At 47.7% G+C, this 144179-nt stretch overlaps 1 protein-coding gene across 1 annotated transcript; it reads left to right on the plus strand.

The window, feature by feature from the left end:
• Positions 1–22365: 22365 nt before the first annotated feature.
• SLC6A2 (solute carrier family 6 member 2) lies at positions 22366–119486 on the plus strand. Its single transcript, XM_060253850.1, is given in 17 exon segments — positions 22366–22696; positions 54118–54249; positions 58258–58498; positions 68346–68484; positions 71647–71781; positions 75872–75902; positions 75905–75974; positions 79163–79287; positions 80447–80559; positions 89838–89910; positions 89913–89965; positions 92444–92543; positions 106713–106783; positions 106785–106814; positions 110462–110629; positions 116112–116183; positions 119217–119486. Coding segments are annotated over 17 exon segments (1908 nt in total). The 3' UTR covers positions 119241–119486.
• The last annotated feature ends 24693 nt before the right edge of the window (positions 119487–144179 follow it).

Genomic DNA, 144179 nt, shown 5'->3' on the forward strand with positions numbered 1-144179 from the left:
GATGCAGCCCAAAATTGCATTTGCCTTTTTAGCCACCGCATCACACTGTTGACTCATGTTCAGCGTATGATCCACTAAGACCCCTAGATCCTTTTCGCACATACTACTGCTAAGACAAGTCTCCCCCATCCTATAACCATGCATGGGATTTTTCCTACCTAAATGCAGGACTTTACATTTATCCCCGTTAAAATTCATTTTATTGATTTTAGCCCAGTTTTCCAGCCTGTCAGGGTCATCCTGTATCCTGTTTCTGTCTTCTTTTGTGTTTGCAACCCCTCCCAATTTAGTATCATCTGCAAATTTAATAAGCGTTCCCTCTTATTCATTCATTCATGCATGCATTGCACTTGTATCCCGCCCTCCCCAAATGGGCTCTGGGCGGCTAACGATGGCCACAATTCAATGACAGATTCACATTATAACAATACAACATTATTCAAACATTAAAATATTAAAACAGTTGAGATACAGTTCAGATGGCGTTCTGTTTGTTTTGAATCAATTTGCGATGATATTGTGGGGTAGATAGTACACCCCCTCATAGATGTTAAAAGTAGGGTTGCCAAGTCCAATTTAAGAAATATCTGTGGACTTTGGGGGTGGAGCCAGGAGACATTAGGGGTGGAGCCAAGATCAAGGCTGTGACAAGCATAATTGAACTCCAAAGGGAGTCCTGGCCATCACATTTAAAGGGACTGAACACCTTTTAAATGCCTTCCTTCCATAGGAATAATGAAGGATAGGGGCCCCTTCTTTTGGGGCTCATAGAATTGGACCCCCTGGTCCAATCGTTTTGAAACTTGGGGGATATTTTGGGGAGAGGCACTAGATGCTGTACTGAAAATTTGGTGCCTCTACCCCCAAAAACAGCCCCCTTCCCAGAGCCCCAGATACCCATGGATCAATTCTCCATGATTTTCTATGGGAATAAATCTCCATAGGGAATAACAGAGTTCCCAGCAGACATTTCCCTCCCCTCCCCCCGCTTTCTGACGACCCTGAACTGGGGGGAGGGCCTCCAAACCGGGGGATCCCCTGCCCCCACCTGGGGATTGGCAACCCTAGTTAAAAGTACCTCCATTGAGTTATGAAAAGCCTGCCTGAACAGATATGTCTTACAGGCCCTGCGGAATTGTGACAAATCCCGCAGGGCCCTAGTCTCCTCCAGGGGGGCATTCCAGAGGGCAAGCACAGCCAAAGAAAAGGCTCTTGCCCTCGTAGTGGTCAAACGGGCCTCTTTTAGCCCGGGGATCTCCAATAGATTTAACAAGCTTGATCGTAGTGCTCTCTTGGGCTCGTGCGGGGAAAGGCGGTCCCGGAGGTAGACAGCTCCCAAGCCATATTGGGCTTTAAAGGTCACAACCAGAACCAGTGTCTCAGAGCGGCTTACAATCGCCTTTATCTCCTTCCCCCACCTGTGAGGTGGGTGGGGCTGAGAGAGCTCTTACAGCAGCTGCCCTTTCAAGGACAACTCCTACGAGAGCTATGGCTAAACCAAGGCCATTTCAGCAGGTGCAAGTGGAGGAGTAGGGAATCAAACCCGGACCCGGTTCTCCCAGATAAGAGACCCACTACACCAAACTGGCTCTTACAGGGCCTACTGTAAGCTCTTGGAGGATTGGCTACATCAGGGGTGTGTGGCCTATTATGCAAAGGAGTTCCTGCTACAAAAAAGCCCTGCATTATCAGGTGGGGGGCGCCAGAGTTTAGCATGGCCTAGGGTGCCAGATAGTCTAGGGCTGGCCTTAGCTGACTAGCTATTTACTACCTAGAAAATGGCATTATAAAATTAATACTCGGCTCTGACATGTAGTCTGGGGGGAGGAATCCTCTCCCCTCACCATCTGGAAGCTTTCATCACATCCAGGGGTGGAATTCTCGTAGGATCTCCTTTGCATTTTAGGTTACACCCCCTGATGTAGCCAATCCTCCAAGAGCTTACACGACTCTTTTTTGTAAGCTCTTGGAGGATTGGCTACATCATGGGGGTGTGTGTGGCCTAATAGGCAAAGGAGCTCCAGCTAGAATTCCACCCCTGATCACATCTCCCCTCTAAACCTGCAGTATTTTGTCTCCCCCCCCCCAAAATATATTTGGAAAGCTGAAGTCATTAGCAGTGACAGGATGGATCAGTTTAGTGTAGTGGTTAAGTGCACGGACACTTATCTGAATACGAAAAAAGCAGGTTTGATTCCCCACTCCTCCACTTGCAGCTTTGGGTCAGCCATAGCTCTCACAGAGCTGTCCTTAAAAGGGTAGCTTCTGGAAGAGCCCTCTCAGCCTCAGCCACCTCAGAGGGTGTCAGTTGTGGGGGAAGAAGATAAAGGAGATTGTGAGCTGCTCTGGGACTCTGATTCAGAGAGAAGGCTGGGGTATAAATCTACGGCGGTCTTCTTCATCATCATCAAAGGCCAAATTCTTACCTTCCCTTTACTCATGGAGTGATTATAACATGGGCTTTGGTGGCAGATGGCTGTGGGCATAGATGGTGGCTAGCCATGGTGACTAAAGGAAACCTCCATGATCATAAGCAGTAGAACTCTGCACACAAGAGCTCAGGGCTGACCCTGCTACTAGGCAAACTAGGTGATTGCCTAGGGCGCTGGCCTTTTGGCGCGCCACACTGGGTGCTCCTCATGTGACTCAGTGATGTTATCAGTGCAAGGGTGGGGGTGCCTGAAATTAGCCAGACACTATAGGAGTGCTAGGAAGCAACATGGGGAAAGTCTTGGCTTCTGGGCTCAGTTATTGGACCTCCAGAAATGCTGGACTAAAGGGTTGATTGGTCCAATCCAGCAAGTATCTTCCTTCATTTTAGGGGAAATACTTAAGAAACAGTGGTCTGCCTTTCATGTTATTGCCATAAGGTGGCACCATCCTCTATAGCTAACTTTCTCAAACAGCAAACTGATTGGACTCCCAGAAAAAGCATGCCACTAAGAAAGAAGCCAGAGATCTCTCTCTACCTGCTTAGAAGAATCCCAACATATAGTATATCAGCAGAGATCAACAGCAGCTGGTAGCAAGCAACTCTTTCTTCCTTTTCTTGTTCCAACATGAACATTGTTGTTCACTCCCAGGGGTGGAATTCTTGCTGGAGCTCCTTTGCATATTAGGCCACACTCCCCTAATGTAGCCAATCCTCCGTGAGTTTACAAAAGAGAGCCTTGTTAGCTCTTGGAGGATCGGCTACATCAGGAATGTGTGGCCTAATATGCAAAGGAGCTCCTGCTAGAATTCTATCCCTGTTCACTCCGAAGAGTTATTAACTGAAGACTCTACCAAGGCTTAAACTGAACGTGGAAACTGGACTGAACCTCAGTATTTTTGTTGTTGTTCAGTTGCACAGTCGAGTCTGACTCTTTGCAACCCCATGGACAAAGTCATGCCAGGCCCTCCTGTCTTCCACCATCCTCCAAAGTCTGCTCAATGGCCTTGGGTTAGCCATAGCTCTGGCAGAGGCTGTCCTTGAAAGGGCAGCTGCTGTGAGAGCCCTCTCAGCCCCACCCACCTCACAGGGTGTCTGTTATGGGGGGAGAAGATATTGGAGATTGTGAGCCGCTCTGAGTCTCTGATTCAGAGAGAAGGGTGGGGTATAAATCTACAATTCTTCTTCTTCTTCAAATTCATGTTAGTCATATCAGTAACGCTGTCCAGCCATCTCATCTTTTGCCGTCCCCTTCTTCTTTTGCTTTCTGTCTTTCCCAGCATCAGGATCGTCTCCAGGGAGTGCTCCCTTCTCATTTGCTGGCCAAAGCATTTGAGCTGCAGCTTCAGCATCTGACCTTCCAGGGAACAGTGAGGGTTGCTTTCCCTTAAAACTGACTGATTTGATCTTCTTGCAGTCCAAGGGACTCGCAAGATTCTTCTCCAGCACCACATCTCAAAAGCATCTATCCTTCTGCGCTCGGTCTTCCTTATGGTCCAGCTCTCACAGCCATACATTACTACTGGGAATACCATCGTTTTGACAATACAGACTTCGATGGTCCCACGTTTTTATGGGTCCAACCTTATCCTGCCACTCCCCCTCATCATAGATATCATTCTCTTCTAATTGTGGCTATGTTCTATTTCATCCACACATACAGACTCTCAGAGTTTTTCCCAGGGCTTCTTTTTTGTAGCAGGAACTCCTTTGCCCATTAGGCCACACAGCCCTGATATAGCCAATCCTCTAAGAGCTTACAAGGCTCTTCTTACAGGGCCTACTGCAAGCTCCAGGAGGATTGGCTACATCAGGGGTGTGTGGCCAAATAGGCAAAGGAGTTCCTGCTACAAAAAAAAAAAGAGCCCTGGTTTTTCACATGAGTTATTTCATTGGTTGTGTACCTGTACTGCATTCTTTTTCTTTCTTTTTCACACTTGCCTTGCTCCTTCTAGGGAACTTTGTAGATGTTTCTGTGTGTGTGTGTGTTTTTAGCAGGGGATTAACGAGCACTTTAAAAGTGCTCGTAAAAAAGAGAAACTGCTGTGAAAGATCGAAGTAGCCGGGCTACCTTGGTCTCATCAGATCTCGGAAGTTAAGTGGGATTGTCCCAGGTTAGTATTGAGATGGGAGCAGGGGTCATTTCATAGAAAAAGAGATGCTGGAGCTCGTTAGCACAACTCATTTGTATAACTCATTTGCATAGGCCACACGCCCCTGACATCGCCGGAAGACGTACTCACTTGTATCAGCTCAGTAGCTACCTTCAAATGCTTCTTGGATTATAATTGCCCTAATAAAACCTTACTCCCATCCAGTGTTCCCTCTAAGCTGAGTTAGCGTGAGCTAGCTCACAGATTTTTAGCTTCCAGCTCACACATTTTTGTCTTAACTCAGGAAGGATGACCCCAGAGCAGAACAATTTGCGCAGTTTCTCACCACTTTAATGCAAGCAGCTCACAACTTTAATATCGGTAGCTCGCAAGGTAGAATTTTTGCTCACAAGACTCTGCAGCTTAGAGGGAACATGGCTCCCATCGTAATTTTTAAATTACTTTCTCCCGTGTGGCCACAGTGGTATGGTAGATATTTTCCATCTGTCCGCTTTATATGTTTTGGTTATTTTCCATTTTTTTTGTGTGTGGGAAAGTATTAGAAAGTTTGTCAAATCTTAGTTCTGCAAAATTCTCACATTGGGGTTTGAAGAATGGAGCCCAGAAAAAAAAAATTGGGGGGGGGCAAGAAAGAAAGAGCACAGTGAAATTTAGAGGTTCCAGAGCTCTGCTCCTTTGAGCTCCTGCCCCAAATGAGGCCTGGATGGGAGACCACAAAAGAACACCAGGGTTGCTACGGGGTAGGAAACAACAGACCACCTCCAAACATCTTTTGCCTTGAAAACCCCATGAGAGGGGTCATCAGGCCTCAGATTCTGCAGGAGCTCACAAGAGTGCAACTCCTGAACCTTTCTGAGGGCTCCCACTCTTCCTCCCCACCTACCTTGTCCATTGAATAGGAGGCGCAGCTGCATAACAATCCCTGGATTAGGAGAGCGGGAAGCCAGCCAACCCTCAGGGGCTTTGCTACACCCCCAGCAGCCCTCATTAACTCCCGGAGAAGCTCGTGTCACCCTTTCTCCACTTCTTATGTGATTTTGGGTGATGAGTGACTTGCTGGCCCTTTGACTGAGGGCCTAGGGGAGCCCTAGGAGAGCGAGGCCTGCTCAAGCTGGATGGATCTCTAGCCAGCCCAAGCAGGCCTCACTCACCTGGGGTCTCCTTTCTTGCATTGGGTCACTTTTGGATGGAGTGGTGGTGGCATATGCCAATAAGTTATGCTAATGAGCTCCACCACCTATTTTTCTACAAAACGACCCCCAGGGGTTGCCAATAGTCAGCTGCAACTAAGTCTGCCAAGCCCCCAGCCGGGTGGGGGTTCTCCCTCCCGGGAAGTTCCCAACCTTCTGGCCCACATTGGGCCAGTGGGGGGAACCTCCCCTGACATCACCGGCATGATGATGTCACTCGTGAGTGACGTCATCGCACTGACGACATTGCGCACCAGCCACTCTAGGCATTTCCGGGGAGCCAAATTCAGTTGTCATGACAGACATTTTAATGACCCTCTCTGCCCCTTTTTAATTTCAGCCCATGTAAACATCAAAAAATGAAGCGTGTTCAGTTGAGTGGTGCGCAAAAGAGAAAACGTACAAAAGAGAATGAGCAAAAGAATCTGTCTGTTGCAGCCAAGACAGGAAAGCTGACAGATTTCTTCTTACAAACTGCAGAGAAAGACGATCCGGATCAAACCCAGTGTCAGTCTTCAGAGACAGGAAGTGAATCAACTCTATCTCCTTCATCAGAAACAGGCAGTGTTGGTGCAAGGCCGGATTTTCATGATGACATTGCACACGATGAAGTGCCACAACCTGGACCTACTTCCACGACAAGATGTGTAAATGCTTTTTGAAACTGTCCAAGGAGTTTAGAGAACTGACCAAGGATGAAATGAACAAAGCTAAGGACCCAGGGTTGTGGGATGAATTTTATGGTGATGATGTGACTTATTGGGTTTCTTGTGGACCCAGTGAATGTCAGCACCACAATGGGCCATTTGACAAATCGTGTTCCAATTTCATTAGTGGGAAGCCAAAGAGATACTGTTCACAGAAGATATTTTTTTGGAATAAAAGTCAATGGTGAACACTACAAGAGAGAATGGCTGTTGTACTCTCCTTCAAAAGGATCAGTTTACTGTTTTGTTTGTAAACTATTTGCGCCCAAAGGGTCAACACATTTTGCTAGAAATGAGAGATTCAGTGACTGGTGAAACACTGCTGTAATTGACAACCATGGAAAAAGTAAACTCACCGAGATGCCATGTTGACATATTTAACTTGGAAACAAGGCTTAGGTTTGACACAGCCACTGGAAAAAAAAATTGAAGAGGAGTACAATTACTGGGAGAATGTGTTGTAGCAGTCATTTTCACACTGGCTGAATGAGGATTGGCATTCCGAGGAAAACTGGAAAAATTTGACTCTCAATAATGGGAATTATTTGGGGCTACTCAAATTGATGTTGGTTTGACCCATTCTTGGCTGTTCACATATCATGGTATGGCAATACTGGAAAAGGCATCCCTTCATACCTGTCCAGAACGATATGTGAGGAACTTATTGAGTTAATCGCAAAGAAAGTGCACTCTGTCATCATTGACGAAATTAATGTTTCTGGGTACTTCAGTCTGTCTGTGGACTCAACGCCTGATCTTTCACATGTTGACCAACTGAGCATTGTGCTCAAATACTTGCAAGATGGACAGCGAGTTGAACGATTTATCACATTTTTGGAATTACAAAACCACACTGGTGAAGCTATGGCACAGCAGGTGTTGAAGTAAATTGGATTTTGCTAAATGCAGAGGGCAGTCATACGACAATGCTGCCAACATGCCTGGACGTTACAATGGCATGCAGCAAAAACTTCTGGATGCAAATCAGCTTGCCATTTATGTACCTTTTGCAGCTCATTCACTAAATTTAGTTGGACGAAGTGCTGTGGATTGCTGACAAGTTGCAGTAGATTTCTTTTCCACTGTACAACTGCTCTACACATTCTTTACAGCCTCAACTGCTCGGTGGAGAATTCTCAAAGATTGCATGGGAAATGAAAAAGTGTTGAAATCATTTTCAGACACCAGATGGGAAGCACATGCTGTGGCAACTGCAGCAACTATCAACTCTTTCTTCAAGATTCTGGAAGCTTTGGAAGATTTATCAGATGACCAGTTGCAAAAAGGTGACACTAGAAGGGAGGCAACGAATATTGCAAACAAGATGCAAGAACTGCAATTTGTGTTCATGCTGAATTTTTGGAATGAAAGTTTAGAAAAGTTTTAGAAAAGTTTCATAGAACGTCAGCTTCTTCAAAGTGAAAATGTGATCTTGCAAACATGTGCAGATTTGTATTCATCATTGGTATTCATCATTGTATTCATCATTGGCATTGAGTTTTAGAGATCTGAATCACTTGCAAAGGACATGCTCCCTGATGTAGAATACAAAGCAACTCAAACATGTAAGTGCATAAGAAAGATAATGCCCAATGATGGAAATGCACCAGAGGTCATTCTCAGTGCCAGAGACAAATTCCGTATCTCCACTTTTTACGTAATTATTGAAAAGTTAGAAACAGAAATGAGGAGGAGACGAAAGGTGTACACTGAAATAGCAGACAGATTCTCTTGTCTGACAGATGCTCCTAATGCCACCCAACAAGGTGCTAATTCCCAATTATCAGAAAGTGAAAGGTATTCAAAGACTTGTCAGACACTCATTGATGCTTATCCAGATGACATGAACACTTTGTCTACAGAGCTTCAGCAGTTCCATTCATATGTTCTTCATAAGTTTAAAACAACCAAGAAAACATATTTCATTCACATGGAACTTTACAACATAATTACAGAAGACAAACTAGAGAGTGCCTTTCCAAAGGGCGAAATTGCCTTAAGAATATTTTTAACCTTAATGGTCACCAACTGCATAACAGAGAGGTCTTTCTCACAACTGAAACGTGTAAAAAACCGAAATAGATCAGTTATGCTTCAAGAAAGACTCAACTCACTGTGTATATTAACAATTGAAACAGACATTCTGAAGGGTCGCCTCGCCGACGCAGGGATTCAGGGGTTGGCCCTACAGTGGCTTTCCTCTTTCCTGGAAGGTCGGGGACAAAGGGTCGCAGTTGGGGGGGAGCTGTCCCGGAGGTGCACACTTGACTGTGGTGTACCACAAGGGGCGGTTCTCTCCCCGATGTTATTTAACATCTATATGCGGCCTCTTGCCCAGATTGCCCGAAGGCACGGGCTAGGGTGTCACCAGTACGCTGATGACACCCAGCTCTATCTACTGATGGACGGCCAGCTGACCTGCGCCCCGGAAAATCTAGATCGGGCATTACATGCCGTGGCTGAGTGGCTCAGACTGAGCGGGCTGAAGCTTAATCCTGCGAAGACAGAGGTCCTTTGCTTGGGTTGCCGCGACCTGGGAGGGGGAATCCCCCTGCCAGCCTTTGACGGTGCGCCGCTGATAGCGGCGGACAGGGTCAGGAGCTTGGGGGTGCTGTTGGAGCCTTCCTTAAAGATGGAGGCTCAGATAGCAGCCGCTGCCAAGTCCGCGTTTTTTCATCTTAGGCGGGCAAGGCAGTTGGCCCCCTTCCTGGAGCGCGACGACCTAGCAACAGTGATCCATGCTACGGTCACCTCGAGGTTAGACTACTGCAATGCCCTCTACATGGGTCTGCCCCTGTCCCGAACTCAGAAATTGCAGCTGGTGCAGAACGCCGTGGCCCGGCTGTTATTGGGTCTCCCAAAGTGGGGACACATTCAGCCGGGTCTTCGGACCCTGCACTGGCTTCCAGTGATATACCGAGTCCGGTACAAGGTGCTGGTTATCACCTTTAAAGCCCTATATGGCTTGGGACCTGTCTACCTGAAGGACCGTCTTTCCCCGCATGTTCCCCAGAGAGTACTGAGGTCGGGAACACAAAATCTCCTTACTGTCCCTGGGCCGAAAGAAGCCCGCTTGAAATCCACCAGAGAAAGGGCTTTCTCTGTTATGGCCCCTACATGGTGGAATCAGCTGCCGGAGGAGGTGAGGGCCCTGCGGGACCTTGTTCAGTTCCGCAGGGCCTGTAAGACGACCCTCTTCTGGCTAGCCCATACCTAGCTTGAGAACCTGCAACTTGCCAAATTTCCTTTATATATAATTGAATATTTATTAATTTTTAGAGTTTTATCTGTTTTAATTGTCTATTTCCTCACATGTTTAAATATTTATTGTTATGTGGGATCTATTGTTGGAAGCCGCCCTGAGCCATTCGTGGGAAGGGCGGGATATAAATTCTAAATAAATAAATAAAATAAATAAAAGTATTAATGAGGATGTTAGTGATTTTGCGAAAATGAAATGTAGAAAAATGCCTTTCAGGTCACGGATATTGGAACTTTGATACATTTAACTTGTGAAATATTAAAATAGATGTTGTATTGCATTTTTGTAGAATTTTATGTAGCCCAAGCTTGGCTTAGTTTGTGCAGTATATTGTGTTATCATATGAATAAATTTTTGTATTGCTGCAACCTGCATTGTATATCTAGTCAGACAGGTCAACAACTAAAATGGACTGGGTCAGTGCGGAAAGGAGGGGAGCACCAAGAATGGTCAGTGCTTAGGGCACCAGTGAGCCTTAATCTACCCCTGCCGCCATTCGAAACCTCCACGGGTTGACCTGCCCAGAAAGCAGATTCGACACAAATGTTGCTTCTCCTCCTTTCACTCGCCCGTACGCTGCTGTCAGACCCCATTAAGGGGAACGTGGTCCAGACTGATTCAAGATTAAGCCTTTTTGTGTGTGAAATCCAATTGAGGACTTTTCTTACCTTGAGGGGGCAACTGATATTACATTAGCCGGACGGGCAAATGCTTTCCCAATCGGCAGCTCAGCCGCTACGGAAAGAGAGAAGCACTGGTCCGGTTCTCATGGGGACGAAAGTGGGAAGAGATGAAGAAGGAAGAGGGGTGTTCCTAGATTCCCCTCGAGCCCTCTTATCCCCTCCCCTTCCCAAATCCTCATGGGCTCAAGGGGAGGATTAGGAAAAAGGTTCTCTACCCCGTTGCTGTAGGCTACACTGAGTTTCTCCAGAAGAGAAGTGAGCCGAATGCTTCAGGGCACAACATCTGTGAGGTTTGATTAATACAGTAATTCAATCAACGTGGGGGGAAAAGAGAGACAGGTTTAAAACAGCTCTGCGGTCCTTCGCCTGCAGCTTTTCTTCTTGTCCCTAAGGAGAGAAGACCTAAGTGAGAAAGCAGAGAGACAGAGAGGCTCTGGGGTGGGGTGGGGGGGCTTCTGCATTTGCCCCACCCACGAACGTCTGAGTGATGGGACATCTATCTTCTTTCGGAGACATCTTCTGCTGAAAGGGCTTTACCTGTCTGCTGGTGAGTTTTCTTTAGGCCTCTACAAATGGACCATTATGTGTGGGATGGAGAGCCAGTTTGGTGCAGTAGTTAAGTGCGCAGACTCTTATCTGGGAAAACCGGGTTTGATTCCCCACTCCTCCATTTGCAGCTGCTGCAATGGCCTTGGGTCAGTCGTAGCTCTTGCAGAATTGTCCTTGAAAGGGCAGCTTCTGGGAGAGCTCTTTCAGCCCCACCCACCTCAGAGGGTGTCTGTTGTGGGGGAAGAAGGTAAAGGAGATTGTAAGCCGCTCTGGGACTCTGATTCAGAGAGAAGGCCGGGGTATAAATCTGCAATTCTTCAATTCTTCTTCTTCATCTTACAGTTGCTGGACCCGGCTATGCTGGGTCGGGGGGAGGGGAGATCTGTGTGTGTGTGTGCAGATGTGCATCTTGAACATCTGCACAGTGGGTATAAGGATGCACGGCAGCCTGTCACTGCATGCAAGACATGGCACGTGTGTATGTGAGTGTGATACGGGGAACTAATTGAAGTGCTAACAGTGAATTTGGTGAGATTTATATTGAGTGGACTTTGTGGAATGGAACTATATAATGCAGTGCAGAGTTGCTGGTGGCTGTGGCTCACTCTTGAACATCTTGAGCCAGTTTGGTGTAGTGGTTAAGTCCAAGGACTCTTATCTGGGAGAACCCGGTTTGATTCCCTACTCCTCCACTTGCAGCTGCTGAATGGCTTTGGGTCAGCCATAGCTCTCGCAAAGCTGTCCTTGAAAGCGCAGCTTCTAGGAAAGCTCTCTCAGCCCCACCCACCTCATAGGGTGTCTGTTGTGGGGGGAGAAAATATAGGAGATTGTAAGTCACTCTGAGTCTCTGATTCAGAGAGAAGGGCAGGGTATAAATTTGCAATCTTCTTCTTCTTTGCCTGTTCAAGCTGAAATAAACTGGAGTCTTGGGGCACTAAAGAGTAATCCATTTTCTATCCCAGCATAATGATTCGTGGCATTCAGCCACTTTGTCAAATCCAGGTGCTGGATCCTCACCAGGCAGACATTTATATAAAATATTATGCAGCCAAGAAAAGGTCAGAGGGCCATGAAATACAGGAAGCAGAAAGGGAGACATCATTGCGGACTTAGAATGTCATCTTTTCTTTTCTACACAGCCTCTCTCTGTCTCTCCGTCTTTCATACATGGATGCTTATGTGGCTGCTTAGTTAGATGTGTATGTGCTGTCAAATTGCACTATCTTATGGTGACCCCAACAAGGGGCTTTCGAGGCAAGTGAGAAACAGAGGTGGTTGGACGACTTCTTCTGCAGAGTCTTCCTTGGTGGTCTCCCGTCCAAGTACCGACCCCAGCAAGGCAAGTGAGAGACAGAGGTGGCTGGAAGACTTCTTCTGCAGAGTCTTTTTTGGTGGTCTCTCATCCAAGAACTGACTCCAGCAAGGGTTTCAAGGCAAGAGAGAAACAGTGGTGGCCTGATATTGCCCTCCTCTGCAGAGTCTTCCTGGGTGGTCTCCCATCCAAGAACTGACTCCAGTGACAGGCTTTCAAGGCAAGTGAGAAGCAGAGGTGGTTTGCCACGGCCTTCCTCTGCAGAGTCTTCCTTGGTGGTCTCCCATTCAAGAACTGACCCCAGCAAGGGGCTTTCAAGGCAAGTGAGAAGCAGAGGTGGTTGGCCATTGCCTTCCTCTGCAGAGCCTTCCTTGGTGGTCTCCCATTCAAGAACTGACCCCAGCAAGGGGCTTTCAAGGCAAGTGAGAAGCAGAGGTGGTTGGCCATTGCCTTCCTCTGCAGAGCCTTCCTTGGTGGTCTCCCAAGAACTGACCCCAGCAAGGGGCTTTCAAGGCAAGGGAGAAGCAGAGGGGGTCGGCCATTGCCTTCCTCTGCAGAGCCTTCCTTGGTGGTCTCTCATCCAAGAACTGACCCCAGCAAGGGGCTTTCAAGGCAAGGGAGAAGCAGAGGTGGTTGGCCATTGCCTTCCTCTGCAGAGCCTTCCTTGGTGGTCTCTCATCCAAGAACTGACCCCAGCAAGGGGCTTTCAAGGCAAGGGAGAAGCAGAGGGGGTTGGCCATTGCCTTCCTCTGCAAAGCCTTCCTTGGTGGTCTCCCTTTCAATTGCTGACCCTGCTCAGTGTCCAAGATCTGATGCTGCCTTCCTTTCTGTCTGCTCCGTCAGGATCCACCGTCTGCATCCAACACAGCTAGCTTTAGGCCACAGTAGCTCACTGTTGAATAATAATTTGTTTGTATTTATGAATCCTTGAGACTCCATATTTATCTTTTCTTTATTTATTTAATTTATATCCTGCCCTCCCTGCCGAAGGCAGGCTCAGGGCAGCTCACAGATTAAGGGTCACGCAATCAGATTTGCGTGACCAAACAAGCTAAAGCAGCAGTAACAGCATAAAAAACATAAGAGCAGTTCTTAAAACATCCACAGGTGCTAGTGCAATACAGTCAGTTTTTTGCTGCAACAGATTAAGCTACTTTTCTGGAACTGTGCATGCTGAGAAGCTTGAATCTTAACATACGGTAACTTTGTGGGAGTAAGCTACAGAAGAAGAAGAAGATGAAGAAGAAGATATTGGATTTATATCCCACCCTCCACTCCAAAGAGTCTCAGAGCGGCTCACAATCTCCTTTCCCTTCCTCCCCCACAACAGACACCCTGTGAGGTAGATGAAGATATTGGATTTATATCCCGCCCTCCACTCCGAAGAGTCTCAGAGCGGCTCACAATCTCCTGTCCCTTCCTCCCCCACAACAGACACCCTGTGAGGTAAATGAAGATATTGGATTTATATCCCGCCCTCCACTCCGAAGAGTCTCAGAGCGGCTCACAATCTCCTGTCCCTTCCTCCCCCACAACAGACACCCTGTGAGGTAGATGAAGATATTGGATTTATATCCCGCCCTCCACTCTGAAGAGTCTCAGAGCGGCTCACAATCTCCTTTACCTTCCTCCCCCACAACAGACACCCTGTGAGGTAGATGAAGATATTGGATTTATATCCCGCCCTCCACTCCGAAGAGTCTCAGAGCGGCTCACCATCTCCTTTACCTTCCTCCCCCACAACAGACACCCTGTGAGGTGAATGAAGATATTGGATTTATATCCCACCCTCCACTCCAAAGAGTCTCAGAGCGGCTCACAATCTCCTTTCCCTTCCTCCCCCACAACAGACCCCCTGTGAGGTGGGTGGGGCTGGAGAGGGCTCTCACAGCAGCTGCCCTTTCAAGGACAACCTCTGCCAGGGCTATGGCTGACCCAAGGCCATGCCAGCAGGTGCAAGTGGAGGAGTGGGGAATCAAACCCGGTTCTCCCAGATAAGAGTCCGCACACTTCACCACTACACCAAACTGGCTCCCAGGAGACAGACACCCTGTGAGGTGGGTGGGGCTGAGAGGGCTCTCACAGCAGCTGCCTTTTCAAGGACAGTCTCTGCCAGAGCTATGGCTGACCCAAGGCCATTCCAGCAGCTGCAAGTGGAGGAGTGGGGAATCAAACCCGGTTCTCCAGATAAGAGTCCACGCACGTAACCACTACACCAAACTGGCTCTCATACATGGGGCAGGGGGCTGGTTTTAAACAGAGCCCTGATCTTCGGCTGACGGGTCCACGAAGGTATCCAAGGTATCTCTTACCAGCCAGAACGGCAGCTATTTCCTCGGAGACAAAAAGACAGGATGGTGGTCACATTGTGAAATCTGAAAAGAGAACTTGTTTCGAGATTTTCACACTGTCTCAGAAAAGAGTTTGCAAAACCCGTTGGACTAGAAGTGGTACAAAAGAAAAGAAGAAAAAAGGAACTTCCTTTGCACCGTGTCCCACTTTTCTTAAAGGCCACTGTCTTTCTCCCACTACAGAAAGATAGGAAAGGAAAGGTCCCCTGTGCAAGCACCAGTCATTTCCGACTCTGGGGTGACGTTGCTTTCACAACGTTTTCACGGCAGACTTTTTTACGGGGTGGTTTGCCATTGCCTTCCCCAGTCTTTTACACTTTCCCCCCCCCCCCCAGCAAGCTGGGGACTCATTTTACTGACCTTGGAAGGATGGAAGGCTGAGTCAACCTTGGGCCGGCTACCTGAATCCCGAAAAGAGTTTGCAAAACCCGTTGGACTAGAAGTGGGATAAAAGAAAAGAAGGAAAAAGGAACTTCCTTTGCACCGCGTCCCACTTTTCTTAAAGACCACTGTCTTCCTCCCACTACAGAGAGATAGGAAAGGAAAGGTCCCCTGTGCAAGCACCAGTCGTTTCCGACTCTGGGGTGACATTGCTTTCACAACGTTTTCACAGCAGACTTTTTTACAGGGTGGTTTGCCATTGCCTTCCCCAGTCTTTTACACTCCCCACCCCCCAGCAAGCTGGGGACTCATTTTACCAACCTCGGAAGGATGGAAGGCTGAGTCAACTTTGGCCAGCTACCTGAATCCAGCTTCCGCTGGAATCGAACTCAGGTCATGAGCAGAGAGTTCAGACCACAGTACTGCAGTATGGCTGCTTTACCACTGAGGAAAGGAGAAGGAGGGAGAGGGAAAAGAAGATCGATTTTTAATTAAAAAAAAGATTTTAAACAATTTGGGATGAAAGGCAGATCTAGGATTTGGAAACCATGGCTGCAAGTTTTGAATATACTCCCTTCCCCCTCCCTTTTTTATGAGCAAGAAAAATGCACAAACAAACACTTCCTGAATGGGCTTAGCCTTGGTTAGATTTTGTCTTTGCCTTGGTGTGATTTGAAGAGCACAGTGACTCGTGTTCCCTCTAAGCTGAGTTAGTGTGGGCTAGCTCACAGTTCGTTAGCCTCTGACTCACATATTTTTGACTCAGCCCAGGGAAAATGGCCCTGGAGCAAGCTAATTTATGCAGTAGCTCACAGTATTAATGCCAGCAGCTCACAAAGTAGAATTTTTGCTCACAAAACTCCACAACTTAGAGACTTCCCACTCACTTTACATCATTCTCAAGCTCCTCTTCTCAGCAGGGCTTCCTTCCTTGGAAGGATGGAAGGCTGAGTCAACCTCGAGCCGGCTAACTGAACCAGCTTCCATGGGGATCGAACTCAGGCTGTGAGCAGAGCTTAGGACTGGAGTACTGCAGCTTTAACACTCTGTGCCACGGGGCAACAATCTTTACCTTGCAGGTCCCCAAATGAGGACTTTGCAGTGCTCAGTCTGTAGAGAAAGTCAAACGAAAACGAACAGTGGTGCCTAATGGACTTCATGAATGTGGGATCTGTCACCCTCAATACTGTGACCGATTTCCCACTCGCCTTACGCCGCTTTCATGCTCCTCTTCTCAGTGGGGCTTCTGTCTGATTTCACACTATCTGCTCTGGGGCTGCAAGTAGCTTCGGCTTTTTTGACGGGCAAACACAAGCCTCTAAAAACCAGTTTCTGTTTGCAACATGAAAAAGCTGAAACTGGTTGCAGCCCTGGGCTGGATAGTGTGAAATCGGACGGAAGCCCCGCTGAGAAGAGGAGCGTGAAAGCGGCATAAGGCGAGTGGGAAATGGGTCACCGTGTTGATGGTGACAGATCCCATATTCATAAAGTCCATTAGGCACCACTGTTCGTTTTCGTTTGACTTTCTCTACAGACTGAGCACTGCAAAGTCCTCATTTGGGAACCCGCAAGGTAAAGATTGTTGCCCCGTGGTACAGAGTGTTAAAGCTGCAGTACTCCAGTTCTAAGCTCTGCTCACGACCTGAGTTCAATCTCCGCGGAAGCTGGTTCAGTTAGCCGGCTCCAGGTTGATTCAGCCTTCCATCCTTCCAAGGTCGGTCAAATGAGTACACAGCTTGCTGGGGGGAAAGCGTAGATGATTGGGGAAGGCAATGGCAAACCACCCCGTAAAAAGTCTGCTGTGAAAACGTTGTGAAAGCAAGGTCACCCCAGAGTCAGAAATGACTGGTGCTTGCACAGGGAACTACCTTTTTTTTAAGGTAAAGACAGTTGTTGGTTTTTTTAAAAAAAAAATCAACAACAACTGTCTTTACCTTAAAAAAACCTGGGCAATCCTGCATAGTTTGGAAAGCCATCAAGGGATGGTCAGAGCGGAGCATTCTTTTCCCAAGCCATTTTGTCGTCTCTGAATCAGAAGGCACCAACTATGGCCAGGAAAAAGAACTGGACGAAACTGACGTTTGGCACTTTTATATCCCTTTGGCAGAAGGGAACTTAAATCTCAAAGGATTTTTTTTAAAAAAATAAACACTTAATTTTGGTGAGACATGCCTAGTCACAGGGCGTAATGTCTTTGTGGATTTGGCTTCGCCTTGTAAAACTTTCACCCTTCCCGTTCCTTTGATGGCATACAGATCAAAGAACCAATGTTTCTATTTTTTTTTAAGTGCCACTTTGACATCATACGGTTTTGTCTGCCCAGAATTCACAGCTGGGTTTGCCTTATTTTTTGGCCGTTCGCCTAGGCTCTTTCCCCCTTCCCTGAAAAGATGGTCAAAAGTGTCACTGACACTTTTGTATCCCCGGTTTCAACTCTTGTTCCATTCGCTGGCTAAACTCTGGTCTTCTAGCTGGGTGCTTGCTCGTCAGGGCCGGATTAACAATTAGGCCAAGTAGACGCTGGCCTATGGGCCTCCACATGTTTAGGGTCCCTGGGCTGGCTTTCCCCTCCAGGTTCTCCCCTGCTTGCAGCCCTCAGACCTTGCACAGGCAGCCAGCAACTGAGCGGCTCTTTGCCCAAATTGCCTGGTGAGGCTGCTGCTAGCGACGTCGCCAAGTTTGCCTCTCTCTGCCTCCCCCCCCGCAGCTTTGACAAAGGGGCTTTTGAGAAGGTGCCTGCAGGCTGCAACAGGGGCTGTGGGCAGTGCGGTGGACACTCTGAGATAATTTGCAAGCCCCCCCCCCCAAGATTTTGACTGCCTAGGTGCCCCCACAGGGTTTAATCCGGCTCTGGTGCTTGTGTGAACCATGACAGAGAGTGGAGAAAGGCAGGGTTGGACGAGGCTATTGGAAACTGGGGAGCGAAGAGACGCTGGCGTCAGCATGGAATAACTATTCCACAATGAAATCGATCTGGAATGAAAGAGTGTGGTTTTTATTAAAAAAAAACCCACTCCGTTGCATTGCAGGGGTTTAAACTGCAACTGTGGGAAAAGGAAAGGCTGATCCAAGCTTGAAGTGACCATTCTGAATTAGTTTCCGGAGGGTAGCCCTATAATAATAATACTTTTTTTATTTATATCCCGCCCTCCCCGCCGAAGCAGGCTCAGGGCGGCTCACAAGACATGGTACATACCATGATTGCAATAAAATACAGTTAAAATGCAATTAAATTACAAATTCATAAATTAAGTTAAGTAAATAAATTAAAACCAGTACGAATTGAAGGTGCTACAGTTCAATACATACACATATATCAAGACGGCTAGATGCCATTACCAAGATTCCACCTTAAAAGGCAAGTTGGAAGAGGACGGTTTTACAAGCCCTGCGGAACTGATTGAGGTCCCGCAGGGCTCGCACCTCCCCTGGCAGCTGATCCCACCATTGGGGAGCCACCATGGGGAAGCCCGCCTGAAAGCCACCAGGGAAAGGGCTTTCTCCGTCATGGCCCCCATATGGTGGAATCAGCTGCCGGAAGAGGTGAGGGCCCTGCGGGACTTAGCGCAGTTCCGCAGGGCCTGTAAGACGACCCTCTTCCGGCTAGCCTATACCTAGCCTACATTTAGCTAGGATAACAACCTGAGGAAACTGGCCAGCCATCTGTTCACAGGAAACTGAATTACTCTGTTTTAATGTTTTAACTGCTTAAATTATTTAATTGTTTTACATTTGAAATTGTTTACTTTTAAGTTTGATTAATTGTTGGAAGCTGCCCTGAGCCATTCGTGGGAAGGGCGGGATATAAATCCCAAATAAATAAATAAATAAATAAATTATCGAGAAGGTCTGCTCCCTTGTTGTTTTGAGCTTGGCCTCCCTTGGTCCAGGGATTTTCAGAAGATTTTGAGAACTAGATCTCAGTGCTCTCCGGGGAACATATGGAGAGAGGCGGTCCCTAAGGTAGGCAGGTCCTCGGCCATATAGGGCTTTAAAGGTAATGACCAGCACCTTGTAACGAACTCGGTACACAATTGGCAGCCAGTGCAGTTCCCGCAGCCTAGGCTGTACGTGCTCCACTGAGGTTTGCAGTAAGATTCCCAGGTGCAAGCTTTCCAGGACACAGGGCTGGCCCTGCCGCTAGGTAAACTAGGTGATTGCCTAGGGTGCTGGCCTTCTGGGGTGACAGAATTGAGCACCCCTTGTGTGACTCGGTGATGCTATCACTGCAGGGGGCCAGAAGTTAGCCTTGCCTGGGGTGCCAGACAGCCTAGGGCTGGCCCTGCCGGGACATAGGGGAAGGTATTCGTTTAACACACACTAGCAGGGGTGGAATTCTAGCAGGAGCTTCTTTGCATATTAGGCCACACGCCCCTGTTGTAGCCAATCTACCAACAGCTTACAGGGCTCTTAGTTCAGTGCCTACTGTAAGCTCCAGGAGGATCGGCTACATCAGGCGTGTTTGGCCCAGGGGTGGAATTCTAGCAGGAGCTCCTTTGCATTTTAGGCCACCCCCCCCCCCCGATGTAGCGAATCCACCAACAGCTTACAGGGCTCTTAGTTCAGCACCTACTGTAAGCTCCAGGAGGATTGGCTACATCAGGCGTGTTTGGCCCAGGGGTGGAATTCTAGCTGGAGCTCCTTTGCATTTTAGGCCACACACCCCCTGATGTAGCCAATCCTCCAAGAGCTTACAAGGCTCTTTTTTTGTAAGCTCTTGGAGGATTGGCTACATCAGGGGTGCGTGGCCTAATATGCAGAGGAGCTCCTGCTAGAATTCCACATCTGCACGCAAGGTTCCCAGAAGAACCAGTAGCACCTTTGTCCACTAACAAAGAGTCCAGTAACAAAATTTGTGGCAGAGTAGGAACTTTCATGAGTCACCTCTCACTTCTTCAGATCCCAAGGTAGATTCAAGTGGGTCGGCGTGTTGGTCTAGCAGCAGAACAAAGTGTCAGTCCAGTAGCGCCTTTAAGACCAACCAAGTTGGATGCTGGGTATAAGCTTTTGTGTGCATGGGCACTTCTTCAGAAACATTGAAATGGACTTTGCCAACCATTACATATAGATGTGTGTGGAGGAGGGGGCAGGGGTCTAGTTGCCAGGAAGGGATAATTGGAGTCAAGATACATAAGTAACTGAGCAATAAGTATAGCTAAGATTGGATTGAAGCAATTGGTAAAACCTGTAAATAACAGCAAATTAGTATACATATAATAAAAGAGTTAACAAACAGATACAAGAACGGAGTGATTTTGCATATGTAGTGATATAACCCAATATCTCTGTTAAGCCCCGGGTGTTCCATTGCCCTGAGTGTTGTAATAACTTGTAATTCAGCAATCTTTGTTCTAGTTTGTTTAGGAAATCCCATTGCAAACAAATAATGGGGGGAGCTTTGACTTTTGAGAGCTTATACCCCAGAAATCTTGCTGGTCTACAAGTCTCTGCTGGACTCAGATCTTTTGATTCTGAACGAGTCAACTCAGAATCCAAGAGTGATTCAAACCCAAGATCAGGCAATAATGAAGTAACCTCTTCCGATGCTCCGAGTTGTTGATGGTCAGGGTGGGAAGGAAGAGTTGTTATATTTTTAAAGATGCTGTGAGCCACCCCAAGCCCCGTTCAGCCTGGGAGGGGTGGGATATAAATCTCAAAAGCGGGCCTTGAATTCAGCAGGATCTCACAGGATCGCAGATCCTCAAGCTTTCTGAGGGTTCCCCCTCCTCCTCCTCCCCACCTACCTTGTCCATTGAATAGTAGGTGCTGCTGCAAAACAATCCCTGGATTAGGTGAGCGGGCAGCCAGCCAGCCACCAGGGGCTTTGCCACACCCCCAGCAGCCCTCATAAACCCCTGGAGAAGACCATGTCACCCTTTCTCCACTTCTTATGTAGGGCCAGATCTAGGGGTGGGCAGAGGGGGTGGTTGCCCTGGGCGCTGACGCAGAGGGGGGAGGTGCCAAATTGGGTATAGAGTCCATTGTATTCTATAGGCCCATAAAACAGAATGGTCCCATAAGGGGACATCATTTTTTTTTTAATTTTGCCCCCCCCCCTCAAAAAAGATCCGGTCCTGTTCTTATGTGATTTTGGGTGGCTTACTAGCCTTTTGACCTGCGGGAGAGGGAGGCCCAGGAGAGCCCCAAGTGAGCGTGGCCTGCTTGGGCTGGCTGGAGCTCTAGCCAGCCCAAGCAGGCCTTGCTCGCCTGGGGCTCTCCTTTCTTGCTTTTGGCTGGGAGGCGGTGGCATAAGTTAATGAGTTATGCCAATGAGCTCCACCACCTGTTCTTCTCCAAACGACCCCTGCTCAAAAGTAATGAAATTAGAAATTAATAAAATAAAATGCCAGGAGTGCTCAGGTCACGGAGAGAGCCAGATTCCTTGTCCCAGGATGGTTTGGTCCGGTGGGGATGGTGTCAGGAAGGGCTCCTAAAGGGAATCTTACCTGGAGAAGAGATGACTAAGCTGTCAGTGGGCAGCAGGTGACTTTCCCGCCTGCTGAACAATGCACTCTCAATCCATTTCCAATTCACTTTCAATCCATTTCCAATGCACTTTCAATCCATTTCCAATGCACTTTGCAACAGGGTTTTCTTGCGTGAGAGGGCAAAATCCAATTGCAAACGATGGCTGAAGTGCCTGGAACTTGGACTGAAAGTGCCTTATTAGGCAGAAAGCAGCCCAGAGAGTCAGTCCGAATTAGCCAGTCCTTATAGTACCCAGCGGTAGTTAGTTAAACTGCCCCTGTACCCTCTCTTTGGGGGAAAACTTCCTCTAGGGGCGCGCATGAGGTGAAGGGGTTCTGAAGGTCCCCGGGCAGCGACAGGCTGGCCAGGTCGGACTACTTACTCCGAATCCAGAAGCCGGAGCGCGTATCCAAAGTAAACTGGTTGCTGGCGCGTCGGCCGCCTGCCCATTTATCTGCGCGCGCGAGGACTGCTTCCGAATAGAGTCGCGGTGGGGAGTCTGCGAGCGCGCACCGGAGGGCTGAGGGCGGGCGGCGAGCTGCTGTGTTTTGGGAAAGGTGGCCGGCGAGGCGCTCGAAGTCAAGAGCCGGCCCCAGACAGCCCTCTCTCCCGGGGCTCCGTTGGCTCGCCGCTCTCCTCGGCGGTGCGTCTTTGCGCTGCGCTCTTGGGCACCCTCTCCAAAGGGCGCCGGCGGTCGGCGCGGCTTTCCAGCGCTTCGCGCGCTCCCGGGCAGCCGAAGGGGGGCGCTGCGGTTTGCTCCACTCCCCCCCCTCCTCCCGGCCTCGCCAGCCTCGCCTCCCACTCGCGCGTCGCCCTCTCGGGCTCTCCCACGCCCGAGCCGCTGCTGGCTTCCCTTCGCCTCCTCGTTCTTTTTCTTCCCCCCCTTCCCCTTTCCTCCCCCGCGCTCCAGGTGAAAGATGAACAAGCCCCAGAACCCGCCCGAGCGGAGGCGCTCCTCGACCGGGGGCCAGCCGTCCCGGGACGGCTCCGACGCCCGGCAGCCACCCAAGAAAGACGTGGAGCTCCACCTGGTGAAGGAGCAGAACGGCGTCCAGTACACCAGCACCAACCTCCTGGAGCCCGGCGGCGGCGGCGGCATCGGCAGCCCGCGCTACAGCCCCAGCGCCGCCGACTCCCAGCGGGAGACTTGGGGCAAGAAGATCGACTTCCTCCTCTCCGTCATCGGCTTCTCCGTCGACCTCGCCAACGTCTGGAGGTTCCCTTACCTCTGCTACAAGAACGGAGGAGGTGAGCCGGGGTCCCGCCGCCTTTAGGGGCGGGGGGGGGGGTCGTGAAAAGGCGGGTGGGGACGGCTAGCGCCTTGAGGTTAGACCAGCCTTCGCCAAGGGTCTCTGCTTGGGTTTGGAGGCTGTGTGTGGTGCGGTGCTTCGGAGAGGGGGTGGGTGGGTCGGGCTGTCGCTGGGATGTGGGAGACTGCGGTTCGAATCCTCACCGGTGCCGGGGAAGCACAGCTGGCTGCGACCTGGGGCCAATCGCAGCCTAGCCTACCTCGCTGGGTTGTTGTAAGGATAAAAAACAAGGACAGGGAAATGATGTAAGTTCGTTTAGGTCCCACTGGGGAGAAAGCTGTGGTGATAAATGGATTAAATAAATTTTGAAGTCTGTCTGTCTGTCTGTCTGTCTATCTATCTATCTATCTATCTATCTATCTATCTATCTATCATCTATCTATCTATCTATCTATCTATCTATCTATCTATCTATCATCTATCTATCTATCTATCTATCTATCTATCTATCTATCTATCTATCTATCTATCATCTATCATCTATCTATCTATCTATCTATCTATCTATCTATCTATCTATCTATCTATCTATCTATCTATCTATCATCTATCATCTATCAATCTATCTATCTATCTATCTATCTATCTATCTATCTATCTATCTATCTATCTATCTATCTATCTATCTATCTATCTATCTACTTAGGAATTTGAACCTGTTCTCTTTCTGGACCAACTCTGACACTATGTTGTCCCCTCTGTCTGTCTGTCTGTCTACCTACCTATCTATCAATCCATCTCTTCCCCCACTTTTTCCAAATAGCTGAAATTCTCTCTTTCCCTGTTTCACCTGGCACCAATCCTGTGAGGTGGGTTAGATGGGGGTGGGGGGAATGAGAGAGAGAGAGAGACCCAGTTTGCAATTTACAAAGACACAGTCCTGGTGCAATGTACGCTTGATTTTCCTTTCTTATTGCTATTACGTTTATTAAGTTATTATTCTTGATTTAGTAATTCTCAATGTTATATTCAGCGCACATATGGCTGAATGCATGGTACAAACGCCACATGTCTCGAGGGGCTGGTCCCTGGTTTCCTTCGTAAAGGGAACCCACATTGGCTGTTTCTTGAAAACCGCGGTGCCCTGCCGACGTACACACAGGTTATATGTCTTCACTGCGATGTGTGGACCGGGTGACTGGCCCTGAGAGACTCAGCATTGCTTTGTGGCAGATTTGAACTCGGGTCTCTGAAGATTCTAGTCTGGAGGTGTTTTCCATGCTGGCTCTGTTGGGGAGGGCAGGGTTCTAATCCTGCCATATCTGCAACCCCTTTGACATGTGGCGATTTTTTTTTCCCTTGGCTTCCATCAATAAAGCACCAAAAGCAGCAACCTGCATCCTAGGGTTCTTGTGAGGCTGAATGCAATAAGTAATGAAGACAGTATTCCAATCCAGAACATACTTCTTCAGAAGTCAGACTTGTTGAGGAGTTCAGTGGGGTTTCTATTGCGGTTCCACCCTACCTTCAAGAAGTACGGGGAGGCATAAATGCAACCTTTAGTATATGCTGAAAAGAGTGACTGATCAAAATTGCTCATTCACAAGGGTCAGTTTGTAGAAAAAGAGATGCCAGAATTCATTTGCATCTCATTTGCATATGACATCACCGGAAGGGGTACTCAATTCTATCAGCTCAGCATCTGCCTTAAAACGCTTCTTGAATTAGAATTGTCACAATAAGACCTTACTCCCATCATACTTTTAAAATTACTTTCTCCTATGTGGCCACAGTGGCACAAGGAAGATTTCCATTGGTCTGCTTTTATGTTTTGGCTATTTTCCCATTTTTGGTGGGGGTGGAAATATTAGAAAGTTCGTCAAATCTTAGAGTTCAGCAAAATTTCCAAGGGAGTTTCAACAATGGAGCCCAGAAGCAAGGGTTTTTTTTTTAGGGGAGAGGGGGGGAGTAAGAAAGAACACAATAAAATTTAGAGGTTCTGGAGCTCCACTCTTGTGAGCTCCTGCACAAAATAAGGCCTGCTGACTAAACTTTGTGATTGAATAGGAATTTGAACCTGTTCTCTCTCTGGACCAACTCTGACACCAAGTTGTCTGTCCGTCCGTCTGTCTGTCCGTCTAGCTAATCTATCTATCTGTCTGTCTGTCTGTCCGTCTGTCTGTCTGTCTGTCCCTTGAGTTCAGCAGGAGCTCACAGGAGCACAGCTCCTGAACCTTTCTAATGGCCCCCTTCCTCTTCCCCACCTACTTTGTCCATTGAATAGTAGGTGCGGCTGCATAACAATCCCTGGATTAGGAGAGCGGGCAGCCAGCCAGTCACCAAGGGCTTTGCCACACCTCCAGCAGCCCTCATTAACCCCTGGAGAAGCCCACACAACCCTTTCTCCACTTCTTATGTGATTTTGGGCGGCAGTGGGTGACTTGCTGACATTTTGATTGTGTGTGTGTGTGTTTGTGTGTAATAATAATAATAATAATAATAAATTTTATTTGTACCCCGCCCTCCCCCGCCGAAGCAGGCTCAGGGCGGCTAACAACACAATGACCAATGGTATATTAATAAATAAAACATTAATAAACAACATAGTAACCAATGGTGCATTAATAAAACAATTACATTAAGAACATTAAATTAAGCATTAATTTGACCTTAAAAACCAGTAGAACATTAATAAAAAAAACTATAACATTATCATTGACGCTATTCTAGTTAGTGCTAATGGCGGATTTTCTTCGTTGTAAAATTGTACTTCAGCTATTCATAAAAGCTAATTTAAAAAGAGTGGTCTTGCAGGCCCTGCGGAACTGATCAAGGTTCCGCAGGGCCCGCACCTCCTCTGGGAGTTGGTTCCAGAGATATGGGGCCGCAGCCGAGAAGGCCCGTGAGCGGGTGTTCTGTAGTTTAGCTGGAGGTGTGAGGGGGGGAAGCCAAGGAGAGCCCCAAGTGAGCAATGCTGCTTGGCTGGCTGGATCTCTAGCCAACCCAAGCAGGCCTCACTCACCTGGGGCTCACCTATCATCTATCTATCATCTATCCATCTATCATCCATCATCCATCCATCCATCCATCCATCTATCTATCTAGCATTAGTTGTGTGTTGTTTTCCACCAAATCTTGACAGTCCGTGTTGCATCTTTCCTTGAAAGCCAGTCCCATTGAGTTCAGTGGCACTTCTTCCCCAAGAAGTACATGGGGGGTTGCAGCAGCTCCTAGGTTTGGCAGATGAAAAGTCCGCTCTGGGTCTTCTCGAAGAGGAGGCTCTGATTCGAAGGGACGGAGGATCTTCCATTGCCCTTGCAGTTTGTCTCACATATGAAGGCTTTATTTATTAAGCCGGTTATGACTGACTCCTCTGTCCAGAGTCAGAGATTTAACACTTCCCAGCATCTTTGGGCTGATTCATTCACGTCCGCCATCACCCAGCGTTTTGTCACTCAGCGGATAACCATACCGCTGAAAAGTCTCATGAGTTTCAGAGAGCAGAGCATGCTTGTGAACTGTTACGGGGTTATCGTGTTCGTTTTTGGAATAAGGGCACATGTGCCAGATGTACCCAGAGAACAGTGCAAAGGGGGTGATCGTATTTCTGTTTCCTTGCCATAAATTCATGAGCAAGAATGAAATCTGTTGAGCCAACCACACTGACCCGCAAAGTCCTGCACCCCTTCCAGCATGAAGTCCCGCACATTCTCTGAGCTCCCTTACTTATTCTGAGTATTTTTCTTTTTATTCCTTTTTAGTATTTTTCTTTTTATGTGCATGTGCGTGTGTGTGTGTGTGCACCTGGAAGTCCTGGCAACCTCTGGTGACTGACCCTTAGCGGTGACCTGAAGGATATTCAGAGAGGTGGCTGAATAAAGCCTGCCTCTGCCCTCCGAACTGTTGGTATTTCAAGGAGGCCTCCCACCCAAGTACTTGCCAGAGTCGACTCTGCTTAGTTTAAGAACATAAGAGAAGCCATGTTAGGTCAGGCCAGTGGCCCATCCAGTCCAACACTCTGTGTCACAGAAGAACATAAGAGAAGCCATGTTGGATCAGGTCAATGGCCCCTCCAGTCCAACACTCTGTGTCACAGAAGAACATAAGAGAAGCCATGTTAGGTCAGGCCAGTGGCCCATCCAGTCCAACACTCTGTGTCACAGAAGAACATAAGAGAAGCCATGTTGGATCAGGTCAATGGCCCCTCCAGTCCAACACTCTGTGTCACAGAAGAACATAAGAGAAGCCATGTTAGGTCAGGCCAGTGGCCCATCCAGTCCAACACTCTGTGTCACAGAAGAACATAAGAGAAGCCATGTTGGATCAGGTCAATGGCCCCTCCAGTCCAACACTCTGTGTCACAGAAGAACATAAGAGAAGCCATGTTAGGTCAGGCCAGTGGCCCATCCAGTCCAACACTCTGTGTCACAGAAGAACATAAGAGAAGCCATGTTGGATCAGGTCAATGGCTCCTCCAGTCCAACACTCTGTGTCACAGAAGAACATAAGAGAAGCCATGTTAGGTCAGGCGAATGGCCCATCCAGTCTAACATGCTGTCACAAAGTGGCCAGAAAGCCCCAGACAAACGAACAGGTGCCATCAGGAGGTCTATCAGTGGGGCCAGGACAATAGAAGCCCTCCCACTGTTACCCCTCCAAGCACCAAGAATACAGAGCATCACTGCCCCAGACAGAGTTCCATCTATACCCTGTGGCTAATAGCTACTGATGGACCTCTGCTCCAGATGTTTATCCAATCCCCTCTTGAAGCTGTCTATACTTGCAGCTGCCATCACCTCCTGTGGCAGTGAATTCCACGTGTTAATCACTCTTTGGGTGAAGGACTTCCTCTAACCCGATTCCTCAGCAATTTCATGTATTGTGAGAAAGAGAGAAAAGTAATTCTTTCTCTGCCTTCTCTGTCCCAATGCATAATCTTGTGAACCTCTATCAGGTCACCCCTCAGTCGTCCTTTCTCCAATCTAAAGAGCCCCAAGTGCTCTGTGATCTGACAAGATCGGGTTGGAATAGAAAGGGTAGCTGTGTTCATCTGCATTAGAACTGTTAGATTCAAGACATGTTGCACCTTAGAGCCAGTTTGGTGTAGTGGTTAAGTGCGCGGACTCTTATCTGAGAGAATCGGGTTTGATACCCCACTCCTCCACTTGCAGCTGCTGGAATGGCCTTGGGTCAGCCATAGCTCTGTCAGAGGTTGTCCTTGAAAGGGCAGCTGCTGTGAGAGCCCTCTCAGCCCCACCCACCTTACAGGGTGTCTGTTGTGGGGGGAGAAGACATGGGGGATTGTAAACCACTCTTAGGCTCTGATTCAGGGAGAAGGGCGGGGTAGAAATCTGCATTTCTTCTTCTTCTTAAAAAGCCAGTGCAGTTTGAGGCTTGTGATGGCAATCCTACTGCACCCAACACAGGCATGCCTTGGCCGTTCAGATGGCCAGAAACGTGCCATGGAGGCATGGCAAGGAGTTTGCCACCAGGAAGTACCTGTCGTCTGTGGTGCTGAGGTGTCCTAGCACGAGGTGGGTGCAGTTGTGCAGCGGGGGAACATATGTGTGTGTGTGAACACACCTCTTTAATCCAGGGATGAGGGGTGACTATGGCAGGCCAAAAGCCCCATCTGATCATAGAATCATAGAGTTGGAAGGGATCTCTAGGGTCATCTAGTCCAACCCCCTGCACAATGCAGGAAACTCACAAATATCTCCCCCTAAAGTCACAGGATCTTCATTGCTGTCAGATCCTACCCTAAGAATTGCAAAAGCCGCTTGCAAGCAGTTACTGTGTGAAAGCACCCTGTGACTCAGAGAAAGAGCGTCTGCTTTGCATGCAGGAGGTCACAGGTTCAATCCCTGCCATCTCCAGTTCTGGTAATAGGTGATGTGGAAGACTTCAGCCTCAGGCCCCAAGAGACCTGCTGCCAGTCTGAGTAGACAATACTGATCTGAATCACTAGAAGGCAATTTTTGGAAGGACCATGGCTCAGTGGTTAGAGCCTTTCAGGGGTCATTTTGTAGAAAAATAGGTGGTGGAGCTCATTAGCACAACTCATTGGCATATGTCGCCCCCCTCTCTCCACCAGCCAACAGCAACCCAGTGCAAGAAAGGAGAGTCCTGGGCGAGCAAGGCCTGCTTGGGCTGGCTAGAGATCCAGCCAGCCCAAACAGACCTCGCTCACCTGGGGCTCTTCTGGGCTGCCCACTCCCCACAGTCAAAAGGCCAGCAAGCCACCCACTGCCCAAAATCACATAAGAAGCGGAGAAAGGGTGGCATGGGCTTCTCCAGGGGTTAACGAGGGCTGCTGGGGGTGTGGCAAAGCTCCTGGTGGCTGGCTGCCTGCCCGCTCTCCTAAATCCAGGGTTTGTTGTGCAGTTGCACCTACTACTATTCAGTGGATAAAGTAGAGGGGGAGGAGAAGGGGGAACCCTCAGAAAGGTTCAGGAGCTGCACTTCTGTGAGCTCCTGCTGAATTCAAGGCCTGGAGCCTTTGCATGGTGAAGGTCCCAGATTCAGTCTCCAGCATTTCCAGTTAGGGAATAGGTGATGTGGAAGTCCTTTGCTTGTGACCCTGGAGAGGCAAGCCAGCCTGAGACTAGTTGAGACTGACTTGAATGGACCAAGGGTCTGCTTCAGTATAAAGCAGCTGACTGCATGTTCAAGACCAGCTGTTCGCCTTTCGTCTTGCTGATCACATAGCTTTGTTGTGAGGATAAACCGGAGGAGGGAAGAAACTTGTCCTGAGGCTTGCGTCCTTCAAGGATGACCTCTGGCCACATGTACCCTGGCAGCCCTTTTGTTCAGTACAGCGGGAACCTCGGGTTGTCCCCTCCCTTTGGGTGGTCCTGCCTTCTGCTCCTGGCCCCAGAGCTTTGTGGTGCCTGCTGCCATCATCGTAAAATGGCCTGCCAGGTTGTATCAGAGAAGCACCAAACCTAAACAGACACGAAACTGCTGTATTCAGGGGTTTTTTTGAGCAGGAAAGCACAGGAACGCAATTCTGGCTGGCTTGGCACCAGGGGGTGTGGCCTAATATGCAAATGAGTTCCTGTTGGGCGTTTTCTACAATGATGCCCTGTGTGAAACCATGGTGATGTCAGGGGTGTGGCCTAATATGCAAATGATTTCCTGCTGGGCTTTTTCTACAAGAAAGCCTTGTGTGAAACCATGGTGATGTCAGGGGTGTGGCTTAATATGCAAAATGAGTTCCTGCTGGGCTTTTTCTCCAACAAAGCCATGTGTGAAACCATGGTGATGTCGGGGTGTGGCTTAATATGCAAATGAGTTCCTGCTGGGCTTTTTCTACAGGAAAGCCCTGCTTATACTGAAGCAAACCTTAGGTTCATCGAGGTCAGTATTGTCTACTCAAACTGGCAGTTGCTCTCCAGGGTCTCAGGCAGAGGGCTTTCACCTCATCAACTTCTTGGTCCTTTGAACTGGAGAATGCTGGAAATTTAAACTAGGACCTTCTGCAAGTCAAGGAGAGCTTCTACCCTTGAGCCACAACCCTGGATTTAGAAAGCTTTGCCAAGTAAAACTTCGAATGATAGTTTTTGGAGGCACTTGAGGATAAATGCTTGGCAACTATTTTAGCTGGCTTCTCGATTAGATGGTTAATATCTGGTGTGTGTGTGTGTGTGTGTGTGTGTGTCTGAAGTGTCTGTAAGCTATTCATGCTGTTCTGCATGTTTTGTTGAGGAAAAGACAGAATAATTTTTAAAAGAATTTTGAGCGAAGGTGTTTTTTTTTTTTTAAGTGATAGTTGGACAGCTATGGTCTGAAGTTGTCTAGTCACATCTTGGCCAAAAAGCCATAGTTTTCTAGCGGACAAACTCGGAGCTGGGAGACCTGGGTTCAAGTCCCCGCACTGTCATGGAGCTGCCTTAGACTACCGCTAGTCCATCACAGTCAGTTTTGTCTACTCAGATCCGCAGCAGCTCTCCAAGGTTTCGGGCAGAGATCTTTCCCATCATCTATTGCTTAGTCCTTTCAGCTGGAGATGCCAGAAATTGAACCCAGGACCTTTTGTGTGCTGAGCAGGCACTGTAGTGTGGAACCACAGCACTTCCCAAAAAGTTCATAAAGTTCACTGGACAATCCTGAACCATTCATTCCTTCTCAGTCTCACTTACCTTACAGTGTCGTTGTGATGATCCACTGAGAATCCTGTCTGCCACTTCAGTGGTAGAGCACTCACTTGGCATGCAGAAGATCCCAGTTTCAGGCTCCAGCATCTCCCATTGTAACAAAAGAGTGATTAACACATGGAATTCACTGCCACAGGAGATGGCAGCGACTACAAGCATAGCTAGCTTCAAGAAGAGAATGGATAAGCATATGGAGCAGAGGTCCATCAATGGCTATTAGCCACAGGGTATGGATGGAACTCTCTGTCTGAGGCAAGTGGTGTTCTGTATTCTTGGTACTTGGAGGGGCAACCGTGGGAGGGATTCTAGTTTCCTGGCCCTACTGATGGACCTCCTGATGGTACCTGGTTTTCTTGGCCACTGTGTGACACAGAGTGTTGGACTGGATGGGCCAACTTGCCTGATCCAACATGGCTTCTCTTATGTTCTTCTGTGACACAGAGCGTTGGACTGGATGGGCCATTGGCCTGATCCAACATGGCTTCTCTTATGTTCTTCTGTGACACAGAGCGTTGGACTGGATGGGCCACTGGCCTGATCCAACAGGGCTTCTCTTATGTTCTTCTGTGACACAGAGTGTTGGACTGGATGGGCCACTGGCCTGATCCAACATGGCTTCTCTTATGTTCTTCTGTGACACAGAGTGTTGGACTGGAGGGGCCATTGGCCTGATCCAACATGGCTTCTCTTATGTTCTTCTGTGACACAGAGTGTTGGACTGGATGGGCCATTGGCCTGATCCAACATGGCTTCTCTTATGTTCTTTTGTGACAGAGCGTTGGACTGGATGGGCCACTGGCCTGATCCAACAGGGCTTCTCTTATGTTCTTCTGTGACACAGAGTGTTGGACTGGATGGGCCATTGGCCTGATCCAACATGGCTTCTCTTATGTTCTTTTGTGACAGAGTGTTGGACTGGATGGGCCATTGGCCTGATCCAACAAGACTTCTCTTTCTTATGAATCCAGTAGTACCTTCGAAACCAACCAGACTATCCAGCAAAGGGAGCTTTGACTCTCCAAAGTTTATTCCCTGGAGATTTTGTAAACCTCTAAAGTGCTCTTGAACTCATCTCTGACAATACCAGATAGCAACTTTATTGGGATATAGGGAGCAATGTCAAAACCAGTTATCTCTGACTTCACTCGGAAAGAAAGCTATGCCTAGGAGCTAGCATCTTCCCCCAGTTGTCACTTTTCAGGCAAATGTTTATTTTATTTTGATTTGATTTGATTTATATCCCGCCCTACCTGCCAAAGCAGGCTTATCAATTATTATATTGATATTTCACCTCCTTCTGTATTAGCCGGCTGCTCTGTAGTGTACTGGTTGTCGATATATTGTGTAACTATTTTGGCAATCAATGCTGCAACGCAGGGCAGTTTCAAACGTAACACGCAGTGGCATGTCCGGCTTTGTGACAAGACAGAAGCAGAAGTCAGTCCTGAATCCCTGCACATCTGTGTGGGCATTTTTGGCTTGTTTTGTATCCACAGTTTTCATGTTCAGATGCATGCTTACAGACACAATATGTAGATGGGCCCAAACTGCCTATGTCAAGGTGGGCTAGGCTTGCCAATCCCCAGGTCCCAGTGGGGGTTCTTCCGCTTTCCCAGTCTCCTTCCCACCCCAGTCAGCTGGCCGGTGGGGGGAAGCCCCGCCCACAAAGCCACCATGTGTTGTTTTCCCCTCCGGAGGCTCCAGTCTCCAATTGGAAAGGCTTCCTCTTGGGATGGGGTGTCTGTGTTACTTGGAAGAAGTTGGCAGCAACTCGTGAGTAGAGAGGCCAATCCCTCACTTCAGAGTCACCAGAAAACAGGAAGGGGGGGGAGAGGGGAGGAACATCTGCTGAGCACTTCATTATTTCCTATGTGGAGATCGATTCTCATAGGGTATAATGGGGAATTGATCTGGAGGTTTCGGGGGCTCTGGGGGAGCTGTTTTTTGAAGTAGAGGCACCAAGGTTTCAGTATAGTATCTAGTGCCTCTCTCCAAAGTATCCCCCAAGTTTCAAAACGATTGGACCATGGGGTCCAATTCTATGAGCCCCAAAAGAAGGTGCCCTTATCCTTCATTATTTCCTATGGAAGGAAGACATTTAAAAAGGTGTGCTGTCCCTTTAAATGTGACGGCCAGAACTCCCTTGGAGTTCAATTATGCTTGTCACACCCTTGTTCCTGGCTCCACCCCCAAAGTCTCCTGGCTCCACCCCCAAAGTCCCCAGATATTTCTTGAATTGTACTTGGCAGCCCTAAGGTGGGCTGGACCAAAGGTTCTTCTTTAAGTCTCTCCTCAAATGCTCCCATCCTGTTTTATGTCAAAGTGGATGAGCAGGGCTTTTTTTTGTAGCAGGAAGTCCTTTGCATATTAGGCCACACAGCCCTGATGTAGCCAATCCTCCAAGAGCTTACAGGGCTGTTAGTACCAGGCCTACTATAAGCTCCAGGAGGATTGGCTACATCAGGGCTGTGTGGCCTAATATGCAAAGGACTTCCTGCTACAAAAAAAGCCCTGTGGATGAGTAACCCTTTTGGGGCTCTCCAGATTTCTTTTGTACTCTAGCTGGATCAAAGTACCTACATGCACTGAATATCTCATTGTTTGATCTAGCCCAGGGGTGGCCAAACTTGCTTAATGTAAGAGCCACATAGAAGAAATGTCAGATGTTTGAGAGCCAAGGGAAGGAAAGAAGGCAGATACGTAGATGGGGAGAGGTGGAAAGAAAGCAACGTTAACTTTAAATGTATTCTCCAAACCACTAGCTGCCTTGGCTTGGAGAAGTGATATGACCGGGGGGGTGGGCTTTGAGAGTCACATGATATGTGTGAAAGAGCCACAGTTTGGCCACCCCTGATCTAGCCTGACAACTGCCTTGATAATATTTTAGGCACTGTCACTTAAGTTGAACTTTTGTACTAAACTTTTTGTGTGTGTGACTGGCTGCATGGGGGCCTGAAGCTCTGCGCAGCTGAATAGCACCATATGTTCAGGGAGCCTCAAGGATGTAGTAGTTAAGAGTCCTGGACTAAGATGAAGGAGGGAGATCTGGGTTTGAATCCTGATGGGGGGAAATATATGTAGGCATTAGGACTGCCAAGACCCCAGTCCCGGTGGGGGTTCCCCCGTCTGGGAGATTCCCAACTTTCCGGCCCACATTGGGCTGCTGGGGGGAACCTCCCCCTACATCGCTAACATGATGATGTCACCCGGAAGTGATGCCATCACACCAGCGACATCGCGTGGTGGCCACTCTAGGCGTTTCCGGGGAAACTCTATGGGTATTCCCGGACGCTCTAGTCATTTGGGAGGGGGAAATTCTATGGTAGAATTTTTCCCTCCCAAATGGCTAGAGCATCTGGGAAAACCATAGAGTTTTCCTGGAAACACTTAGAGCGGCTGTGACCAACGTCACCATTGCGATGCCGTCGCTTCCGGGTGATGTCATTGTGTCACATGCGCACTTTGCGCATGCCCAGAAGTCCCCCGCTGGAGAACGTAGGGGACTTAGCAACCCTAGTGGGCACTCCCCTTGCATGTTTGCATCATGTGGAAAACTTGGTGGCCGAGGTGGGGGTGGAGCCCGTGTGATTTCTGACTCCCCCCAGAAAGGCACAGTAGGTCACTGCTTGGACGGGGATAGTCAAAGGCAGCGTGTGTTCAAGTGCGGAGTTGGACTTGCTGCTGACAACACAATATCTAGTGCTTGTTTGCTAGAGGGAAAACCATCTGCGAGCCACTTTGGGCCCCTGGCCAATCCCATATTGGTGGCGCAGAGCATGGTAGACAGATGGAGAACTCTTGGCATGAGCGTGGAAGGACAGAGGAAGATGGGGAGGCTAAGGAAGACCGACTCAGTTGCCTGGTGATGACAGGGGAAAAGGAAAGATTTGAAACGGAAAATGTCACGTGATTCGCATTTGCCGTTGCGGGTTGCTGTTCTGCGGATTGTCGTGAAATGTGTGCATTGGGTGTTTTTAGATGCAAGAACTTGGTTGATGAGGCTTGGAATCCAAGTTCCAGGGCTTTTTTGTAGCAGGAACTCCTTTGCTTATTAGGCCACACCCTCCTGATGTAGCCAATACTCCAAGAGCTTACAGGGCTGTTAGTACAGGGCCTACTGTAAGCTCCAGGAGGATTGGCTTCATCAGGGGGGTTTGGCCTAATATGCAAAGGAGCTCCTGCTACAAAAAAAGAAAAAAGAAAAAAAAACCCTGGCATGTTCAGTTTTGGAATGTAGGAAAATGAAATGGAACTTATCCCCTTACAAAGTGGGAAGATGTTTGGCAGCTCTGCCCCTCTTTAGATCTGTACATGTAGTGTAGTGGTCAGGACTTTTTTGGATGGAAAAAGCCCAGCGGGAACTCATTTGCATATTAGGGAACAGCCCCTGATGCCGTCATTGTTTCACACAGGGGTTTTTTGGGGTAGAGAAAGCTCAGAAGGAACTCATTTGCATATTAGGCCACACCCCTGACGTCACCGTTGTTCCACAAAGGGCTTTTTGCAGAAAAATCCCGACAGGAACTCATTTGCATATTAGGCCACACCCCTGACGTCACCATTGTTCTACACAGGACTTTTTTGTAGAAAAAGCCCAGCAGGAACTCATTTGCATATTAGGCCACATCCCTTGATGCCAAGCCAGCCAGAACTGCGTTCCTGTGCATTCCTGCTAAAAACAAACAAACAAACCTGGTAGTGGTTAAGAGTGGTGGACTCTAATCTGGGGAACTGAGTTTGATTCCCCATTCCTTCTCCACATGCAGCCAGCTGGGTGACCTTGGGCCAGTCACAGTTCTCTCAGAGCTCTCTCAGCCCCACCCATCTCACGAGGTGACTGTTTTGGGGAGAGGCAGGGAAGGTTCTCGTAAGCTGCTCTGAGACTCCTTCAGGTAGTGAAAAGTGGAATAGAAAAAAAAACAACAACCCTTCTTCTCTTCTTCGACATGCTTGTGTACACCCCTCAATATTCGCACAAAGTGAATCAAGGTGATATTCCTGTTCTCTGGTGCTGTGTCTGTGATGGCACATTTACATGTAGAAGCCGCTGCTTGTGATTCCAGGCAACCAGCAATGGGCATGCATTTGAGAATGAGCCATCTCGGGGGTTACGTAATGGAGTGGTGATAGATGGGGGGGAGAGCAGGGGTCATTTTGTAGAAAAAGAGGTGCCGGAGCTCATTAGCACGACACATTTGCATATGCCACACCCCCCTGACATCACCAGAAGGCGTACTCAATTATCTCGGCTCAACATACGCCCTCAAATGCTTCCGGAATTAGAATTGGCATCATAAAACCTGACTCCCATCGTACTTTTTAAATGACTTTCTCCTATGTGGCCCCAGTGGCGTGAAGATTTCCATCTGTCTGCTTGATATGTCTTCATTGTTTTCCCATTTTGATGAGGGAAAATATTTGAACATTTGTCAGATCTTAGAGTTCAGCAAAATTCTCAGAGGGGGGTTGAAATACAGAGCCCAGAAGCAAATATTAAGGAGGAGGGATAAGAAAGAAAGAGCACGATAAAATTGAGAGGTTCTACAGCTCCACTCCTGTGAGCTGCTGCCCAAAATGAGGTCGGGGGGAGTAATAATTGAGATGGAGTATCCAAGGTGTTACTTAGCACCCCCAGGAGTTTTAGAGCAGGGCAAGGAGCAGAAGTGACAGGGCTTTGCCTGTTGACATCCCTTTCAGTATTTCTCCTAAGCAAGGCTTTTTTGGTATTAAAAGCCCAGCAGTACATTTGCATATTAGGCCACACCCCTTGACATCACCATTGTTTCACACAAGGCTTTTTCTGTTGAAAAAGTCCATCAGGAACTCATTTTCACATTAGGCCACACCCCCTGAGAGCACCATTGTTTCACACAGTGCTTCTTTGCAGAAAAAGCTCAGCAGGAACTCATTTGCATATTAGGCCACACCCTCTCGTGCCAAGCCAGGTGGAATTGCATTACTGTGCATTCCTGCTCAAAAGTATTCAGACACTTCAAGAAGCCTAACCCCAACTGAACCTCAGGCAATTCATGTTTTAATGCCCCGTATAGATGACTGCAAAGTAACCCCGTGGTGCAGAGTGGTAAGCTGCAGTCTTTAGCTCTGTTCATGACCTGAGTTTGATCCCAGAAGAAGCTGGGTTCAGGTAGCTGGCTCCAGGTTGACTCAGCCTTGCATTCTTCTGAGGTCGGTAAAATGAGTATCCAGCTTCCTGGGGGTAAAGTATAGATGATTGGGGAAGGTGATGGCAAACCGCCTCGTAAAAAGCTTTGCCTGCAAATCTAAGAGTTTGGTTCGCCCCTCCACAACACACCTTTGCATGCACAAATTGCAGATGTTTTACATAAGAACATAACAGAAGCCATGTTGTATCAGGCCAATGGCCCATCCAGTCCAACACTCTGTGTCACAGAAGAACATAAGAGAAGCCATGTTGTATCAGGCCAATGGCCCATGCAATCCAACACTCTGTGTCACAGAAGAACATAAGAGAAGCCATGTTGGATCAGGCCAATGGCCCATCCAGTCCAACACTCTGTGTCACATAAGAACCTAAGAGAAGCCATGTTGAATCAGGCCAGTGGCCCATCCAGTCCAACACTCTGTGTCACATAAGAACATAAGAGAAGCCATGTTGGATCAGGCCTATGGCCCATCCAGTCCAACACTCGGTGTCACACATTGGCCAATATGTGTGTGTGTGTATACACACACACACATACATACATATATACACACATACACACACACACACACATATATATATATATATACTGTGGCTTCAGTTTTGACTTCAGTTCAGTTTCAGGTTTTGAATGATTTGGTGTTATTTCCTAAGTCATACGGATTGCTCACAAACAAAACCCCAGCATTCAGGGCTTTCTTCTCAACTTGTTTATTTATTTACTGTTCACACAGCGAAGGCCACAGAGGAGAGAACACCACGTCCTTAGCTGGAACTGTTCCTCTCTATAAGTTTTGGCAATATCTCCCCAAGAGAACAACAAAAGTGGAAATAGGAATTCATGAAGTACAGGCGTAGAGCCCCAATGTACAGGAGGAGGAGAAGGAGGAGGAGGAGGAGGAAGAAGAAGAAGAGCGTTCACAATCTTCCTTACCTCTTCCCACCCCCCACCCCCGCCACAACAGACACCCTGTGAGGTAGGTGGGGTTGAGAGAGCTCTTATAGCAGCTACCCTTTCAAGGACGACTCCTACGAGAGCTATGGCTGACCAAAGGCCATTCCAGCATGTGCAAGTGGAGAAGTGGGGAATCAAACCCGGTTCTCCCAGATAAGAGTCCGCACACTTAACCACTACACCAAACTGGCTCTTTCAGCCACCCTTTCAAGGACAACCTCTGCCAGAGCTATGGCTGACCCAAGGCCATCTCAGCAGGTACAAGTGGAGGAGTGGGGAATCAAACCAGATAAGCGTCCGTGCACTTAACCACTACACCAAACTGGCTCTCGACTTGATGCTCCTGCTTCAACTTACCTTCAAGCAAGGGATACTCCACTAGTATATTCCTATGCAGAAATGCTTCACTGAACTAAAGTTCCAGCATCTCCTTGGTATTACAAAAATGTCAAGATTATTTGCAAGGAATCTTCATATACATTTCAAAGGGACACAAAGTCTCGACCACTATCTTCAAGAACTGGCCTTTGCTCAGAAAGGCTGAAGGATATGAATGCATGAAGCTGCTTTGAATGGAGTCAGACCATCTAGGACAAGGGTGTTAAACGCGTAGCCTGAGGGCCAGATCAGGTTCCTTGAAGGTTTGATTCCCCACTCCTCCACTTGCAGCTGCCGGAATGGCCTTGGGTCAGCCATCGCTCTCACAGAGTTGTCCTCGAAAGGGCAGCTTCTGTGAGAGCTCTCTCAGCCCCACCTACCTAGAATCATAGAATCATACAAATCCAATATCTTCTTCGTGCGTTGCCTTCTGCCACGTCACTGGGAGCGAGCTGAGCCCCTGTGGCACATCGGTGGCCCTTCAGTGATCTGCCTGAAGCGAGTGCTTGGGCGGCTTGGACACAGAACCAGCCCCCCTTGCATCCCATGTTGGGCCTCATCAGGGCTTTTTTTTTTTGTAGCAGGAACTCCATTGCACAGGGCTTTGTTGGTAGAAGAAGCCCAGCAGGAACTCATTTGCATATTAGGCCACACCCCATGACATCACCGTCGTTACACACAAGGCTTTTTGTAGAAAAAGGTCCAGCAGTGACATTTGCATGTTAGGCCACACCCCCTGACACCAAGCCAGCCGGAAATGCGTTCCGGGGCTCAAAAAAAAAGCCCTGCCTTTGCATATTAGGCCACACCTCCCTGATGTAGCCAATCCTCCAAGAACTTACAGTAGGCCCTGTACGAAGAGCCCTGCAAGCTCTTGTAGGATTGGCTACATCGAGTGGGTGTGGCTTAATATGCAAAAGAGCTCCTGCTACAAAAAAAGCCCTGGGCCTCATAGTCACATCTCCCGCTTCGGAAACTGTCATGAGTGAGCGAGGAGAGTCCTCCAGCAACTCACAAAGCTCCGTTCCCTTGACATGTGCTAAGAGGTTTCCTACTGTTTCCAGGATAATGCTATTGTTGTACTCTGCTGGGTTCTCATGTGTGGGATACAGGGAGGGTGGGTTTTTTTGCTACCGGAGTGCTATTCTTAGCCTACGAAAACAAGAGCTTTCTCTTTGAGCCTACTGTGTTTGAAACCACTTCCCTTAGAGCACACATGTCCCGATAATCGAACTGCTAGAGGTTGGTTCTGGAAAGAAAGGCATCTGGGTTACAGTTCTAGGTTCAGTTCTTCAGGATGTGGTTCAGTTGAATCCGCTTTGGAGAAAATGTGTTTGGAACGTGGCTGCAGGAGTATCTGTGTATGTGCTGTTGAAAAGAAAAAAGCGTTTTCCCCCAACCCATGCAAAAAGTTTTCTTGTTCCTCCAGTTCTGCTGTTGAAATCTGACTTGGAACACTGCTTATAAAAGTTTTCTCGGTGCATTTTAAAGGAATAACATTCAGCGGTAATGTCTTGGCTTTCTACAGCCATCCCGTAAGATTCTAGTCCAGTAACGCCTTAGAAGTGGATAAGATTTTTGGAGGTGTAAGCTTTCAAGAGACAGATATCATGGTATCTTATGAAGGGCATTTGGACTCTCGAGAGCTCATATCCCCCTAAAGGCATGGGGGCCCGTAGGCCGGTGGCTACTTGGCCTAATTGTTAATCCGGCCCTGTCTTTACCCTGTGCTGTAAATTTAGGGCAATAAAACCTGGGGCACTGTAAGTTATCCTACCGCACAGAGTGTTTCTCTTGATTGGCTCACTGATGTTTAAAAGCCAGAAAGGGTTTGCAATAGGAAAACCATCGGGGGTGGGGACACAGCCCTCCAAAATCCACTTCTTTCTGAGAAAAGCACACTGTGTAAATCTAAGAAAACACAGACTGGGGCACAGAAGGGGAATTTCTCCTTGGATCAGCTATTGGGCTTGAGCTGGCTGTGTTTCTCCCATAACATCGGCCTTGCTTTCAGTCCCTTTTCTAGTATCTGGTGCTAGAAAGAAAGAAAGAAAAAAAGACCTAGCAAAATAATAATCAAAGGTTTCCTTGCTGACTAACTGGAGAAGGAAGTGCACATTGCTTAGCAAGAAAAAAGGTTAGCTAGGACATGAGTCCCCAACCCCCGGGTCATGGACTGGTACCGGTCCATGGCCTGCTAGCAACCGGGCTGCAAGTTGTATAATTATTTCATTATATGTTACAATGTAATGATAATGATAAGACGACATTGGATTTATATCCTGCCCTCCACTTTGGATTTCAGAGTCTCAGAGCGGCTCACAATCTCCTTTCCCTTCTTCCCGGACAACAGACACCCTGTGAGGTGGGGGTGGGGCTGAGAGAACTCTCCCAGAAGCTTCCCTTTCAAGGACAACTCCCGCGAAAGCGATGGCTGACCCAAGGCCATTCCAGCAGCTACAAGCGGGGGAGTGGGAAATCAAACCCGACTCTCCCAGATAAGGGTCTGCACACTTAACCACCACCCCAAACTAATAGAAGTAAAGTGCACAATTGTAGCATCCCAAAACCATCGCACACATAACACACACTGGTCCGTGGAAAAATTGACTTCCACAAAACCGGTCTGTAGTGCCAAAAAGGTTGGGGACTGCAGAGCTAGGAGATGGGGCGTTCGAAAGATTCTCCTGGGGATTCCATGTGCCTTCCAGGATCTTCGGGAAGCTTTTCATGTTTTCTTTTTCTTTTTCTTTCTTTTTTGCTTTTCGCAGGCCACAAGGTGGAGCCGTGAAACTTTACAATCATTAACGTAAAGCGGATTCACGCAGCTTTCAGTCAAATGCTGATGCTCCACCCCCCCCCCCACACACACCATCATCCAAAAGCAGGGCTTTTTTGGCAGGAGAAGCCCAGCAGGAACTCATTTGCATATTGGCCACACACCCTAATGTCACCATTGTTTCACACAAGGCTTTTATGTAGTGAAAGCCCAGCAGGAATTCATTTGCATATTAAGCCACACCCCCTGATACCAAGCCAGCTGGAACTGCACTCCTGTGCTTTCCTGCTCAAAAAAAAGCCCTGTCCAAATGTTCTTTTGACTTCCTGAGCAATTCAAGATGTTATTTCGCAGTATGAAGTAGGGTCGTCAGGTCCAATTCATGAACTATCTGGGGACTTTGGGGGTGGAGCCAGGAGCAAGGTTGTGACAAGCGGAGCTGAACTCCAAAGGGAGCTCTGGCCATCACATTTAAAGGAACCGCACACCTTTGAAATGCCTTCCCTTCATTGGAAATAATGAAGCATAGGGGTCATAGACAAGGTTGTGACAAGCGGAGCTGAACTCCAAAGGGAGCTCTGGCCATCACATTTAAAGGAACCGCACACCTTTGAAATGCCTTCCCTTCATTGGAAATAATGAAGCATAGGGGTCATAGACAAGGTTGTGACAAGCGGAGCTGAACTCCAAAGGGAGCTCTGGCCATCACATTTAAAGGAACCACACACCTTTGAAATGCCTTCCCTTCATTGGAAATAATGAAGCATAGGGGTCATAGAATTGGACCCCCTGGTCCAATCTTTTGGAAGCTTGGAGGGTGTTTTGAGAGATACCACATGCTATGCTGCAAATTTGGTGCATCTGCCTCAACTAACAGCCCCTCTGGAGCCCCAGCTACCTACAGATCAATTTTCCATTATACCCTGGGAATCGATCTCCGTAGGGAATAACAGAGTGCCCAGCAGACATTCCCCCCTGAAGCAGGGGAGGGCCTCCAAACCAGGGGATCCCTGCTCCCACCTGGGGATTGGCAACCCTAGTATGAAGACAGGGCATTCCGATCTAGTACATTCAAATCTCTTGTCCACCTCCCTGACGTAGCCAATCCCCCTGGAGCTTACAGTAGGCCCTGTACGAAGAGCCCTGTAAGCTCTTGGAGGATTGGCTACATCAGGGGGGTGGGGCCTAATATGCAAAGGAGGTCCTGCTAGAATTCCTTACAGGGCTCTTCGTACAGGGCCTACTGGAAGCTCCAGGAGGATTGGCTGCATCAGGGGGTGGGGCCTAATATGCAAAGGAGGTCCTGCTAGAATTCCTTACAGGGCTCTTCGTACAGGGCCTACTGGAAGCTTCAGGAGGATTGGCTGCATCAGGGGGTGGGGCCTAATATGCAAAGGAGATCTTGCTAGAATTCCTTACAGGGCTCTTCGTACAGAGCCTACTGGAAGCTCCAGGAGGATTGGCTACATCAGGGGGGTGGGGCCTAATATGCAAAGGAGGTCCTGCTAGAATTCCTTACAGGGCTCTTCGTACAGGGCCTACTGAGAGCTCCAGGAGGATTGGCTCCATCAGGGGGGTGGGGCCTAATATGCAAAGGAGGTCCTGCTAGAATTCCTTACAGGGCTCTTCGTACAGGGCCTACTGGAAGCTCCAGGAGGATTGGCTGCATCAGGGGTGTGTGGCCTAATAGGCAAAGGAGTTCCTGCTACACAAAAAAAATAAAGTCATAGCTGGAACCAACTAGGAATGTGAAAGGCAGAACTGAAGCAACGGTGCAAAAATTACCTAGTAGGATACTAGATCCAGGTGGGCAGCCGGTTTGGTCTGAAGCAGTAGAACAAAGCAGGAGTCCAGTAACACCTTTAAGACCAACCAAGTTTTATTCGGAATGTAGCTTTCGTGCGCTAGAAACACACTTAATCAGACAATAGGATGGAATGGAAAGCAGTCCTGCATAGAGAGGGAGCGGGCAGTGAATTGGTATGCAAAATGGTAGAAATGTTTTTTAACAGATTAAGAGGATCACAAGTTGGGGTCTGGCGACTGTTAGTTTGTGTTGACTGGGCAGAAACAACAGCAAAGGCAATAAATGTCAGAATAGCGGATTGATGTCTATGTCATCAGCAGGCCGGATCTAGGGGGGCAGAAGGGGGTGCTTGCCCTGGGCGCCGAAGGAGGGGGGGCACCAAATTGAGTATGGAGTCCATTATATTCTATGGGACCGTAAGATAGAATGGCCCATAATGGGGCGCCATTTTTTAATTTTGCCCCCCCCCCTCAAAAAACATGTCGATCCGATCCTGGTCATCAGGTATCCTTAGTGTGAAGTGCAATAAATAAGAGTCTGTTGTAATATTAGTAAGTCTGAGTTAAAACGAGGACATTTCTTTCTCAGAGGTTTTTTTCCTGTCCACCTAATTTAAATATGTAACACACATATAAACAACTAGCAACCACCAGACTCCAACTTGTGATTCTCTTAATTTGCTAAAAACATGTCTACTATTTTGAATGCTAATTTACTGGCCACTCTGTGTGTAGGACTGCTTGCCATTCCATACTATTGTCTGATGAAGCGTGCTTCTAGCACACGAAAGGATACTACTTACAGTATCAGTTTGAGAGAGCCAGTTTGGGAGAGCCAGTTTGGTGTAGTGGTTAAGTGTGCGGACTCATGTCTGGGAGAACCGGCTTTGATTCCCCACTCCTCCGCTTGCACCTGCTGGAATGGCCTTGGGTCAGCCATAGCTCTTGTTGGAGTTGTCCTTGAAAGGGCAGCTTCTGGGAGAGTCCTCTCAGCCCCACCCACCTTACAGGGTGTCTGTTGTGGGGGGAGAAGACATAGGAGATTGTAAGACGCTCTGAGTCTCTGATTCAGAGAGAAGGGCAGGGTATAAATTTGCAATTCTTCTTCTTCTTCTTCTTCTTCTTCTTCTTCTTCTTCTTCTTCTTCTTCTTCTTCTTCTTCGATATACACAGGAGTCCATACAACAGCTCCTTATCATTTACCCAAGTAATTTTGTGAACTTGGATGGAGGACCACAAAGGATTTTCAGGGTTCTTACCCAGAGGCAGGTGAGGACAAGACACCTCTAAATGTCTCTTACCTTGAAAACCCTCTAGGACTGATGTAAATTGGTTGCGACTCAACAGCAAAAAAAAATAAAAAAAAATCATTTTGAACTCTGAAAATGCTATGTAAATGCCAAGTGTAATAATCCCATGCAACACACTTGAAAATGGAGTTCTAGGCTTTGGTTGCTCTGTTCATTTCGTAGAACGTACTGAAAGTAGCCAAGTTAATTTGCTGTCTTTTACGGGGCAAGGCTATCATTGCAAGAAACTTGAGCAAACTTTTGAATTATACAGGCGTATTCATCGAGTAGCATTGACTATGCATTTTCTTGATGAAGAATTCTGTGCAGTCAGGAACTTGGGAGTCTTCTTTGTATGACAAAAAAAAAAAGAATTTGGCTTAGTGAATGTTAGTTCTCTTTATTATTTGACGCAACGAACAGAGCTATAGTAATGGATGGATCTGGTTTCTGGAGGAAATGAACTAACAGACGGCAGGGACCATTTCTTAAAATTTAGGAGTTTTAGCTATTTTTGTACTCTCCTTTACTGAAGCTGTTGGTGAGCTTTCCAAATCTGAAAACGTCTTCACAGGGTCTCTCCTCTTCTACATTTTAGCCTTTCGGGAGAAGACTTGTAAATGAACACTTTGATGTAAAAGAATGATTACATATGTCGGCATAACAAGAACAGGAAGTGGCGAGACAAAGCGCTGGGGAAAGAGGTTGAAGGATCAAAGGCAGCCAGCTGGATACAATTTGCATTTGGGAGCCCCGGTCTTTGTCAATGTACGAGGCTGAGGCTCTTTGCAGATGGTCAGAGGAGACCTTTCGTTTTACTTCAACCCACATAGTTTCTGAACAAAGTAGGAGTCAAGGGGCACCTTTAAGACCAACAAAGTTTTATTCGGAATGAACAAAGTAGGAGTCAAGTGTACCTTTAAGACCAACAAAGTTTTATTCAGAGTCTAAGCTTTCGCGTGCTCCGAGCACACTTCATCAGACGAGGAACCGGGTACAGTGGGCGGAGCTACATGTAGCTGGCAGGCAGTGGTTTAGAATGCAAAATCGTACAAATTTACGAGCTAATGACAGAATAGTAAAATTAACAGCATAGTAAAATTAACAAATTGAGCAAACCTTTGATCTGGGTAGCATGAGTATGAGAAAGCAATGAAACAGTAATATGAGAGGTGATATGATCACCATCTTCAAGTACTTGAAGGGCTGTCATGTAGAGGACGGTGTGGAATTGTTTTCTGTGGCCCCAGAAGGTAGGACCAGAACCAACGAGTTGAAATTAAACCAAAAGAGTTTCCAGCTCAACATTAGGAAGAACTTCCTGACTGTTAGAGCAATTCCTCAGTAGAACAGGCTTCCTCGGGAGGTGGTGGGCTCTCCTTCCATTGCCAGTTTGGTGTAGTGGTTAAGTGTGCGGACTCTTATCTGGGAGAACCGGGTTTGATTCCCCACTCCTCCACTTGCACCTGCTGGAATGGCCTTGGGTCAGCCATAGCTATCGCAGGAGTTGTCCTTGAAAGGGCAGCTGCTGTGAGAGCTCTCTTAGCCCCACCCACCTCACAGGGTGTCTGTTGTGGGGGGAGAAGACACAGGAGATTGTAAGCCGCTCTGAGTCTCTGATTCAGGGAGAAGGGCGGGGTATAAATCTGCAATTCTTCTTCTTCTTCTTCTTCTTCTTCTTCTTCTTCTTCTTCTTCTTCTTCTTCTTCTTCTTCTTCTTCTTCTTCTTCTTCTTCCTTGGAGGTTTTTAAACAGAGGCTAAATGGCCATATGACAGCGATGACGATCCTGTGAATTTGGAGAAGGTATTTGTGGGTTTCCTGCACTGTGCAGGAAGTTGGAATAGATGACCCTGAAGGTCCCTTCCAACTCTATGATTCTGTTAAAAATTCAGAATGTAAGCTTTCGTATGCATGCATACTTCTTCAGATGAGAGGATAGGATACAGTGGGCTGAAATATATGTTGTTGGTGGGTTAAGATACGAAGGATCAAATGGCAAACTAGTGTAATAAATTGGAAGAGCATTTGGTCTGGATAGCAATCAAAGGTAATAAAAGTTGCCTGCTAATTGCTGTTGCTGAAAGTCTACGTAAAGCAAAAGGACATGTATTTCCTAGTTTTGCCCACTTGGATCTATCCACGTGGCTTCCATAATCCCCCCCCCCGCCCCCTCACTGGTAACTAACTGATCATTATAGCGCAATACCATTATAGCAGTCTGTTGTGCTGGTTTCCAGGTTTCACTTTAAAAAAAAAGACTAAGTCTTTTCCTTTTTATGTTGCACCTTTAAGACCAACAAAGTTGTATTCAGAATGTAAGCTTTCGTGTGCTCCAAGCACACTTCATCAGATGAGGAATCGGGTACAGTGAGCAGGGCTACAAATAGCTGGCAGGCAGTGGTTCAGAATGCAAAATGGTGTAAATTTAAGATCCAATGACAGAATAGTAAAATTAACAAATGGAGCAAACCTTTGATCCGGGTAGCATGAGCGTGAGAAACCAATAAAAGAGTAACCTGTCAAAATGTGAGAATGTCTGCTAATCGTGCTGTTGTTTATAAGCCTGGGCCAAAATGAGGGCATTTCTTTCTCAGAAGTTTTTCCCATCTAACTAATTTACCTTTTAACATGCAACATACATATAGTTTGCCATTAGAAGAAAAATGCATTGAAATATAGTGGAAGATGGGTTTAGTATATGTAATGAGATAAACAGCCAATATCCCTTATTTTACTATTCTGTCATTGGATTTAAAACCTGTACCATTTTGCATTCTAAGCCACTGCCTGCCAGCTCTATGTAGCTCTGCTCACTGTACCTGATTCCTCGTCTGATGAAGTGTGCTTAGAGCACACGAAAGTTTACATTCTGAATAAAACTTTGTTGGTCTTAAAGGTACGACTTGAGTCCTACTTTGTCCTACTGCTTCAGACCAACACGGCTGCCCACTTGGATCTACCCTTTTATGTTGTTAAGCTCTAAAGGAAAAGGTGCAGGTTGCTGCTTCTCAAGGAGTACGTGACATATATTAGGGATAAGCACAGACCAGGAAAGCCTGGTCCGGTCTGGGGCTTGTGAACTGGGCGGCCCCAGACTGAATCTTGAACCAAACCCCGAAACAAAAATCACTCCCAAACGGAACTGGTTTAGGTGGTGTCAGGCTGGCGTCATCTGCTTCGGCGGGGAGAGCGGGATATAAATAAAATGATGATGATGATGATGATGATGATGATGATGATGAACTGGAAGTAGGGTTGCCAAGTCCAATTCAAGAAATATCTGGGGACTTTGGGGGTGGAGCCAGGAGACACTGGGGTGGAGCCAGGAGACACTGGGGTGGAGCTAGGGGGAGGGGGGGAAACGGCGCCGGGGAGCGTGGTGAGCCGCCCCGTCTTGGAGCGGGCGACGCCGCTGTGCAGCTGCCGCCTCTTCTCCGCTCGCCGTGGCTGCTCCTCCGAGATGGGCTCAGGCTGGGCCCATCTTGGAGGAGCAGCTGCGGTGAAATCGGAGGGGGGGTGTGGAGGCGGGCCGAGGGCGTGGCGAGCCACGAATCCTGGCCTGCCTCCACCCTCCCCTTCTCTGGTTTTGCCTTGGAGGCAGGGCGGGCGATGCCGCTGCGCAGCTGCCGCCTCTTCTCCGCTCGCCGTGGCTGCTCCTCTGAGATGGGCTCAGCCTGGGCCCATCTCGGAGGAGCAGCTGCGGTGGGTGGGGAGGGGGCGGCAGCGGCGCGGCGGCGTCGCCCGCTCCGGGATGGGGTGGCTCGCCATGCTCCTTGGTGCCGTTCCCCCCTCCCCCCACTTCCGTTTTTTTGGGGAGCGGGGGAAGAGGCTGGAAATTTTGGGGTCCCCCGCCAGGGCGTCAGGGTTGGGAAGCCTACTCAGATCTCAGCTCATACAATCCAAACCAGGCAAACTCCATCCTGGACTTTGGCTCGGGTCTGGGTCAATGCTAGGACTGCCAAGTCCCCTGCTGATGTCACCGGTGAGATGATGTCACTCTCAAGTGACATCATCATGCTGCCGACGTTGCACACCAGCCACTCTAGGAGCTTCCGGGAAAACTCTGTGGTTTCCCCAGACACTCTAGCACAGGCAGTCGAATCAGGGCCTCAGAGGGCTCCTATCAGACCCCCCAAGCAATTGGCTGCCATCTGCTTCCTTCTGCAACGCAGTTTGCTTCACCAGCCAGGCTTGCTAAATAGCACAGGAACTGCAGAGCAAAGCCTATATTTTCTCCATTGGCTGAGGCTCCTCCCTTGGGGAGGAAGCGGGGGAGGGAGAGCTTGCTTTGCCAGGCACAGCAGAGCTGCTCAGCCAAGCCTCTCTTCCTTCTGTTGGGCGAGGCTCCTCCCTCTCCTGGTCTCCTGGGGGAGGAAGGAAAGAACTAGAGCTTCCTTTGCCCCGTTTTTTGGGCCCATGGGAGAAATACAAAGAAAGCGCCTTTAAGACTGAGTGCTAATATTTTAAGGATGTGTTTGTCTGTGTCCTTTATAAAGTTTACATCTCTGCTTACTTCTCTGCTTCCTAATCATAAACAGGTACACACACGTGGTAGGGTTGCAAAGTCCAATTTAAGAAATATCTGGGGACTTTGGGGGTGGAGCCGGGAGACTTTGGGGGTGGAGCCAGGAGACATTAGGGGTAGAGCCAAGATCAAGGCTGTGACAAGCATAATTGAACTCCAAAGGGAGTTCTGGCCATCACATTTCAAGGGACCTTTTCAATGCCTTCCTTCCATAGGAAATAATGAAGGATAGGGGCACCTTCTTTTGGGGCTCATAGAATTGGACCCCTGGTCCAATCGTTTCGAAACTTGGGGGTTATTTGGGGGAGAGGCACTAGATGCTATACTGAAAATTTGGTGCCTCTACTTCAAAAAACAGCCCCCCCCAGAGCCCCAGATACCCGCAGATCAATTCTCCATTATTTTCTATGGGAATAAATCTCCATAGGGAATAATAGAGTTCCCAGAAGGCATTTCCCTCCCCTCCCCCCGCTTTCTGACGACCCTGAAGCGGGGGGGAGCCTCTAAATCGGGGGATCCCCTGCCCCCACCTGGGGATTGGCAACCCTAACATGTGGCCCAGCCCAAGCTGATGCGGCTCAGCCCGACAAGGTCTCATTGATGTCAGATTTGATCCTCGTAACAAATGAGTCTGATACCCCCGCTCTAGTAATTCCAGAGGGAAACTCTATGGTATCCCGGAAGCTCCTTGAGATTGCCCAAAACCATAGAATCTTCCCGGAAGCTCCTAGAGTGGCCAGCACGCAATGTCACTGCCGCAATAATGTGACTTGTGAGTAATGTCATTGGGCCAGTGATGTCGGGAGGGGATCCCCCCCGCCACCGGCCCAGTGCAGGCCGGCAATTTGGGGATGTCCCAAGCGGGAGAACCCCCACCCGGGCCGGGACCATGGGCGTCTTAGTCTGTGCCTGTCCCTAATGTGCATAGATATCAACAGAAGCTTCGAACTAGTTGCAACAGATAATTATAAAGCCAAACCCCTGAACAAAAGCCTTGCCTGAACTGATTTTAAAAAGATAAAATAAAATAAAAACTGTTGTGCGTGTGGTGAGGCGGCAGCCATAGGAACAGAGGCAAAGAAAATGCAGTGGAAACTGAAGAAGAAGAAGAAGATGAAGAAGATATTGGATTTATATCCCACCCTCCACTCCGAAGAGTCTCAGAGCAGCTCACAATCTCCTTTCCCTTCCTCCCCCACAACAGACACCCTGTGAGGTGGGTGGGGCTGAGAGGACTCTCACAGCAGCTGCCCTTTCAAGGACAGAGTCTCAGAGCGGCTCACAATCTCCTTTCCCTTCCTCCCCCACAACAGACACCCTGTGAGGTGGGTGGGGCTGAGAGGACTCTCACAGCAGTTGCCCTTTCAAGGACAGAGTCTCAGAGCAGCTCACAATCTCCTTTCCCTTCCTCCCCCACAACAGACACCCTGCGAGGTAGATGAAGATATTGGATTTATATCCCGCCCTCCACTCCGAAGAGTCTCAGAGCGGCTCACAATCTCCTTTCCCTTCCTCCCCCACAACAGACACCCTGTGAGGTAGATGAAGATATTGGATTTATATCCCGCCCTCCACTCTGAAGAGTCTCAGAGCAGCTCACAATCTCCTTTCCCTTCCTCCCCCACAACAGTCACCCTGTGAGGTGGGTGGGGCTGGAGAGGGCTCTCACAGCAGCTGCCCTTTCAAGGACAATCCCTGCCAGAGCTATGGCTGACCCAAGGCCATTCCAGCAGGTGCAAGTGGAAGGAGAGGGGAATCAAACCCGGTTCTCCCAGATAAGAGTCCGCACAATTAACCACCACACCAAACTGGCTCTCCTCAAATTGCTCTGATGCTGCACCGACACTTGCAGATACCTCTGCACTGGAGCTGCCAATGGGAGTTTGACAAAGCAGCCACGGAAGGGTGTATGAAAACCAGTTCCCGGAGAAGCGGTTTTCGCTCCTGCTTAGTTTCGCTCCTGCTTAGTTCCAGATGCCGCGCTGATGAGTTAAAACAAGACTGATGTCGGCCTCACAGCAAGACGAACCTCAAGTGTTATCTGGAGCTGTTTGCGTTTGTCTTTGATTCGGCTCTCGGCAGAATTTTAATTCACTGACCTCCTATCGGCTTGTACATTAATCCCCTCGAAGGGCGGCTGCCTCTCGCCTAGAGCTGCTTCAAAAGGTTTTAAGCCTTGCGTTTCACCTGAGCAGGGGGACTCTCAGTTGGTCTCTCCCCCCACCCCTTTTTAAAAGAGCTATTCCTCTCCCACCCACCCACTAGTTTTCTGTTTTGAGAGGATAGGGGGATGACGTTCATTCATCCATTCGTTTGGCATTTTTATTGCTCTGAAAACGAAATGGACTGATGATTTAAAGGTAAAGGTAGTCCCCCTGTGGAAGCACCAGTCGTTTCCGACTCTGGGGTGACGTGGCTTTCACAACGTTTTCGCGGCAGACTTTTTACGGGGTGGTTTGTCATGGCCTTCCCCAGTTATCTACGCTTTCCCCCCAGCAAGCTGGGGACTACTTTGACCGACCTCAGAAGGACGGAAGGCTGAGTCAACCTGGAGCTGGCGACCTGAACCAGCTTCTGCTGGGATCGAACTCAGGTCGTGAGCAGAGGACTCCAGTACTGCAACTTTACCACTCTACGCCATGGGGCTCTAAAGAGGCATTCACATTTTTCTGCCAAATGCTTGGAACAAACATGGTTCTTGCTCTCATCCTGACCTGGATATTGTTTATTATTATTATTATTATTATTATTATTATTATTATTATTATTATTATTATTATTATTATTATTGAATTGCCTCATCCCAGCCAATGCCGGGCTCTAGGCAATGTACAACAAAACATACACATAAAATCAATAAGACCAGTAATTTAAAACAGTAGCAATGTAATAGTCCGGGTTTCTCAGATGTCAGACAGTAAACAGGATTAGGGTTGCCTCACACACCCACCTCTCTCTATTAGGGGATGGGGGGTATGGTTGCCAAAGGGACTGAGAGTGAGGGATTCCCTGCCCTCGGTGGGGATCTGGAACCCCTAGACTGAGATCTTCAGATCCTGATTTTATATACACACACACACACACACATATATACACACACACCCCCCTACACACACACATATACACACACATATAAACACAAACACACATTCAAGAAATATCTGTGGTCTTTGGGGTGGAGCCAGGAGACTTTGGGGGTGGAGCCAGGAGCAAGAGTGTGACAAGCACAACTGAAGTCCAAAAGGAAGGGACAAGATGCCTTATAAGTGCCTTACCTCCATTGGAAGTGCTGAAGGATAGAGGCACCTTCTTTTGGGGCTCATAGAATTGGACCCCCTGGTCCAACTTTTTTGAAACTTGGGGGAGTGTTTTGAGGAGAGACACCGGATGCTATGCTGCAGATTTGTTGTCTCTACCTCAAAAAAACAGCCCCCCCCAAGCCCCAGATACCCAGGGATCAATTCTCCATTATACTCTATGGGAATCAGTCTCCATAGGGAATAATGGAGTGCCCAGCAGACATTCCCCCCCTCCCCTGCTTTCTGATGACCCTGAAGCGGGGGGGAGTGCCTCCAAACCGGGGGATCCCCTGCCCCCCAACTGTGGATTGGCAACCCTATTTTTATGGCATGTACAGCTATAATACTTATTATTATTATTATTATTATTATTATTATTAAACACTCAGGTCACTCTAAATCTTACAGTTAGTTCATCTTGGATTAGGTTTGCCAGCTTTGAGTTGGGAAATACCTGGAGATTTTGGAGGCGGAGTTTGGGGAGGGGCCTCAGCCGGGTACAGCAGCATAGAGTCCGCCCTCCAACGCAGCCATTTTCTCCAGAGGAGCTGATCTCTGTAGTATGAAGATCAGTTGTAATACTGGGAGATCTCCAGGCCTCACCTGCAGTCTGGCAACCCTATGCTGTGTGTGCGTGTGGTGTGTTGCAGCTTCTATGAAGTCCCCAAACAGATACATGCAATCTGCCCACGTCTCTTTTATTTGATCCTGAGCGTTCCCCGTTAAGTCTAGTTCCACTTTGATATTTAAATTAGCTCTGTCCTGATGGGAGAATGCATTTGTTTTCCCGGGGAGATGGGCGACACAGAAATGAATTTACTCTGTCAAGCATTGATGTTGACAGTCACTGCAATCTAGCTGTACAAATCTACCCCACCAACATGTGCACACATATTTGCACAAACATAGCATTCACCAGCCATCTCTAGGATTGCCAGCCTCCAGATGGGACCTGGAGACCTCCTGTTTTTACAACAGATCTCCAGCTGGCAGAGATCAGCTCCCCTGGAGACTATGGCCGCTTGGAAGGGTGGACTCTAGGACACTGTACCCCGCTGAGGCCTCTCCCCAAACCCCACCCTCTCTTGGATCCACCCCCAAAGTCTCCAGGTATTTTCTAACACAGACCTGGCAATCCTATCTAGAACTCTCCAAATAGGCAAACTGGTGCGGGGAGGGGTTCCCCCCCCCCGGAAAAAAGAGGTGCCAGAACTCTCAAGAGGGAAATGAAGGCAAAAATGAGAAGTAGAGGGGGTTGCTCATTGCTTTCCTCTGCAGAGCCTTCCTTGGTGGTCTCCCATCCAAGAACTGACCCCATCAAGGGATTTTCAAGACCAGTGAGAAGCAGGGGTGGTTTGTCATTGCCTTCCTCTGCAAAGTCTTCTTTGGTGGTCTCTCATCCTAGCAAGGGGCTATCAAGGTAAGTGCAAAGCAGGGGTGGTTTATCATTGCCTTCCTCTGCAGAGTCTTCCTTGGTGGCATCCCATCCTGGCAAGGGGCTTTCCAGATCAGTGAGAAGCAGCGGTGGTTTGTCATTGCCTTCCTCTGCAAAGTCTTCCTTGGTGGTCTTCCATCCTGGCATGGGGCTTTCAAGACCAGTGAGAAGCAGGGGTGGTTTGTCATTGCCTTCCTCTGCAAAGTCTTCCTTGGTGGTCTTCCATCCTGGCATAGGGCTTTCAAGACCAGTGAGAAGCAGGGGTGGTTTGTCATTGCCTTCCTCTGCAAAGTCTTCCTTGGTGGTCTTCCATCCTGGCATGGGGCTTTCAAGACCAGTGAGAAGCAGGGGTGGTTTGTCGTTGCCTTCCTCTACAGAGTCTTCTTTGGCGGTCTCCCATATTAGCAAGGGGCTTTCAAGGCAAGTGAAAAGCTGAGGGGGTTTGCCATGGCCTTCCTCTGCAGAGCCTTCCTTGGAGGTCTCCCAACCATGCACCAGCTCCGCTTAACTTCTGAGATCTGATAAGACTGGGCTGCGCCCTGCCACCGCCTTCCCCCACTGTGAAACGGGCCAGCAGCTGAGAGATCTGTGTTGTGGTTCTGTCTTTCCAGGTGCCTTTCTCATCCCTTACACCCTCTTCCTCATCATCGCTGGGATGCCTTTGTTCTATATGGAACTAGCTCTGGGCCAGTATAACAGAGAAGGCGCCGCCACTGTATGGAAAATCTGCCCACTTTTTAAAGGTATATTCCAGCTTTCCTGCTCTGAGGTTTGGAAGACATCAGATACTGAAGAGATACGTTTGCATTGGCGGTAGGGTTGCCAATTCCAGAAATAGCTGGGGACTTTGGGGATGGAACCAGGAGACATTGGGGGCGGAGCCAGAAGCAAGGGTGTGACAAGCATCATGGAACTCCAAAGGGAGTTCTGGCCATCACATTTCAAGAGACTGCACACCTGTTAAATGCCTTCCCTCCATTGGAAATAATGAAGGAGAGGGGCACCTTCTTTGGGGGGGCTCATAGAAATGGACCCCTAGATCCAATCCTTTTGAAACTTGGAGGGTATTTTGGGGAGAGGCACTGGATGCTATTGCTGAAAATTTGGTATCTCTACCTCAAAAAAAGTCCCCCGGCGAGCCCCAGATACCCACAGATCAATTCTCCATTCTGCCCTATGGGAATCGGTCTCCATAGGGAATAATGGAGTGCCCAGTGGACATTTGTCTCCCCCCACACTTTCTGATGACCCTGAAGCAGGGAGAGGTCCTCCAAATCAGGGGATCCCCTGCCCCCACCTGGGGATTAGCAACCCTAATTGGAGGGTGCTACAAGGCCGAATGTCTATCTTCTTGTATGGGTTTCTTGTTGTTACCTTCCTAGAGTAGCCAAGTACCAGCTAGAGGCAGGGAACTCCTGTCTCTGCCTTTCATTACCTGCCCTGCAAGCTGCAGGGTGAAATGGGCAGGGAACAGCTCATCTCTGGAGGGCCACTATGTTACAAGTGGGGGTTCTTGAAATCAGAACAGATTTCCATACAGAGATCAGTTCTCCTGGAGAAAAATGGCACCTTTGGAAGAGGAGGTGGTGGTGTCACATCACAGCTGTGTTCCCTTCCCAAACTCCGCCTCTCCAGGCTTCATCTTCAAATTTCCCACCCCTCCCCCAAATTTAATTGTAAGCCACTTTGAGCAGCACAGAACTATTCTAAATGAATAAACCTCCAGGAAACTCCCAACTCAAAGTTGGTAACTCTGACCCCTCCCCCCCAGGCACTCTAGGAATGGACTTATCTCAATGGTATTTACCATAGAGTTGAGGGGGATTTCCTAGAGTGTTGTGACATAACTTCTGGGTTTTCTGGAGGTGATGTCTACACATCAGGGATGATTTTCTCTCCCAGACCTTCTCCCCAAATAGCAATGCAGTTTGCTGCATCTGATGCTATGTCCAATAAATTTAAACCATAGCTCAGAGTCTTCATGTATAGAAGATTCTGGGTTCAGTCCCTCATATCTCCTCTTAAACAAGTCTTAGAGAACAGGGCGAGACTCAGAATAGCTGCTATCCATCAGGTGTGAAAGAAATAGACCAATTCCCCATTTCACCATCTATAATTCCTACAAATTAGACCAAAAGCCAGTCTAGTTTATGGCCAATTCCCCACTAGCCTTGTCCCGGTCTCGTGCTCTTCTTCTCCGCGGGGCTTCTGTCCAATTTCTCACAAGCTGTCATGGGGCTGTGACTCGCTCTGCCTCTTTCCTGCAGCAAGCAGAAACTTGTTATCAGAGGGATCTTGCTTGCTGTGGGAAAGGGGTGAAGCAAGTCGCAGTCCCGCAGCAGCTTGTGCAAAATCAGACAGAAGCCCCATGGAGAAGAGGAGCATGAGACCGGGATAAGACTAGTGGGGAATCGGTCATAGACTAGACTGGCTTTTGGTCTAATTGATAGAAATTATAGATGGTGAAAGTGGTTGATGCTTTCTTTCCCAGCTTGTATCTCACATTGGATAATGAGAACCTGACCCCGTGTGTGAATTCTGCCACTTCAGCTTGGGTACTTTTGGAACTTGTGTTCGAAAGGTGCCTTTTGCTGACATTCTGACAGTGTTGAAAATTGGGTTTACTTGGCTGAGTGCACAACGTTGGGAGATCCATTGACATTCCAGATTCCCGTAGTTCTTGCTGACTTTGAGTCTCTAAGATGGATGGTTATTACATCCACCCACCCACCCACCCACCCACCCATCCATGCATCCATCCATCCATCCACCCACCCATCCATCCATCCATCCATCCATCCATCCATCCATCCATCCATCCATCCATCCATCCATCCATTGCTGGGATTTCTATCCCATCCATCCCACCAAGGCAGGATCAGGGCAGGATACAGCATAAATACATAATACAATAATACACAATTAAAAGGGGGGGGAGTTGTAGTGGGAGCTGCTTTGCATGTTAGGCCACACCCTTAACGTAGCCAGTCCTCCAAGAGCTCACAGGGCTCTTCTTACAGGGCCTACTGTAAGCTCCAGAAGGTTTGGCTACATCAGGTGTGTGTCTAACCCTAATACGCAAACGAGTTCCTGTTACCAAAAAAACCCCTGATTAAAATCATAACATTTATCAGTTAAACAATGCAAATTATTTTAAAAAAACCCAATAAGATGGCGGTATCTTCCTGAGTCTGCTCAATAAGATATCAGTGCTTAGATTCAGTGCATAAGAGATTTAACTCATACGAGCACCATAAAATAATAAAAATGATAATCTCTGCAAAAGAGAAGACCAAATATATATATATATATATATATATATATATATATATATATATATATATATATATATATATATATATAACAAGACAATTGTCTAATTTTAGCTGTGAATGGCAGCACATGGAAACCCAGCATCCTAATGACATCCTCTCTTAATGTTTGGTGCTAAGAACGGACCCTGCAATCAGCGGGGAAGCAATCACTCAAATGACTGGATGAAGGAGTGATTTGAGCCGCTCGGGTGGCAAGCAGCCCTAGTTAATAGCAGGCTGTGTCCAAGTTTAATGGACCACGTTTGGAAGACCTCTCTGGTGAAGAGATCACTGGGTTGTTTGAACACTAAGGATTATCATGTCATTGATCATTGCGGCATTCTTGCCCTTTGCTTTTAAAAGAAAAAGGATTTGAAGTGGTTGTGAATCTCCTCCACCTGTTTCTGTCCCTTCTGAGCTTTGAGGTCTGTGCATGGCACCTTTCAATGGGACCTAGAACGTTGGGTTGCCAAGTCCCCCGCCCAAGTCTCCGGCTGTACCATAGAGTTTTCACTCCCAAATTGCTAGAGCAGGGGTGGCCAACGGTAGCTCTCCAGATGTTTTTTGCCATCAGCTGGGGCTGATGGAAGTTGTAGGCAAAAACATCTGGAGAGCTACCGTTGGCTACCCCTGTGCTAGAGCGTCCAGGAAACCATAGAGTTTTCCCGGAAACACCTAGAGTGACCAGCGATATCGGGGGAGGCCGGCGGATTGGGAACCTCCCAGGCAGGAGAACACCCAACCTGACTGGGGCCTTGGCAGCCCTAAGAACATAAGAGAAGTCATGTTGGATCAGGCCAGTGGCCCATCCAGTCCAACACTTTGTGTCACACAGTGGCCAAGCCCCAGGTGTCATCAGAAGGTCCATCAGTGGGGTCCAGGACACTAGAAACCCTCCCACTGTTGCCCCTCCAACCACCAAGAATACAGAGCGTCATTTGCCCCAGACAGAGAGTTCCCACAATATGCTGTGGCTAATAGCCACAGATGGACCTCTGCTTCATAGGTTTATCCAATCCCCTCTTGAAGCTGTCTATGCTTGTAGCTGCCGTCACCTCCTGTGGCAGTGAATTCCATATGTTGATCACCCTTTGAGTGAAGAAGGACTTCCTTTTATCAGTTCTAACCTGACTGCTCAGCAAGTTCATTGAGTGGCCCCAAGTTCTTGTATTGTGAGAAATACACTCTGGTATTTGGGCAAAAACTCTATGGTAAAACCTAGCCTTACTTCAGGTCCAATTGGCAGGATGACTTTTTGGTGGGGTTCCCAGGTTGTACCTGGCTGCCGGCAGGGGGATCCTGCGTCCTTTCTGGAATATTCTGTCCCACGCATGATGATGTCACCCAGAAGTAATGTAACCGCATTGCCGATGTTTGGGGGGAGGGGCGTGATATGTGACATGTGACTTTCTTCATCTGTTTTTTGTCTGTCTCCAGGTACAGGCTACGCCGTCATACTCATAGCCCTATACGTGGGTTTCTACTACAACGTTATCATCGCTTGGTCTCTGTATTATCTGTTTTCATCCTTCACGCTGGGGGAGCTTCCCTGGACGAGGTGTGACCATCCCTGGAACAGTGCCAATTGCAAAGACCCCAGACTCATCAATGTGTCGCTGTTGGTCAACGGCACCGCTTACTCCAAATACAAGAACACACCTGCTGCTGAATTTTATGAGTAAGTCTTGTACTCCGGTTCCAGAGGAATAGCTAAGTCTCTTGCAGGAACATAATAGAAACAGGAGTCCCATGCCATCTTTAAAAAGTAATAAGACTGAATGGCAGAACCAGCTGTTGTGGATTAGGACCTGCGGCTCAGTGGTAGAGCTTCCGCTTGGCATGCGGAAGGCCTCAGGTTCAATCCCCAGCATCTCCGGTTAAATGGACCGGGCAGTAGGTGATGGGAAAGACCTCTGCCTGAGATGTTGGAGAGCCACTGCTAGTATGAGTGGATAATACCAACCTTGATAGACCGGTGATTCACTATAAGGCAGTTTCATGTGAATCGTGTGATGTGCGTGGTTCAGGATTGTCAGTCGCCTTGTGGGCCTCGCCCTGGTTCCCATTTCCTGTCACTGCTTGGAGTGGAGAAAACAGAAATAAAAATGGCCGTCAGGCCTATGGCATGATGTTACTTCCCAGAAAACCCCAGAAGTGAAATCATTCCCCTCTAGGAATTGCTGGAAACTCTATGATTTTACCATGTCGTTTTGCAATGGTTTTACCATAGAGTTTCCAGTAATCTTTAGAGATTTGTCACTTCATGTCTGGGGTTTCACTGGAAGTATGATATTAAAGTCCCTGTGTGCACATTTATATTTTTCATCTTTGATTATTTAGCAATAGAGTCTACTCAGAAGTAAAGGCCACAAGGTTTTTCCTATCACATACTTCTTTCCTGTAATAAATGTTTTGATAGTACAGTTTCACCTTGACCTTTCTGGAAGAGACTGTGCCATAGGGTGGCCAGGTCCTTCCTGGCAACCAATGGGGGAGGGCTTTACCTGTAGAAAGAAGACCTGGGCCATTGTTGCACAGGAAATGACATCATCATGCCATTGACTTCTGGGCATCACTCCGGTACTTGGGGAAAAATTCTGTCGTAAAACCGGCTTCTGTCACAGAGTTGATGGTGTGATGACATCACTTCCTGTGCAATGCCAGCAATGTAGCCTAGGCCTTCTTTTTTCCCACCCGTAAATGCCTCACCGGCTAACTGACCAGCATCATGTGATCATTGATGGCCATCCCTCCCATGTCTCCACTTCCTGTTCTCGCCAGGCCTGTCAACCCTGATATGGTAAGCCCTCACTAGGCAGACTTTATGTGTTATGAGGGGTGGGGGGGATATCAGCAGGGTCAAAGAACTGTTGAATGCAGGGTTGCCAATCCCCAGGTGGGGGCAGGGGATCCCCGGTTTGATGGCCCTCCCCCCGTTTCAGGGTCGTCAGAAAGCAGGGGGAGGGGAGGGGAGGGGAGGGGAGGGGAATGTCTGCTGGGAACTCTATTATTCCCTATGGAGATTTATTCCCATAGAAAATCATGGAGAATTGATCAGCAGGTATCTGGGGCTCTGGGGGGGCTGCTTTTTGGGGTAGAGGCACCAAATTTCAGTATAGCATCTTGTGCCTCTCCCCAAAATACCCCCCAAATTTCAAAAAGATTGGACCAGGGGGTCCAATTCTATGAGCCCCAAAAGAAGGTGCCCCTATCCTTCATTATTTCCTATGGAAGGAAGGCATTGAAAAGGTGTGCCGTCCCTTTCAATGTGATGGCCAGAACTCCCTTTGGAGTTCAATTATGCCTGTCACAGTCTTGATCTTGGCTCCACCGCCCAATGTCTCCTGGCTCCACCCCCAAAGTATCCTGACTCCACCCCCAAAGTCCCCAGATATTTCTTGAATTGGACTTGGCAACCCTAGCAGGAACTACTGAGTGAGATTTAATTATGTACCGCTCAGCATAGTCAAGAACAGACCATTTCGCTCAATGTAGTCAAGCATCCAGGTACGGAATTCAGCAGGAGCTCCTTTGCATATTAGGCCACACACCCCTGATGTAGCCAATCCTCCAAGAGCTTACCATAAAGAGCCTTGTAAGCTCCAGGAGGATTGGCTACATCAGGGCCTAATATGCAAAGCAGCTCCTGCTAGATTTCTACTCCTGCAAGGACTGATCATTCACAAGAGTAATCATTGTCCTTTTCTCCAAGGTGGTTAACACCAGAAATGACTGTGCATTCTCAGGCTTTACCAAGGTAGCACCTAGCAGGACTAACAAATCTCAAATTCTTGTTTCAACTTTGGGGCTGATGAGAGCACAATCCATTGTTGTAAGGCTCTTGATGTCATCATTAATAAAATCACTGTCATTTCAGGACTTCATTATCTCTCTCTGGATGGAAACAGAGCTGTCCAGTAGGGAGATGGGATTCCTTTTCTGGGCTATAGCAGAGTATCATAAGCAGTTGGTGGGTGTGAACTCCAGGGAACCCAGATACAACTTGATACAAGTTCTAATATGTCGTTTGGCTGTCAGATGAGAGGGAATGAGGATGACCCAAAAAGCACAGATAGGGAGGAGGACTAACTGTTTTTGTTACTTCACTTATCTTTCTCATTGAGACTCAAGGTGTATTACAAAAGGACCAGTACCGTGCCTGCATAAACAATAAGATACAATATGGTCAGGACTCTCTTTTGTAGCAGGAACTCCTTTGCATTAAAGGCCACACATCCCTGATGTAGCCAGTCCTCCTGGAACTTACAGTAGGCCCTGTACTAAGAGCCCTGTAAGCTCCTGGAGAATTGGCTACATCAGGGGCATGTGGCTTATTACGCAAAAGAGTTCCTGCTACCAAATATGGTACCTGAATATGGTACAACTGGATTGCACAATAAGAGACCAATGAAATAAAGTTATAATAATACAGCCAGTGAATGATGCAGTATTGGGGGAGGAACATCACCTGGAAGTGATATCACGCTTGTTGATGTTGTGCAACAATACTCTAGTTTTTCGATAAAACTCTACGGTTTGAGCCCAAACTCACCATAGAGTTTTGCTCAAAAACTAGAGTGTCTCCATGTGATGTTGGTGGTATGAAGACATTGCTCCCAGGTGATGTCATCATGTCATGTTTGGGGGCATTTATGGGTGAGGTCCACCCCCACCGTCCTGGCTGGTGGTGGGGCAGAGCCCACAAAAGTGGGGGAACCCTCACCCCAACCAGGGGGATGGCAACCCTACTAGGAAGTCCCTGAAACTCTGTGGCCTTATCATAGAGTTTTGGGGAACTCCTGGAGTCTTGTTTCCAAGTGAAACCCAGAAGTGATATCCAGGCCTCAGATTCAGCGGGAGCGCACAGGAGCACAGCTCCTGAACCTTTCTGAGAGTTCCACCTCCTCCTTCCTGCCTTGTCCATTGAATAGTAGGTGCAGCTGCATAACAATCCTGAATGAGCTCCACCACCTATTTTTCTATAAAACGACCCCTGGTGATATCACAATGCCAAACAATGCTTCCCCACCCTTTCCCTTACCCCCCTGGCAACTCGACCTGGCAACTCGGGGAGGGGGGGGAGTAAAGGGGGGGGAACTACCTAATTTTTTTCACTGACAGTTAAAACTGTATTCCTAAAGTTCCCTCCTGCACCATCTTGTTAGCTCACATTGTTATTCCCTTCCTCTAACGCCCGTTTAAAGGAAATAAACATTTCAGAACTACATAATTAAGAAATAATATTATTTAAATAAGTATTTATTTCAAAAACTTGGCTTTGATGCCTAGCCAAGAGAAAAGGCAAACAACTAGGAGGCTGTTTGTGACAACGACCACAAAAGCATGCCCACGAAGGTCTCTGTTATTTTCTCTAGACAGTCATAAATGACAACAAAGCATTTCCTATTGTTTCCCCTTTCATTGGACAAAAAATAATACCAGAAGGATGTTCGGAAATGAGCTGTCTCTCTTCAAGTTGGCAGCCTAACAAAACCAGGGACTCGTTTCTCCTTCTGGCAAAGTATGTTTGTTTAGTGATCGGTTTCATTTTATTCCTTTATGTCGAAGTCACTCTTTTTCAGCGGTTTGGTTGCCGTTGTGAAACGCATTAAGATTAATACCCTAGTAATCAAAACAAAGAGAGGGGATTACACTCAAGGCTTTTTTTTTTAAACAGGAACGCTGCACAGATAAGAGACATTTGCCCTGGTTTGTAAAACAGATGTGTCCCCTCTGTTCCAGAGGGCAGCTGAGCTGATCTGCAGCCATAGAGCAGGATTCGAATCCAGTGGCACCTTAGAGACCAAAAAGATTTTCAGGGTATGAGCTTTAGAGTATCAAAACTCCCTGATATCTGACAAAGGGACTTTTGACTCCCAAAAGCTATACCCTGAAATTCTTGTTGCTTTCTAAAAAGCTATGAGACTCAAATCTACCTCACCCTTGTTTCAATGGTGGCATTCTAGCAGGAACTCCTTTGCATATTAGGCCCCACCCTCCTGATGTAGCCAGTCCTCTAAGAGCTTGTGGTAGGCCCTGCAAGAAGAGCCGTGTAAACTCTTGGAGGATTGGTGACAGAAGAGGGGTGTGGCCTAATACACAAATGAGTTCCTGCTACAAAAAAGACCTGGGAATGCAGTTCTGACTGGCTTGGTATTAGGGGTGTGGCCTTATAAGCAAATGAGTTCCTGCTAGGCTTATTCTACTCCCCTCCCCCCCAAAAAAAGCCCTTTGTCAAACAATGGTGACATTAGGGGATGATCTCCAGCTAGGGTTACCGGTCATTAGTTGGGGGCGGGGGATCCCCTGGTTTTGGAGGATCTCCCCCTCCGACTTCAGGGCTATTAGAAAGTGGGTGGTGGGGGTTTGAATATCTGCTGGGCACTCCATCATACCCTATGGAATCTGGTCCCCATAGGGTATAATGGAGAATTGATCTGGGGCAACTAAGGCTTGGGGAGAGGGGGTGTTTTGAAGTAGAGGCCCCAAATTTTCAGCATAGCATCTGATGCCTCTCCTAAGCCTCCCTCCCAAGTTTCAAAAAGATCGAACCATGGTGTCCATTTCTATGAGTCTCCAAAGAAGGTACCCCTTTCCTTCATTATTTCCAATAAAGGGGAGGCATTAAAAAGGAGTATGGTCCCTTTAAAGGTGACGACCAGAACTCCCTTTGAAGTTCAGTTTTGCTTGGCTCCACCCCTAGAGTATCCTGGCTGCATCCCCAAAGTCTCCAGATATTTCCTGAGTCGGATTTGGCAGCCCTGTCTCCAGCAGGCAGAAATCAGCTCCCCTGGAGAAAATGGCTGCTTTGAAGGGTGGGGTCTATTGCATTGGACCAGGCTAAGGCTCCTCCCCTCCCCCAAACCCCACCCTCTCCCAGATCCACCCTCAAAGTCTCCAGATATTTCCCAACACAGACCTGGCAACCCTAATCCCCAACAATAAACTTCATGTAGCTAGAATCAATGGGTCTTTGACTTCCACCCAACATGTTCAGAATCAGAATCTGTTTGTTTTGTCTGGCTCGCTCTTAAAGACCAAGATGGAAAAAACAATATGCCCATCAAGGTACGCCATAGTCTTTAAAACTCTGTTTCCTGTTTAGGTTTCATAGAGTTTAACTGCTCTAAGAAGAACATGATTTAAAAAAAAAACCCACTGTTCAAAAGAGAATAGAAGAAGATATTGGATTTATATTCCACCCTAAACTCTGAATCTCAGAGTCTCAGAGCAGTCACAGTCTCCTTTACCTTCCCCCACCTCCCACCCCACAACAGACACCCTGTGAGGTAGGTAGAGCTGAGAGAGCTTTCCCAGAAACTGCCCTTTCAAGGACAACTCCTACGAGAGCTATGGCTGACCAAGACCATTCCAGTAGCTGCAAGCGGAGGAGTGAGGAATCAAACCCGGTTCTCCACACGCTTAACCACTACACCAAACTGGCTCTCACATCATACTGGCTCCCAAAGAAGGGAGATTAAATTGTCCGTTCTTCCTGATGTTGTGTTTGGGTTTGTAATAATGAATCCTATTCCATTTAGGGATATATCCTATTCCCTCTTTCTTCTCAGTTAACTAGAGGAGGAATTCCTATGTCATCTTCCTGGTCGACATGCTAAATGATGAGAGCCAGTACAGGTTAGCCTATTGGCCTAGACACTTGGGGTGCTATCACACTGGGAAATTGGTGCAATATTATCTCAGCTCTAAAAAGACGCTTGAGTTTGGTCCATTTCCAGACTATCAGACAGCCGCCATTGAAGTGGCAGGATCCAGGGATGGAATTCTAGTAAGAGAATAATGAAGACGTTTCCCTCTCCTCCCCCCTCTCTCCCCCCCCCCATGTTTCTGGCAAATCTGATGCAGGGGATTGGCCTCTCTACTCATGAGTTGCTGCCAGCTTCTTCACAGCAACACAGACACACCATCCCAAATTGAAGCCTTTCAATCAAGCCTCCGGAGGTGCAAAGGCACATAGTCCTTTGCGGGCAGGGCGGGGCTTCTCTCCCCCCACCAGCCAGCTGACTGGGGGCGGGAAGCAGTCTGGGAAAACGGAAGAATGGCTGCTGCGATCGGGGCTGGGTGGGAAGGGAAGGGCAAGGCTTAGCCATTCTGTCGGTTTCAAGGGCTGGTGGACACCAGTAGGAGATGACTCGCCTGGGGATTCCAGTACTCCTGGGGAGGGGAAGGTATGACGGTGGGAACAGGCAGAATTGTAAGGGAAGGAGGCTGAGACATGATAGTGCTCGACCACCTTCTAGCCTGTGTCCCATCCTGACAGAGACAGGTAGTGGGGCCAGGCGAAATTACTCGCCTCCGTCACTGGTGTTATGTAATGCCCGGTCCATTAATAATAAGACCTCCACCCTTCGGGAATTCCTGCTTGAGCAGGACATGGACCTGGCATGCGTGACCGAGACCTGGGTGTGCGATGGGGAGACCGTAGCTCTCTCCCAGATGCCGCCCCCCCCCCAGGATACTCAGTCTTTCACCAGTCACGGACTAGCGGGCGGGGGGAGGGGTGGCACTATTCATACGAGAGGCTTACTCCTTCCGGGCTCTCCTGGCCCCGGAGATCAAGGGTATTGAATGTGCCGGTCTGGCGTGGAATGTTGGGGAGGGGTTGGCGATCTGGCTGGTGTACCAACCGCCTAACGCACCGGCTAGCACCTTACTATCCCTGATGGAGGCCGCAACAGGCTGGGCATTGGAGCACCCAAGGCTTTTGATCCTGGGTGATTTCAATGTTCATGCCGATGACGCGACCTCCAATCAGGCGATGAACCTGGTGTCTTCCATGGCGACACTAGGACTCTTCCAAATTGTTACAATGCCCACTTACCAGGCGGGGCACATGCTAGACTTGGTCTTCACGGCGGGAGTTTCAGTGAATGATTTTACTGCTATAGCAGTGCCATGGTTGGATCATTATGCCCTCAAGGCTCGTGTGGATGTCCCACCTCAAGCCTGTTTAGGCGGCGAGCGTATTTTAGCTCGCCCGCGGAGCCTGATGGACCCGGAACGGTTTTTTACGGCACTGCGGGATCCCTGGCCTCCTGGTGATTCCTTAGATGACCTGGTGGAGTCCTGGAATGATAGGCTTTCCAGAGCCATCAATTAGATCACACCTAGGCGTCCTCTGCGCTCTCGTTTAAAGCCGACACCTTGGTATAACCAGGAGTTGCGGCAATTAAAACAGGGACTCAAAAGACTAGAGAGGCAATGGCGGCGTACTCGAGACGAAGCAACTAGAACATCTTATAGAGAGTTTATGAAGTCCTATGAGATGGCAGTCAAGAAAACATACTTTGCGGCTAAGATTGCATCTGCAATTTCGCGCCCGGCACAATTGTTCAACACAATTCGGACCCTTACGATGCTGCCACAAGGCAGACCAAATTCTAATGAATTGGAGATTGGCTGTGAGGCTTTTGTGAACTTTTTTGTGGATAAAATCGCGTCGCTCCGCCGCGACTTCCCTGCCATATTAGAGACAGTTAGCGAACCCGAGGCTCCGTGCCTGTCTTCGGATCATGTTCTGGATGGCTTCGGTGCTCTCAGCCTGGAGGAAGTTGACAGGATCCTCTTATCTGCACGCCCAACAACTTGCAATCTGGACCCATGCCCCTCCTGGATTATTAAAACCTGCCAGAGGGAGCTTAGATATCCTGTGCGGGATATCATAAATAGATCCCTAATGGAAGGGCATTTTCCATCATCGCTTAAAGAGGTGGTAGTCCATCCCCTCTTGAAAAAAACAATGTTAGACCCAGCCGAATTGGCGCATTACCGGCCAGTCTCGAATTTGCCCTTTTTGGGCAAACTTATCGAGAGGGCAGTGGCATTGCAGCTACAGAGTTTCCTGGAGGATGCTTCCGTTCTTGATCCCCATCAGTCTGGTTTTTGCCTGGGCCATGGGACAGAGACAGTGCTGGTTGCCCTGGTGGATGACCTTCAACGGCATCTGGATCGAGGCGGCTCGGCGGTACTGATGTTGTTAGACCTATCGGCAGCGTTCGATATGGTTGACCATCAGTTGCTGGCTTGCCGCCTCACCGATGCGGGGATTCAAAGGCTGGCCTTACAATGGCTTTCCTCTTTCCTTGATGGTCGGGGACAAAGGGTGGTGATTGGGGTGAACTGTCCCGGAGACACACGCTTGATTGTGGAGTGCCTCAAGGTGCGGTCCTTTCCTCAATGTTGTTTAACATCTATATGCTTCCCCTTGCCCAGATTGCCTGAAGGTATGGGTTGGGTTGTCATCAGTACGCTGATGACACCCAGCTCTATCTACTTATGGACGGCCAGCCTGCCTGTGCCCCAGAAAACTTGGACCGGGCGTTACAGGCGGTGGCTAGGTGGCTCAGGCTGAGTGGATTGAAGCTGAATCTGGTGAAGACAGTGCTCCTTTGCTTGGGTCGTCATGGCCTGGGAGGGGAAATCCCTCTGCCAGTTTTTGACAGGGCGCCATTGACAGCGGCGCACAAGGTCAAGAGTTTGGGGGTACTATTGGAGCCTTCCCTAACAATGGAGGCTCAAATAGCAGCCACTGCCAAGTCCGCATTTTTTCACCTTAGGTGGGCGAGGCAGTTGGCCCCTTTCCTGGAGCACAATGATCTAGCAATGGTGATTTATGCCACGGTCACCTCGAGGTTGGACTGCTGTAATGCCCTCTACATGAGGCTGCCCCTGTGCTGAACCCGGAAGTTGCAGTTAGAGCAGAATGCTGCTGCCCGGCTGTTATTAGGGCTCCCAAGACGGGAGCACATTCAGCTGGGGCTTGGTGACCTGCACTGGCTGCCAATAATATACCGAGTCCGGTACAAGGTGCTGGTTATTACCTTTAAAGCCCTATATGGCCTAGGACCTGCCTACCTTAGGGACCGTCTCTCCCCACACGTTCCCCAGAGAGTACTGAGATCGGGTTCTCAAAACCTGCATGTAATCCCCGGGCCAAAGGAGGCCCATCTGAAATCCACCAGGGACAGGGCCTTTTCGGTAATGGCACCTTGCTGGTGGAACCAGCTGCCGGAAGAGGTGCGGGCCCTGCGGGACCTTGGGCAGTTCCGCAGGGCCTGTAAGGCAGCCCTTTCCAGCTGGCTTATAACTAACTGACATTGTAACTTCATGGAAGGTTGTAGTGTAGAATCTCGGCAGATCGCTGTTCTATATGTTTTATTATTTTACTGTTTTAAATTGTTGTAAATTGACGTATTTTTAAAGCCAAACTTTATGTTAGATTTTATATGTTGTAAGCCGCCCTGAGCTGCCTTGGCGGGAAGGGCAGGATATAAATTGAAATAAACTGAAACTGAAACCTAATGTGAGCTGTGCCTTAATTGTCTTAACTTTAAACTGTTTAAACAGTTTTAAATGTTTTAAATTGGTTTGATTGTTTTATTGTGCTGGAAGTCGCCCTGAGCCCACTATGGCAAAGGGCGGCCTATAAATCTACGGAAATAAATAAATAAATAAGTCAGTCTAACGATACTCTGTGTGTGTGTTTTTCTTTGTCTTTTGGTTAGACGGCGAATTTTGCATCTTCACGAAAGCCACGGGATTGGCGACCTTGGCTTCCCCAGATGGGAGCTTTTGCTCTGTCTTTTGTTGGTGATGATCATTATTTTCTTCAGCTTGTGGAAAGGAGTGAAGACATCAGGAAAGGTATGAGGATGTGGAGGTCTAAGGAGGTCTAAGGCCTATTGCCTGCTTTTTTGTTTGTAACTTTTGTCTTATTTAATGGTTTTTATGGTGATGATTTTTTACTATGTATGATGTAATCCGCCCTGAGCCTGCATCTGGGAGAAGGTGGGATATAAATTGAGTTAAACAAACAAACAAATAAATATGGACCTAGTCCTTTAGGGTAACTTAAGAACATAAGAAGAGTCCTGCTGGATCAGACCAGTGATTCCTCTAGTCCAGCGTTCTGTCTCACAAAGTGGCCAACCAGTTCCTTTGGAGGGCCAACAACAGGGCAGAGAGGCCCAGCCCTTCATAAGAAAATCCGGAGAGCCATCTAGTTCAGCATCCTGTCTCACACAGTGGGAGATTCATGGATTTTCTCAGGTGGTTTGGTGAACCAAGGCTTTAACTTTCGATAGTCTGTCTCCTGGAGCTGGAGAAGTGAATATTTCTTTCAAGTTGGAATTTTGGAACGTAAGGTCCAACTCAGAAATTACCTGGAGTCTTTGGGGTGGAACCAGGAGACTTTGGGGGTGGAGCCAGGAGACTTTCTCATTCCCTAAAACAAATAAAAATACATCAGTCTCCAGAATACAATCTTCATTTCCTCATCTCTCCGCAGCTGGCTGCACTTCCATTAAATGAAAGTGAACACCCCCCCACACACACACACTCACCAAACAACCAAAATAAACAGTTTGCCAGCACATGCTTTTGTGATCTCACTGGGGCAATTTACTTACAGGAGTTGCTGAATGTTGCTGAATCATACTATAGAGCCCACCTTCCCCAGCATTCCGAGTATTCAATGCTCTGGATTTTAGGCAAAACTCTACGCTTTTTTTGGCTTCAAGTTTGCTTGGAAATGATGTCATCATGTTGGGGACATAGTGCAATGATGTCATTGTTTGGGGGTGGGCCAGCAGCAAACCGAAGCCTCCAAAAGTGAGGAAACCTTTGCCAAAATTTGGGGGTTGGCAACCTTACTTTCAAAGCAGGTAAGGAGCAGAGGTGGTTTGCCATGGCCTTCCTCTGCAGAGCCAAACTTAATGATCTCCCTTCCAAGGTCCAAACCCAATGAGGGTCTTTCAAGGCAAGGGAGAAGCAGAGGTGGTTGGCCATTGCCTTCCTCTGCAGAGTTTTCCTAGGTAGTCTCCCATCCAAGAACTGACCCCAACAAGAGGCTTTCAAGGCAAGTGAAAAACAGAGGAGGTCGGCCATTTTCTTCCTCTGCAGAGTCTTCCTTGGTGGTCTCCCTTCCAAGTACTGACCCCAGCAAGGGATTTTCAAGACAAATGAGAAAGAGAGGTAGTTGGCCATTGCTTTCCTTTGCAGAGTTTTCCTTGGTGGTCTCCCGTCCAAAAACGGACCCCAGCAAGGGGCTTTCAAGGCAAGTGGAACGCAAAAGTGGTTTACCATTGCCTTCCCCTGCAGAGTCTTCCTTGGTGGTCTTCCTTCCAAGTACCAGCCCTGCTTGTCTTCCAAGTTCTGATGAGATCAGGCTATACCACCCCACCTTCCCACCCCATTCCAAGTAGGCAGAAGTTAAAAGGAAAGTCTGAAGACTGACGGGTTTGTGTGGAGTTGTTGGGACAGGGTTTAGCAGAGAAGTACTGGCCTACTACTATGAGAGAGAGAGAGAGAGATACAAGAACTCGTGGGCATTCAATGAAATACAAGTTCACAATACAAGAACTCACAATACTCAAGTTCACAATACAAGAACTCATGGGCATTCGATGAAATTGCTGAGCAGACAGGTTAAAACGGATAAAAGGAAGTACTTCTTCACTCAAAGGGTGATTAACATGTGGAATTCACTGCCACAGGAGGTGGTGGCGGCCACAAGCATAGCCACCTTCAAGAGGGGTTTAGATAAAAATATGGAGCAGAGGTCCATCAGTAGCTATTAGCCACAGTGTCTCTCTGTGTGTGCGTGTATGTGTATGTGTGTATATATATATATATATATATATATATATATATATATATATATATATATATATATATATATATATATATATATATATATATATATATATGCGTGTGTGTGTGTATATATATGTGTGTGTGTGTGTGTGTATATATAAAAAAATTGCCACTGTGTGACACAAAGTGTTGGACTGGATGGGCCATTGGCCTGATCTAACGTGGCTTCTCTTATGTTCTTATGAGAGAGAGATTGTCTGCAACTCATTGGGTGACCTGGGGCCATTCACTCTTGTTCAGCCTAACGAGCCAAATAAAGAAGGGGAAAGAATGTGTGCCCTACAATGAGCTCCTTGGAGGAAAGGTGGGAATAAAAATGAATGGAATAAACCAATAGTGGCAAGCATTATTTGTGTGACTCGGGGAGTATGCAAGAGATGGATGCATGGCTTTTCCTTGTGTGCAGCTGTGTGATCCACACAGAGTTGTTGTGTGATTTCTAGATGTGCTTCCGTTTTGACGTATAGTTGTCTTTCAGATTTTCTCATAAAAATATGGAAAGGACTGCTCAATTTGCTAGTTTGTTCGTTTATCTTCAGGACCACCTCTCCCCATATGAACTCACACACACACACACACCCCTAGGGCTTTGAGGTCTGCTGCTCAACATCGTCTCCTAGTCCCTGGTCCTAAGGACACCCGGCTGGCTTCAACAAGGACCAGGGCCTTTTCAGTCCGGGCCCCTTCCTGGTGGAATGAGCTCCCGCTGGAAATCCGGGCCCTGCTGAACATCAAGGTTTCACAGGAGCTCTTCCGCCAGGCTTTTAATTAATCCAGCAGGCATCCTCTGAAAGTCATCCCTTCCCCCAGCATTTCACCATTACGGTGTCATGTTATGCTAATAGCCATCAGCCGCATGCTGTTTACCGCCTATGTCTGTAAGGCTTTTTACCGTGCAGCTCCTGTTTTGGAATGTCTATTTTTTAATGGTACGGTTTTAACTCTGTTGTTTTATTGTTGTGAGCCACCCTGAGCCCGCTTGCAGGGGAAGGCTGGATGTAAGTCTAAAAATAGCATTCAATTAAATTCAACTGTTGCAACTGGTTGCATTTAAAAAAAAAATACACAGCCAAGGAGATCATAGCCCTCATCAGTGTTCCTCCGCTCGACGTACGGATTAACAGCCTTCCTGTTGCGATTGTTCCCCTGCAGGTGGTGTGGATCACGGCCACTTTGCCTTACCTCGTGCTGTCTGTACTGCTCATCCGTGGACTCACTTTGCCTGGGGCCTTTGATGGAATAAAAGCGTACCTCAACATAGATTTCAGACGATTGAAAGAAGCTACAGTAAGCATTCGTTTTCTAATGTGCGGTGAGCAAGGCAGCTCGCCAATTCGCCTTAGAGCGGAACAATAATAGTAATACTGTTGTTGTTGTTGTTCATTCACACTTACTACTACTACTACTCAGGGCTGGCGTGTGGGAGTAGGTGAGGTAGGCAGTTGCCTAGGGCGCTACCCTGCCTGAGGGCGCCAACAGGCACCCTAGGGTTGCCAAGTCCAATTCAAGAAGTATCTGGGGACTTTGGGGGTGGAGCCAGGAGACATTGGTGGCAGAGCCAGGAGCAAGGGTGTGATAAGCAAAATTGAACTCCAACGGAGTTCTGGCCATCACATTTAAAGAGACAGCACACCTTTTGAAATGCCTTCCTTCCATAGAAAATAATGAAAGATAGGGGCACCTTCTTTTGGGGCTCGTAGAATTGGACCCCCTGGTCCAATCCTTTTGAAACTTGGGGGGTATTTTGGGGAGAGGCACTAGATGCTATACTGAAAATTTGGTGCCTCTATCTCCAAAAACAGCTCCCCCACAGCCCCTGACACCCGCAGATCAATTCCCCATCATTCCCTATGGGAATTGTTCATGGAGGTGCATAATAGCTGTGGGGGTGGGGCTTCCCCCGCCGGCCAGCTGAATGGGGGAGGGGGGAAGCCTGTAAAACCAGGGGATCCCCCGCTGGGACCTGGGGATTGGGAAGCCTAAGGCACCCCCTACTCCCCTACACTCTCCGGAGGCTTCCTCGGAGTGCACCGTTTTAGTGGCACCCTTTTAGTGGCACCCAGCCACTTTAAACCTGAAAGAGTGCGGCATTTTAGTGGCACCCAGCCACTTTCGGGTTGAAAGAGGCCAAGCGGCACCCTCGTGGAAAGGTGCCACTCATCCACTTTCATCCCGAAAGCGGTGGGGCGCCGCTAAAATGCCTTGCCAGGTCGCCTGCCTGATGATGTCACTTTGTAATGTCATCATGGAGCAAACGTGATTATGACCAGAGCGGGGGGAGGAGGCACAGCGCAGGGGTCTGCTGGGAGCAGGAGAACCCCTAGTGCTGGGCCTGCTGCTGCTGCTATCACTACTACTACTACTACTACTACTACTACTACTATGCTTCTGGGGAAAGAAAAATCCTCACCCTTGTCCACAGCCATTCAGTCCCTGGAAAGATTCCCTTTTCTTTTGGGTCTTGTCTCCATTACCTACTGTGGTTAATAAGAACATAAGAAGAGGCCTACTAGATCAGACCAGTGGTCCATCTAGTCCAGCATCCTGCCTCACACAGTGGCCAAGCAGTTCCTCTGGAGGGCCAACAAGGAATAGAGACCAAGGCCTTCATAAGAACACCAGAAGAGCCCTGCTGGATCAGACCAGTGGTCCATCTAGTCCAGCATCCTGCCTCACACAGTGGCCAACCAGTCCCTCTGGAGTTCCAACAGCAGGGCATAGAGGCTGAGGCCTTCATAAGAACATCAGATGAGCCCTGCTGAATCAGACTAGTGGTCCATCTAGTCCAGCATCCTGCCTCACACAGTGGCCAACCAGTCCCTCTGGAGGGCCAACAACAGGGGATAGAGGCCAGGGCCTTCAGAAGAACATAAGAGGAGCCCTGCTGGGTCAGACCAGTGAGAGTACATCTAGTCCAGCCTCCTGTCTCACACAGTGGCCAACCAGTCCCTCTGGAGGGCCAACAACAGGGGATAGAGGCCAGGGCCTTCAGAAGAACATAAGAGGAGCCCTGCTGGGTCAGACCAGTGAGAGTACATCTAGTCCAGCCTCCTGTCTCACACAGTGGCCAACCAGTCCCTCTGGAGGGCCAACAGCAGGGCACAGAGGCCGAGACCTTCATAAGAACATCAGAAGAGCCCTGCTGAATCAGACCAGTGGTCCATCTAGTCCAGCATCCTGCCTCACACAGTGGCCAACCAGTCCCTCTGGAGGGCCAATAACAGGGGATAGAGGCCAGGGCCTTCATAAGAACATCAGAAGAGCCCTGCTAGATCAGACCAGTGAGGGTCCATCTAGTTCAGCCTCCTGTCTCACACAGTGGCCAACCAGTTCCTCTAGAAGGCCAACAACAAGGCTGAGGCCATTCCCTTATAAGAACATCAGAAGAGCCCTGCTGGATCAGGATCCTGTCTCACACAGTGGCCAACCAGTTCCTCTGGAGGGCCAACAACAGGGCAGAGAAGCCTAGGCCTTCTTAAGAAAACCAGAAGAGCCATCTAGTCCAGCATCCTGTTTCACACAATGGGAGACTCATGGATTTTCTCAGGTGGCTTGGTGAACCGAGGCTTTAACTTTTGATAGTCTGTCTCCCGGAGTTGGATAAGTGAATGTTTCTTTCAAGTTGGGATTCTGGAACATAAGGAACATTTTCTATATGGACTGTTCTATGACAGTGGACTATTTTAGACTATATGCAGTTTGAAAAAAAAACTTTATTGGTTTTTGTGAGATAAGAATATTGTCTAACAACAGCAATGCACAGTTTAATTCAGTGGCCAAACTGCGGCTCAGGAAGGGACCATAAAAGTAAAGATAGTCCCCTGTGCAAGCACCAGTCATTTCCGACTCTAGGGTGATGTCGCATCATGACTTTTTACGGGGTGGTTTGCCATTGCCTTCCCCAGTCATCTACACTTTAACCCCACCAGCGAGCTGAGTACTCATTTTACCAACCTTGGAAGGCTGAGTCAATCTTGAGCCGGCTACTTGAACCCAGCTTCTGCTGGGGTCAAACGCAGGTCATGAGCAGAGCTTGGACTGCAGTACTGCAGCTGACCACTCTGCGCCATTGGGCTCTTCAAGGGCATCTAGTCCAACACCCTGCTCAATGCAGGGTCAGCCTAGCAGGGGTAGGGAACAGTGGCTCTCCAGATTTTTTTTTTTGCCTACAACTCCCATCAGCCCCAGCCATTGGCCATTCTGGCTGGGGCTGATGGGAGTTGTAGGCAAAAAAAACATCTGGAGAGCCGCTGTTCCCTACCCCTGGTAGAGCATCCCTGACCAGTGTTTCTCCAGCCGCTGCATAAAAGACTGCCCAGTGGGGGCGAGCTTACCGCCACCTCCCTGGGTAGCCGATTCCGCTTTTGAAGGACTCTTCATTAAAAAGTCCTTCCTGATATCCAGCCAGTACCTTTCTGCCCTTAATTTAGACTTATGCTTGCGAGTCCTCTCCTCTGCTGCCAACAAGAACAACTCCCTGCCCTCCTCTAAGCGACAGCCCTTCAAAGACTTCAAGAGAGCAATCCCCCCCCCCCGCATCAGCCTCCTCTTCTCCAGGCTAAACATTCCCAGGTCCCTCTGTGTAACATAACCGTGGGGCACACGGGCGTCTTCTGGGTTTTCCAATCCTAGCAATGCCCAGCTGGCTCCGGCGCTTCCGAAATTATCTGCAAAAGAACAATGAGTGACGAATCCTCGCCTCCAATAATCCTGCGGGCAGGAAGCCATGTAACATCTCGGACTCCACAACAATGGAGGCACGGTTGCGCACAGACAGACGTCTCCGGGTTGGAGGTCTCATGTCTCTGTCACAAAAGGAGCCGCAGTAACTGCTCAGAGAGATCACGAACCTGGGGCATTGCTCGGGGCACGGAGCTTCTGGGGAAGTCTTAAAGCTCTGTGGATTCCCTGTTTCTCTTCCGCCTGCCGTAAATCTGCAGGTTGTTATTGGCGAGGAAGACGTTTAGATGACTCTGCATGCCTTGATAATCTTTACAATGCCATGACGCCAAAGCTAAGGATTGGGGACTGGCTGGCACCACTGGAAAACACTTTTTAGTGAGCTACAAATAGTTTGGGCGAAGGCAGGGCTTTTTTTTTTTTTTGCAGCAGGAGCTCCTTTGCATATTAGGCCACACCTCCTGATGTAGCCAATCCTCCAAGAGCTGACAGGGCTCTCCGCACAGCGCCTACTGTAAGCTCCAGGAGGATTGGCCACATCAGGGGTGTGTGGCCTAATAGGCAAAGGAGTTTCTGCTACAAAATAAAAGCCCTGGAGAGGGTTATAGGCAGCCTTTATACTTCAATCTTTATAGTGTCATATATTCTGTAACTAAATGATGGGGTTTCCTCTCTCTCCCCCCCCACCTTTCTGTAGGTATGGATTGATGCAGCCACACAGATATTCTACTCTTAGGAGCCGGCTTCGGTGTCTTAATTGCATTTGCTAGCTACAATCAGTTTGACAACAATTGTTACAGGTAAGCCATGCCTAGGTGGAACCATTTCTTGTGCATATGAATTAATTTATTTATAAAACTGGATAAAAATGAATCGGCTTTCTGTAGAGGAGGAACAGCATTGCTCACAGTGATACACAGCTAAGAAAAAAGAACGCACAACTGTCCCCGGTTCAAAATATGCCCGTCTTGCCTCTGTCAGGGCCAGGTCCTTCTCGATCTTGGCCCCAACCTGCTGGAATCAGCTTCCTATAGGATCCGGGCCCTACCTGGCTTGCTAGCCTTTCGTAGGCCTATAAAACGGAGCTGTTCCACCAGGTCTTTGGGTGAGGGGGCGGGCATTTGCTCATTAGGTCGGTCGGCCTCCCCTACCGTATATCCTACTGAGCTGCTTCGCTGCACTGTCCAGCTGCACCAGCTCATCAAAATTGTTCTGCCGAGCTCTTTTGTTTATGGAATAATTGTAATTGCTTTTATTAATATATGATTTTAATGTGATTTTTATTTTTGCTATGCTCTGCCCTGAGCCTCTACGAGGGAATGGACGGAATATAAATAAACTATTAATAATAATAATAATAATAATAACAACAACAACAACAACTCTGCCAATGAACTCTGCTTTCACAGTAGATTCCAGTGGGTAACCGTGTTGTAAGGTTGCCAAGTCCAATTCAAGAATATCTGGGGACTTTGGGGGTGAGCCAGGAGACATTGGGGGTGGAGCCAGGAGCAAAAGTGTGACAAGCATGATTGAACTCCAAAGGGAGTTCTGGCCATCACATTGAAAGGGACCGCAGACCTTTTAAAGGCCTTCCTTCCATGGGAAATAATCAAGGATAGGAACTTTCTTCTGGAGCTCATAATATTGAACCCCTTGGTCCAATCCTTTTGAACTTGGGGAGTATTTTGGGGACAGGCACCATATGCTATACTGAGAAATAGGTGCCTCTACCTCAAAAAACACCCCCCCCCAAGAGCCCCAGATACCTGGGGATCAATTCTCCATTATTCTCTATGGGAATAAGTCTCCATAGGGAATAATGAAATTCTCAGCAGACATTGCCCTCCCCTCCCCCCGCTTTCTGATAACCCTGAAGCGGGGGGAGGGCATCCATACCGGGGGATCCCCTGCCCCCACCTGGGGATTGGCAACCCTACCATGTTGGTCTGAAGCAAGAGAAGAGCATTTGAGTCCTGGGGCACCTTTAAGACCAACCGCATTTAATTCTGAATATAAACTTTTCTACGCATACACGCTTCTTCTAATATCTGAAAAGAGTGCATGCACATGAAAGCTCATACCCAGAATTATGCTTCTCAGTGCTGACCGTCCTTGCAAGACTGTTGTGAGGAGCATAACACCATCGTATATGTGATGCTCTATAGTAGCTTTTAGATGTTCTGTAAATGCCGAGTATTATAACTGGGATTTTCACCATCTGCTCCTGAAATAGAGCAATGCTGCTTTTGATCAAAAAGAGACAGATGATTGTCTCATGTTGAATCATGTATCGGTCCATCTAACTCAGACTAGCTCTCTACTCTGGAAACGGCTTTCAGGATCCAAGCAGGGCTCTTCTACAGGGCCTACTGTCAGCTCCAGGATAGAATAGGTGTAGTGATATAGGGGTGTTGGTGACATTATTGGCATTGAAGTTCATGGTACTAAAGGCAGGAAGGAAGGAAGGAAGGAAGGAAGGAAGGAAGGAAGGAAGGAAGGAAGGAAGGAAGGAAGGAAGGAAGGTTGGTTGAGGTTGGTTGGAAGGGAGGAGGAAGGGAGGGAGGGAGGGAGGGAAGGAGGAGGAGGGAGGAGGGTGGGAGGGAGGAGGGGAGGGAGAGAGAGAGAGGAGTTGGAGGAGGAAGGAAAGAAGAGAGAAGTTAGAGAGAAAGAGAGTTGAGAAGAAAGAATGAAAGATTTAAGAAAGTTGAAAGAAAGAAAGAAAGAAAGAAAGAAAAGAAAGAAGATGAAGAATGATTGATAGAAAGAAAGAAGACCTAGGTCTACAGGAGGAAGGAGGAGAGAGAGAAACAATGCTGGAGGCAACACTCTCAATTGCGTTAAGTGTTGGAGATGATTAAACTTGTCTGATGCTGTTTGCCTGCGTCGTTTATTCTCAGCTGAAAAGAGCAATTTGTCCGTTTCTGAAATATTGTTTTATCTTTAATCTTCTAAAACAAGATTTGGTACCAAGACAATTGGAATTTAAATGACTCCCGTTTCGGAGGAAAAGAGAGTCGGCATCAGCTTTATTACTCTGGAAGAAAACCATTACGGAAGTGAAACCCAACTAGCTTTGAAATGATGTGCGTTTTACGAAAGAGGTGGTGCTGCTCCAGTTGGGTGTTGCTTTCAAAGCTGTCTGTAGCAGAAAGAATTCGGGGGGGAGGGGGGGGAAACAACTCCCAATTTCCCCATCTCATTCACAAAGGATACCCCCTTCTTTTCCTGCTATAGGGGAAACTGCATGCCAAAGTAAAAACTTCACCTTCCCAGGGCTTTTTTTTTTTAGCAGGAACTCCTTTGCATATTAGGCTGCTCCCCCTTGATGTAGCCAATCCTCTAAGAGCTTACAAGGCTGTTAGTATAGGGCCTACTGTAAGCTCCAAGAGGATGGCTACATCAGGGGTGTGTGGCCTAATATGCAAAGGAGTTCCTGCTACAAAATACCTCCTGGTACCTCAGAGGTGAGATTGTGGGGGTGGGGGACTGCAAGGTCATGCACTTCCTCTGACACCTGTCTCCGCTTCCCTAATACCAACAGGAAGAGGGTGATCACATGAGAAATCCACTTCTAAATCTGTTGTTCAAAGGAAAGAAAGGTTGGGATGTGGAGAGCTGCTGCCAGCTTTAGAAGACAGTGCTCACCTTGATGGACCAATGGCCTGACTCGATATAAGGCAGTGTGTAGTTTACCAGCCTGTGTAGTTCAGGGCTTTTTTGGTAGCAGGGGCTCCTTTGCATATTAGGCCACGCACCCCTGATGTAGCCAATCCTCCTGGAGCTTACAGTAGGCCCTGTAAGAAGAGCCCTGCAAGCTCTTGGAGGATTGGCTACATCAGGGGATGTGGCCCAACATGCAAAGGAGTTCCTGCTACAAGAAGAAGAAGAAGAAGAAGCCCTGGTGTAGTTTGCCAGTAAAGCTGAGGATGGGATTTCCTCTGTTCTCCTTATGCCATCTCTTGTGCTTTTTTCCCCTCCCTCTTAGAGACGCATTGCTGACCAGTACTGTCAACTGTTGCACCAGCTTCATCTCGGGGTTTGCCATTTTTTCTATCTTAGGCTACATGGCTCACAAGTCCAAAGTCAGAATTCAGGATGTGGCCACTGAAGGTAAGAAGGCTTCCCCCCCCCACTTGCCCAAAACTGAAGTCTCCCCTCTTCAACCCTCACATCCCTGCCTCTTTCTTTCTTTCTTTCTTTCTTTCTTTCTTTCTTTCTTTCTTTCTTTCTTTCTTTCTTTCTTTCTTTCTTTCTTTCTTTCTTTCTTTCTTTCTTTCTTTCTTTCTTTCAAATCAAAGACGTTTGACATTCCTGGAATAGACTGTACCTGTACATGTCCTGGCCCTTCTGATGAGCCTCCTGATGGTGCCTGCTTTTTGGTCACTGTATGACACAGAGTGTTGGATTGTTGGGATGGGCCATTGGTGTTGGGATGGGCCATTGGGATGGCCCATTGGGGGCGGAGCCAGGAACAAGAGTGTTGGGATGGGCCATTGGCCTGACCCAACATGGCTTCTGTTATGTTCTTAAAGACCTTTTGGAGTTTGTTCTCCTCATCTATAATGTGGGCCTATGTCCATCATAAATGGGCGTAATCCTCTTACAGTGCTTTTAGAGAATGGTTTTCCTCCTACAGTTTAGCTCAACTTTCCTCCCTTGGTTGCTCACTGTAGAACAGGTACAGTCTATTTTAGAGGTGTCAAACGTGCAGCCAGGGGGCCGAACCTGGCCCCCAGAGGGCTCCTATCAGGCCCGCAAGCGGATCTGCTTCATTCTCCCTCTCTCTTGCTTCCTTCAGTTATCAGTTAAATAAAATATTGTAAGAGTGCTAATCTTTTAAGCATGTTTTATTTAGACATTTCTGGGTTGTTGTTTTTTTAAAAAAATCTTAATTGCTTTGTCTGTGTCCTTATAAAGTTTATGTCTCTGCTATCTGGCATTACGTTTTATGACATACGTAGCCTGGCCTGACAAGGTCTTATTTACGTCATATCTGGCCCTCATAATAAATGAGTTTGACACCCCTGGTCTATTCCTTTGGAACTGTATAACATAGAATTCCAGTGAAGTGCCGGTTATTTTCAAGGAATCTCTTCTTCCTTTTAAAGCCCTGTTTTATCACTAGGCAAGACAATAGTTCTGTTAGCTGCTCAGAGAGCTCTATGGCCATACCTCCTGTTGAATCACAAACATTGCAATGTAACATACATACATTCTACGAAAGGCGCTAAGTTTTGAGAATTAAGAAACACATCTTCTCCTCCTTTAGGACCTGGATTGGTTTTCATCATTTATCCAGAAGCGATTTCAACCCTGAAAGGATCCACCTTTTGGGCTGTGGTATTCTTCATCATGCTGCTTACATTGGGCATTGACAGCGCAGTGAGTATTCTCCCATCTACCATGGCCTTCTACAGGACCAACCCATCTACAGGACCAACCCTAAATCAGACTTTTCCCTGCAGCCGCTGTGGCCGGACCTGCCTGTCCCACATTGGTCTTGTCAGCCACCAGCGAGCCTGCAGCAAACGTGGACTATTGCACCCTTCTTAAATCTTCGTTCGCGAAGCCAAGCCGAGAGAGAGAGAGACCATGGCCTTTCACATCACTTTCTGCGTTTCGTTAGAGTTCTTTATGCACATTCCTCTTACGTTGCTGCGAAGCCTACAGGAAATTTTTGTGTCTAGAAGAGGAGGATTTGGGGGGGGGGGCTAATTTTCCCCTTTGTGCAGGTTGTTGAGGACTCATAAGCCCCAGGAGCAGTATTTCACAGATAATTTTTTTTAGGCCGCAGAAGGAGAAGGGAGGTAAGGGATTTCTGTTCTGCTTACAAAAAATCTCTTCCATCACCAGAAATGTTCTGTAGGATCGAACCTGTCGGGTCCAGCATCCCACAGGTTGCAATTCTCTGTGGATTTCTCTAATGCAATGATTCGTTATCTCTTCTTTCACCCGGAGTTGTATTAGTCTCTTCTCTATTGTTTCCCTGTTAGTCCGTCCCAACCAATGTGCCCTCCTTAAGCTGCAGAGTCTTGTGAACAAAAATTCTCCTTTGTAAGCTACTGGCCTTAAAGTTGTGAGCTACTGCATCAATTAGGGTGCTCTGGGGTCTTCCTTCTGGAGCTAAGATAGAAAAGTGTGAGCTGGAGGCTAAAAATCTGTGAGCTAGCTCACACTTACTCAGCTTAGAGGGAACACTGGTCCCGACTCCCTTTTTTCCAAAGTTTCTCCAAACTTTAACCACTTTCTTGATTCGTATCCTCTTCTCCCTTTTCCTCTCCAATTTAAGCGGACCTGCACCCCAAGGTAGAGAATAGAGGGAAACTCTCTTTGGTGCTTTGGTTGTTGTAGATTTTCTGGGCGGTGTGTTTGTGGTCTTGGCACTGAGAGACCAACAGACCACAGAGTGCAGCCATATGGACAGGTGCGGCTTCAGGTCTCACAATGCCAAGACCACGGCCACACAGCCCGGAAAACCTGCAACAACCAATGGACTCTGGCCATGAAAGCCTTTGGCAACATATTCTCTTAGGTGCCTCAGCAGAAACTGAAATATATTGATAAAAATATATTGATTAGGGACCTACGTAGCTTTGGGACCGCCTTTCCCCACGTGTTCCCCTGAGAGCACAAAGAGGCCAGGCTCATGACAACCAGAGCCAGGGCCTTTTCTGTTGTAGCCCTGTGCTGGTGGAAAGATAGACTTACCAATCCCCAGGTCCCAGTGGGGGTTCTTCCGCTTTCCCAGACTACTTCCTGCCTCCAGTCAGCTGGCCAGCGGGGGGAAGTCCCGCCCCCAGAGGACCACGTGCCTTTCTCCCTCCGGAGGCATCAGTCTCCAATTGAAAGGCTTCCTCTTGGGATGGTGTGTCTGTGTTACTTTGAAGAAGTTGGCAGCAAGTCATGAGTAGAGAGGCCAATCCTTCACTTCAGTCTCCAGAAACGGGGCGGGGGGGGGAGAGGGAGGGAAACGTCTGCTGAGCAATTCTATGAGCCCCAAAAGAAGGTGCCCCTATCCTTCATTATTTCCTATGGAAGGAAGACATTTTAAAAGGTGTGCTGTCCCTTTAAATGTGATGGCCAGAACTCCCTTGGAGTTCAGTTATGCTTGTCACACCCTTGCTCCTGGCTCCGCCCCCAATGTCTCCTGGCTCCACCCCCAAAGTCCCCAAATATTTCTTGAATTGGACTTGGCAACCCTATGGAAAGAGCTCCCCAAGGAGGTTAGGACCCTGCAAGAGCTCACACTGTTCGGTACGGGCTGCAAGACAGCGCTCTTCCACCAGGCATTTGTTAATGAAGATCACAGGTTAGAATAGACTCCGAAACACCTGGAGACCTCTAGTGTGAACCTAAGATCTGTTTTTATATAGAACATGCAACTGGAATGGCAGAATAGGAAACTTGATATTAAACAGAATAGGCGGCTGTCCATCTAATCGAACAGATTACTATTTAAAGATCAATATAGCGCTTGAAATGTTTTGATTTTTTTTAATGATTTTATGTTTTAACGGGGCTTTTTTTGTAGAAAAAGCCCAGCAGGAACTCATTTTCATATTAGGCCACACCCCCTGACATCGCCATTGTTTAGCATAGGGCTTTTTAAATGAAAAAGCCCAGCAGAAATGCATTTGCATATTAGGCCACACCTCTGATGCCAAGCCAGCCGGAACTGCGTTCCTGTGCATTCCTGCTCAGAAAAAGCCCTGTGTTTTAATGTATTTTTATATTTCATGTAGGTACATAAAGCCGCCCTGAGCCTGCTTCGGTGGGGAGGGTGGGATATAAATCGAACAAATAAACAAACAAACAAATAAATAAAATGCCCTTTCCTATGAATCCAGTCTTTTCCACAGACGGTCCCATCCATGAGGGAGAAAGAGAGATACACATCCATTTTAACCACACTTTTAAAAGATAGTCTCTGGAATGCCCTTGCCACCTGCCACTGAGCGGAACCACAGTTTAGTCTGAGCGTGTGCTTTCTACCAAAAAGGACTGTCTTCGTCCCCCGCCTCCAGCCCCTCACAGATCAAATGATGCTATCTAGACCCCGGCATACGACAGGGAGAAAAGAGGCGGTCCGTAGAAAAGCACCCTGCAGAGAAAATTGTTTCGGAATGACTTGAGCAAGACAGCTTAATCACAGGTTGCGGCTGAAGGTGGGGGGAGCACAAAGCGATACAGATGGTCTCGTTAACCAGAAGCGTCAGCGGTGGGACGTGGGGATCTCAGACTCTAGCATGAGATGGGCTCTGTTTGGAGCTGTGCAATGAAAACAGTTCATCCCAGACCTCAGAGTGCAGACAGATGGACAGGTGTGCCTTTGGAGGTAGATCTCCCTTTCTAACTGCTCCGCTAATTAATGCTCTTGCTGCTACTCCTTCCTGAAAGTAGGTAAACAAGTGAGAGAAGCAAGTGGCTCCAAAGCCCTATGGCAGCAGGGTGGGGGAGAGACTTGCTTACTGTAAGAGCCGCATACAAACTGTCAGGTGTTGTTGTTTTTTTATTATATTTTCTTTTAATTCACCTTTTTCCAACCAAATTCCAACATTATACATACCACCAGTTTAGTAAACAAAGAAAAAAAGAGGAAGGAAAAAAAAGTGAATTAATAAACCAGTCAAACTCTAAATAGACATCCTTGAGGAGATCGAATGTGGTTTAGAACAAAATTAAATCAAATTCTTATAATAAAATATATCCATACATTAATTCCATACAGTCAGCAATACTTTAAGCTTATCTATAAATTATTCTTTTTTTAACCATTTATACAATTTTTCCCCATTTTTTGCTAGCTTCAGATTTCGGTATCCCTTTCACCAAATTTGACAATATATCCATTTCAAGCCGCAAACTGTCAGATGTTTGAGAAAAGGAAGGAAGGGGGAAAAAATAGGGAAGGAGAGAGGGAGGGAGAGGTGGAAAGAAAGAAACTTTAACTTTACATGCATTCCTCAGGCCGCTAACAGGCTTGGCGAAGTGATTTAAAGAGAGAAACGCCTTCTCCAAACCAGCTGATGGGACAAGTCGGGGCTTCGAGAGCCACAAAATCTGTGTGAAAGAGCCACATGTGGCTCCCGAGCCATAGTTTGGCCACCTCTGCCCTATAGCATGGCCCAGGACCCCCCTCCCAACATGGTGCCTTTGGGCACCGCAAACCCCCTTTTTAGCACCTGCCAATCTTTTTTTGAAAGTAGGTGGAGTCGGCTGGGCCTTTTGCCTAGCAGGCAACTTCTGATTGGCCACAGGAGATTTGATCGGCTTTGCAGATTTTTTTTTTTAAGTTGTTGCAGCAGCAGCTGCCACCACAGGGCAAGGGTCTTCGCTGTGACACCGAAGGTAAGCTGGGCAGGCAAGAAAATATTTCAAGACAATCGGTTCATTTAGAAAGGCATTTAATTTAACTCGAACGCCTTCCTGAAATCAGCTTCTGAGACCTAAGAGAGTCGGGGCTTTTTTTTTTTCTTTCAGCAGGAACTCCTTTGCATATTAGGCCACACGCCCCTGATGTCGCCAGTTCTCCTAGCCCTGTACGAAGAGCCCTGTAAGCTCTTGGAGGCTTGGCTACATAAGAGGGGTGTGGCCTAATATGCAAAGGAGTTCCGGCTGCAAAAAAAAAGCCTTGGATTATGGTGTGTGTAAACTGATGACTCCAGCAAGGGGCTTTCAAGGCAAGTGAGAGGCAGATCTCACTGTCAATGCAATCCTAAAATCCCTTTCCTGTGAGTAAGCCCCAGTGACTAGACCTGATTAGAATTCAGAGCAGACCTGGCTAGCATAGCTGTATATGCCAATTAGCCTTTCATACAGGGCTCTGGTGAGACTAAAATGAGCAAAAAGTTAGGGCCTGGGCTTTTTTTGTTGCAGGAATATCTTTGCATATTAAGCCGCACCCCCCTGATGTAGGCCCTGTACTAAGAGCCCTGTAAGCTCTTGGAGGATTGGCTACATCAGGGGTGTGTGGCCTAATATGCAAAGGAGTTGCTGCTACAAAAAAAGCCCTGAGTAGAGTTATGCATAGGACCAGATCGACATGTTTTTTAAAGGGGGGGGGGGCAAAATTTTAAAAAAATGACACCCCCTTGTGGTAGGGTTGCCAAGTCCCTCGCAGTCTCCGGCAGGGGACTTTCTTCACGCAAGTGACGTCATCGTGCTGGCGACGTCGTGCGGCGGCCCGTCTAGGCATTTCCCGGAAAGCTCTATGCTCCTTCGGCTCCCCCCCCCCCCCCCGGTCGTGATGAGACTGGCCCTACCAGCTTTGAGGCAGGGGCGCATTTTGAGAAGGGAAAGCTGGACAAGGCTTTGCTCCCCCCTCACTTCCGGTTCCAGAAAGGAGGGGGGAGAGAGAAGACTCCTCCAGCTTTCTTTTCTCAAAACGTGGCCCTGCCGGCTTCAATGAAGCTGGTAGGGCCAGCCTAGGCTTGCTAATCCCCAGGTCCCAGTGGGGGTTCTTCCGCTTTCCCAGGCACCTTCACGCCCCCAGTCAGCAGGCCGGCAGGGGGAAGCCCCACCCCAAACCATCATGTGCCTTTCCCCCTCCGGAGGCTTCAGTCTCCGATTGAAAGGCTTCCTCTTGGGATGGTGAGCCTGTGTTACTTTGAAGAAGTTGTCAGCAACTCGTGGGTAGAGAGGCCAATCCCTCACTTCAGAGTCGCCAGAAACAGGGTTTGAGGTGAGGGAAACGTCTGCTGAGCACTTCATTATTCCCTATGTGGAGATCGATTCTCATAGGGTATAATGGGGGATTGATCTGCAGGTATCGGGGGCTGTTTTTTGAGATAGAGGCACCAAATTTTCTTTATAGCATCTAGTGCCTCTCCCCAAAATACCTCCCAAGTTTCAAAATGATTGGACCAGGGGGTCCAATTCTATGAGCCCCAAAAGAAGGTGCCCTTATCCTTCATTAGTTCCTATGGAAGGAAGGCATTTAAAAAGGTGTGCTGTCCCTTTAAATGTGATGGCCAGAACTTCCTTGGAGTTCAATTCTGCTTGTCACACTCTTCCTCCTGGCTCCAGCCCCAAAGTCCCCAGATATTTCTTGAATTGGACTTGGCAACCCTAGGCCAGCCTCATTGTGGTGAGTGGGGGGGGGGCAGGTGGAGCACGGTAGACTGGAAGAGAGGTGTGGCAGACGTGGAGGACAGGAAGGGATGCGTGGCGTATGGGAAGGAAGGGGGCTGGCGGTGGCAGATGGAGGAGAGAGAGGCAAACTAGGCAGCCTCATCACGGTGAGGGGGAGCATGATGGAGTGCAATGGAAGGGCTGGGGCTAGCGGCAGGGGGGTGGCGGGGGCACCACGACGGGGAGCCTGCCTTGGGCGCCATGTGCCCTAGGGTCGGCGCTGCATCGAGTTCCTCCCAAGAATCGCTAGAGCGTCCCCACGCAAAACCGTAGAGTTTCCTGTGAATTCCTAGAGCGTCCCTGTGTAACGTGCTTGGTGCGATGCATCACTTCCAGGTGATGTTATTGTGCCCTGCGCTGGGTGTGCATGAGAAAAAAATCCCCCACTGGCAGCCGCAGGGGACTTGGCAAACCTAATTGTAGAACAATATTGGGTGTCATGGTTTTCAACCGCCTCAACAGTGGCTTCAAGATTGTTTCCCAATCAGGACTCTTGACAGCAGTGGAGATGGTAGGAATGCACGGGGCATGCTTTCTCTAGCGTGGGCGTTTATTTTCTTTCCTTGAGAACAAAGAGGCTCACGGACACTGCAGGCCGACAGGAAACTTGCTGAGTATTCCGAATAGGGTTGCAAGTCCAATTCAAGAAATATCTCTGGGGACTTTGGGGTGGAGCTAGGAGACTTTGGGGGTGGAGCCAGGAGACATTGGGGCGGAGCCAGGAACAAGGGGTGTGACAAGCATAACTGAACTCCAAGGGAATTTCTGGCCATCACATTTAAAGGGACAGCACACCTTTTAAATGTCTTCCTTCCATAGGAAATAATGAAGGATAGGGGCACCTTCTTTTGGGGCTCATAGAATTGGACCCCCTGGTCCAATCGTTTTGAAACTTGGGGGGTACTTTGGGGAGAGGCACTAGATACTATACTGAAAATGTGGTGCCTCTACTTCAAAAAATAGCTCCCCCAGAGCCCCCGAAACCTCCAGATCATTTCCCATTATACCCTATGAGAAACGATTTCCATAGGGAATAATGAAGACGTTTCCCTCTCCACACACACACACACACACACACAGACCCCTTCTCGCAAATCTGATGTAGGGGATTGCCCTCTCTACTCACCAGCCAGCTTATTTCAGCAACAGACACAGACACAGAAAATTGAAGCCTTTCACCACCTCCGGAGGTGCAAAGGCACATGGTCCTTTGGGGTGGGGCAGGAAGCAGCTGGGAAAGCTACGGCTGTTGCGATAGAGCTGGGTGGGAAGGGGAGGGGCAAAGAGAAGCTGCTGCAATCGAGGTGAGAAGGGAAGGGAAAGGAGGAGGAGAAGCATCGGGGATCAGTGGGAACGGAGAGAAGAAGCTCCTGGGATCGGGGCTGGGTGGGAAGGGCTGCCATTCCCCCCCCCCCGCGCTTTCTGAATTTTTGGCCAGTGCAGGGAGGAGGCTCCAAATCGGGGGTCCCCAGCCAGGCGGGGGATTTGGGAAGCCTATTCCGAACAGCACTTGGGCCCTCTTGTTCTCAGTGCCAGGATAGGATGAAGATTGCCATCCAGACTATATTTAGAGTTAAAGACCTGCTCCCTTCTGAGAAAAGTAAACGGAGCCTCCAGGCTACATGATGCAACTGAGCCTGCTCTCACAAGAGCTTTTTCTTTCCCCAAATAAAGAGTTGTCGAGAAGGAAAAGCTCTTCAAGGACTTCTGTCAAGTAGAACAAAATTGGAGTCCGGTAGCACCTTTAAGACCAACACAGTTTTGTTCAGAATTGCAGGGGTCTGTTTGTAGAAAAAGAGGTGCCAGAGCTCATCGACACAACTCGTTTAGGTTGCCAAGTCCAATTCAAGAAATATCTGGGAACTTTGGGGGTGGAGCAGGAGACGTTGTGGGGCAGAACCAGGAGCAAGGGTGTGAGAAGCATAATTGAACTCCAAGGGAGTTCTGGCCATCACATTTAAAGGGACAGCACACCTTTTTAATGTCTTCCTTGGACCCCCTGGTCCAATTGTTTTGAAACTTGGGAGGTACTTTGGGAAGAGACACTAGATACTATACTGAAAATGTGGTGCCTCTACCTCAAAAAAACAGCTCCCCCAGAGCCCCCGAAACCTCCAAATCAATTCCCCATGAGAATCGATCTCCACATAGGGAATAATGAAGTGCTCAGCAGACGTTTCCCTCCCCCCCCCCCGTTTCTGGCATCTCTGAAGCGAGGGATTGGCCTCTCTACTCAGAACTTGCTGACAACTTCTTCAAAGTAACACAGACACAACATCCCAAGAGGAATCCTTTTAATCGGAGACTGAAGCCTCCGGAGGTGGAAAGGCACATGGTCTTCTGGGGGCGGGGATTCACTCGCTGGCCAGCTGACTGGGGGCAGGAAGGAGCCTGGAAAGCGGAGGAACCCCCGCTGGACCTGGGGATTGGCAAGCCTAACTCATTTGCATAACTCCTTTGCATATGCCATACGCCCCGACATCACCCGAAGGCACCATCAGGAGGTCCATCAGTGGGGCTAGAAGACCTCCCACTGTGCCCCTCCCCCAAGCACCAAGAATACAGAACATCACTTGCTCCAGACAGAGAGTTCCAACAATAAGCTGTGTCTAATAGCCACTGATGGACCTCTGCTCCATATATTTATCCAATCCCCTCTTGAAGCTGTCTATGCTTGTAGCCACCACCACCTCCTGTGGCAGTGAACTCCACATGTTAATCACCCTTTGGTGAAGAAATACTTCCTTTTATCCATTCTAACCTGACTGCTCAGCAATTTCATTGAGCGCCCACGAGTTCTTGTATTGTGAGAAAGGGAGAAAAGGACTTCTTTCTCTACTTCTCTGTCCCGTGCATTATCTTGTAAAAACCCTATCATGTCACCCCTCAGTCGATGTTTCTCCAAGCTAAAGAGCCCCAAGCGTTCTAACCTTTCTTCATAGGGAAAGTGTTCCAACCCTTTAATCATTCTAGTTGCCATTTTCTGGACTTTTTCCAGTGCTATAATATCTTTTTTGAGGTGCGGCGACCAGAATTGTAACAGTACTCCAATGAGGCCGCACCATCGATTTATACAGGGGCATTATGATGCTGGCTGATTTGTTCTCAATTCCCTTCCTAATAATTCCCAGCATAGCATTGACCTTTTTTTTTTATTGCAGTCACACACTGTCTCAACATTTTTTTACATTATCTGCTGACCTCCCTCACACAGAAAAAGGGAACGAGCTCTATGAAAAATATAATGAAGTTAGAATCACCCCTTCCTTAAGAAAGCTTGCACCCTTAAATTTCCAGAATTGCATAGTCTGATACCCACCAGGATAACTGTGGTTTACCAGATGATGGGGAACTGTCTTTTTGCCATTGAACTTCCTAATCAACATGGTGAGAACATTGGTCTTCCTCACCTATCATAGTAATGTTGGAGACAGAATGCTGAACCACAGACTTAATCTCTTCAAACAAACTCTCAAATCATCCTGGAATAATTCTTATTAATGTACAACTCTCTTTTGTTTCCTCCTAAGATGGGGGGCATGGAAGCCATCATCACTGGCTTAGCAGATGATTTCCATATCCTGAAAAAGCACAGGAAGCTCTTCACTTTGGGGTTGCATTCATCACCTTCCTGGGGGCTCTTTTCTGCATCACAAATGTTAGTATCATTTGGGGAGGTGGCTCCTCCCAACGGTGCCACAATGGCTCTTTCATGGCACAGTTGGGCATATTTGGGATCGCAATATCATCAATACAGAGACTGGATGGATGGATGGATGGATGGATGGATGGATGGGTGGTGGGTGGGTGGATGGATGGATGGATGGATGGATGGATGGATGGATGGATGGATGGATGGATGGATGGATGGATGGGTGGGTGGGTGGATGGATGGATGGATGGTTGGATGGGTGGGTGGATGGGTGGGTGGGTGGGTGGGTGGGTGGTTGGTTGGTTGGTTGGGTGGGTGGGTGGATGGATGGATGGATGGATGGATGGATGGATGGATGGATGATGGATGGATGCACGGACGGAGGGTGGACGGATGGATGGATGGGTGGATGAATGTGTGGGTGGATGGATGGGTGAGTGGTTAGATGGGTGAGTGGGTGGATGGATGGATGGATGAAGGATAGGTTGATAGGTGGATGTATGGATAGATGAAATGGGCAAGTCAGCAAAGAAAATAAATGGGACAAAATTTTTACAATGATTATGTATGAAAATTGAAAGAAAGGGAAAGAAATTACATATCTATACAACCCTTCTGAGGCACAGCTCTGGATCTGTTTAATCCTTCTGAGAACACACACACACACATTTATTGAATCATTTATACCCCGCTTTTCTCTCCAGTGGGAATCCAAAATGATTCTCTCACTTTCATTTTATCTCCCAACAACTCTCTGTGGTAGTGTTTGGTTGAGAGGGTGTGACTACTGGGTGACCTTGGATCACAACAGAGATTTGAACCTGGTTCTTCAGGATCCTGGCCTGATGCTCTAACCTAGTATCTGGCTGTCTACACCTAAGTTCCGCCTTGACTTCCAGAGGAACAAGACGAGGTCATGCTTAGATGAAATCCTTCTTTTGACAGTTGCAAATTCATGTAATTTCACCGGACTATCAACTACCCTCCCTCACACCTTTCTAGTCCTATGAACTGGATATTGTTCAGGCTAGCTTGTTCTGTCCAGTCCTTCGTGGCTAAGCTCAGTATCTCATCTAATTGGGTAAATCACATGTGTACAAAATAGAAATCAAATGGCATAGGTTGTTCCCAAAGTTTTGTTGTGTTTTGTTTTGTTTTTAACCAAACAATACCGATGTGTTCTCCAGAAACATTCTCGGTTTCCTTTGTTAAAGGGGAAAATATCAAACAAATTCAGAAGAGCATAATTTTCTGGAGCAACCTGCTGTCGCTCACGCCAGATTCGCATATTTTCTTTGTTCTTGTCAAGGCAGCCTTACAGATTGATGAACATTACAGATTGCTCCAAGTATTTTGATGGTTGATCATAGGAGGGTCCCTTTATCTGTGTGATAGAGACATTCGCCCTGGTTTGTAAAACAGATGTGTCCCCTCTGTTCCAGAGGGCAGCTGAGCTGATCTGCAGCCATAGAGCTGGATTCGAGTCCAGTGGCACCTTAGAGACCAAAAGATTTTCAGGGTATGAGCTTAGAGTATCAAAACCTCCCTGATACCTGACAAAGGGACTTTTGACTCCCAAAAGCTATACCCCGAAATTCTTGTTGCTATCTAAAAGCTACTGGACTGAAATCTACCTCCCCCTTGTTTCAACGGTGGATTCTAGCAGGAGCTCCTTTGCATATTAGGCCATGCCCCCCTGATGTAGCCAATCCTCAAAGAGCTTACAGGGCTTTTCTTTCAGGGCCTACTGTAGCTCCAGGTGGATTGGTTACATCAGGGGTGTGTGGCCCAGGGGTGGAATTCTAGCAGGAGCTCCTTTGCATATTAGGCCACACACCCCTGATGTAGCCAATCCTCCAAGAGCTTACAAGGCTCTTTTTTGTAAGCTCTTGGAGGATTGGCTACATCAGGAGGGTGTGGCCTAATATGCAAAGGAGCTCCTGCTAGAATTCCACTCCTGGTTCCAACGCAATGCAATCCAACAAAATGCTGCATGTTCTCAAACACCAAGTGAGGAAGATCAACCAGTGGGAAGCGATTATTGGCTGAAAACTGTCAAATGGCAAAGCAGCTTCCACTTCCTTCCATCTTGAAAGATTTTTTAGATTTTTTAAAAGTTTGCTTCCCCTCCTCCCCTCCAGTAAGGCAAAGCATGGCCCAATAAAGGTTCACATGCGGAGGCTTTTTTTTGTAGCAGTAGGCCTGCAAGAAGAGCCTGTAAGCTCTTGGAGGATTGGTTACATTAGGGGGGGGGTGGCCTAATATGCAAAGGAGTTCTGTTACAAAAAAAAAAGTCTTGTTCACATGGCACAAAGTTGCAGGGAGGTCAGAATCATTCCGTGGATTGATATGAACGCCACCATGCAGCCGTAAAGTCATGGAGGTTATGGAACTCACATGTGCTCTTTGATGTTAGGCCTGCCTTTCTACCACAATCGAGGAAACTTTCCTACTTTTCAAAGTTTTCTTCTTCTTCTTGCTTAGGGTGGAATCTACGTGCTTACTCTACTGGATACGTTCGCTGCTGGAACCTCTATCTTATTTGCTGTTTTAATGGAAGCCATTGGTGTTGCCTGGTTTTATGGTGAGTGTGGGGACAGGGAGTCAGCGATTGCCGGACTTCTTCCTAAACAGTGGTCTTCCTATAGGCTTGCCAATCCTCAGGTCCCAGCGGGTGTTCTTCCGCTTTCCCAGGCTCCTTCCCGCCCCCAGTCAGCTGGCCGGCGGGGGAAGCCCCGCCCTCACAGCCATCATGTGACTTTCCCCCTCTGGAGTCTTCGGTCTCCGATTGAAAGGTGTGTCTGGGATGGTGTGTCTGTGTTACTTGGGATGGTGTGTCTGTGTTACTTCAAAGAAGTCGGCAGCAACTCGTGAGTGGAGAGGCCAATCCCTCGCTTCAGAGTCGCCAGAAATGGGGCGGGGGGAGAGCACTTCAATATTCCCTATGTGGTGATCGATTCTCATACGGTATAATGGGGAATTGATCTGGAGGTTTTGGGGGATCTGGGGGAGCTGTTTTTTGAGTTAGAGGTACCACATTTTCAGTATAGTATCTAGCGCCTCTCCCCGAAATACCCTCCAAGTTTCAAAACGATTGGACTAGGGGGTCCAATTCTATGAGCCCCAAAAGAAGGTGCCCCTATCCTTCATTATTTCCTATAGAAGGAAGACATTTAAATGTGATGTCCCTTTAAATGTGATGGCCAGAACTCCCTTGGAGTTCAATTATGCTTGTCACACCCTTGTTCCTGGCTCCGCCCCCAATGTCTCCTGGCTCCACCCCCAAAGTCCCCAGATATTTCTTGAATTGGATTTGGCAACCCCATCTTCCCAGCTAATTTCTGGAGTTTAATGACACAGTGATGCAGGAGAAGCAGTGTGTTTTTTTGGGATCAGGAACACAGTTCTGGCTGGCTTGGCCTCAAGGGAAGTGACCTAACATGCAAGTGTGTTCCTGCTGTGCTTTTCCTACAGAAAAGCCCTGTGTGAAACAATGGTGCTGTCAGGGGGTGTGGCCTAATGTGCAAGTGAGTTCCTGCTGGGCTTTTTCTGTAGAAAAAGTAGAAGTAACTTGGGTGTACTTTGGCAGAAGGTCCTCATTTCACAAAAAGAATCTCTGGCCCCAACTTTTCTTTTCTTTTTTAAAGTTTGGGGTTTTTTTAACACTTGGAATAGTTTGGGCTTGTTAACAGCCACACGGACATATGGACATATGAAGCTGCCTTCTACTGAATCAGACCCTAGGTCCATCAAAGTCAGTATTGTCTACTCAGACTGGCAGTGGCTCTCCAGGGTCTCAAGCTGAGGTTTTTCACACCTATTTGCCTGGACCCTTTTCAGTTGGAGATGCCAGGGATTGAACCTGGGACCTTCTGCTTACCAAGCAGATAGCTCTACCACCGAGCCACCATCCCTCCCACCTGCGGTGACCATGAAGCGCTCCCAGATAACAACAAAACAATAAGCTTTTTGGGGAACTCAAAGAAAATGGCTTGCTTGTTTCCTTTGAGACAGCCGATGCGCTGCAAACAGCTATCTTAGATAACCACTGCACACGACTGCTTTATGGAATGGGATATTCCTCCCATTAAACACATCAATGTATTATATACATTTAATGAAAATATAAGCATACAGGCCACCAATGCACAGAGGTTAAAACTGAAGTACTTCTAACTCAAAGTATATTTAAGCATAAGTCCATGAGGGGCACCCATGTGTTTCTCATTTCATTTCCCTCTTGAGAGTTCCGGCACTTCTTTTTCCAGGCCCTGGGGGATAGGTTACTTCTCCACCTCTCCCTTAAGAAAAGACGCCTGTGATACGTGGTTTTTCAATTGTTCCTGTTCAGCTTTCAGGGGTTGGTTGTGAGACAACGATGGAAGGAAGAGAGAGTTTTCAACCTGCCCGTGCTTCCTGCACGTTGGGTGGTTACAAGATATAAGTGCAGGTTTGAGTTGTAAAGGAGACACAATGAAATTAATCTCTCTCAACAGTGCCGGGCAGGTGGCCAAATGCCCTTCTCCTGTGACGGCAAATGAAAAGGAACACGCTTAGATAACCTGAGCTGCAAAGAGCTTGCTGAAGCTGTATTTATTATAACAAGCTTTTATATAGTTTAGAAAAAAAACAACAGGGCGACCAACAGAGAGGCCAGGGGAGGGAAGCTGCTGCTTAAAAACACATTCTTCTGCCAAGTAGCAAAGGTGGGGAAGCTTCTGGCCACCTGAACACCAGAAGAGCGGCACAAATTATTCACTCAATTGCACTCTTCTTCTTCTCCTTCTCCTCCTCCTCCTCCTTCTCCTCCTCCTTCTCTTTCTCCTCCTCCTTCTCTTTCTCCCCCTCCTCCTTCTCTTCCTCCTCCTCCTTCTTCTCCTTCTCCCCCTCCTTCTCCTCCTCCTTCTCCTTCTTCTCCTTCTTCTTCTCCTTCTCTTTCTCCTCCTTCTTCCTCTCCTCCTCCTCTTCTTCTTCTCCTCCTCCTCCATCTTTGTAGTTTTCTTCTTTGTCTTGTTGTTGTTGTGGCTGCACACGCAGAAGTGACTGCAAGGTGGATCAGACTTGGCAGGGATAGGTCATAGAACAGAATCATAGAGTTGGAAGGGATCTCCAGTGTCATCTAGTCCAACCCTCTGCACAATGCAGGAAATTCACAAATGCCTCCCACCTGGTCTTTTTTTTTTGTAGAAAAAGCCCAGAAGGAACTTATTTGCATATTAGGCCACACACCCCTGCTGTAGCCAATCTTCCAAGAGTTTACAGGGCTCTTCGTACAGGGCCTACTGTAAGCTCCAGGAGGATTGGCTACATCCAGGGTGTGTGGCCTAATATGCAAAGGAGTTCCTGCTACAAAAAAAGCCCTGGTTTTATTTCTTATGTAAGTTATCTTGAGTTCTGCAAGGCAGAAAGGCAGCCAATTGATGTTTTCCATGAACAAATAACCTGGAAGAAGAATCAAATGGAATGTTTTCTTTTCCTGTACTGTATCAATTCAAGCTTGTCATGTACAGTTGCCAACTCTGAATTGGTGAATTCCTGGAGATTTGGGGGTGGAGACTAGGAAGGATAGGGAGGGGACAGCAGCATAGAAAAGTGCCATACGGTCAACCATCCAGAACAACCATTTTTTTACAAGGGGGGGCTAAATAGGGTTGCCAAGTCCAATTTCAGAAATATCTGGGGACTTTGGGGGTGGAGCCAGGAGACTTTGGGGGTGGAGCCAGGAGACACTGGGGTGGAGCTAGGGGGGAAACGGCGCCAAGGAGCGTGGCGAGCCGCCCCATCTCGGAGGAGACCGAGCCTGAGCCCATCTCGGAGGAGCAGCTACGGTGAGCGGAGAAGAGGCGGCAGCCGCGCAGCGGCGTCGCCCGCTCTGAGATGGGGCGGCTCACCGCGCTCCTTGGCGCCGTTTCCCCCCCTCCCCCCCGCTTCCATTTTTTTTGGGAGCGGGGAAGAGGCTGGAAATCCTGGGGTCCCCCGCCAGGGCGGGAGGGTTGGGAAGCCTAGGGCTAAATCTATGTTGTCTGCAGAGTAGTTGTAATTTCTGGAGGTCTCCAAGCCCCACTTGGAGGCCAGCAACCTTAATCATATGATAGAATCTTCTTCTATATAGAAAACAGCATGCCAGGGAGAGGTTTGCCTTGTCTGAACCTTTAAATAAGAACCTCAGAAGAGCCCTACTGGATCAGACCAGTGAGGGTCCATCGAGTCCAGCATCCTGCTTCTCACAGTGGCCATCCAGTTCCTCTGGTGGCCAACAACAGGGCAGTGAGGCCGAGGCCTTCATAAAAACACCAGAGCAGCCCTGCTGAATCAGGCCAGTAGTTCATCTAGTCCAGCATCCTGTTTCACACAGGGCCAACCAGTTCCTCTGGAGGGCCAACAACAGGGCACAGAGGCCGAGGCCTTCATAAGAATATAAGAAGAACCCTGCTGGATCTGACCAGTGTTCCATCTAGTCCAGCATCCTGTCTCACACAGTGGCCAACCAGTTCCTCTGGTGGCCAAAAATAGGCATAGAGGCCAAGGTCTTCCCTTGACGTTGCCTCCTGGCTCTGAATTAGTGCCTTTGAATGTGGAGGTTTCTTTCAGTTACCATGTCAAGTAGCCATTGATAAATTTATCCTTCATGAGACTAACTAATCTCTTTTTTGAGATATTTATTCCTGTGGCCATCACGACATCCTCTGGCAGTGAATTGCACAATTTAATCGCTCTCTGTGTCAAGTAGTGTGTCCATTTGTCCTACTGCCCATCATTTCTCTATGATATACTGCTTTTTTATCTTTTTGCATGATGGGAGTTTTTATATGGCTAGGCCTCAGATTCAGCAGGAGCTCACAAGAGTGCAGCTCCTGAACCTTTCTAAGGGTTCCCCCTCTTCCTCCCATCTACCGTGTCCATTGAATAGTAGGTGCAGCTGCATAACAATCCCTGGATTAGGAGAGCAGGCAGCCCTCATTAACCCCTGCAGAAGCCCACCCCTGGAGAAGCCCACGCTCCCAGCAGCCCTCATTAACCGCTGGAGAATCCACCCCCACCCTTTCTCCACCTATGTGATTTTGGACAGCGGGTGGCTTGCTGGCCTTTTTATTGGGAGGGGGGCAGCCCAGGAGAGCCCCAGGCAAGTGAAGCCTACTTGGGCTGGATGGATCTCTAACTAGCCCAAGCAGGCCTTGCTCGCCCGGGGCTCTCCTTTCTTGCATCAGTTGCTTTTGGGCTGGGGGGGGGCGCTGTGGCATATGCTAATGATTATGCCAGGGGGTGGCCAACGGTAGCTTCCAGATGTTTTTGCCTACAACTCCCATTAGCCCCAGCCATTGGCCATGCTGGCTGGGGCTGATGGGAGTTGTAGGCAAAAAAACATCTGGAGAGCTACGTTGGCCACCCTGATTTATGCTAATGAGCTCCACTACCTATTTTTCTACACAACGACCCCTGAATATGGGTAACCATTCAGACAGGCAATGTCATCTCCCTACACACACCAGACGAGGGGATAGAGTCCCCCTTCGGTTTTGGAATAAGCGAACCTTGGGCTGCAAACTTCTTTGGATGAATTCTTCATTCAGCCCTGTGCAACAGTTTAGTAAGCTCTTTGGCAACACTAGAGGAGTGAGGAAGAGACGCAAATACAAACAATATTAAGCTCTTTGAACACTGTTTAGTTCACCAGTTTACATAAAACACAATTAAAGGCTTTTTGGCTTAATTCAAGTCCTCAAACAGAATTCTGTTTGGATTGTATAATTCCCACCCATCATGAACAACATGAGCCAGCAACTTTTGCAAAGAAGGCCTTCCTTCATCTTCTTAGTCTCATCCACCAGATTTGTTTTTTCTCTTTCCTCCAGCCACCTCCATTCTACAGCATCATTAAAAGTTCAGCGCTTTCCCCCTGGTGGAGGCCAACAGTTGTCACCCACCGGATCTCCACTCACTCAGGTCATCACATTACTATCGTTATAAGTCCATTTTGGGCAGGAGCTCACAGGAGCAGAGCTCCGGAACCTCTAAGGGGTGTCAAACATTCGGCCTGGGGGCCGAATCAGGCCCCGGGAGAGCTCCTAACAGGCCCCCAAGCTTCCTTCTCCCTCTCTCTTGCTTCCTTCTATACACAGCTTGTTTTGCAAGGCTTGCTCAATCCACATGTGCTACAGAGCAAAGTCTCTATTTTCTGCATTGGCTGAGGCTCCTTTCTTGGGGGGGGGGGGGAGAGCTTGCTTTGCCAGTCTCTTTCAACCTCACAGCAGAGCTACTGAGCCGAGCCTCTCTTCCTTCTATTGGTTGAGGCTCCTCCCCCTCCTGGTCCCCTGGGGAAGGAAGGAAAGACCCAGAGCTTCCTTTGCCCAGTTCCCTGGATCACACAGGAGAGAAATAAAGAAAGGATCTTTAAGACTAGCAAGCGCTAATGTTTTAAGCTTGTTTTATTTTAAGCTTTTTTTAAAAAAAAGAAAAAAAACCTTTAATTGTGTTGATGTGTCCTTTATAAAGTTTATGATCTCTGCTAACTAATCTTAAATAGTACACACACAGCACAACCTGACGTGGCCCGACCCGACAAGATCTCATTTATGTCAGACCAAGCCCTCATAAGAAATAAGTTCTACATCACTGCTCTAAATTTTATTGTACTCTTTCTTTCTTACCCCCACCAGCATCAAATACTTCCTTCGGGGCTCCGTTGTTCAAACCCTGTGAGAATTTTGCTGACTCTAAGATTTGACAAACTTTCTACTATTCTCCCCCCCCCCCCCAAAAAAAAAAATGGGGAAAGGACTAAAACATATCAAGCAGACAGATGGAAATCTTCCTCGTGCCACTTTAGCCAAATAGGAGAAAGTAATTTTAAAAAGTACGATGGAAGTAAGGTTTTATGATACTTTACTTTACTTTACTTTATTCGATTTATATCCAGCCCTACCCCACCGAGGTGGGCTCAGGGCGGCTTACAACAATAAAAGCTAACAAAGGTCGATTTAAATACAATTAAAATTATACAATAAAATACATAAAAGCCTAAAAATACATAAAACTCACATCGATATACACTATGCTACTATTCCTTAAATCAGTCCTTCAAATGACAATGATAACTCAAGAAGCATTTTAAGGTAGGTGCTGAGATGATATAATCGAGTACACCTTCCAGTGATGTGGGGTGTGTGTGTGTGTGCCATATGCAAATGAGTTATGCAAATGAACTGGGCTAATGAGCTCCAGCACCTCTTTTTCTACAAAATGACCCCTGCTGATTATTCCTCCTCGTGGTCGCTGCCACACTAGGACTAAGTTTTGTGCTATGGGAATTCAGAAACATCCGTAACCCAGCAATAGGGAGGGACGGTGGCTCAGTGGTAGAGCATCTGCTTGGTAAGCAGAAAGTCCCAGGTTCAATTCTTGGCATCTCCAAAAAAGGGCCCAGGCAAAAAAGTGTGAAAAACCTCAGCTTGAGACCCTGGAGAGCCGCTGCCAGTCTGAGTAGACAATACTGACTTTGATGGACCAAGGGTCTGATTCAGTATAAGGCAGTTTCATATGTCCATACGTCCATATCCACGTCCACAAGGATTTTGAATCTCCGTTGATGGAGAAGGAAGAAGAGGTTGATTTCTCTTCCTTGCCCTTCCTGCTGCAGCTTCCCAGCCCACCAATCTGTTACTCCATGCAGATCTTGTGACTCCAGGAATACACTTTCTCAGGGTTGCAACGGGCTGTTGGGTGGGAGCGGGGAAAGATACATCCAAACGAGCTCCGGAAAGTGTAGCCACCATGCTTTGGTGGTAAACAGCCTCCTGGTCATGTGATCGCCCTCTTATAACCAGGTTGATGCAGCTTAGTTCCAACCAGTGTTCCCTCTAAGCTGAGTTTGTGTGAGCTAGCTCACAGTTCTTTTAGCCTCTGGCTGACATATTTTTGTCTTAGCTCAGGAAAAATGGCCCCAGAGCAGACGAATTTATGCCACAGCTCACAGCTTTAATGCCGGTAGTTCATGGAATAGGATTTTTGCTCACAAGACTCCATAGTTCAGAGGGAGTATTGGTTCCAACAGCTGGACTAACATCAGCACAAAAACGGGATTCCTTCGGGGTGGAGAGGAAGCTAGCCATTAAAGAATCTAAGCATGTAAGCTGTCACTAATCAATTCCAGTTCTCTCTTTCTCTTGTCTCAAAACAGATTGTTTGCTTCTCAGTCGCCCTCTATCATTTTCCAAGCACAAAGGTTTCAACGTGTGAGGGAAGTTATATAGACTTGCTAGCCAAAGTCTATATAACAAGCATCGGTGTTTTCTTAGCACCAAGAGGTTACCTGCTGCTTTTAAACCAAGGTTTGCTGCCCTTTAGAATATTCCCACTCTAGAAGTGGTCGGAGTAATTGACTTTCTTCACGGGTCGCCAGACCTGATTAATTCCTTAGATCTTCCCTTTTCCCTCCAAACGCCACCACTTCTCCCCCCGGCCACACATCGATGCTTCTCTTCCTACAGATGGAAGGGAAAGAGAAATTCGAGTCCTCTATCTTAAGCAGTTAGATTTCTTTTTTTTTTCTGCTGACACATTACGACCTACTGCTCTATAAAGAACAATTTGTTATGGCCGCAGGTAAAGTTCATATCGGTCCATAGTTAAATATGGCACGGCTCTCTCCACCTCTCGTCTTTTGAGTTAACCTGCTTCTCCTCCCCCCCCCCCCCGTTCGCTCTTCACCCTTCCCCGTTTGCCTTAGCCAATGAACCTCTCTTTAGCTGGAAGGCGAGCGTGACATTTTAGCACCGACCCAAACAATTTTTTTTTCCTCTGGAACATTCTGACTGTAATTAAGCTCTGCTTCTGTCAATTGAATTTAAGCAAGGATGGGGAGGATTATGGCAAATACAGGGATGGACAAACCTGATTCCAAGCAGTAATTTTAGTAATTCAAATCCAGTTGCAGGCTGTAACTTTTGTATTGTAATGAACATTACAGGAGTGTGCCGAATATTCGCCAGTGTTGCCACATGGGCCTCCCAAAAATAGCACTTTTGAGAAGACTCACAGTTAAGCTTGCCAGTCTCCAGGTGACACTTGAAGATATCCTGTTATTACAGTTAATCTTCCGATAACCAAGATCAGAGCCAGTTTGGTGTAGTGGTTAAGTACGTGGACTCTTATCTGGGAGAACTGGGTTTGATTCCCTACTCTTCCACTTACAGCTGCTGGGATGGCCTTGGGCCAGACATAGCTCTCATAGGAGTTGTCCTTGAAAGGGCAGTTTCTGGGAGAGCTCTCTCAGCTCCACCCACCTCACAGGGTGTCTTTTGTGGAGGAGGAAGATAATGGAGACTGCGACCACTCTGAGATTCAGAGTATAGGGTGGGATATAGATCCAATATCATAATCTCCCAGACCTCTTATCTGGGAGAACCGGGTTTGATTCCCCACTCCTCCACTTGCACCTGCTAGAATGGCCTTGGGTCAGCCAGAGCTCTGGCAGAGGTTGTCCTTGAAAGGGCAGCTGCTGTGAGAGCCCTCTCCAGCCCCACGCACCTCACAGGGTGTCTGTTGTGGGGGAGAAGGTAAAGGAGATTGTGAGCCGCTCTGAGACTCTTCGGAGTGGAGGGCGGGATATAAATCCAATATCTTCTTCTTCTTCTTCTCCAGATGATCATGCTTAGTTCCCCTGGAGAAAGTGGCTGATTTGGAAGGTGGACTCTATGACATCATACCCTGTTGAGCCCCCCCCCCCAAATCTCCAGTATTTCCTATTCCACTGTTGGCAGTCCTAGTCTCAACCAATGTTCCCTCTAATTCCCCCCACCCAAGAGAATAGGTAGTGCAAGACCCTTTGTGACTCCAGATTGCTGCTCACATACACAGGTTAGATGGAACACTGGTTTCAACCAGGGCTTTTTTTTGTAGCAGGAACTCCTTTGCATATTAGGCCACCCCCCTCTGATGTAGTCAATCCTTCGAGAGCTTACAGGGCTCTTAGTACAGGGCCTACTGAAAGCTCCAGGACTGGCTACATCAGGGGTGTGTGGCCTAATATCCAAAGGAGTTCCTGCTACAAAAACAAAAAAAGCCATGGTCTCAACTCTTAAAGGCTCGCCAGGTTTGCTCATCCACCTGGCAGGGGATATTTTTTTGGGGAGCCAGGGGTGGGGGGAACATCATCTGATGCCCCCATTGTGATGACATCACTGAGAAAAGTTGTCATCATTTTGGGGACATTGCATGGGGACATTTTGGGGACATTGCGTGGTATTTGGGTGAAACCCAATGAGGATTTTGCCCTCAAAACCATGGAGTTTGCCCCAATACTAGAGCATCCCCGTGCAATGTCCCCGATGCGATGACATCACTTCCAGATGACATCATCACATCGGGGACATCACATGGCAAGGTCTCTGTTTAGGGAAAGGATTTCCCCTGCTGGTCAGCTGGTCCATGGCTGAGAGGAGCCCCCCAAACTGGGTGATCCTCTGCTGGGACTTGGGGGTTTGCAAGTTGCAACTTTTACTTTTTACTAGCTGGAGCAATTGCTTCAATCTGCATAAAAAACCAAATGTGTAGGGAAGCAGTTCATTCAAAGAAGAGACTTGCATTGAGATTGTATTACTGGACCAGCCGTGAAGAAAACTTGTTGCTGAGATTGTCGACGCGGTTGCAATTTAACTCCGTCTGTGGGCAGAGCAAGGGCAGACCATCCAAAAAATCCTCAAAAATTCACGTGCCAGTAGGCATCAGTCTATGAAGACATAATCATAGTGAATGCAGATAATGAAACAGAATTGGTGGTCACAATTCAGATGCAAGTAGTAAGAACTAAATCTCACAAGTCAAGGAACGTTCTTCAATAGTAAACATGAATTCAACATGAGCCTCCTCTGCGCTCCTTCATAGAATAGTGTCCAGAAGACCTCCTCAAGTCCAAAGGGAAGGCAGAGGATGTTCCAGAGAAATTTCTACAGCTGATACATCCTTCCCAGGTATAATGGTAAAAAGGTAGTTCCCTTAGGCTCTCTCCTAAGGAGAGCCAGTTTGGTGTAGTGGTTAAGTGTGCGGTCCCTTATCTGGGAGAACCGGGTTTGATTCCCCACTCCTCCACTTGCACCTGGTGGCATGACCTTGGGTCAGTCATAGCTCTGGCAGAGGTTGTCCTTGAAAGGGCAACTGCTGTGAGAGCCCTCTCCAGCCCCACCCACCTCACAGGGTGTCTGTTGTGGGGGAGGAAGGTAAAGGAGATTGTGAGCCGCTCTGAGACTCTTCAGAGTGGAGGGCAGGATATAAATCCAATATCTTCTTCTTCTGTGCAAGCACCAGTTTGTTTCCGACTTTGGAGTGACATCGCATCACAACATTTTCATGGCAGGTTTTTGCTTTTTTTTTTATGGAGTGGTTTGGCCTCCCCCAGTCATCTACACTTTACCCCCAGCAAGCTGGGACTCATCTTACCAACCTCAAAAGGATGGAATGTTGAGTCAACCTTGAGTCGGCTCTCTGAACCCAGCATCTGCTGGGATCGAACTCAGGTCGTGAGCAGAGCTTGGACTGCAGTACTGCAGCTTACTACTCTGCACCACAGGGCTCATTCTTCAAGACAGTATCATTGTCAAGGTTCAAGTGATAATGATGATGATGGTATTGGATTTATATCCCACCCTCCATTTTGAATTTCAGAGCCTCAGAGTAGGTCATAAACTCCTTTATCTTCCTCCCCAATAAGAGACACCCTGTGAGGTAGGTGGGGCTGAGAGGACTCTCACAGCAGCTTCCCTTTCAAGGACAACCTCTGCCAGAGCTATGGCTGACCCAAGGCCATCCCAGCAGGTGCAAGTGGAGGAGTGGGGAATCAAACCCGGTTCTCCCAGATAAGAGTCCCCACACTTAACCACTACACCAAACTGGCTCTTTCAACCACCCTTTCAAGGACAACCTCTGCCAGAGCTATGGCTGACCCAAGGCCATCCCAGCAGGCGCAAGTGGAGGAGTGGGGAATCAAACCCGGTTCTCCCAGATAAGAGTCCGCACACTTAACCACTACACCAAACTGGCTCTTTCAACCACCTTTTCAAGGACAACCTCTGCCAGAGCTATGGCTGACCCAAGGCCATTCCAGCAGGCGCAAGTGGAGGAGTGGGGAATCAAACCCGGTTCTCCCAGATAAGAGACCCCACACTTAACCACTACACCAAACTGGCTCTTTCAACCACCCTTTCAAGGACCACCTCTGCCAGAGCGATGGCTGACCAAAGGCCATCCCAGCAGGTGCAAGTGGAGGAGTGGGGAATCAAACCCGGTTCTCCCAGACAAGAGTCCGCACACTTAACCACTGCACCAAACTGGCTCTCGAGGATGCTTGAACAAATCGAATCCATGCAAGTTTCTAGCCCTGATTCAAGATAAGTCAGGAGTGTTCAGAAGTAATCGTGGCTCATATACCTTTGTTCTGGGGCTCACATTGGCACAGCCTGTGTGCTTATCAGATGCTTTACCTCTGAGCCATAGCCCAAGACCACCAAGAGCCTTTCCCAATGATCTCCCCCTGCCAAATTCCTTCCCCTTCCTTAAACAGTGCCAACGGCAGCTAAATCCCAGTGCCTATCTCTCTGCCTTTCTGCCAAATTTCTGCAAATCCTCCTGGCAGATGTAAGGAATCTCCTTGGGGGGGTCTACATTTCCCAGGGGGCCCTTACACCTCCCTGACTGCTTTGCGGTATTTGGAAGAAAGGGAGAGAGGGGGTTTAGCTGACAAGCCTAGATAAATTCCCACCGGAGAGAAAGCCAGGGTATCAACAAATTAAATAAATCAATGGCAGAGTGACAAGGGTGGAATCTGGGATCAGAAAAGCTCAGCATCTTACAGCTTCCATCCTTAAAGATTTGAGATATGTGTCTTATCAGTGATCTCCAAGGATAGCAAAAAAAGGGTAAAGGTAGTCCCCCCCGTGCAAGCGCCAAGTCATTACCAATCCATGGGGCAACGTCACATCAGGATGTTTTCTTGGCAGACTTTTACGGGGTGGTTTGCCATTTCCCTCCCCAGTCATAGAATCGGGTCATAGAATCATAGAGTTGGAAGGTGCCTCCTGGGTCATCTAGTCCAACCCCCTGCACCATGCAGGAAACTCACAAACACCTCTCCCTAAATTCACAGGATCTTCATTGTAGTCAGATGGCCATCTAACCTCTGTTTAAAAACCTCCAAGGAAGGAGAGCCCACCACCTCCTGAGGAAGCCTGTTCCACTGAAGAACCGCTCTAACGGTCAGGAAGTTCTTCCTGATGTTGAGCGGGAAACTCTTTTGATTTAATTTCAACCCATTGGTTCCGGTCCTGCCTCCTGGGGCCACAGAAAACAATTCCACACCTTCCTCTAGATGACAGCCCTTCAAGTCCTTGAAGATGGTGAGCAACGCTCTAGTCATCTACACTTTACGCCCAGCCAGCTGGGTACTCGTTTTACTGACCTCAAAAGGATGGAAGGCTGAGTCAACCCTTGTCAGGAACATGACCCTGATGAGGCTGGACTTCTGGATTGCTGTTCTTTGACTGAGGCTGGGGATTGATGATGTTACTGCCCTGGTCTTATTATCCTTGCTCATTAATAAGTTCATAAAGCAAGAATTCCTCGTCTGATGAAGTGTGCTTAAGAGCACATGAAAGCTGACGTTCTAAATAAAAACTGGTCGTCTTAAAGGTGAAACTGACTCCTGCTTTGTTCAACTGCTTCAGACAACACGGCTGCCCGCTTGGATCTATCTACATAATAAGTTCATAGCTGGTATAGCGTATTTTGGATTCCATGTAATACTAACCCTGTTGCGTATATTTGTTTTCAGTTATTAACAATCACTAGGTTGCTTTTGAGTATTCCTCTTCACCCAAAGGGTGATTATTACATGGAATTCACTGCACAGGAGGTGGTGGCAGCTACAAGCATAGCCAGCTTCAAGAGGGGATTGGATAAGCATCTGGAGCAGAGGTCCATCAGTGGCTATTAGCCACAGCGTGGAGTTCTCTGTCTGGGGCAGTGATACTCTGTATTCTTGGTGCTTGGGAGGGGCAACAGTGGGAGGGTTTCTGGTGTCCTGGCCCCACTGGTGGACCTCCTGATGGCACCTGGTTTTTTCGGCCACTGTGTAACACAGAGTGTTGGAATGGATGGGCCATTGGCCTGATCCAACATGGCTTCTCTTATGTTCAATATTTTGTGGGATATGGGATCCTCCAGGCTTGCAGTGGAAAGAGGCTGTGGGAGACAACTCTAATCTGGTGTCTCTGGACAACACTGATAGGCACCAACCGAAGTGAGAACTTGACCTTGGGCTACTGTGGACTGGAAAAGAACTGTATATTATTTCAACCGACATTTAAAAGACTTTTGGCAGGTGTGGGAAAGTGGATAGCCATTACCCCCTCCTCTGTAATAGGTGGTAACTTTCGATTGTACTCCAGTCTGGCGAGACCTGGATGAGTGAACGCTTGCCATGTAACGTTTGCTTTAAGTTTCTTCATTCAAACTTCTTTTGAATCCCACTCAAGAGGTCTCGTGATCAAGCGTGGGCAAAATCTCACCATCTTGAGCCGGCAACCTGAACCCAGCTTTCGCCGAGACTGAACTCAGGTCGTGAGCGGAGCTTGGACTGCAGTACTGCAGCTTTACCACTTTGTGCCACGGGGCTCCTTCTGGGGATAGGAAACGAGCTTAAGCGCAGAAACTTGCCCGAGGCAAATGTGCTCAATGTCTGCTTCTGTTTGTGTTCCATCTTCAGGCGTGGACAGATTCAGCGAAGATATCCAGCAGATGATGGGTTTCAAGCCAGGGCTCTACTGGAGGTTGTGTTTGGAAGTTTGTTAGCCCTGCGTTTTTATTGGTAAGCTGTCCAGTCATCTACCTCTTCAGTTGCACCTGGCGTGGGTCGAGATAACTCTCCTGATCAGGAGTATTATGGATTACCACCCTCGATTACAGAATAGGCAGGGCTTTTTTATTTTTTTTGTAACAGAAACTCTTTTGCGTATTAGGCCACACCAGGACTTTTTTTTATAGCAAGAACTGATTTACACATTAGGCCACACCTCCCAGATGTAGCCAATCCTCAGAGCTTACAGGGTTCTTCGTACAAGGCCTACTGTAAGCTCCAGGAGGACTGGCTACATCAGGGAGGTGTGGCCTAATAGGCAAATGAGTTCCTGCTACAAAAAAAGCCCTGGGCCACAAACCACTGATGTAGCCAATCCCCCAAGAGCTTACAGGGCTCTTCATACAGGGCCTACTGGAAGCTCCAGGAGGATTGGCTGCATCAGGGGGATGGGGCCTGATATGCAAAGGAGGTCCTGCTAGAATTCCTTACAGGGCTCTTCGTACAGGGCCTACTGGAAGCTCCAGGAGGATTGGCTACATCAAGGGTGTGTGGCCTAATATGCAATGAGTTCCTTTATCACCCCATTATTTTTCTTATCACCCCATTATTTTCTTGTAATAACTGTTTTGATAAAATAGCATTTATAGTTTCACCCTGATGTTTCTTCCATGATAACCTCCTGGAGCGTGGCAACCCTAGTTTACGCCCAGGAGACCAGTGTGACAACCCGTTTTTGATCGCAGCTGATTCCAAGATGTAATTGTGCCTTAATAGGAACGAGGTCTTTAGGGATTGTCCTGCAGAAGCAGTCAGGGCTTTTTGGTTTTTTGTAGCGGGAACTCCTTTGCATATTAGGCCTTAACCTCCGGATGTACGAAGAGCCCTGTAAGCTCTTGGAGGATTGGCTGCATTGGGGGGGGGCGTGGCCTATTATGCAAAGGAGTTCGTGCTACCAAAAAAGGCCCTGAGCATTGCCAACTGCTCCCACGCAACCTGTTTGCTAACTTCAGTGTTTGTTGCTTTCTCCCAAAGCACTGATGTGGCCAGCGACTCTGTCGCGTTGTACTGATGCCTTTTGTCTCTGACATGTAATACCTCTTAACTCAATGCTTGAGTGACAAAGCCTAATAACTAACATTATAGGCAAATCAAAAACCTTCGGGGCCTTTTCACTGGGATGAGATTTAACTTGACACTCGATATTAAACAATTGTCCGTGTTAGGCAGTTGTCCCCTCTGGACATTGCCGCTGATGCTTGTACTTTGAGTTTAATGGCAAGAAATGCTGTGTTTATTGTCTCAAAGATGATTGCAGGCAGAGTAAACTGTGGAGTTTTGGAATGATGGGAAGGCAGGGTTGCCAACCCCCCAGGTGGGGCCTGGAGATCCCCCTGAATTGCATTTATCTTCAGACTACAGAGATCAGCCTGGAGAGGCAGCAGCTGAGAGGTGATAGGGTCACCATCTTTAAGCACTTGAAGGGCTGTCATCTAGAAAGGATGGTGCGGAATTGTTTTCTGTGGCCCCAGAAGGTCGGACCAGAACCAATGGGTTGAAATTAAATCAAACGTGTTTCCAGATCAATATTAGGAAGAACTTCCTGACAGTCAGAGCGGTTCCTCAGTAGAACAAGCTTCCTCAGGAGGTGGTGGGCTCTCCTTCCGTGGAGGTTTTTAAACAGAGGCTAGATGGCCATCTGACAGCAATGCTGAACCTGTGAATTTAGGAGGAAGTATTTGTGAATTTCCTATATTGTGCAGGGGTTGGACTAGATGATTCTGGGGGGTCCCTTCCAACTTTATGATTCTATTATCAGTTCCCCTGGAGCAAATGGCTGCTTTGGAGGGTGGACTATCTGGCATTATGGCCCACTTCCAGATTATTGAACTATTTTCAGATTATTGAAGTATTTTGATCAGAGGAAGTTGGCGTCGAAACACGTAATTCTATCTAGGAAACGTGTTATCAAACATACTTCTCTTCATCAACTGAATCTACACTACATTTGCTACTAAGTGTTATTTTTGGAAGTTCTTTAAACAGTTACGTCGTTTCTCTACGGAGAGGTCTGTGTGTCAAAATAGGTACACTTGAGTAGCACGCCCTGGTGGACTTTAAACTGATGGACTCTCAAATTTTGTATCATTTAAACTTTTGTTAATGTATTTTGGAAATTAATATTGATAGATAGTGAGTGCAATTGTAAATTCTTATTAGATTTTTGGAGTGAGTTTGTATTTTTTTAGGAACACGGTTTTCTCTTGGCTTGCAACTTTCTAGTGTTCCTCCTTCTCGGTTTACAAATCCCCAGGTGGGGGCAGGGGATCCCCTCCCCCCGCTTGAGGGTCATCAGAAAGTGAGGGGGGAGGGAAATGTCTGCTAGGCACTCCATTATTCCCTATGGAGACCGATTCTCATAGACGAGTATAATGGAGAATTAATCAGCTGGTATCTAGGGCTCTGGGGGGGGACTGTTTTTTGAGATAGAAGCACCAAATATTCTGCATAGCATCTAGTGCCTCTCCCCTAAATACTCTCCAAGTTTCAAAATGATTGGACTAGGGGGTTCAATCATATGAGCCCCCAAAGAAGGTGCCTCATCCTTCATTATTGCCAATGGAGGGAAGGCATTTTAAAAGGTGTGCGGTCCCTTTCAATGGGGTGGCCAGAACTCCCTTTGGAGTTCAATCATGCTTGTCACAACCTTGGTCCTGGCTCCACCCCCATGTCACCTGGCTCCACCCCCAAAGTCTCCTGGCTCCACCCCCAAAGTCCCCAGATATTTCTTGAATTGGGCTTGGCAACCCTACTGCCCAGGCTCCACTGCCAAATCTCCAGGAATTTCAAAGCCCAGAGTTGGCAACCACTAACGCCATGTATAAACCAACATTGAAACTGCCCCTGCTTTTTGATCCTTGATGTGGGGTTATCCCATGAGTTACTCCTCTTTAGCTCAGAGTACTCTCCGTAGAAACCCTGGGGTTCCTCAGACTGAACCCGTGACTTATCAGAAAAAGAAGACGATATTGGATTTATATCCTGCCCTTCAATCCAAATCTCAGAGTCTCAGAGCAGCTCACAATCTCCTTTACCTTCCTCCAGGGGTGGAATTCTAGCAGGAGCTCCTTTGCATATTAGGCCGCACACCCTGATGAAGCCAATCCTCTAAGAGCTTACAAGCAGAGTTCCTCTAAACTGAGTTAGCGTGAGCTAGCTCACAGATTTTTAGCCTCCAGCTCACACATTTTTGTCTTAGCTCAGGAAAAATGGCCCCAGAGGACAATAATTTATTCAGTAGCTCACAACTTTAATACCAATAGCTCACAAAGTAGAATTTTTGCTCACAAGACTCTGCCGCTTAGAGGGAACGTTGCTTACAAGGCTTTTTTTTGGTAAGCTCTTAGAGGACTGGCTACATCAGGGATGTGTGGCCTAATATGCAAAGGAGCTCCTGCTAGAATTCCACCCCTGGAAGTATGCCTAAAATAAAGAACCCATAAATGTCTTTAAATCTTTCATGTATGCAACATTCAGATAAGAGGAAGAGTTGTTTTCTGATTTTTTTCCCCCTGACTTAGAATAAGCTTGCCGTTGAAATTAGAAAGAAAAAAGAAAGAAAAGAAAAGATGTTTACCTTCTCTCTCTTTTCCTTTTAGTTTGTGGTAATAGTCAGTGTTGTAAATTTTAAATCCCTGACCTACGACGACTACGTCTTTCCGTTATGGGCCGAAAACGTCGGATGGGGGATCGCCTTGTCTTCGATGATCCTGGTGCCTGCGTATATTCTCTATAAATTACTGAATACACGGGGGAGCTTCAAACAAGTGAGTGTCCGAATAAGGAAATGTCATGGAAATGTTCTTTGAAATGAAAATCGCCGGAGCTCAAGCTTCGAGTTTGCTTTCTTTAATTCCACAAACGCTTTGCAGATGAGTGACCTTTCGGAGACAACTTTTAAGTGGTTTGCCATTTCGGGAAAGGATTTAGCGCTCTTCTCCACTTCCTGCAGTGGACGTTCCGCTACTGGAAGTTGTGAGGGGCCACGGCTCAGCATGGTTTGCATGCAAAAGCTCTCAGGTTCAGCTCCGCACAGTAGGCTTGCCAATCCCCAGGTCCAGGCGGGGGTTCTTCCGCATTCCCAGGCTCCTTCCCGCCCCCAGCCATCATGTGACTTTCCCCCTCTGGAGGCTTCAGTCTCCGATTGAAAGGCTTCCTCTTGGGATGGTCTGTCTGTGTTTCTTGGAAGAAGTCGGCTGCAACTCGTGAGTAGAGAGGCCAATCCCTCACTTCAGAGTCGCCAGAGAAGGGGGGTGGGGGAGAAACTGCTGAGCACTTCATTATTCCCTACGTGGAGATCGATTCTCATAGGGTATAATGGGGAATTGATCTGGAGGCTTCAGGGGCTCTGGGGGAGCTGTTTTGGGGAGTAGAGGCACCAAATTTTCAGTATGGTATCTAGTGCCTCTCCCCAAAGTTTCAAAACGATTGGACCAGGGGGTCCAATTCTATGAGCCCCAAAAGAAGGTACACCTATCCGTCATCATTTCTTATGGAAGGAAGACATTTAAAAAGGTGTGCTGTCCCTTTAAATGTGAAGGCCAGAACTCCCTTGCAGTTCAATTATGCTTGTCACACCCTTGTTCCTGGCTCCGCCCCAATTTCTCCTAGCTCCACCCCCAAAGTCTCCTGGCTCCACCCCCAAAGTCCCCAGATATTCTTGAATTGGACTTGGCAAACCTACCGCACAGAAATCCAGGCCCTTACTGATTTGTTACCTTTTTTGTAGGGCCTGTATAATGGAGCAATTCTGCCGGGCCTTTGGTTGAGGCAACAGGTGTCCTATCCCATCGCTGTTTGCTGAGATACCATCTTTATTGCTATACCATCGCTCACAGCATTTTTAGACTATCAGTACAATGAATTGTAGAATGTGCCCAATTGTAACCACCATCCATGGTCTATAACTTGCCTACTGTTTTACTGTACTGCTTCATATTGTTTTGATTTTAATTGTAAGTTTTAATTGCTGTTTTATCTTTGTTGTCATCTGCCCTGAGCCCGTTCCCGGGAAAAAGGAGAATATAAAATGAATGAATGAATGAATGAATGAATGAATGAATGAATGAATGAATGAATGGAGAACATAAGAGAAGCCATATTGGATCAGGCCAATGGCCCACCCAGTCCAACACTCTGTGTCACAGAAGAACATAAGAGAAGCCATGTTGGATCAGGCCAATGGCCCACCCAGTCCAACACTCTGTGTCACAGAAGAACGTAAGAGAAGCCCTGTTGGATCAGGCCAATGGCCCATCCAATCCAACACTCTGTGTCACAGAAGAACATAAGAGAAGCCATGTTGGATCAGGCCAATGGCCCACCCAGTCCAACACTCTGTGTCACAGAAGAACATAAGAGAAGCCATGTTGGATCAGGCCAATGGCCCATCCAGTCCAACACTCTGTGTCACAGAAGAACATAAGAGAAGCCATATTGGATCAGGCCAATGGCCCGCCCAGTCCAACACTCTGTGTCACAGAAGAACATAAGAGAAGCCATGTTGGATCAGGCCAATGGCCCACCCAGTCCAACACTCTGTGTCACAGAAGAACGTAAGAGAAGCCCTGTTGGATCAGGCCAATGGCCCATCCAATCCAACACTCTGTGTCACAGAAGAACATAAGAGAAGCCATGTTGGATCAGGCCAATGGCCCATCCAGTCCTACACTCTGTGTCACAGAAGAACATAAGAGAAGCCATGTTGGATCAGGCCAATGGCCCACCCAGTCCAACACTCTGTGTCACAGAAGAACATAAGAGAAGCCATATTGGATCAGGCCAATGGCCCACCCAGTCCAACACTCTGTGTCACAGAAGAACATAAGAGAAGCCATGTTGGATCAGGCCAATGGCCCACCCAGTCCAACACTCTGTGTCACAGAAGAACATAAGAGAAGCCATGTTGGATCAGGCCAATGGCCCATCCAGTCCTACACTCTGTGTCACAGAAGAACATAAGAGAAGCCATGTTGGATCAGGCCAATGGCCCACCCAGTCCAACACTCTGTGTCACAGAAGAACATAAGAGAAGCCATATTGGATCAGGCCAATGGCCCACCCAGTCCAACACTCTGTGTCACAGAAGAACATAAGAGAAGCCATGTTGGATCAGGCCAATGGCCCATCCAGTCCAACACTCTGTGTCACAGAAGAACATAAGAGAAGCCATATTGGATCAGGCCAATGGCCCACCCAGTCCAACACTCTGTGTCACAGAAGAACATAAGAGAAGCCATATTGGATCAGGCCAATGGCCCACCCAGTCCAACACTCTGTGTCACAGAAGAACATAAGAGAAGCCATGTTGGATCAGGCCAATGGCCCATCCAGTCCAACACTCTGTGTCACAGAAGAACATAAGAGAAGCCATGTTGGATCAGGCCAATGGCCCATCCAGTCCAACACTCTATGTCACAGAAGAACATAAGAGAAGCCATGTTAGATCAGGCCAATGGCCCATCCAGTCCAACACTCTGTGTCACAGAAGAACATAAGAGAAGCCATGTTGGATCAGGCCAATGGCCCATCCAGTCCAACACTCTGTGTCACAGAAGAACATAAGAGAAGCCATGTTGGATCAGGCCAGTGGCATGTTGGATCAGGCCAGTGGCCCATCCAGTCCAACACTCTGTGTCACAGAAGAACATAAGAGAAGCCATGTTGGATCAGGCCAATGGCCCACCCAGTCCAACACTCTGTGTCACACAGTGGCCAAAAAACCCAAGTGCCAACAGCAGGTCCACCAGTGGGACCAGGACACTAGACGCCCTCCCACTGTGCCTCCCCCCCACCCAAAGCACCAAGAATACAGAGCATCACTGCCCAAGACAGAGATTTCCAATGATAAGCTGTGGCTAATAGTCACTGATGGACCTCTGCTCCAATATGCTTATCCAATCCCCTCTTGAAGCTGTCTATGCTTGTAGCCTCCACCACCTCCTGTGGCAGTGAATTCCATGTGATAATCACCCTTTGGGTGAAAAAGGACTACCTTTTATCTGTTCTAACCCGACTGCTCAGCAATTTAATTGAGCGCCCATGAGTTCTTGTATTGTGAGAAAGGGAGAAAAGTACTTCTTTCTCTACCTTCTCTATCCCATGCATAAACTTGTAAACCTCTATCATGTCACCCCTCAGTCGACGTTTCTCCAAGCTAAAGAGCTCCAATCTCACTCAGATAGCACATTTTGGGGGAAAGAACTGTTGTTGTTTTTTTCTGGAGAGCCACTCTTAGGCTGAATTCAGATGGCCAGTTTGGGCTGACACAGGCCCCCTGGACTGAAATGGCGTGAATGCGCAGATCTGGGTCCTGCCTCGCTCGCACCCTTAACTCATCCTCCGACACCTGTATGCCATTCCAAAAAGCCACAAGTTACTAACTGGGGGCAAAACTGTACTGTGTATGATTTGTGTGTGTGTGAGCACACACCTTTAGGAACCCTGCTGTTTTCCAGTTTTAAAAGAGCTTGATTTCTACGGTGAAAAAAAAATACATCCCATTATTCTTTCTGGCAATTTCACTGCACTCTCCTCCTAATTATTGTTTCTAAATGATGCAAATTTTAAGATTCGTGATCATATTAATTTTCCTGTCACTGCCATTGGAAACGCTCCTTTTCTGTGCTCTGGAAGAAACCCACAAAGTGAAGATGTTAAACAAATCTTGGGGTCTGTTTCAGCCATTCAGAAAGTAAAGACAATATTTCTCCCCCCCCCCCCCCCCCACAACTTTTCCTGCTTTCACAGTCAAACTTCTTATATTGGAAAGCTCACTTGAAACTGGCTGGTAAGAGCACTCCGTCTGTCCACATCTGTGTCACTTCAGCCATTGGCTGAGGTGCTGTGACATCACAGAATGTTTGCACTTTGAACTTGTGCCTTCTGTGTAACTTAAAACTGGTTCCAAATGCCCACTAGGAAAGGGACACCTTGGCCAAACACTTAAGAGCCGCAAGGACTAGAATCGGCTGGATTCTCTGGAATGGGAATTCTTTATGTTTTCAGTGCAGCCATCAAAAACATACTGCCCAGTGTAATTAGCCTCCCTCTGAAAAGCAGATGATCTAAACCAGGGGTGGCTAAACTGTGGCTCAGAAGCCACATGTGGCTCTTTCATACATATTGTGTGGTTCTAGAAGCCCCCACCATCCCATTGGCCAGCGTGGAGAAGACATTTCTCTCTTTAAATCACTTCTCCAAGCCAAGGCAGCTGGCAGCTTGGAGAATGCAGTTAAAGTTAAAGTTGCTTTCTTCCCACCTCTCTCTTCCCCCTCCACATCTTCCTTCCTTCCTTCCTTCCTTCCTTCCTTCCTTCCTTCCTTCCTTCCTTCCTTCCTTCCTTCCTTCCTTCCTTCCTTCCTTCCTTCCTTCCTTCCTTCCTTCCTTCTCTCAAACATCTGGCATTTATTCTGTGTAGCTCTTACATTAAGCAAGTTTGGCCACCTCTGATCTAAACATATTGGTTGGTTGACAAGGGAGAAGGCCATCTTTAAAATACCCGGATTCCAAACTGTTTAGATGTTTGTATGTCAAAAACAATACCTCAACTTTGCCCCGGAGCCAACTAAATAGGGATGGGGGGGGGAGGTGATTAACACATGGAATTCACTGCCACAGGAGGTGGTGACAGCTACAAGCATAGACAGCTTCAAGAGGGTATTGGATAAACATCTGGAGCAGAGGTCCATCAGTGGCTATTAGCCACAGGGTATAGATGGAAATCTCTGTCTGGGGCAGTGATGCTCTGTATTCTTGGTGCTTGAGGGAGGGAACAGTGGGAGGGCTTCTAGTGTCCTGGCCCCACTGATGGACCTCCTGATTGCACCTGGTTTTTTAGCCACTGTGTGACAGAGTGTTGGATTGGATGAGCCATTGGTCTGATCCAAGATGGCTTCTCTTACGTTCTTAAAAGGAGAATTTCTGTCTGAAAAGTGTTCTTCTGTCACGGGAGAGCAATAAACATGACTGCTGGGCTTGAGATACAAGAGAAGAGAGTGGATGTTGAGTTAACCCCTTAAGAGATGTCTTGAGGAACTGGTGAATTAAAAATGGCAAATATCTGCAGCAAGCTTTCCCGCCCCTGGTGAGGAAAGCAATACAATGCAAAAGCTTTGAACGCTCCAGTTTTTAATACAGCTGTCCCAGCACACAGAACCACTTTGTATATTCTCTCCCCCTCCCCCGCCCTTGATGTACAAAACCCTCCAAAACCTGGCTTATGCTTCTTCTCCCTCTCTTCTTCCTCAGAGACTAGCGTATTGCATCACACCAGAGAATGAACATCACCTGGTAGCGCAAGGGAACGTGCGACAGTTTAAGGTGTGTGGTTACCTGCCCTGTTTCTGCATTCAAGGAGCATCACTGTCCGACCCGCCTGTTTCATGTTTCATCGCTCACATAATGAGCTGTCCTGAAAGCCCCAGTGGTCAGAAGGACACATTACACAAACCAGCAAGCAACGAATTAGTATCTGGTGTTCCAACATCCAGTTTCCTTTGGAAACATATATTTATTTATGTATTTATTTATTTGATTTGATTTATATCCCGCCCTCCCCGCCGAAGCAGGCTCGGGGCGGCTCACAACATAAAATCCCACAAACAATTAAATGAATGAGTATTAAAATTACACATTCAGTAATAAAATAAATATTCAATGATTAGAAGAAGATATTGGATTTATATCCCGCCCTCCACTCCGAAGAGTCTCAGAGCGGCTCACAATCTCCTTTCCCTTCCTCCCCCACAACAGACACCCTGTGAGGTAGATGAAGATATTGGATTTATATTCTGCCCTCCACTCCAAAGAGTCTCAGAGCGGCTCACAATCTCCTTTATCTTCCTCCCCCACAACAGACACCCTGTGAGGTAGATGAAGATATTGGATTTATATCCCGCCCTCCACTCCGAAGAGTCTCAGAGCGGCTCACAATCTCCTTTACCTTCCTCCCCCACAACAGACACCCTGCGAGGTGTGTGGGGCTCATAGCAGCTGCCCTTTCAAGGACAACCTCTGCCTAGGGTTGCCAATCCCCAGGTGGGGGCAGGGGATCCCCTCCCCCCGCTTCAGGGTCGTCAGAAAGCGGGAGGAGGGGAGGGAAATGTCTTCTGGGAACTCTATTATTCCCTATGGAGATTTATCCCCATAGAAAATCATGGAGAATTGATCTGCGGGTATCTGGGGCTCTGGGGGGCTGTTTTTTGGGGTATAGGCACCAAATTTTCAGTATAGCATCTAGTGCCTCTCCCCAAAATACCCCCCAAGTTTCAAAATGATTGGACCCGGGGGTCCAATTCTATGAGCCCCAAAAGAAGGTGCCTCTATGCTTTATTATTTCCTATGGAAGGAAGGAATTGAAAAGGTGTGCTGTCCCTTTAAATGTGATGGCCAGAACTCCCTTTGGAGTTCAATTATGCTTGTCACAGCCTTGATCTTGGCTCCACCCCTAATGTCTCCCGGCTCCACCCCAAAGTCCCCAGCTATTTCTTGAATTGGACTTGGCAACCCTACCTCTGCCAGAGCTATGGCTGACCCAAGGCCATTCCAGCAGCTGCAAGTGGAGGAGTGGGGAATCAAACCCGGTTCTCCCAGATAAGATCCCGCACACTTAACCACTACACCAAACTGGCTCTCCATTTTAAAACAGTTAAAAAAAAATACTGAGTTGGTGCTATTCTGGTGGCGATGGCCTTCTTCCACTTTTAAATACCGATGCCGAGTCAATTGAATGCCAGCCAGAAGAGGACAGTCTTGCAGGCCCTGTGGAACTGCACAAGGTTCCACAAGACCCTCACTTCATCTGTCAGTTGGTTCCACCAGCAGGGGGCTACAATTGAGAAGGCCCTGTCTCTAGTTGATTTCAATCAAGCCTCCTTCGGCCCCGGGGATTACTAATAGATTTTATGATCCCAATCTGAGTACTCTCTGGGGGACATGTGGGGAGAGACGGTTCCTAAAGTAGGCAGGTCCTAGGCCATATAGGGCCAGCACCTTGTAACAAATCCGGTATATATGATCACCAAAGCATTTGCTCAGTAGATGTGTCCACTTGAAAGACACCCCTCCTAGTTGTTTGGCTGGAACTGAGTGCCACCAGAGGTGATCCTGGTGATTCTGAACTCCAGTCAAACATCCAGGATGGGGCCCCAGAACCACCACTGCCCACCACTGGGGCCCTTGCCTCACGTACCCCCTGCCACTGAGGTCCAAACAAGGGGTGGCCTTTGTCCTGTCTGAGGCCAACGGGAATCACTGGGCTTTTTTTGTAGCAGGAGCTCATTTGCATATTAGGCCCCTGATGTAGCCAATCTTCCTGGAGCTTACAGTAGGCCCTGTACTAAGAGCCCTGTAAGCTCTTGGAGGATTGGCTACATCACTCCTTTGCATATTAGGCCACGCACCCCTGATGTAGCCAATCCTCCTGGAGCTTACAGTAGGCCCTATAAGAAGAGCCCTGTAAGCTCTTGGAGGATTGGCTACCAAGGGAGGTGGTAAGCTTCCCCTCACTGGCAGTCTTTAAGCAGCGGCTGGACAAACACTTGTCAGGAATGCTCTAGGATGATCCTGCATTGAGCAGGAGGTTGGACTAGATAGCCTGTATGACCCCTTCCAACTCTGTGGTTCTATGGTTCATGTGTGCGTGCATCTTAAATACCATCAAATCTCTTCTGACTTATGTAGTCCCTATAAATTAATGACCCCAAAATGCCCTATCATTGACAGCCTTGCTCCAGTCTTGTATGAAAGGGCTATGGCTTCCTGGATCGAGTCAATCCATCTCATGTTGGGTCTTCCTCTATTCCTACTTCCTTCAACTTTTCCTAGCATCTTTGTCTGTTGACTGTTATCTTCTGGGGAGGGATGGCGGCTGAGTAGACAAGATTGACTTGGATGGACCTAGGGTCTGATTCAGTATAAGGCAGCTTCATAGGTTCATATGTCTCAGGGGAGAGACAGTGGTTCACTGGTAGAGCATCTGCTTGGTAATCAGAAGGTCCCAGGTTCAATCCCCGGCATCTCCAACTAAAAAAGGTCCAGGAAAATAGGCATGAAAAACCTCAGCTTGAGACCCTGGAGAGCCGCTGCCAGTCTGAGTAGACAATACTGACTTTGATGGACCGAGGGTCTGATTCTGTAAAAGGCAGCTTCATAGGTTCATATGTTCTCATAATGCAAACAAAGTATGATTGTCTCGGATTAGTCATTTTAGCTTCTTGGAAGGGTTCGGACTGGATTTGGTCTGGAATCCCTACCCTCCTGAAATTCTCTAGAATCTTTGCTAGTTTTCACAAGCCTCCAACAAGTATTGAACACCATTATTGCATTTCTCACGGAGATCTCTTTGTCTTGCAGCTCCAGCACTGGTTATCTATATGAAGATGGAGAATTTGGAATGGTAAAGCCAATACATTTTTTTAAAAAAGCAAAATAGGGAATAGCTGAAAAAATCCCTTTCGTATCTCTTGATTGTGGTCGGTCTTGGTTGGCTTGTAAGTGGGCAAGCTCAGAAGATCATCTCCAGATTTCCTTTGGGTGAAGATACATCTTCCGCTCTTTGTTTCCAACGCTGGATGGTTCAGTTTATTTTCCAACGAAATTCCTGGATGACGTCATGTGAACTTTCTTTTTTCATATGAGTGAACTCTGATGGATTCTGACCTCGTTCAGCCAAAAGTGTCGTTTTTGCTAGTCACAGAAGCAAAGATGGAAACTTTTTCTTTTTCTTAGCCAAAGGATGTTGTGTCTGGGGTACAGTGGGTGCATTCACTTTGACCAAATTCTACGTGATAGCTAACCCTGCAAGAGGTGGATATATGTCTGGGCAGATTCCCACATGTAGATCCATCCAGTGATGACTGGCATATGTGAATGGCTTGTCACAGTTCCGATAACACACATAGGACATTGTAGCTTTTCAGGGTGCTGCTTTCTGGCGTCAGATAAGGTTGACTCTTTGCATATCCAGTTGTATCATTCTGAACAGGACTTGCCCTTTGCAAACTGAAGAGCAGGGTTGTTGGGGGTTTTTTTGTAGCAGGAGCTCCTTTACATATTAAGCCACACACCCCTGATGTAGTCAATCCTCCAAGAGCTTACAGGGCTCTTCTTACAAGGGCCTCCTGTAAACTCCAGGAAGATTGGCTACGTCAAGGGTGTGTGGCCTAACATGCAAAGGATCCCCTACTACAAAAAGAAAAGCCCTGCTGAACAGTAATCAGGGATGACCAGTAATCTGCCAAATGGTAGAAAGGAAGGAAGAAAGGAACATAAGAACATAAGAGAAGCCATGTTAGATCAGGCCAATGGCCCATCCAGTCCAACATTCTGTGTCACACAGCGGCCAAATATATATATATATACACACACACACACATACACACTGTGGCTAATAGCCACTGATGGACCTCTGCTCCATATTTTTATCTAACCCCCTCTTGAAGGTGGCCATGCTTGTGGCCGCCACCACCTCCTGTGGCAGTGAATTCCACATGTTAATCACCCTTTGGGTGAAGAAGTACTTCCTTTTATCCGTTTTAACCTGTCTGCTCAGCAATTTCATCGAATGCCCATGAGTTCTCGTATTGTGAGAAAGGGAGAAAAGGACTTCTTTCTCTACTTTCTCCATCCCATGCATGGAGGAAAAGAGGGAGGGAGGGAGGGAGGGAGGGAGGGAGGGAGGAAGGAAGGAAGGAAGGAAGGAAGGAAGGAAGGAAGGAAGGAAGGAAGGAAGGAAGGAAGGAAGGAAGGAAGGAAGGAAGGAAGGAAGGAAGGAAAAGAGAGAGGGAGGAAGGAAGGAAGGAAGGAAGGAAGGAAGGAAGGAAGGAAGGAAGGAAGGAAGGAAGGAAGGAAGGAAGGAAGGAAGGAAAAGAGAGAGGGAGGAAGGAAGGAAGGAAGGAAGGAAGGAAGGAAGGAAGGAAGGAAGGAAGGAAGGAAGGAAGGAAGGAAGGAAGGAAGGAAGGAAGGAAGGAAGGAAGGAAAAGAGAGAGGGAGGAAGGAAGGATATTTTGCGTCACCAAACAAAATAATTCTATTAATACCCATATTTTCTAGGGAAAAAATTGGAAAGGCTTTATGGGTAGGCAAACCTTTTTTTGCCATTCCTCCCTCCCCCCTTGTATTTTTTGTCAGGTAAAAATCAGCAGCCTGTTTTAGGGGTGGGCTCCCCCCTCCCAAGAACATGGGCATGCTTTAAAAGCTGCTAACCGCTGAAGTTCAAAGTTCAAGATGCTGGCTCTTCTGAATGGGTCGGTGCGCTCCACAAACCATCTTGTCAGTCTGGAAATATACTCGCTGTCCTTTATCTATACAACCACAGAGCTAACATCTAATCATTGTGCACAATACGAGGGAAGACAAACATTCCTACGTACATCTGCCAATCTTTAGTAAGTAGGGGAATAAACGTCAGAAATAGAATAAATTGAAACCCTATAGTTTAGAGAGTCGTTTGTGCTGTCCATCTCCCACAGGGAGCCCTAAAAACACAAGATCAGTGTCAGGTCTGAATGTGATACATTTAGGCAGAGCTCTTTTTTTTGTAGCAGGAACATCTTTACGTATTAGGCCACGCACTCCTGATGTAGCCAATCCTTCAAGAGCTTACAGGGCTCTTCTTACAGGGCCTACTGTAAGCCCCAAGAGGATTGGCTACATTGCGGGGGGTGGCCTAATATGCAAAGAAGGCCACACACCCCTGATGTAGCCAATCCTTCAAGAGCTTACAGGGCTCTTAGTACAGGGCCTACTGTAAGCTCCAGGAAAATTGCCTACATCAGGGGTGTGTGGCCTAATAGGCAAAGGAGGTCCTGCTAGAATTCCTTACAGGGCTCTTCGTACAGGGCCTACTGTAAGCTCCAGGAGAATTGCCTACATCAGGGGTGTGTAGCCTAATAGGCGAAGGAGGTCCTGCTAGAATTCCTTACAGGGCTCTTCATACAGGGTCTACTGTAAGCTCCAGGAGAATTGCCTACATCAGGGGTGTGTGGCCTAATAGGCAAAGGAGGTCCTGCTAGAATTCCCTACAGGGCTCTTCGTACAGGGCCTACTGTAAGCTCCAGGAGAATTGCCTACATCAAAGGAGTGTGGCCTAATCTGCAAAGGAGTTCCTGCTACAAAAGAAGTCCTGCATATAGTCACTCTTGGGCGAGTCATTTGCTTAGTCTTCTTGGAGTAGACATATCATATCATAAGAACCCATCCTCTTCCTAGATTCTTGGTGGTTGTGGAAAGTGCTGTCAAGTCACAGCTGACTTACGATGACCTCTTAGGGTTTTCAAGGCAAAAGTCATTCAGGGGTGGTTTGCCATTGCCTGCCTCTGCATAGAGGCCCTTGACTTCCTTGGCGGTCTCCCATCCAAGTCCTCACCAGGGCCGACCCTGTTTAGTTTCTGAGACCTGATGAGATCAGGCTAGCCTGAGCTATCCAGCCGAGAGATGCGCAAAGGTGGTTTTGCCATCGCCTGCCTCTGCGTAGCAACCCTGGACTTCCTTGGTGGTCTTCCATCCAAGTATCCATGACTGACCTCGACTTGTTTTCAAGATCTGATGAGGTCAGGCAACCTTGAGTTAACCAGACAAGAGAGGTTTAGAGGTGGTTTGAGATTGCCAACCTCTGGACTTTTGAGTGGTCTCCCGTCCAAGTCTTCACGAAGGCCAACCTTGCTTCTGAGATCTGATGAGACTGGGTTAGCTGAGCCATCCTCGATTCTTAGGGCCGACCCTAGACTGTCCAGCACCCTAGGCAAAACTAACTTCTGGCACCCCCACCCGTGCACTGATAACATCACTGAGTCACATGGGGGCACCCCATTTGGCGCCTCCAGAAGGCCAGCGCCCTAGACAATTGCCTAGTTGGCCTAGTGACAGGGCCAACTTTGCATTACACTACCCACTTTGCTGTAGCCATTCTCAGAACTGAGCTGGCTCTGGGAAGTTTAAAGCGGCTAGTGACCAATGAAAGGTTTTATCCCCTCTTAAAGGTGCTGGAGCAGGGGTTGCCCCCTCCTCTTCAAGCCCTGAGCTTTTTACCTAGTCCTGCATTGACTGTTCCCCCTTAGTTTCTGCTTGGCAGCTGGCTCCCAGTTGTACCAGCCCTCAATTCTTACACTTTCCAAGCACCTGAGTCATCCTATGGTAACTTGACAGGCGTATACACACTAGGCTTCCCAATCCCCAGATCCCAGCGGGGGATCCCCTGGTTTTACAGGCTTCCCCCCTCCCCCAGCCAGCTGGCCGGCGGGGGAAGCTCCACCCCCATAGCTATTATGCACCTCCAGGAACGATTCCCATAGGGAATGATGAGGAATTGATCCGCGGGTGTCAGGGGCTGTCTTTTGAGGTAGAGGCGCCAAATTTTCAGTATAGCATCTAGTGCCTCTCCCCAAAATACCTCCCAAGTTTCAAAAAGATTGGACCAGGGGGTCCAATTCTATGAGCCCCAAAAGAAGGTGCCCCTATCCTTCATTATTTTCTATGGAAGGAAGGCATTCTAAAAGGTGTGCTGTCCCTTTAAATGTGATGGCCAGAACTCCCTTGGAGTTCAATTATGCTTGTCACACCCTTGCTCCTGGCTCCGCCCCCAGTGTCTCCTGGCTCCACCCCCAAAGTCTCCTGGCTCCACCCCCAAAGTCCCCAGATATTTCTTGAATTGGACTTGGCAACCCTAATACACACCATGGGGCAGGGTCGGCGCGTGGGAGTAGGCCAACTAGGTGTTGGCCTCAGGAGCCACTTGGCCTAGGGGTGCCACGAGGCACCCCCTCTCCACCCGCCTGAGCCCGTCCTGACTTCGCCCAGGCTTCCCGAGGCTCGGAAAGCCTGGGCGAAGGGGGGGGCGTGGCCGTGATTCCCTTTCTGCCATCCTGTCCTGACTTCACCCAGGCTTCCCAAGGCTCAGGAAGCCTGGGTGAAGTGGGGGGGGGCATGGCCATGAGCACCCACTGCCATCCCAGCCTGACTTCGTGCAGGCTTTCCGAGCCTCGGGAAGCCTGGGCGAAGTCAAGATGGCAGCGGGTGCACCCAGAACTGAGCTCTGAGAGCGACCGTGGCCTTCCGGACTTCACCGAGGGCTCTTAAGCTTTGGGAAGCCCTGGTGAAGTGGGGGTTGTGTCAGTGACATCAATCGGGGTGCGCGTGCGCAAAGTGCGCACAAATATGATCATGGGGGCAGGGGAGGTGGAGTGCGATTTGGCCTCAGGTGCAGGAAAGCCTAGCGCTGGGCCTGCCATGGGTTGCCCCCCCCCCCCCAGTGTTTATTGCTTTATGTGCCCCCCACACTAAGTCAATTTCCCTGTTTCCCCCATCTTTTTATCTCCTGTTTGCTAGCTGCAGATCTTCAGTAGTAGCATTCTACCTCACCAACTCTCCTCACCCTCGCTTTGGCGCTCCCGAGGTTTGTTTTAAACAGACATGCTTTAGGATTTGTGTACTCTCTTTGGAGGCCATAGCTCTGGGGGTTATTTGCTAGCAGTTTTGGCCTGCCCTTTTCCGCTTTGCTAATGTAGCTTCATTTAAGTCTTGAACCAAGTCCCTGGTAAGTGCCTTAACATTATCATACCCAGTTTGGCATTAACGCTGTGTCTCGTCCAGGCCGCGAGTAAAGCTACCCAGTAATTGGCACCTCTGTATAAATAACCATGCGGGAAACATGGCTTATGAAGTAAACTAACACAAAATGTATAGCTGTGGCATTGCTTTTCACTCGGATTTTTCTATGTGCTCTTAAAAAAAAAAGAAAAAGTCTGCTCTCTATTTGGAGATGGCTTGCGGCTTAGCGGTAGCTAGGGTTGCCAATCCCCAGGTGGGGGCAGGGGATCCCCCAGTTTGGAGGCCCTCCTCCCACTTCAGGGTCATCAGAAAGCGGGGGGAGGGGAGGGAAATGTCTGCTGGGAACTCTATTATTCCCTATGGAGACTTATTCCCATAGAAAATCATGGAGAATTGATCTGCGGATATCTGGGGCTCTAGGGTGGCTGTTTTTTGGAGTAGAGGCACCAAATTTTCAGTATAGCATCTAGTGCCTCTCCCCAAAATTCTCCCCAAGTTTCAAAAAGATTGGACCAAGGGGTCCAATTCTGTGAGCCCCAAAAGAAGGTGCCCCTATCCTTCATTATTTCCTATGGAAGGAAGGCATTGAAAAGGTGTGCCGTCCCTTTCAATGTGATGGCCAGAACTCCCTTTGAAGTTCAATTATGCTTGTCACAGCCTTGATCTTGGCTCCACCCCTAAAGTCCCCAGATATTTCTTGAATTGGACTTGGCATCCCTAGCGGTAGCATGGCACCCCGTAAAAAGTCCCATGTTCGCTGCCCAGCATCTCCAATTAAAAAGATCTGGTTGCAGGTGATGGGAAGGACCTATGGCCCTGGAGGGACCATGGTTCAGTAGTAGAAACTCTGCTTGCCGTGTCAAAGATCCAGGGGTGTGATTCTAGCAGGAGCTCATTTGCATATTGTAAAGATCCCAGGTTCTAGCCCCAGCATCTCCATTTTGAAGGATGAGGTAGTCCAGGAGTGGCCAAACTTGCTTAACGTAAGAGCCACATAGAATAAATGTCAGAAGTTTGAGAGCTAAACATCAAACTTTGAGAGCCACAAGACATGAACATCAGACGTTTGAGAGCCACAAAACACGAACATCAGATTTCAAGAGCCAGGGAGGCAGGAAGGGAAGAAGGAAGGAAGATGGGGGGAAGGAGATATAGAAAGAAAGCATATTTAACTGTAAATTCATTCTCCAGGCTGCCAGCTGGCTTGACTTGAAGAAGTGATTTAAAGAGAGGAACGCCTTCTCCAAGCCAGCTGACGAGGCAGTGGGGGCTTCAAAAGCCACACAATATGTATGAAAGAGCCACATGTGGTTGTTTGGAAATGGTTGTTTTAGAGGGTGGACTCTATGGCTTTATATCCCCGCTGAGGTTCCTTCCGTCGCCAGACCTCATTTCCAAATCTCCAGGAATTTCCAAACCCAGAACTGGCAACCCTACTCAGCATGCATCGACTTGCCTTCAGAACTATCCCTTCATACACACACACATACATCATATAGTACGGATTATGCGCCATTTGAGAAACATGTCAGCATGCCTTCAATATGGGCCAGTAGAAAAGAGCAAGAGTCCAGTAGCGCATTAAAGACTTAACAAAATTTGCGGCAGGGTGGGAACTCTGCCCCGTGGTAAAGCTGCAGTACTGCAGTCCAAGCTCTACTCACGACCTGAGTTCGATCCTGGCGGAAGCTGGGTTCAGGTAGCCGACTCAAGGTTGACTCAGGTCCTTCCAAGGTTGGTAAAATGAGTACCCAGCTTGCTGGGGGGAAAGCATAAATGACTGGGGGAGGCAATGGCAAACCAATCCATTAAAAGTCTGCTGTGAAAACGCCGTCATGCGACATCACCCCAGAGTCGGAAACGACTGGTGCTTGCACAGGGGACTACCTTTGCCTTTAGGAGCTTTTGTGAGTTGCTGCTCACTTCTTCAGATATCTGAAGAGTGGATTGACTCCTCTATGGACTTCAGCTACCTGAAGAAGTGAGCAAGTGACTCCCGAAAGCTTCTACTCTGTCACAAATTGTGTTAGTCTTTAAAGTGCCCCTGGACTCTGGATCTTGTCTACTGCTACGGACAGACTAACGCGACGACCCATCTTGATCGATCTCAGAGATGTACATGAGACTGGTTTTTGTTTTGGATCCCAGCCTTTGAGCTGATTTGGGAGTTTCTCTGTTGTGCACTTGACCCTTTACAAAAGAGCCTTTTTTCCAAATTTTGTATGAGTATCTTACCGTATAATCTTTTACAACTTGCCTTACTGAGGAGAGCTTTATCCTTTGCATTTGTTAATGTCAAGCGTTTGGGGTGGGTTTTGGTTTTTTTTAAGGTTACACTTCATTTGTAACGCCTTTCAAAAAGATAGCAGAAGGTTCGATAAGGGTACCTCTGTGTATATGACTATTTTTTATCGGTTTTCTTTTTTAATTTTTCACAAGATGAAAAGAAATGTATATTGTACAGCGAAGCACCTAAGCGTTTGTGTGGAACGTTCGCGCCAAACTCGCCCCCTCTGCGTCTTCTCAGCCAAGCGAGCTGAGCCTGATACGGCGGGGTTTTTTGTTTGTTTGTTTTTTGTTCTTTTCTGTGTACCGTGATAAAAGGAGAATGAAGCATCATTCGCGTCTACAGCAAGCGTCTGCTGTAGTGCAACGTTCTCCAAAAACTGCCTTAATCTCATAGAGCAAGTCTGGCGTGGTTATAATCTGCAGTCCCAAACCATTAGAGAGTAGTTGTAAGTTCATTGTAGAGAATCACATATCTGCAAAATGGAAAAGGGTTGGGGGAAACTGCGACAGCTGAGACCCCCTGACCTGGTTTTCCCCACACACAAAATGTGCACCCATCCCTTGCAAATCCATGACTTCTTTAATCGGTATGTCTGCCTGGATCACCATCCTTTACTGAAAGACGTAGGGCCTCCTAGATTTTCCACTGCATTCAACAAAGCATCCATTATGATCTGGGGAGTCAGAATGTCAGTTTCAGACTAGGAGATACCCTACGTCCTTGGGGAGGGACGGTGGCTCAGTAGTAGAGCATCTGCTTGGGAAGCAGAAGGTCCCAGGTTCAGTCCCTGGCATCTCCAAAAAAGGGTCCAGGCAAATAGGTGTGAAAACCTCAGCTTGAGACCCTGGAGAGCTGCTGCCGGTCTGAAAAGACAATACTGATTTTGATGGACCAAGGGTCTGATTCAGTATAAGGCAGCTTCATATCTTCATATGTCCAGTCCTTTGTTCAGCCATGATGCTCAAGGGGCAGCCCTGGGAAAAAGAGCTGACTCTAGGCCTAACCTACCTCACAGGGCTGTTGTGAAAAGGAAATGAAAGTGGGGGGGGGGGAACCAACAGGCAAGGCCCTTCCAGCTCTTGAGAGCAATAGTGGGTCACAAATATAGTCATGGGCTCAGGAGATACAGCCGTCCAGAACCAGGAGGGAGCAGAAAGACCTTTCCAAAATGTCATTCTTTCAATAAATGTGGGGCGGCACTTATTTGTGTAGAGTTGACAGCCAGGGTCCTTTGCTTCCAGGTGAAAAACAATCAGCGACATTCTACAGTCTAAGGGGGGAAAGGGTGGGGGGAGGATATGCTGTGTTACATTAGGAAACGGGAAGGTTTACACCCTCTGGTTACTTTGATCCACTTCAGAACTTGTGTCTATTGACAGTTTCTTTTAATCGCTGCAGCTTCGTCGATTGTTCGTGTGTCTGAAAATGAGGGAAATAGTCTGAAAATGAGGGAAATGGTGTTTTATGAGTTCTCTCTCCCTCTGTGGCTTCTTTCTGCCTTAGCAGAGGGGACATTTCTACATACTTAAGTATGGAAACCAAGAACAGTTGTGTTTCTTATAAATAAAGACTTAAGTGTGATGTATCCCGTGGCTGATTTATATACATGATGCCAGTCTAGTTGTTATTTGTACAGTGTCTTCATTTCCCGCCCCCCTAACCTGTCCTCTTGTGGTTCAATGTAAATAAGAGTTGGTTTAAGTTTGTGCACCATAAAGTGTTAGGTTTTATTCAACTATTGTGTTACAAAGTCAAATTTAAGTTGATATAGAAATATGCACTAGAAGAACTATATACAATAAAGAATATCTTCTGTACCAACACTTTAATGTGTAGGTGTTTCTTTTTAATCTCTGTTTCTTAAAAGACTTTTATAAAATAGGCTCCCTTGCTTTACCTTAAGAGGAGTCCTGTTGGATCAGACCAGTGGTCCATCTAGTCCAGCATTCTGTTTTACACAGTGACCAACCAGTTCCCCTGGGGGGCCAACAACAGGGTACAGAGGCTGAGGCCTTCATACAAACATCAGAAGAGCCCTGCTGAATCAGACCAGTGGTCCATCTAGTCCAGCATCCTGCCTCACACAGAGGCCAAACAGTTCCTCTGGAGGGCCGACAACAGGGCACAGACGCTGAGGCCTTCACAAGAATACCAGAAGAACCCTGCTGGACCCGACCAGTAGTCCATCTAGTCCAGCATCCTGCCTCACACAGTGGCCAACCAGTTCTCTGGAGGGCCGACAACAGGGCACAGAGGCTGAGGCCTTCCTCTGATGCTTCCTCTAGGCACTGAGATCCAGAGGTTGACTAGATCTGAACATGGAGGTTCCCTTTAGTCCCCATGGCTATTAGCCACTGATAGACTGATCCTCCACGAATCTGTCAAATCCCTTTTTAAAGCTATTCCTGTGACTATCAGTACATCCTCTGGCAGTGAAGTCCACATTTTAATACTTGCTGTATAAAGAGATATTTCCTTTTGTCCATCCTGAAGTTTCTTCACCTTGCTGAGGAAATTTTCCAGATTAGTCAAAAGTCTCTAGCTCCCAGACCATACTGAGCATATTCCATTTCCAGCTTTCCAACTGGCTTTTCCAGAGCCAGTTTGGTGTAGTGGTTAAGTGTGCGGACTCTTATCTGGGAGAACCGGGTTTGATTCCCCATTCCTCCACTTGCACCTGCTGGAATGGCCTTGGGTCAGCCATAGCTCTGGCAGAGGTTGTCCTTGAAAGGGCAGCTGCTGGGAGAGCCCTCTCCAGCCCCACCCACCTCACAGGGTGTCTGTTGTGGGGGAGGAAGGGAAAGGAGATTGTGATCCGCTCTGAGACTCTTTGGAGTGGAGGGCGGGATATAAATCCAATATCATCTTCTTCTTCTTTCTTTCTTTCCCGGCACTGCTTGGAAACATAGCATGGCATCTGTGGTAATTTTTTTTTTAATCTTTCCTCACTGCTGTACTGATGCCACATGTGCCCCCTCCCTTGTACTCAGCACCATGGAAGAGCTTTTTCAGAGAACCCGTATTTCACTATGGTGGTGGAGAGAAAGATCCCATTCCCAAGTCATGTTAACCGAAATGTTAGGCTCCAAGTTGCTTTTGGAACAGACGTTGTTGCCTTTAGGATGCAGGTGAGTGTGGGGTAGTGGTTAAAAGTGTCCAACTACCGCAGTATCTTGAAGTCCCTGGTTCAAATCCCAACTCTGCCATGGAAGGCTGCTGTGTGATTAATTTCAAACATGCACAAAATCAATTCCGCCCAATATCTGTAACCTGATAAACACCAATGAGAGGCCCTCAGGTTTTGACTTGTCACATAAAGTATGGAAGACTGTTAATAGAATATGATCAGGCTTTGGCAGTTGTGGAAACCTGTTGTTTAAAAGGGGCAAAATTAGGGTTGCCAAGTCTTGCCTTACTTCCAGCAGGGGTTCCTGGGTCCATTCCGGGTTGTTCCTGCACATGCACAAAGTGCCCATGTTGCAATGATGTCACCTGGAAGTGCTGTAGGATTGCCAAGTCCAAGTTAAGAAATATCTGGGGACTTTGGGGGTGGAGCCAGGAGACTTTGGGGGTGGAGCCATGAGACATTAGGAGTGGAGCCAAGATCAAGGCTGTGACAAGCATAATTGAACTCCAAAGGGAGTTCTGGCCATCACATTTAAAGGGACGGCACACCTTTTCAATGCCTTCCTTCCATAGGAAATAATGAATAGGGGCACCTTCTTTTGGGGCTCATAGAATTGGGTTCTCTGGTCCAATCATTTTGAAACTTGGGGGGTATTTTGGGGAGAGGCATTAGATGCTATACTGAAAATTTGGTGCCTCTACCTCAAAATACAGCCCCCCCAGAGCCCCAGTTACCCATGGATTAATTCTCCATTATTTTCTATGGGAATAAATCTCCCTAGGGAATAAAAGATTTCCCAGCAGACATTTCTCTCCCCTCCCCCTGCTTTCTGATGACCCTGAAGCGGGGGGAGGGCCTCCAAACCAGGGGATCCCCTGCTCCCACCTTAGGATTGGCAACTCTAAAGTGCTGTCATCCCATTGGGCGTGTCATGCATGGTCACACTGCCATTTTCACTAAAAACGCTACGGTAACCATAGAGTTTTGGTGAAAATGCTAGAGTGTCCACGATGGTGTGCCCATTGTGATGATGTCACTTCCAGGTGATGTCATCATGCAAACATTGTCAATATGGGTGGGGGCTTCCCCCACCAACCAGCAGGCAGACAGCAGATTGGAGCCCCCAATATTGGTGGAACCCTCACTCAGACCAGGGGACTGCAACCCCAGGCAAAATACCAGGACCCAGATGCAATTGTGGTGCAGCTCTCCAAACTATTTCCCACCTGTCGCAGGAATGTGAGCACTGTGCTTTCCAGGGAGATGTGATTGAGCTCTTTGAACGCTCCCCAGTTGCGCCTAAGTGGATTGAAAACCTAGATATTAGCGGGGGTGGAATTCTAGCAGGAGCTCCTTTGCATATAAGGCCACACAGCCCTGATGTAGCCAATCCTCCAATGAGCTTATAAAAAGAGCCTTGTAAGCTCTTGAAGGATTGGCTACATCAGGGGTGTGTGGCCTAATATGCAAAGGAGCTCCTGCTAGAATTGTACCCCTGGATATTAGTATTTAAGGGGCTTGTCCAATAGGTCTGCATACCCATTGTATCAACTCGGTTATGTATTTTATATCATCACCTACTTCCTCTGTAAAAGTAATAAATAAATAGCACAGCTGCAAAAGCCATTGTTGTCTCGAGTATATTATGAAGTAAATATTGACTTCAGAATCATCTGTTTCAAGTTTGGGTGCCATGCCCACAACAACTATCTTTGACAAACTCTGGAAAACACCATCTGGGCACAGGCTGTCTGCATACAGAACAGGATTAATTGCAGCATCAAACAATGCACTTGGCTGCCTTATCTAAAGACCCGTTTTCCCGCAGCGTTTGTATTTATTTTCTTAACATTTGGGGCGGTTTCCATTTGCGCCATTGAATCGTCTTCACAAATGTTTCTTCACTCGAATCAACCCCTTGACATTTCACACGTGCGTCTTCCAAGAAATAATGCAAGGAAGAGGCGCTGGAGTATTGCAGATGGAAAGAACTGATGCCGGCTCAGATATGAAGTCATTTGTACCATCTTGGCCATGACAGTGAGAGGAGTACCTTTGGATAAATCTAAAACAACAGCCTTTTCCAACACAATTGGTTCTACAGAAGAAAACATGGAGCTTAGAACAGTTGGAGCTCAGAGCCAGTTTGGTGTGGTGGTGGTTAAGTGCGCGGACTCTTATCTGGGAGAACCGGGTTTCATACCCCACTCCTCCACTTGCAGCTGCTGGAATGGCCTTGGGTCAGCCATAGCTCTCTTGTCTGGGAGAACCGGGTTTCATTCCCCACTCCTCCACTTGCAGCTGCTGGAATGACCTTGGGTCAGCCATAGCTCTCTTATCTGGGAGAACGGGGTCTGATTCCCCACTCCTCCACTTGCAGCTGCTGGAATGGCCTTAGGTCAGCCATAGCTCTCTTATCTGGGAGAACCGGGTTTGAGTCCCCACTCCTCCACTTGCAGCTGCTGGAATGGCCTTGGGTTAGCCATAGGTAGTTTGGTGTGGTGGTTAAGTGTGCGGACTCTTATCTGGGAGAACCGGGTTTGATACCCCACTCCTCCACTTGCAGCTACTGCAGTGGCCTTGTGTTAGCCATAGGTATCACAGAGTTGTCCTCGAAAGGGCAGCTGCTGTGAGAGCTCTCTCAGCCCCACCCACCTCAAAGGGTGTCTGTTGTGGGGAAAGAAGATATAGGAGATTGTAAGCTACTCTGAGTCTCTGATTCAGAGAGGAGGGAGGGGTATAAATCTGCAGTCTTCTTCTTTTAAAGTAAACACATTCAAGACACATCAATATTATTTAAAAATTCTCGAATGTCTGCTGCTGCTGCTGCTTGTGAATTCTTGGTGCTTGGGGGGGGAGGTAGTGGGAGGACTTTGAGTGTCCTGGCCCCACTGATGGACCTCCTGATGGCTCTTGTTTTGTTTTGTTTTTTTGGCCACTGTGCAGCACAGTGTGTTGGACTGGATGGGCCATTGGCCTGATCCAACTTGGCTTCTCTTAGGTTCTTCTGTGACACAGGGTGTTGGACTGGATGGGCCATTGGCCTGATCCAACATAGCTTCTCTTACATCCTCACGTTCTTAAATTTTGAGGATCTTTTGATGGTCTATCCTTGCATCTTCCGTATTTGTATAGCAACCCTGGCTGGTGGTCTCCCATCCAAGTATTAACCGGGGCCAACCCTGCTTAGCTTCTAAGACAGGGGTGGCCAACGGTAGCTCTCCAGATGTGTTTGTTGCCTACAAGTCCCATCAGCCCCAGCCAGCAGGGCCAATGGCTGGGGCTGATGGGAGTTGTAGGTAGGGTTGCCAATCCCCAGGTGAGGGCAGGGGATCCCCCAGTTTGGAGGCCCTCCCCCCGCTTCAGGGTCATCAGAAAGCGGGGGGAGGGGAGGGAAATGTCTGCTGGGAACTCTATTATTCCCTATGGAGATTTATTCCCATAGAAAATCATGGAGAATTGATCCACGGGTATCTGGGGCTCTGGGGGGCTGTTTTTTGGGGTAGAGACACCAAATTTTCAGTATAGCATCTAGTGCCTCTTGCCAAAATAACCCCCAAGTTTCAAAAAGATTGGACCAGGGGGTCCAATTCTATGAACCTCAAAAGAATGTGCCCCTATCCATTATTTCCTATGGAAGGAAGGAATTGAAAAGGTGTGCCGTCCCTTTAAATGTGATGGCCAGAACTCCCTTTGGAGTTCAATTATGTTTGTCACAGCCTTGATCTTGGCTCCACCCCTAACATATCGTGGCTCCACCCCCAAAGTCCCCCGATATTTCTTGAATTGGATTTAGCAACCCTAGTTGTAGGCAAAAAACGTCTGGAGAGCTACCGTTGGCCACCCCTGTTCTAAGATAATATTGGGCTCGCCGTGGCCTTCCAGGTTAGGTCTAGGCACGTTATGCAGACAGTCTAAAAATGATATTCTGATACAGCGAGACTTTTGCACGTCCGTCACATCAAGTCTGCTTCATCCGCTTGACCCGAAATTTATTTCTGGCTATGCCGACAGGGGATAATGATGACTTTTTAATGAGACTATTAATCATATACAACCTCCCCCCCCCCTTAATATTCCCAATCCAGAATGGAGGCGGGACATATTTCACATGTTGCTACGGAATGAAATCAGGGGAGAATAGGTTGTGGCTCGGTGGTAGCGCCTATGCTTTTCAGTGGCGGAATTCTAGCAGGAGCTCCTTTGCATATGAGGCCACACACCCCTGATGCAGCCCATCCTACAAGAGCTTACAAGGCTCTTTTTCATAAGCTCCAGGAGGACTGGCTACACCAGGGGTGTGTGGCCTAATACGCAAAGGAGCTCCTGCTAGAATTCCACCCCTGCAAGTAGGAATGGAAATCTCCAAGTATTTATATCCCAGTCACAAGGTGGGAGGAATGTTCCAAAGAAGGAAGGATGCAGAGGTAGCAGGCACATCGTAATAACCTTGGTTAGAGCAGAGGGGAAATGCTTAAGGGAAAGAAGATGAGCTTCTTTAGTGAGACAAGAATCTTATGTTCCTATTCTGCCCTGGGGTGGGAGGAGGTCCATTCGGTTTGTGTGCATCTTCGTAGCTAGGGAAGAGATATCCCACCGCTCTTCCCGATACACATTCTTCTGAAGATAGAGTCAGGTCTGAAGCAGCAGAACAAAGTTCGAGTCCAGTGGCACCTTTTGTAAGGTTCTGCCAGTTAATGGCTCAATAGAGCCAAACACGTATGAAAATAAAAAGGTAAAGGTAATCCCCTGTGCAAGCACCAGTCGTTTCTGACTCTGGGGTGGTATCGCATCACAAGCTTTTCATGGCAGATTTTTTTAATAGGGTGAAAAACTCCCTGCTACCCCACTGGCAAAAAGGGCTCTTTGACAGACGACATCAATTTCAAGGCAGGAATGACGAAAGCTGGAGACCAGAGTGACTTGGCTCAAGGTCCTGATTCACCTTTCTACCTGAACCCAGCTTCAGAGCATCTCTTTCTTGAGAACTTCATAGAACAGGATTTAATTAACTCTTTCACAGCCCTCCCATCTACGGAACAACTTGCAATCACAACTAAACTCAAAGCGTTGAGGGACAAACCTTTGAAAACAAAAAGCGATCACACGCAACAAGTATCTAATCTGCTCATGATGCCCAACACTCTTGAGAATGGTTCAGCTTTATCATTCCCTCTAACTCTTCTCACTTCTATGGAGGTAGACCAAAGGAAAACAGGAGTAAACCACTCACCCTCCCAACAAGTGAATCCTGAAGAGAAGACTGATTTAATTTCCACCACAGAAGATAAATTGGATCTCAAGGAGAACCTAGAGTCATCAACACAAGCTGAAGTTCATACGTCTCCAGTAATGGCTGAGAACCCCCTTCTGAGCAGCAATAGTGAGATCGTGTGGCCAAACACAAATCAACTAATTAAGAACATCAAAGATTTCAGGTTTTCACGGCTGGTAACATCAATAGGGTTTGTAGAATCTTTCGGGATCAAGTGCCGTGTTCTACTGGAGAAAGTTTTCCTTCCAGACGTTTCGTTCTCAGCTGCGGAGAACATCCTCAGTGGCATTGCAGCCGGAGCAGGTGCTCAGACCTTCTTGGCTGCTGTGCATTGAGTGGGGCCAGGGCTGCTGGAGAGCTGCTATTTGTAGCTGCCTTCCAGGAAGCCCCACCAAACAATGGGCACATCCACAAACCAATTGCCCTTTCATCACACCCCCTCCAGCCTACAAATAGCAGCTCTCCAGCAGCCCTGGCCCCACTCAATGCACAGCAGCCAAGAAGGTCTGAGTGCCTGCTCCGGCTGCAATGCCACTGAGGATGTTCTCCGCAGCTGAGAACGAAACGTCTGGAAGGAAAACTTTCTCCAGTAGAGCACGGCACTTGATCCCAAAAGATTCTACAAACCCTATTAATTAAGAACATCTCGAGCGGCTTGGGTAATGGATCTGTGTTTCATGATACCAATGGCACCCTTGAACAACTAACCAGAGAAGACTGACTCACCACCCCTTTCATACTCTCGCCATCCAAACCCTTCACCATTCTGGATATTAAGATTGTCTCCTGGAATGCAGCTGGCTGGCAGAATAAGACCAAGGATGCTGAGTTTATAAGATATCTTAAGGGGTTTGATGTTATACTACTACAAGAAATCTGGACTCCACACCAGATCCAACTAGAAGAGTACAAGTCCTCTTCCCTCCCAGTCTTCAGTAATACAAGAGGTCATTTTCAAGCAGGATTGTCTACTCTTGTCTCCTCACATTTTGCCATGGAACACATCACTCTACAGGCAAACATCTCTATGGTGCAGGTCATCAAGCTTCTCCTCAAAAAATTCTCCTTAATGATTGTGAATTTATATGTACCACCCTCTCTAGATAAGCTAACTCTTTTGCAATATTGGGAACACTTGGCCACACTCATGGAGGAATTAGAGAGGGAATTTCCAACCTTAGAAATAATTCTAGTGGGCGACTTTAATGCTAGGGTAGGGAGAGACAGAGAGAGAGAGAGAGAGAGAGAGAGAGAGGGAAGGACTGTAGCATATTTTTAAAGCTCTTGGTTTTAACCAAGACAACACCCTTCCACCCATTTTCTCCTATCCAAGATACTCCAAGGATTGCCTTCTAAATTCAGCAGGCATCTGTCTTGCCAAATTCTGTATGCAATACAACAGAATTTGGTTAAATGGTTTGATTGGCTACCCAAATTCAGGAGAATTCACCTTTGTCTCCCCGAGGGGCTGTAGTGTAATTGAGTACATTTTAATCTCTCCTTTATTGAAACCTTATGTCAAAAATTTTACATTGGGGGATTTTATTATTAGTGACCATTTCCCCCTCGTTTTGACTCTTCAGATTGGTCCTCACATTTATCCCTCTTGTAACTTGTCCTTGCAACTTTACAAGACTGACTTATTGCCCAGAATTCCATGGAACGATGGCACAGTTTGGAAAACCCAACAGCTCTTCAGATCTGGTCCCGCTGTAGAATACAGATTCTCTTTAATATGTGCCTCTGACCCTAATGTGTCTGTATCAACTTATAATTCTTTAACATCTTATATCTTTGAATCATTGAGTGTCAGTTCAGGGTGCCCAAGTGGAGGTGCAACTATTCTAGTAAACTCTACACACCGATGGTTCGACAGAGAATGTAAAGAGACAAAAACTCTACTGCTCAAAGTTTACAACCAATACTGCAATTCAAAGGCCCTGACCTTGCTATCACAATACTTTGAGCTTAAGATTCAGTTAAGAACATAAGAGAAGCCATGTTGGATCAGGCCAATGGCCCATCCAGTCCAACAATCTGTGTCACACAGTGGCCAAAAAAATTATATACACATGCATATACATACACACTGTGGCTAATAGCCACTGATGGACCTCTACTCCATATTTTTATCTAACCCCCTCTTGAAGCTGTCTAAGCATATCTATGCTTATAGCCACCACCACCTCCTGTGGCAGTGAATTCCACATGTTAATCACCCTTTGGGTGAAGAAGTACTTCCTTTTATCCATTTTAACCTGACTGCTCAGCAATTTCATTGAATGCCCACAAGTTCTTGTATTGTGAGAAAGGGAGAAAAGTACTTTCTCTACTTTCTCCATCCCATGCATTATCTTGTAAATCTCTATCATGTCACCCCGCAGTCGACGTTTCTCCAAGCTAAAGAGCCCCAAGCGTTTTAACCTTTCTTCTTAGGGAAAGTGTTCCAACCCTTTAATCATTCTAGTTGCCCTTTTCTGGACTTTTTCCAATGCTATAATATCCTTTTCGAGGTGCGGTGACCAGAATTGTACACAGAATTGCACCACCTTATCACAAAAAAGAGGCACAATTATATTATATTATATTATATTATATTATATTATATTATATTATATTATATTATATTATATTATATTATATTATATTATATTATATTATATTATATTATATTATATTATATTATATTATATTATATTATATTATATTATATTATATTATAACAGGGTGGTTTGCCATTGCCTTCCCCAGTCATCTACACTTTCCCTCCAGCAAGTTGGGTACTCATTTGAACAACCTCAGAAGGATGGAAGGCTGAGTCAACCTTGAGCTGGCTACCTGAACCCAGCTTCCACCGGGATCGAACTCAGGTTGTGAGCAGAGAGCTCAGACTGCAGGACTGCAGACCTGCAGCTTTATCACTCTGTGCCACGGGGTTCTTACAATGAAAATGGTCGAGGTTTAATGGAAGTCAGGTGCAGAGCAATGGCCTTCTGCTGAAAAGCCATTGCCGAGAATGGTTCAACTATACACATTAGCTACTTTGATAGGAAACAGAAAATGCATGCAAAGTCTGATTCCCCCCTTAATGTCCGTAACCGTTCCCAGGTGCTGCGTAAGCACGAGACATCTTCTCAGAAGCCTTCAAGGTTATAACTACATTCTCCCTAGTGTTACCGTAGTTACTCGATAAGCCCGCTCAGGGATAGAAGGACACATCTTGTGCTCTCCTGCATAACTTTGGGAAAATGGTGACATGAAAGCATGCCAAAGAATACAATACGAGAAACAGGAAACCATACGATGTGCAGGTTGAGCAAAACATGCAACACTGTACTAATTGCTACATATAACTCAATGCTGTTGCTTAAATATTGATTGTATTCATCTAATGACGCGCAGTTAATGCATACACAGGGCCTGCCTTAGACTGTTTGGTACCCTAGGTAAGGCTAACTTCTGGCATGCCCCCTCCCACACTGATAACAACACCGAATTAAATGGGGGGGCACCCAATTCGGTGCCCCCAGAAGGCCGGCACCCTAGGCGATCACCTAGTTTGCCTAGCGGCAGAGCCGGCCCTGTGCACACATTAATGTTATATCAGTCACTGTCACGATACTGCAGCTCTACTCCAATTGATGTTCAGAGTCTTTGATCAAAGTCTCTCGAACTTGGCTGGCAGCATAGCATGTGAGACTCTTGTGACAGAAAAGCATGAACAGAGGTTCCATATTTAAAAAGTGTCTTGAAGAAGGGACATATTTCTGAAACATGCTGGATAATTAGCCGAGGGTGCACGTTGTCACCACTTTGCTTGCACAAGCCTGTGAAGGAATTCTTCTGGCTGGATCAAAAGTTTGCACCGGTCACATTTATCAGTATAAGCTCCGGAGGAAAGTTTGTTGATGGGATGACCAACTCATTCCATGGCATTAGGGACTTCGATTAGAGACTTCAAACATCAATTGGAGTGGAGCTGCAGTATTGTGACAGTGACTGATATAACATTGTATGTGTGCATTAACTGAGTGTGTCATTAAAAAGGTAAAGGTAGTCCCCTGTGCAAGCACCAGTCGTTTCCGACTCTGGGGTGATGTCTCATCATAGCGTTTTCATGGCAGACTTTTTATGGGTTGGTTTGCTATTGCCATCCCCAGTCATCTACACTTCCCCCCCAGCAAGCTGGGCACTCATTTTACTGACCTCGGAAGGATGGAAAGCTGAGTCAACCTTGAGACAGCTACCTGAACCCAGCTTCCACCGGGATCGAACTCAGGTCGCGAGCAGAGAGCTCAGACTGCAGTACTGCACCTTTACCACTCTGCGCATACAATCAACATTTAAGCAACAGCGTTGTGTTTTATGTAGTAATTAGTCCATGGTGTTCTTGTGTGTTTTGCTCAAAGAATACAATACAGCAAGGATTCAAGAAATACAGTACAGCACATGTTGAGTACAGAACCAAACACCGGAACCAAACTCACATACTGTCAGGGAACCTGATTCCTTTAAGACAAGCAGGGGTGGAATTCTAGCAGGAGCTCCTTTGCATATTAGGCCGCGCCCCTCTGATGTAACGAATGCTCCAAGAGCTTACAAAAAAGAGCCTTGTAAGCTCTTGGAGGATTGGCTACATCAGGGGTGTGTGGCCTAATATGCAAAAGAGCTCCTGCTAGAATTCCACCCCTGACCAAGCAATGTTTTATTCAAAGTATAAGCACACACTTCTTCAGATGCATTGAAATGGAATTTTCCACCCTCAACTTATAGGTGACCTTCTACCTTATTGTATAGTGGGTTCTAAGCGTCTAAGAGATGCAGTCGAAGTGTTATCAAACTCTTTATTATAGAAAGCATAGTGGAGGGCTGCCTAGGTAAGAAATGAACTCAGGACCAATGGGACCCAACTTATATACATCACTGGGTTCCTGCGCAAGCACGTTATTGGGTCATTCAGACCAGGTGAGGGCTTGTGATTGGTCCAGGACTGCAGAGATTTGGATCCTGTAGCCCATTGTCCCCAAGTCCCCAAGCTCAGTCCGTATGGCTCCAATGAGCCAGGCAGGAACACTCAAAGTCTTCCATTGAGTCCACATACATAACATACCTACAGGTATGAACTGGTAAGTTCCTTCTCAATGTATCAGAAGAAGTGTTTGTGACCACGAAAGCTGATGCCTTGAATAAAACTTGGTTGGTCTTAAAGGTATCACTGGACTCTTCTTCTCCTGAAGGTGTTGGTAGCTACTTCAGCAGTTGTAGCAAATGAGCTTTGAATAGATTATCGTCTGAAATGCAATTAGCAACATGTCAGCAGAAGAACGTCTGATACTGTGCCACTTCACAACAGGAACTGCGAGAGACGACCTCTGTCGTGGGCTCATAAATCACCGCGGCAAAGTTTGATAACAACTGTGGGGCCTCCAGACTGCTTATTAGCAGTCTAATGAGAACTTTGATGGATAGTCATTTATTCTCGGCTTCTAGAATCTGAATAGTTGGGAAATGCTACGTGAGCTGGACAGAAGACTATTCGTTCTGCGCAGAGGGAAGGAAAGTTGTCCCATCGCCTCGGCGGCTTCTTAAAAATGTTATTTTGAAGCTGCCCTTTAAAAAGCAGATTTGGACAATCTGTCGAGCTGTGTAGGGAACGTGACGGCTGTGACTACACCGTTGGCTCAGGGCAACATCACGCCGAATCAGAAGTGCGCCACCCAGAAAAAGAGTGCCAAGGAGCCTCCAGACTGTGTGAAGCCTATCCCTGGAACAGGGATGGGTTGTGGGTACCCTGCAGGAGTGTCCAGAATGCTCATGCACCCATCTGCCACTCCCCAGACCAGGCCCATAGCGCCCCATGGAGCCCAGAGAGCCCAGCCTCTTTGTGGATTTTACGGGTCCCTTCCCCAAGACTACGTGTCCCGTGGTGTAGAGTGTTAAAGCTGCAGTCCTAAGCTCTGCTCACGACCTGAGTTCGATCCCCAGTGGAAGCTGGGTTTTCAGGTAGATGACTCAAGGTCGACTCAGCCTTCCATCCTTCCGAGGTCGGTCAAATGAGTCCCCAGCTTGCTGGGGGGGGGCAAGTGTAGAGGACTGGGGAAGGCAATGGCAAACCACCCCGTAAAAAGTCTGCCGTGAAAACGCTGTGAAAGCAACGTCACCCCAGAGTCGGAAATGACTGGTGCTTGCACAGGGGACCTTTCCTTTTTCCTTCCCCGAGTCTTGGCTCCCCCCTTCCCCTTGGGACTCTTCACCCCAATCGCCTCAGGAGAGTTTGATGTACAGAACCAAAATTGCTGATTTTACCATTCTTTTGAAGACCTACCAGGAAATGCGGCTGCCTCATCTCTGTGAAATCAAACTCTCAAGGTACTGGTGGGGTGGAGGGTGGGGGAGTGTTTTGAAAACAAACACACATTAGAGGCAATAGCTATTCTCAGCACAGGTGCCCTTTGAGGCTTTGTTTTTATATAGTCTTAAAAATATTCCAATTGGATTAGGTTGCAAGGTTTTCTTGGACAATAGTAGCTTTTAGCCCAGGAACCAGACAGATTAACATTGCACCAATTAAATTAGCCTCCGGTATTGTCTGAATGAGTTTGCCATCCAAGATGACTCTCCGAAAAAGAAAAAGTCTTTTCTTCCTCGGAATTGGATTAAGCTCTTGGTAAGCCACAGCCGACGACGCTGAACGTTGCGAGCGCTTTACTGACTTTGATTGTTTAACCAAATTTGAAAGAATTTTGCGAGCCTGACCTTTCTTCGCAGCTGATAACAATAGGGGTTGGGGGTGGGGAGAAGATGGAAGAAAAAGAGGCGGTTGGCCAAATGTCCAGGCCCTGTCGCGGCTACTGTAGTCGTCTGTGTTGACAAATTATATTCAAATTCTAGGAAAGCCTGAAAGTTTGATCACGTTACTTTCATTGTCAGTTTGCTTCTCTCGTTCTCTAATAATATTAAGCAGAACTGTTTTGCTTCCTGTTTCCAGTTGGAAGGGTGGAGGACTCTGTTGCGCTGATTGCATCTGGCAACCCGTCTGATGAGTCTCAGCAGGACTTCAAGCCTCTTTCGGGACATGCTTTGACTTGGGTTGCCAAGTCCAATTCAAGAAATATCTGGGGACTTTGCGGGCAGAGCCAGGAAACATTGGGGGCGGAGCCAGAAACAAGGGTGTGGCAAGCATAATTGAACTCCAAAGGGAGTTCTGGCCATCACGTTCCCAGGGACTGAACACCTTTTAAATGCCTTCCTTCCATAGGAAATAATGAAGGATAGGGTCACCTTCTTTTGGGGCACACAGAATTGGACCCCCTGGTCCAATCTTTTTGAAACTTGGAGGGTATTTTGTGGAGAGGCACCAGATGCTACGCTGCAAATTTGGGGCCTCTACCTCAAAAAACAGCCCCCCCCCCAAAGCCCCAGGCACCCACGGATCCATTCTCCATTATTTCCTATGGGAATACATCTCCATAGGGAATAATAAAGTTCCCAGCAGATATTTCCCTCCCCTTCCCCCGCTTTCTGATGACCCTGAAGTGGGGGGAGGGCCTCCAAACCGGGGGATCCCCTGCCCCCACCTGGGGATTGGTAACCCTAGCTTTGACTGCCCCACCTGAACAAGCTCTTGGAGGACTGGCTACATCAGGGGTGTGTGGCCTAATATGCAAAGGAGTTCCCGCTCCAAAACAAAAAGCCTCGGATACTGCTTATGGGACCTAGAACCAAAAGTCCCAAAGCCAGTTTGGTGTGGTGGTTAAGTGTATGTACTCTTATCCAAAAGAACCAGGTTTGATTCCCCACTTCTCCACTTATAGCTGCTGGAATGGTCTCGGGTTAGCCATAGCTATCACAGGAGTTGTCCTTGAAAGGGCAGCTGCTGTGAGAGCCCTCTCAGCCCCACCCACCCCACAGGGTGTCTGTTGTTGGCAAGGAAGGTAAAGGAGAATGTGATCCGCTCTGAGTTTCTGATTCAGAGAGAAGGGCGGGGTATAAATCTGCCGTCGTCTTCTTCTTCTATATTTAGGGTTAGCAAACTGGAGATCTCCTGGAATTATAACTGATCTCCAAATGACGGAGATCAGCTCCCCTGAAGAAAATGACAACTTCAGAGATGAGATCCCATGGAATTATACCCACCTGAGGTTCCTCGTCTCCCCAAACCCCACCTTCTCTAAGCTCCACCTCCAAATCTCTAGGAATTTCCCAACATGCAGTTGGTGACATAGCAAGCATTAGCGGAACTGATCCCAAAGACTCCTCACCTGGTGTGAACTGTGTCTATGAGGAGAATCGCCCCCTAGCATCACCTTTTGAAACCTCTGGTCAAGAATTTATCTAATGCTGACTCTGTGAACTTAGGAAGATCATGAGAGAGAGGGCAGGAAGGGTTGCATCAGTGCTTAGTTCTTGTGAACCTTTCTTACACACCCAGGGGAACTCTGTTCACCACTTTCGGGTCAGGAAGCAATTTTTATCCAGGCCAGTTTGGCCAAGGATCCTGGAGGGTCTCCCGCCCCCCATCTTTTGGATGTGGAGCAGGGGTCACTGTGTGTGTGGGAAGTATTTGTGAATTTCCTGCACTGCACAGGGAGTTGGACTAGATGACCCTGGAGGTCCCTTCCAACTCTATGATTCTATAATTCTATGACTCTATGGCCGTTTTCCCACTGACCTTACTCCGGAGCGACGTCCCTCTTCACCGCGCAGCGTCTGCGCGGATTTCCCACCAACTGCTGCGCACAACCAGGAAGTGCCGCGGCTTTTGCGTCGCAGATGTAAACCGCTAAAAACCAGTTTACATCTGCAACGCAAAAGCCGCGGCTTTTCCTCGTTGTGCGCAGCAGTTGGTGGGAAATTCACGCAGACGCTGCGCGGTGAAGAGGGACGTCGCTCCGGAGTAAGGTCAGTGGGAAAACGGCCTATAACTCTGTGATTCTATTAGTCAGTATTGATAGGTTATAATGAGATAGCCGATAGTGGTATATTATATTTGCTGTTCTATTAGTTCTGTGTTTGGTATAACCTCCTCTCCCTTAATGATGGTGGTGGGAGTACAGCCATCCCGGCTCTCCAAATATT

The sequence above is a fragment of the Heteronotia binoei genome, chromosome 14 (genome assembly GCF_032191835.1).
Source record: "Heteronotia binoei isolate CCM8104 ecotype False Entrance Well chromosome 14, APGP_CSIRO_Hbin_v1, whole genome shotgun sequence".
In the NCBI taxonomy this organism is placed as follows: domain Eukaryota; kingdom Metazoa; phylum Chordata; class Lepidosauria; order Squamata; family Gekkonidae; genus Heteronotia; species Heteronotia binoei.